At 41.0% G+C, this 144,179-nt stretch overlaps 2 protein-coding genes and 1 long non-coding RNA gene across 8 annotated transcripts; 1 reads left to right on the top strand and 2 right to left on the bottom strand.

Moving 5' to 3' along the window:
* Positions 1 to 403: 403 nt before the first annotated feature.
* On the bottom strand, positions 404 to 18,817 carry zbtb7c (zinc finger and BTB domain containing 7C). Of its 4 annotated transcripts, none has more exons than XM_082541200.1 (4): positions 18,623 to 18,817; positions 3,576 to 4,306; positions 2,819 to 3,486; positions 404 to 2,405 (listed from the first exon to the last, which is right to left on the bottom strand). In XM_082541200.1, exons 2-4 carry the CDS (start codon positions 4,287 to 4,289, stop codon positions 1,784 to 1,786), a joined length of 2,004 nt encoding a protein of 667 aa, XP_082397326.1. In that variant the 5' UTR covers positions 4,290 to 4,306; positions 18,623 to 18,817; the 3' UTR covers positions 404 to 1,783. The 4 variants fall into 4 exon arrangements, with proteins under 4 accessions (XP_082397326.1, XP_082397325.1, XP_082397327.1 ...); XM_082541199.1 differs by having other exon boundaries at positions 3,576 to 4,309; positions 18,623 to 18,816; XM_082541201.1 differs by lacking the exon at positions 18,623 to 18,817 and adding an exon at positions 10,137 to 10,513 and having other exon boundaries at positions 3,576 to 4,309.
* A 49,783-nt stretch (positions 18,818 to 68,600) lies between these two features.
* On the top strand, positions 68,601 to 130,836 carry ctif (CBP80/20-dependent translation initiation factor). 3 transcript variants are annotated; one of them, XM_082541197.1, is made up of 14 exons: positions 68,601 to 68,796; positions 81,512 to 81,741; positions 82,973 to 83,044; positions 84,557 to 84,679; positions 85,889 to 85,962; positions 87,508 to 87,612; positions 87,744 to 87,822; positions 105,830 to 105,906; positions 110,592 to 110,672; positions 113,705 to 114,278; positions 116,502 to 116,801; positions 119,476 to 119,628; positions 125,455 to 125,508; positions 127,831 to 130,836. In XM_082541197.1, the coding sequence occupies exons 2-14, from the start codon at positions 81,574 to 81,576 to the stop codon at positions 128,050 to 128,052; spliced, it is 2,082 nt and encodes a 693-aa protein (XP_082397323.1). In that variant the 5' UTR covers positions 68,601 to 68,796; positions 81,512 to 81,573; the 3' UTR covers positions 128,053 to 130,836. The 3 variants fall into 3 exon arrangements, with proteins under 3 accessions (XP_082397323.1, XP_082397322.1, XP_082397324.1); XM_082541196.1 differs by having other exon boundaries at positions 68,602 to 68,796; positions 81,512 to 81,750; XM_082541198.1 differs by lacking the exon at positions 110,592 to 110,672 and having other exon boundaries at positions 68,603 to 68,796; positions 81,512 to 81,750.
* On the bottom strand, positions 70,327 to 71,359 carry LOC309711144. Its single transcript, XR_014277891.1, has 3 exons — positions 71,160 to 71,359; positions 70,685 to 70,923; positions 70,327 to 70,581 (listed from the first exon to the last, which is right to left on the bottom strand). It is a non-coding gene; the product is annotated as an uncharacterized lncRNA (long non-coding RNA).
* Positions 130,837 to 144,179: the final 13,343 nt, after the last annotated feature.

Genomic DNA, 144,179 nt, shown 5'->3' with positions numbered 1-144,179 from the left:
AATAACTGTGCGACATGAGGGAACTTCTCTGGGTTTAGAGTCTGTGGAGACCTGAACGAGGCCTTCTATAATTACGTTTTATGATCATTTGATGGTAAAGTTATTTATTCATCCATAATTGTGCGGACACACGTTGACACGTGATCCCGTGTTGTCTCAACTATAATCTCTGCCTGCCTTTTCTAAATCTTGTGTTATTCTAGCACTTATGCCAAATACACACCTAATCACTAACTTTTGCTTGATGTAAGCCTAAACCCAAACCCTATGCTAATCTTAACTTTAAGCAACAATTTAGCATGTGACCGAGCTTTCCAGAAACCTTTGCCTGGATCTGGAGAAATAAAATAAAAAATAGGAGTACAAACACATTTGACATAATAAAGACAAGAGCAAAGTTGGGTTGTTTTTTAGTTTTTTTTGCATTTAGTGTCTTTATAAAACAGATTTGCAAAATATAGCCAAGGCTCATTCATTTAAATACGCCATAAATAGCAAGAAAATACTTTCCCATTTCAATTCAAATATTTTTTTGTTACTTCTTTATACACGAATCAGAGCTGAACATTAGACGGAAAAAAAATTATTGATTTCTTGCAGCAGAAACCCCCCAAAACAAACCAAAAAAACCCCAAAACCCCCCAAAAAACAAAACACAAGCATACCGTGTAGCTAGAGCGGCAATCGATTAGTCAGAAATATACATCCTCTGAAGACACGTGGTCATAAACATTAAAACAAAATCTTATTCAAGTCTGAAATATCAAAGCACACATCTTTGGATGGATTTCTCATAGTCTTTTAAGAGCTTTTCTTTTCTTTTTCTTTATTTATTTACTCCTTTATTTTTACAACATCAGCAACAGAACTGTAATTAACACCAGCATGGCCAAAAAGTTTGGATCCATATGTACAATAGTGCAGACAAAAGAGCTTAAATGTGAATAAAGGCAGTGGAGGGATCGTAATGCATCATCGTGTCTCCTAATTAAGTTTTCAAGTGGTCTCCCTTTATTTTTAGAAAACTATAAGATGACAACTAAAGCATCCTAGCACCATAGATGCTTTTATTTGGAGAGCGCTGCCCTTTTTCAACACATAAACCCAACGACTTAAAATAAAAACGTGAAATTGTCTCAGTGAAGGGTTATTTATTGATTTATTAAGCTATATTTCAATTTTCTTTTATGTTAATTAAATCTACTTAATGCCATTTTTGACAATAAATTCCCCCTTTTTATACATTTGCGATCACGTGTTTACATTCTGCATTTTAAAGAAACAAATTTTTCAGTTTCAGAGGAATCTTATCAGAATTTAAAATTTTTTTTTACAGCGTTTTGAATAAATAATGCAAAAAATATACATGTACGAAAACGGCATCCCTCATAAACAGACTGTTTTGCTTCTTTTGAAGGAATATGTAAACATTCACGGGGATGAAGAAATAGACCTTTTTGTCGCCGTCGGCCACGACATCGTGCTGCAGGTACTCACGGGTGCTGCTAATCACATTCATTTAGAAGAGAACCTTCATTAATGTGAATAGTAAGACCTGTGTTGACCTACTGTTTCGTGCAGATGTGACAGAAGTCTGCTTTTTGATTGAATATCTGTTTGCCGTATCAGCAGGCTTCAAGCTATTCATTGACACGTCACTCTCTCTTGCTGTCTCTCTCTCTCTGTGTAAAAGGTGCTTTAGCTTTCTGGAGCAGATGAGATGCAGAGATTAAAGACATTTTCTTTGTCTTTTTTTTTCATTTTGTCTTCTGCAGACCAGTGTTCATTTGGCCGGCTCAGGGATGGGTGGAGCCCGCTCCAGCCTCATGGCCCAGGGGTTAGAGGTCGCAGCATAATATGGAGATTGGGTAAGCACTTCTTCTCCAGCTAGAGCAAAAGCAAACACTCCCCTCTGCCTCCCAGCTCCCGGCTTCTCCTCCTCCGAGATGTGCTTCCCTTCTGCCCGCAGCTCCTCCCTACTCTCCCTGCCGGCAGCGTCCGCGCTCTTAAACCCCTGACCTCTGTTCCCGAGGCCCAGCAGCTCCCCAAGTGCGTGACTCTTGACCCCCTGGTATGCGGGGCTCAACCTGCTCTCCTCGAACCGGTTGGTCGCAGCAGTAGGGGGACACATGAAGTTGCCGGGGGGCGCTGAACGCCAAGCAGCTGGCTTCCGTCCCCGCCGGGGGCGTGAGATTCGGCAGCTCTGCCGCTTGATGTGTCGATGCAGGTGGTCAGACCGCGTGAAACTTTTGTAGCAGTGTTCGCACTGATACGGACGGACGCCCGTGTGGATGCGCAGGTGATTTTTCAGGTCGTAGTTGTGGACAAACTTGGAGTTGCAGTGAAGGCAGATGTAGGGGCGTTCACCTGTGTGCTTCCGCATGTGGATCTTCAACTTGTCTTGTCTGAGAAAAGAAGAAAACCGCACACTTTCACAAAATGAGAGTAACACATAAATCCTACACCATTGCCCTTTCAGTCATCGAGTTTTACAAGTGACTGATTTACAAAAAAAAAGCCAACACAGATGATTTCCTTTTAGTGTCAACATTAAAGTTCTGCTCTAAAAATAAAAGTGGAAACTATGCCAAAGTGGGAGGATGTAGGTAAGTGAGATACCACTAATGCAAAAGCAGAGGGGGCTTTCCACTTTACCGTCTTTGATATTCAGATGAGGTGAAAACAGATTAACCTCAGTGAAAAGAGCATGGGGTACTTTTCCGTTAACCCTGCAGTTTACACTCTTTGTATGCTAGATGAAGATGTCAAGATAATGCAAATTGTTAATGTGCAGCAGTTGGGTTTGCTTTCCACATACCTGGTGAATCGTACTTCACAGATTGTGCACATGTATGGTTTCTCCCCTGTGTGTGTCCTCATGTGCCGTGGCAGTTTCCCAGCTCCTTGAATGACCTTGTTGCAGATGGGACATTGCTGTGACGCTTTGGGCTTCATCTTCCTCTCCTCCTCCAGCTGCCAGGGGGGAAACAGCGCACCCAGGTGGGATGCGGAGCTCAGAAAACTCAGGTACGACCGAAAGTCTGCCTCATCCTTAATGGGACCCAGCGGATGACTCTCCGCTGGCACTGACCCTGCGTTCATAGTGCCGTCCAGGTTCGAGCTGACAAACTCCTTCAGCAGTTCGCCTTGGAGCATACTGGGAGGGACTTCATCTTTCATCTCCTCCTTTATGAGCTCTCTTTTTACGGCCAGATCAAGGGGTCTGGAGGCTTCGAGTGGTGTGGAGGCAGGGAAGCTGTGGGGGAGCCTGGTTTGTGGTGAAGCCCCCATGTGAGGGTGGTGGGCTGGCTCCAGGAGCTGCTGAGGGAAAGCTGGGAACTCAGCGGCCCACATCGGGGGGTAGAATCCTGGGAGGAGAGGAGAAAAGTTGGACCTCCTGTCCAGTGCTGGCATGCGAGGGTAGAGCCCTTCCTGCAGGAGAGACTCGATGGAGAAATCTTTCAGAGCTCGAGTCTCAATGCTCTCCTGAAACACAAGTTTTAGATACATTAGTTTTAGAGCTTAAATAAGATAAGATTATCAACAAAAACAAGATGATATCCCCTGAATTTCACCTGCTTTCTCATGGTTTCTGGAGACTGCGACTGGGGCGTCTCCCTGTGCAGCCCGAACTGCTGGTGGTACTTAGAGGTGCTCGGAGGTGGCGAATCCTCCATCCCCGGGGGCGTCCGCTCCCCCCTGCTCGTGGAAGACTGGAGCGACCTCTCGCTGACATTGTCCTCTTCTTCCTCGTGCTCATCCTTTCTCGACCCCGCGTCCTCCTCTTCGTCCTCCTCTTCCTCTTCCTCCTCTTCTTCTTCCTCCTCTTCATCTTCCTCCCCTTCCACCTCTCTCCCACCCCCACCGCCACCCCCTCCGCCACCGCTGTCCATGATCTCCAGGCAAACGTTAATGATGCAGGGTATCTCCAGCATCTGAGCTGCATTCAGGATCTCTTTGACGTTTGACGCCGTCACAGTCAGCGTGGACGTGTAGGCGAACTCCAGGATGGCTGTGAGCGACTCTGGAGCCACAAAGTCAATTTCATACACAGCCGCGGCGTGATTGGGATCTCCGCCATCAGTAGTGGCCACTGTGAAGAGCTTCTTGAAGTACTGACTGCAGGCGGCCAGGACGGAGCGGTGGGTGCGGTACTCCTGGTCTTGGACGATGAGGATGACATCGCAGAGCAGCCCGTCGCGACGCTGCTCGTTGAGGCTGCAGAGGACGTCGCTGCTGTGATTTGGGAAGGGGATTCCGATCAGATCCTCCTCTCTGTGGTGGACCATCTTCTCTCTCTTTATCTCTGCTGGTTGTAGAGACAAAAAGCGGTACAAGTGAAACATCTGGTGGCAACTGAAAAAAGATACAAATTCTGAATCGTCACCGAAATTAATTCTCTTATTCTCGACCTGAAACTTTGCTTTTTACTTAAGCGGGGTTACATTTTGACAAGGTTCCCATCATTTATTCTGCGTCTTTATTATTTGTTAATATTTGTTGAATAATGTTTTAGGGAAAAAAAATTGAATCTAATGCACTATTTTTTTTTAATCCCAAAGGTAAGCTACTTTTATTTTCTAATTTAAAAAATAAATACCAGTGAATGGTTTTGATTTTTAATGCAGAAAAAAGTATAAATGCATAATTTAACAACATCAAAAAAGGTATTGAAAAGTATTTTTAAATACTGTTCATTTTTACACTTCAGATTTACTGTGTGTAATAAATGTCTTTGCAAATACTTTGATATACTCATCACAAAAGCTCCTTTGACGCTTTTCTCACAACTGACGTTATAAGAAATCTGAAAATACTTTCAATATTATTACATGTTGTTCAAGAGCCCTTTGGTTTTTTTAATATGGGGGGATCTTTCAGGAAAAAGCCCACATGCTGACTTGAAAACAGTACATACAAGTGTGAAATATTATGCTGATCGCTTTAAACAGGTCCTGTTTAATTTCCTGTTGGCATTTGATGACTGGTCACATGTACTTTCACTTTGACTTGAAAGCGGTGAATAATAGTTCTTTAAAATCCACAGAGCTGGCTTCTTGCTTCCTGGCCGTGCAAAGAGCCTGCCCTGTAAACTTGACTTGACTCATCCACGTGGATGGTGCAGGATTTAATGAAGGCATGTTAAAGAAAACAACAAAGCGGGGTTCTGAAACGCCGACGCAGAGAGTGCAGCGGTAACGACGGGTGCTGCTGCTGTCACCGGTGACAAGCGGCGTCCATTCATGGGGTGAAGGCTTTCAAAAAAAGCTTTCATATGCGAATAAGGGGAGTCTCTCCGCCGAGGCCGATAGTGTTAACACAATGAGTGACAGTCTAACTTTATTAAAATATACTGTAGGCATGCTTGTTTGCGTGCCATCTGTGCAGCAAAAGCAACAAGTGGTAAATACAGCATGTCTCATTTCGAGCAAACATCACGTTGGGTAATATTTATTCTTGAATGTGTTATCATCATTTCTTGTTGCAAGTGTGTGAGTTAGGGAAGCCCATCATTTTAATAAGTCCTAAAGCGGTTCTTGATTTTTTTTTTCTTTCTTACTTCTTACTTTTCAATTCGAAACTGGGTGGTGTGATAAAAAAGTGTGTGAGAGACGTTCTGTGATAGCGCTTATAACGTCCATCCCTCTTGTCTGCGTCTATCAGATATGAAAAAGAGGCAAGCCGATACGTTCATCGGAACAATACTGTGTGTGTGTGTGTGTGTGTGTGTGTGTGTGTGTGTGTGTGAGAGAGAGAGACTGGGATGTGGTGAGAAGTGGAGAAAACGACAAAAGAGGTCAGATTGTACTCTAGATACTGTATCCTGTCAAAATGCTTACTTGCAGTCTATCCTCACTCATTTCACTTATAACGCGGTGCCTGAAAAGCCTGATATATAGCACGTTATTGTCTAAACGCACAGATGAATCTCTTCTCGGTCTGCTCTCTTTCTTCACATTTTCCACTCCACAGCTGCCTGAGCTCCCACCTGTTGATTCACTGTACTGTTGTTTACAGTTCTAGTGATCAAACCTCCGCTGGCAGGGTGCTCATTCATTCACATCTATGAATAGAGCTCAAACTTAGCCATCCGCACTTGGTGGTCACTGGAGGCATGTGTAGATAAATACTTTGAAGCAGCCCCACACACCACAGCTGCATTGTTGACTAAACCGAAATGGGCCAGCTCTGAAGCCACACACACACACATACAGACCCAAGTGTCTCACTTTCTTGAGCTTCCTGCAGTGAATCACGCCAGAAGTCAAAAAAAAAAAAAAAGGAAAAACAAGGAGAAAAAAAACCTATTTCAGAAAAAATCCCCAAGTTCACCTGCAGGTGTACAATTCAGGTACCTTACCAATCTTACATGTAGTTTATTCTTGTCGATCTTGTTGCTAGGGAACTGTTGCCATGTTCGTGCCATTGATACAGTGTGGACATAATTAAAATGTCTATAGAGGAGGTGGCAGTGTAGGATATATGTCCGCAGGCACGCACGCCGGCCTCGATGCGACAGTGAAAGTTACAGTGAGCTGGGGGGGCAGAGCTGTTTGATTGGCGATTTGCAAAATGGAAATGATGATGAGGATGTATGCAGCTCACATCACAACTTTACACTTTTACAAGGAATAGAAGTTTTTTTTTTATTGTATTCCCACGCCATGTGCACAACCTCCCTAAAAGTAATAACCTGGCCTGGGCAAAAAGGTGAGAGAATCTCCAGCAGGGAGAGATCAGATGGCCCTAAAAGTTCCCTAACAGGTTGCACAAACACCAGCGGAGGGGCCCCTCCCTGCGACAGCCTGCCAAGGCAAACAATAGTGCAGAGCTTGGAACAACACTGAGTGGATAAGAGCAGGAGAAAACGACTGGGAGGGCCTGGCGAACTCACTGTCTCGCATTCGTTTTTTTTTTCTTCTCCTTTTCTTTTTTTGCTCTCGACCCATCCCACCCACTCCTGGAACTATGGGACACGTGCTGCTGTTGCTGTTTGTTCACCCACTGAACCGACGAGTGCCACTCCCCTCCCCGTTCCCACTGTTTGCCTGCCACTAGCTAGCACTAGCTCTTAGCGGCCGGCCCCTAATTACAATGTGGAGAGGATCTAAGGAGGATGTGCCACATAGACAGGGAGGGGAGGAGGGCACCGCTTTCCCACCACAAGGTCCTGGAGCGACATTTCATCAGCCAAACAAGTCTTAGCCCTTTAGACGCACACGCAACACCCCACCCACCCATCAAGGGGAGCGAGGGCGGCGACGCCTTGAGAAAGGGCACAAAGTGACTCGCCTTCTGTCCCCTTTTCAAACCAACTTCAAGTTATTAGCAATAAAGCTCAACTCGGTAAGTAGTCGTCAGGTTTAACAACCTGCCATAATGAGATGGCTGGATTTTTTTAGTGAATTAAAAAACAAAAAACAAACAAAATTTGTTTTTGATTAAAACTTTTAGCACCTGTCACAATTGCATCACCGCTTTAAAGGAAGAAGTTCCAAGTGTGGGGAAAAAAAAGTTCACACGAGTTCAACTCATTTACTAAACTGACCTCTAATAAAGGCTTTTCCGTCTCCCTCTCTTTCTGCCTTCCTGTACTGGCCAGCATCTCCTCTCATGCCTCACTTAGTCACCAACACTTTCAACTCAGCACTCCCGCCCCAAATTATGTGTCACCTCCATCCAGTGTCGTCTTTCTCCCGAGAACTTCATCTGCTCTCCGGGCACTGACCACCAGCGCCACCTCCTCCTAATGATTCTCCTCTTCTTCCTCTTCCTCCTCACCACCTCCTCCTTCTCTTCCTCCACCTCGCTCTGTCCGTGTTGCAGCTGTATCATCATTATGCCTAGAGTAGAGTGGCTAACTTGTCCCCAAACCTGACCGCTCAGGCCACAAATCACCAGCTAATGTCCATCTCAAGCCTTGTGACGGGCAGACGCTCATTTGGCCTGTGCGCTCCAACACCCAGTGCCTAGTTTATTCCTGTCAGGCCCGTTCATCCACCTGACCCCCATGCTAAATCACCAGCCGCCAGAGTTTACCCCTGTCACCGACTGCCCATAGCAAACACCTGCGAAACAACTGTCACAGGTGGACAATTGCACAGCCAATAATTTACAGTATTGACAGCCAAAATTCACCCCCCTTATTAAGGGAAGACATTCATTTGACCTGCTGTGTAAACTAGTCCATTATCGCCAGTGAAACAGCAGTGCACCTCGAGGAGACACTTCCATGGTTAGTGTTAGTTTTGAGCCTCTAGGCCGCATGAAGGGGGGGAGATTTTTATATTTTATCTTAATTGCTGTCAATTAGAGAAGGTGAGGAAGGAGGACACAATGCCAGTTAAACTTCATGACTGGGGCTTTATTTTCTCTTTGCAGTAATGGTGAAATGTCAGGGTCAAAATCCGAGTATTTAAACAGAAAACGCTGCTTATTTGGAACAGTCAGTGCTTTAGGAATTAGTGTGTGTGTTTTAACAAAAGCACAGAGGTTTTTTTTTAAGTATTGTTAGCATTTAGGTTAAAAAAAAACCCAACTAAACAAATAAACTTTTGAAGCTGTGCACTTCAAAGTAACTTCAAACTACAGATTCACAGTCAAATGCATAAAGTGCCATTAAATACAATGTTATACTGCATTGCTCACTTAATTAATTCAGAAAGTCTGCAGTTATTTGTACCTTTGGCTAGCGCTCAGCCTTGACTGATTAAAAATGAATGATTCATTTAAAGTTAACACTGGACCTGATCCAAGGTCAGTTCAAATCGCACGGCTCCTTAAAGCGCCTCTTTGCGCTAAATGTCATCTCTCGAGCCTTTCAGGGGGGCCCACAGTTACCCGCCTCCGTCTCAGTCACCCCAAAAGTTTACTTTATTGCCAATAAAACAAGAAAGATTTTCAATCACACATATTCAGTTTGAAATAATGGACAGTTTCTAAATCTCATCTGATACTTTCTTCAGTTTGGCCTGAGGAAAGACCCCCAAAAATGAGCAGAGGAAGTTAAAACCCAAACCACAAGTAAGGATGGTACAGTATAAAATGATCATTACAGCATTTTTTTTTAAAAAGTTGTTTCAGTTTTCCAGTTTGCAGTTATTCACATTTATTTGTATTTTTAAAAGTCAGGCTTTTTAAACTTTACACTTAAACAGGATAATATTGAGTGTCTTTACTAAGCTACACACTGGCAGGTAAAGCTTAAAAACTGATTGGATTAATTGAGATATGATTAATAAATCATTAAGCAGACTTTTAACATAGTGTGTAACTGCATGTAGTTTACCACCAGCACGTCAGCATTACAGCACAGCCTTGTTTTGCATCTCTGTATGCCGCTGAATAATGCTTTCTAAAATGTGCTGGTTGTAGGCAACTGTATTTACATTTTGTTCTGTTCAGTTGGCTCCAACAAAGAATTTGATGTAGAATAAAAAAAGAAGACCAGAAACTTTAAAAACAGCGGCGAGTAAACAGTTACAAGAGCACTACGGGTCACTGCTTTTTGTAACTTTATGAGCTAAGAGGTCTTATAAGCTGACTTGCTGTAAACAATCATTTACAGCTCAGCCTCAAATCCATAACATGTTTTTTTTTGTCTATTTTGTCTGTGCTCTAAAACATGCCCCCTCCCTGCTTTTTAAAAAAATTACCTGAGTATTTGTGGATTTAACGGAGAGTGTCATATAGATACAGAAACTGTAATGTGTAATTACTTTTGGAGACAAAACACGCACTTAAGTCCACCGAAACTACTATGTTTGGCATTTCCAAGATGTGTTGTGATGCTATAAATGCCTGCGCTATTTCCAGCATCTTTACGGCACAGTGTTTACACTGCACAGCCCGAATAATGACACGAGTCGTTAAGTGGTTTTATTGACCTGTTTGCACCTTTTCGGGCCTTTATGGTCTAAAGCGCTCATTTGAAGTGATGCACACAACCCAAAAGTGCAAGCTGATTCACACGGGCGCACACACACACACACACATCCTCTGTAATACTCAGAAATGATTACACACACACACACCCATGTGGATGTTCCACAAGTCTGACATCCAAATAAATTTGCACATGTCTTGATACGTTCCCCCAGCATTCCACAGATTTCAGCAGGCATCACCTACCGTACCTTCTCTTTCTCAATTACTCTCACGTGTCTTTGTATTTCCAGACTACTAAGAAGCTCCGCTGCTCCTCACTTGACCTCTCAGCATAGCTCTCTTTAATTGAAACACAGCTGCCTCGCTCTTTGCCCGTCTGTCAGTCAGTCCATTCACAAGCTCCTCACACTAGATTCAGATACCCATTCACAAAAAAAAAAAAAACCACCCCAGGAAGGAAAAATATCCAATGAAGGGAAGCAAAGCAGCGCAGCAGAGGAGAGCAGAGAGCGATTCTTGGGTTTGTCTGTGTAGCCGAGTGGCTGGTGTGGAGTTTAGAGTCAGGCAGGCTCACTGTTGTGTGTGGCTCATGTAGGACGAGCGAGAGAGTGAGAGGAAGAAGGGAGGGAGGGCAGCAGCTCTGCGCTGTGGAGATGTCGCACCACTAGTTTTTATAGCAGGGTGGGTAGCTGGAAGATAATAATACCCCATCCTCCTCCACAACACAAGTTTAAGCGCAGTGTGTAATAAGCCCATGGCGCAGACACCCTCTGATTTAGGTCAGACAAAATGAATTTTTAGTTGTGTTAGAGTGGATTTTGGTAGAAAGGGACCGGGGCAAAAGAAACCCGAAGGGGTTGTTTGGGGAGACTGAGGGAGGGTAAAAATGGAAAGGAGAAAGAGAGGGAGCGAGAGACAGAGAGAAAAGTTGGGAAAGTGTTTTGTGCACCTCTGTTGGTGAGTCTCAGACTGAGATGAGGAGAAGCAGAAATGCAAGTGGAACTTAAATCAGGTTAGTTTTATTCCCACACCTGCTCTTTTCTATTCTATTAAAAATGAAACTTGAAATAAATCTAAAGCTATTTCCACAGGAAGCCACACACTGACCCCACCTTAGAGAAATACTGATAGCAAGAACTGACTAGTTTCTGGAAAAAGAACCTAATAAATCAACCTATTTTGACCTGAGAGACTTCTGCATAACCCCGTTAAACTAGCTGATTCAGTCAGTGGCGTTAATTTGAAAGGCTGTATTATTTAAAAGCTGTCTGTATCTGAGACAGAATTAGACCACAAACGCGACAAAAGAAAAAAAATACCACAAGCGTCTGTTTACAGACCTTTTATTTTTTTCTCTCTCTCTCTCTTTCTCGCTTTGTCGAACCGTTGTTTCAACTAAGTTTCAGAAACCCGGCCGTGAAGAGCAGACGGCCAACGTTAGAGTCCTGTTTTGAGTCAGAAAGCGCCGAGGCAGGGTAACAGTTGGCGAGCACCACCACCTCAGTCTGTGGAGAGGAGGAGGAAGTTCATGCAGAAAAAGGTGTAGAAATAAGCCATTCTGTAAAGGCTCGAGCACAGAGGAGGAAACTCGGTTCGGCAGAAGTTTTGAGGAGATGTTAAACTTCAAGACGAGATTGCCTGTTAAGCTCCTTTCTGTGTTGAGTCAGATGTTTGTGATGGCAAGACGGAGGGAAAGAAAAAGGGAGAACAAGTGTTTCCTTTGCCTTTGCTTTCACACACGCGCGCACAAGCCAAATGTTATGACAAAGCACATTCACAGTGTCGAAAAAGCCATTGGGTTTTCCTGTGTGACATCATTAAACCACACCCTTTGTCATACTTCACTGTTTTTATTCGTATAAGTTTTACCGCCTAAGCAATATGAGAGAGAGCGGCAGTCTTGCTGTTTAAAGGCAGCAAGCGAGATCCGAGCAGATGTTCGTCCACGATGGTAGAGCACGCAGCGAGCCATTGTTTTCCTGGTGGCTGCTGGACCTTCAAATCTACTAAAATATTTCTGACCGACCGTATATCATAACCGACAATCAGACAGTGAAAGGAGTCAAATTGTGTTGAGTTAACCTCCACAAACAAGTACACATCAGAGCGTACATCAGACTATGCTATGCCCACTTCCACTTGGGGAAAAAATGGACCAAAGCAAACCGCAGCCCATGCCCACGGTGGTTTACACTGTTTTGTACAGGGTGAGAGCCCAGGCCAGTTCGCATTGGCATCTAGTATATATAAACAGGGTAAGCCACTAACTGCTAGCAGCCCAGCCAGACGGCCAGAAAAACAGCATTTGTCTTCCTAAAAAGTTCGACTATCTGTTCTAAACACGCCTGCTGCCGTCACAGCAGCGCTCTGTAAGTGGTACCTGTGCGTATTGCTTTGTTCTAAACTCGGAAGAAAAAAAAGCACAAAAAAAGAAGTGCAGGCTTTTGAACTGCAGATTGAAAACAGTCATCTCGTGGCGCTGACATGCAATTTGTTAAACACAGATTTGCCATGCAGCTCTGTGTTTGGTGACAAAACTTCACAAATGTCTATGGCAAATTAATACGCAGCTTAATTTAAAGGCCTTTAAAACTGCTCGTACAATCTCAGCTCTGCCTTTCTTTCTTTTCAGGACAACCTGAACATGTTATATGACTTAAATCAGAAAATCTGGTGAGAAATGTGCATTAAGGCCAAAAAAAGTGCATCTTCATCCCATATGCAGCGACGAGTTTAATTGGCTTAATCACAAAATAACATAAGCTATTTTTAACTGCTGTGCAAATAACAATCAAACGTTTTTTCTGTGTCTCTCAGTCTTTTGTGTTTCTCTAAGCTAACAACTCATTCCTCCTCCCCTTTCTCCAGGAAAAAGCGGTGGATCTTGCCGCCTGCTCTGTGCGCGCTCACAGTCATGAGGGCTGAGTAAGAGTCATCTGTTTTGTCTGTCCGTCTCTCTGACTGGTGTGTCAGTGTACCTGTTTACTGCCACCTGCTGCTCCCAGCAAGATACACATACAAGGGCACCAGATTGGCACTTTGGATGGGGGATGGGGTGTGAAGCATCATTACATAAAGTTGATATCATGAAAACTTTGGTGCTATACTCAGCTTGGCCTTCTGTGCAGACCATAAACACGGCAGTCCGATTCTTAATACTAAAATTGGCTCTTTTTGGCACGTCTGAGAAGATCTCATCAGCATCTCAGATGGTCTCGTAGCAGCACAGCAGCCACGTATCACAGAGTGAATTTTTACATGTGCCACTGGTATGAAATAGTGTGATCCTAGACTGCTGCTTTTTAGTTCGCCTTGTTTGGCAAACAGGGCCCTGCCTCCGCCACCTAGCGTTTAGGTAGACGCTTCTCAAACTAGCTGCAAAGAGGTATTACAAGGATGCCTGGAGAGTTGAGGCTGTCTTATGGACGCACTTTGGTTCTGAATATCTGCTGGAATCACTTTTTCTTAAGTGTTCCCAAAAGACATTCATATTGTTTCATCAAGTTGCGAATATGCCAAACTGACTAAAGTAGCTGCATAAATATAGATTTCACCTCCACAAAAGTGACCGACCACTTTCTGATGGGATAAATGTGAACTCTGACCTGAAAGGGGGTCTGTAAAGCAGTTCTGGATTCTGACTTTTCAAGAAGTACTTATAACTGCTAAGAATCAGTGTTAAAATGCAGCAGTATACACATAGCCCACGAGCGTGCTAAAACAGTTCAGGGACAAGCTCAGCTGACCTTCCCAGGATTAATAAAAACTGTAGAGGCAGACAAACACGACCGGCCAAACTCATACTTTGACTCTGAAGCCAGGTGTGGCCTGGTGTGGGAGAGAAGCAGGAAAGGGAGGCATTCACTACCCCCACTCCTCTTCCATCCAGAGATAGGGCATCGCAGCAGCCTCCCAGGTCTAACATCCCTTGCCTCAAGTGCCAAGGACAGCCAGGCACTTGGAGATGCAATGTTGATTAAACACAAAGGGAGGGTTGAATGTGTTCAAACCCACTGCAAGCTCTGCCTCGCTCACTCGCAGACAAACATTCACAGAGATACACACCCATCTGTCATTGCACTGAGGTCATTAGAACTCACCTTGGAGCATGCCATTTGGGTGAGTGAGACGAGGGCGTTTCCTGTCTGCTGACCTGTCTGTTTTGGGCTTTAACTTTCTCCCATTGGGCCTTCTTTTCAAACAGCCTAATAAATATGGGAAGCTTTGCCAGAAGGGAGGTAAAGAACTGCAAGTACTCAGTGAAAGTCTCACACAGTTGGCTGCACTCCTTTGTATGAATCCACTGAGTGTTTTCTTAAAGGTAAATTTGATCATTCGTCATGTTTGAGGCCGCTTTTTTGAGAAGAATGTATTCAAGGCGTAATAATCCCAACAAAATGTACAAAGAGTCATGGCCCCGCTAGCGCAATTTGACTTCAGAATGGGTTTTGTTGTGTTTGCTGGATTGGTTTGGTGTCTGTATTTTTGTGTGAGCGTTGTGTACGTGCGTGTTTCGCGAGGGTCGTCAGGTGAATGAAGACAACTCCTTACGGTGATAACGAGAAGGAGGCCAGCCTTGGTGGGACAGCCTCTGTCTGCCCTCAGGTATTGTGTGTATGCTGTACGCATGTTTGTGTGTGTGTGTGCGAGTGTGAGAGAGAGAGCATGTGTACGTGTGTGTGTCAGCAAGAGAGCCCTCGGGCACTCTGGCACCTCCTAATTAAAACCAGTCAGGCTGCAGGGCAGGGGAGACAGATGCCTGTCATGGAACACACACACATGCACACACACACATGCACGAGGTGGCGGACCGCTGTGAACCGCATGCACACTGGCAAAATACACAAGCTCGATGCGCAGGTCAGCTATTTTTGGAGGCGAACCCAATTTCATCCCACCCACTCAGGTATCACAGCAGGTAACTAATCTGTGACAAAACACAAGCAGAACTTATAAAATGATCCACACACGGAAAGCAAATATTCTGAGATAAAGAACGTTGAAATCTGCGTGGACGGGGTTAAAATTAATTTGACTAATCTGGTTAGAAAACAAAAGACAGTGAGCGATGTCTCATTAGAGTTATTTCGACCTGAAACCTGCGTGTTTGTGTGTTTGGCAGCTTAAACTCAAACGCTCTCTCTTACGAAGTTGTGAACCACAGTGGCCTCTAGACTGACACATCTCTGTTTCTCCCAAGCACAGAGTGAGGCATAATTGTTCTGTGTGTGTGTGTGTTACCTGCAAACTCTGTCACATTTTATCTCCCAGTGAAGCACCTCGAGCTGCAGGCGACTACATATAGTACTTAGCAGGCTAACTGCTGTTTGTCTGGGGTAGGTGGGTGGATCAAGGCATGTTGCTCTCCTTTCTCTCCCAGTGATTAGATAGCATAAGCAGGCCAGCTAGCCTAACCCACACACTCATGTCTCTAAAACTGCCATCCAGCCCTGCTTTCTCTCTCACTGCCTCTCACACACAGGTGGGTGGACCCACTTATTCAACCCAGATCTTTCTTTTAGACATTATGAAATCACGCTCTCTTTTTTCCTTCTCCTCCCTTTCTTCTTTTCTTCATCTAACTCCCTGATGCTGAATGACACGCGGCTCTATGCTCTATATGTTTCCCCGCACTATACGTGCGGCTGTTCTTCGTTTTCTAATTTACCAGCCAGTCATTTTACCCGATTGCCAAACTGCCGAGAGCCAATGCCTTTCTTTGTGCTTGTCGCCAGGTTAAAGCTAGGTGGGTTGCTAGTGGTTACAGGGGCCCTATTTTGTATTATCTAGGTAACATTCAGGAAACACCCACAAATTGTATGTGAAATGCTTCACTGCGCAACCACATTACAAATTGCGGCTGCCACTGACATTTCAGATGTTGAAATGTATGACAAAAATATTTCTCTGATGACTATGACCCTGCTAAGGAATGCATAAAAAAAACCACTACAAGACACTCTGTGATTTAGTAAATACAAAGCAACTGTTGCATTATTAATAGAAGTTCATAACATGAAACAAGTTTCTGTGTGATCGAGTTTGTTTTTGCAGTTTTGCGAGACCTTTCAGATAAAGCACAGACACACACAGCTCAAAAGTAAAGCGATATATTTATGTAAAGCAGTAATAACTTAAAGGAACCCAAATGCCTTGATTATGTTGTTTTTGAAGAGTTTAGTGTCAGGGTAGGTGGTGAGCAGGAAGTGTGAGGCAAGAGGTGTTCCCAGGAAGTCAAAGTGTGCGAGTATAATCGGTCGGTTTATTATTTTTAAGAAAAATACTGGATGTGGAGATGAAAAGGAGGAGCACTGTAAACGGAAAGATGGGATATAGCTTGAAAAGCAGAGGGTGTGATCGAGCCGACCCCTGGGAGAGAAAGGGCCCACCTCCCTCCCCCCGGCTGCTTCTGTCGTTGGAGCCAGGCGCTGTGTTTCGTGAGGAACGCAAAAGTACACAAATCCCACAGAAGGAGCTTTTTTGGCAGGGCTTGGGCCTCCCACCCACGGCAGCCTCTTCAAGCCTCCTCCCATCCTCTATTCATCTGTGAGGGGCGGCTTACTCACCCAGCCCAACTCCACACACACACACACACACAGAAAAACACACACACACAACAAAACCTGGACCTCGATCCTACGGAGGAGGGCGGACACGCACGCGTGCACACAAAAATGGCTCCTCTGCCATTGTAGACATGCAAACACACGCAGCACATTAACCTGAACACAAGTTTTTGCGGGTATGCGTCTAACAGATCAGGTTTTTTTGGAGGGCGTTTTTTTGTCCTCTCTGCTTTCTGAGCAGTTTTCTTAAAGAAAAAGAATCAGATTCAGGACAGCTGCCGTGATGACATCTGTGTCACAGAAGGTTAGCATCAGATTGTGTATCCCTGTGTGGATGCTGTTACATGGGCATGCCCACATGCTGTCAGGTGGGAAGAAGGCGTGCGGACTCATTCACCGTCAGTCTCACAATGAACACATTGCATAATTCTTCAGATGTGAAGCCGCGTCTTCATTCATTTTGACAAATTGATTCAGGGCTGTTAAAATCTCTTAGTCAAGCACTTTTTGTGCCCTTACACGCCGGCTCGCTAAGCTAACCGGCTTGTCGTGATCTGCACGGCATACTGTAGGTGAGATTATACAAACACCGGCTGAAATCTGTCCCGGGTAATGTTTGTTAAACACAGCCGACGTAAGCGAGGCCCTGCAACAAAAGACCAGCGAGGATCAGGTTCAAATCACTAATCCTAGAGAGAGAAAGAAGCAGACGTGGAGCTGTAGTCAGACGAGAATAGGTGTGGTAGCGTCTACTTGATTTTATCCCCATCTAACCTCACAGCAACAGGAAAGAAAGCTCTGTAAGGTTGTTTTTTTTTTTTAAATTAACAATGATGGCTGATAAGCTTTCAAGCTGATATCTTCTGTACATGCTGCTTTATTGTATTTGAAGTTTTGTTTTGCTCACATTCCCTTTATCATCTCGCACCGCATTTTGAGGAAGCGGCTCATTTTCTAATTTTCCATTCATTTTCATACGATCCATCTAGTTATCTGATAAACGGAAACACACTGCGTATCTAAATTGAGAACCTGGTGATAATAATGTGGTTCGTGAGCTGTGAAGCTGCTTTAGACCACAGCTGCCTGATTTTAGGTCGGTACTGGAAACTGAGATCCTTTGTCATAACCTGTTGATTAAAACCACCGCTCGTTTGTACAGTATTTGAAGCATATAGTGCATAATTGCAAGGTTTTTTTCAAATCAGCCGAAGGTTTTGCATTCGCCACTTCAGTTAGGACCATGCCAGCCTTACTAACACGGAAAGCAGGACAGTTGACATCTCGCACAATGATTCAGTCGTGTCGTCTCAAGAATACTTCAGTACCTTGTTACAGTATCGCGTATAACTGCCCTGTAATGATACTCTTGAAGTTATTCGTGGCATTTGATGAGGAGTCACAGGAAGAGTGAAAGAAATGTGAATGTCACACCTCTGCCCCCACATCTGTTGCACAGAAGCTAAGATCGCTCTAAAACGCGAGCGGTGATTAAACGGACTCCTGCCGGACAGATGTTAACCCATGTGTCCGATCGTCTTGTTATTACTTCGTCAGTTAGAGGCATTGTATGATCAGGCTGTGCTCGGGCCGATCGTACAGTCGCAGATGCGAGATTAAAGTCACGTGCAATCAATCTTCGTGTAGTTCTACAAGCTGCTACTACAACAAAAACAAGTAACAGTAAAAAAAAAAAAATGATATCAGTCTTTCAATCTGTTCCAGCTCTGTCATGCTTTCACTTGCTTCCTCCCTTGGTGTGCGGTTGCTGTTTGAAAGGGGGAGTCTTTTCACTCACTGTGTGCACATCTGTTGCGAGATATGCACAGAGAAAAGTTTCTGCATAGCTGAGCAGTCTATTTTTTTTACATTTTTTTAAACATATATATTCCATCGTGAAAAGTTTGAAACATGGAGCAATTTGCAATTTAAAATGGGTCGCACAGAAGAGCCCGATTCTGCAAAAGGTCAGCCATCCGTTAGTTTGATTCTGGTGCGCAGGAGGTAGCCGGCAGCTTGTGTATGCTTTGAACTTTTTTGTTTTGTTTTTTTTGTCAGAACAGAGAGAAAATGTGAACCTCACTTTACGACTTTTTCGATGATGACAAATGATAGCGTGACAGAGAAAAGAGCAGAAAAGTGAACAGAGACAGCGAGATGTTACTGACCTTTTAAGAAGAGAAGTTTTGATTTCAGTTCCTCTCTCACTCCCTGTCAGGAAACACAGCACTGTCTCAGCACTGGCAGACTTGTGAAAGTGAGAGCAGGCACGAAACACACTCAGATTTGCTCTGAAGGTGTGTCCGTGATTTGGGGGAGTGAAAAGGTACCGCTCCACGAAGCGGTTATCTAAGAAACACAACAACAAAAAAAAAAACCTGCTACACCCACCAGCCTCAGCCAACACCCCTCCCTCCCTCTAAACCAAAACTATTTGGCAATGTTCCCTACAAGTCCACCTGTGCTTAGGGGAGGGGAGTGACACACACTCTAACACTAAAACAAGCCAAGCCTAAAAACCTGCTTGCACATTTGACTGGGGTGGTATGATTACAGCTGAGAAATGACAGAGCTTAGCTGTGGTGCTGACTAGAGCTGAGAGAGTGCTCTTGGGCCTGACCAGTGCCTGAAGGTCTCGAGCCCGAGACGACGCTGGACGAGAGCTCCAAACCAGGAGCATGGGTTAGAAAATCCGAGCAGTGAGGCAGGAACTGGGAATAAAATAGTCACAGTAAGGCTGATCTGCAGGGTGAAGGGAAAAAAGTGGGTGGGCCTTTACCTGTGCCAACCAGGAGCTCCAGGGGTTCATATCAGGTGTCGAACAAAAGACGTATCAGGGGGAGAAATGAAAGGAGTTTGAGAAAGGTACGGGTGGTAAAGAGTCGCTGACAGCGTCTGAATGTACTTGGGCGTGTGCTCCACTGTAACAGCTCGTACCTGGCAAGATGTTGGAACCATTGTGTTGCTCTGAAGCCCGTAATGCAGCATAATGGCAATATAATAAGAGGGTGTAATCGGTGATGTAAATGTTGCTGGGCGATAGAGGGGCAAAAGGCTCTGTGTCTGTCAAACAAGCCCCAGAGAAAAGCTGCTGTTTGCCTTTTCGCTTTAACACGTGGAAATGCCACACTTGTGAAAAGCAACCACATCACTTGATTAAAGTGTCAGTGATTCATATTTTTATACCGTAGTAAGGCATCAAATGACAAAGTGAAAACAGCGCGGAAATGTGAAAGGATTTCATCATTCTTACAGCGTGAGATAGAAAAAGGTTGTTCAGCCAAACCTGCAGCTCCTGCCTGCTTTATGGAGCCCTGTAGTGCGTTTAATCACGTTTAGCTACATTACTGTTTTGGATCACTCTATAGCATTGACTGCCAGTCAGACATACCTGGGACTAGCTGTTGAACACTGTGGGGAATTTAGTTGCTAATGTGCCAGGTGCTTCCCTGAGTGACTGGTACAGACTAAAAGAAAAAAAAAAACATCATAAAAGATGAGAATATTGCCTTGTAACATCAGAATGAGCAAATATTTGCTAACACGTTTCCTAAAGAAACCCCATAAAGACAACCTTTGACATCTAACTCCAACGGCCTTCTAAGGGGGGAGAGTGTGAAACGTGGTGATCTGTCAGTGATATGTTCACAGCTTGCTAGTGTTGTGGCAAAAACAATGATCTCAGTATCAATACATCTTCTGTGAGCCCTTAAAATACACAGTATGCAAGGAAGGAAAGTGGTAAAGGGTAGGTGGTCAGTCCATCATATTTGCTAGACTCCATATTAAAGATGGACACTAACTCTGGGTGTGCAGATTCTTTATGCTCACCATTGTCTTCTTTTATTAGATTTTTTTTTTTTTTTGCTTTGTTTTTAGGAAGGGCTCTCCATATTTGGATGAGAAGGTGGTGCTGCAATAGACCGAACAGATGCTTTAGAGACAGCCGGTAGCCACTTGCCACTTAAAGTAGCTGCATTATCCAAAATTCATGAGATCAATTCTTAATTTAATATAAATGCATGAGTTATCAGAAAACACCACCTCCTGTGAGGTGTCACAAAAGGTGAAAGCAGCTAAACATGTTTATTACAGCTGGGAAGTTGCGCATTTTAAATCGGGGGACTGTCGGAACGGGCTCACTTTGGAGTCAGCCCCAAGTGGCCATTCAAGGAAGTGCAGTTTTCAGCTCTTCTGTGTTTGCTTCATTTTGTTTAAGCCCAGAGGAGAAGCTGCGTGGGCTGCTCTTACCTATTTAGCTCTGTCTTGAATAAATCTGTAGCAGGATTTGTTTTACAGTAACGTACTATTTTATAATTAATCAGTGTGCAAACAAACAAACTGACAGGCAATTAAAACCGAAGATTCCCAGGCTAGGTTAGGGTTTGAACCAGTGACAATTAGACATAAGAACATACCAACGTGATAGCTCTGGCATCCTCTGGTTATTGTCTTTTGCAGGTTCTTGGTACACACCCAACATGTGTTTGATTATTTTATGTCCTGTCCCTTGCAGTGTGCTTTGGAACAAGGATTCCAGTATTTGCTTTCTCTTTTTTTATTTGGCATAGAGACATCGTACAATAGGACAGAAAAGCAGGTGTAACACAAATAACACTGAGCTGATCTGTCTGTGCAGCGTTTTCTGTTTTTCTTTTTTTTTTTTGGCACTGTTGTTGTTGATAAAACCTAAAAAGCCTGTGAGGAAATAATCATTCTTCAAAAGGCTATACTGAAATTTCAAACCCTATACACAAAAGCAAAAATAAAACTCTCCAGTATCAATTCGTGAAAAGTACAGGTATACTCCGTATTTCAGATGTGGCGTAATTGCAATGCAAATTCAGCGGCGAGAGATAATTAGTGCTGAAATTGCCTGCAGTGGTGCAAACAAAACTGACACATTTACACGAGTTAAAAAAAAACTAAAAACATTTGAGCTTGAGCAAAAAAAAAATCTTGCTTTTCTCCAAACTGTCTCAGAGACAGAACAAAACTAGAAGGAGATGACAGAAAGTTGGAGTTACTGTGTGTGTGTGTGTGCGTTCTGAGATCACCCGCGAGATGTTGAGTTAAACAGAAACACACAGATCGTGATACCTAGCAACAGCTGTCGTCTGAACACGTGGGACATGGTAGGAAAGGTTTAGATTTTTTAATAAAATTCAATTATTAAATCAAAATAATACAAATTTGGGGTTAATGGGCCTATTTTGCCGTATTACCTCTACCATCACCAGACCTGCCTAAAAGTGTACCATGGTCCACTTTTGCCACCAGATCTGCCTCAATTCTTTGTGCTACTTATTCAGCAAAGTGCTGGAAACATTCAGAGATTTTGCAGATATTGCAGCATATAGCATCACACAGTTGCTGCAGATTTGCTAGCTGCATGTCCATAATGTAAACGTCCCGTTCCACCACATCCCAAAGGTGCTCTGTTGGATTGAGATCTGGTGACTGTGGAGTCCATTGGTGTACAGTGAACTGCCATGTTCAACAAACCAGTTTGAGCTGATCTGAGCTTTTTGGCATGGTGTGTTATCCTGCTGTGAGCAGCCCTCAGAAGATGGGTACACTGTGGTCGTAGAGGGATGGACATGGCCATCAACAGGTAGGCTATGGTATTTACACGATGCTTAATCAGTACTAAGGTGCTAAAAGTGTGCTAAAAAGTATCCCCCACCATTATACCTCCACCAGTGGCCTGAACCATTGATATAAGGCAGCATGGATCCATGCTTTCATGTTTCTTAGTGCCTGATTTTGACCATACAATTCAAATGTTGCAACAGAAATCAGGACTCATTAAACCAGTCAGCATTTTTCCAACCTTCTAATGTCCAGTTTTGGTGAGCCAGTGCGAATTTTAGCCTCCAGGGTCTTCTGCTGCTGCCCATCTGCTTCAAGATTCAATATATGATGCATTCAGAGATGCTCTTCTGCATGACTTGGTTGTAACAAGTTGTTATTATTGCCTTCCAGCTGGAAGCAGCATGTCCATTGTCCTCTAACCTCAACAAGGCACATGAGGAGTTTACATGGGTTGCTGTCAGCATTGAGGTGGTCCATATGACAGCTGATACTTTAAAATCAGGTGTAAAGGCACATAACCACTCTAAAGTCCTTAGAGGTGTATGTAGAAGATTTTGCTACGTTTGCACAGTGCCATGCTAGCTGTTCGCAAACTTTCTTATCTTTTTATCCCCATGTTAAGCGCATAGATATTAAGGCTGATATCAGTGAACACGTTTCATTCCAGAAAAGTTGAACTATTAAGATTTTGAGTCATATTTTTTTTTCTGTAAATGACAGCTGTACGGTTTCAAAATGATTTGTTCAGTACACTGTTATCTCGTACTGTTAAATGCTATGATTGATGCACATAAATATAGCCGGCATTATTTAGCTATGAAAGTTCTATAAAGGCCCTCACACACACACACACACACACACACACACACACACACACACACACACACACACACACACACACACAAATACATTCAAAGAAACAAACAAACAAACAAAAATTCTCAACTTTTTTCATAGCCACTTAAAACAAACATGATGGTTGGTTCACATTCATTAGCATAAATCCGTTGGCAAGGTTTACCACCCTGTTAATTACCGGGGTTTCTGAGAAACTTAAGCAGGACGAGACACATCAAGGGCAGTGCAGCCGAGCAAAAGAGGAGTTCTGAGAATTTTGATTCCTCGCCAGATAAAAAGTGAATAATCTTGTGCAAATGTTATTTTTGGGGGTTTTTTTTCTCTTTTTTTGTATAAACAAGTCTCCTCTACAGCATGCATAAATATCACCTCCAACACTGATTAAAATCAGGATTTTTAATTATGTCTCTGCATGCGTCTGCTACCTGCTGTTTTCACGTGCGAGAAGCCGGGGTCCAGGGTATAAAACTTCCCCCTTTGAATACGACAAAGAGAAAAAGGCGTTCGGTACACAGAACATCAACTCGAAGTTACACCCACATGCTGCTGTTGCTTTCATCCTGCCACCTGTGGAGTGGGTGTCACCATCTTATCCACCAAATCTGTCACATAGACCTTTTTCTGCTTACAGGCCATCTTTTGGGTGATGAAATCTGTTTCATGAATAGCATTTGTGTGCGTATGTGTGTGTGTATTGTGAGGGTTTTAAAGTATAAGAGCAGTAAATTCAGTTATGTGGACAATCACCAGAGATGGTTAGGTGGAGTGCTCTGTTAGAGATCCATAGAGGAAATGATATATGCAATGTAATGTATGTATTGCTTAGAAGTAAAATATACTATGATGCTCACAATTTCGCAGTTTTTTCTGGATAATTCATCAGCAATATGCGGAGATCACTCAGAAGCCAAACCAGTCATTATGGATACAGTGAAAACACTGAGAAATGAGTTATTTTATAAATAATTAAGTTAAATTACAATTAAAGATCATAATATATACAACCCATGACCAACAAAAATTTGAAAGGTTTCCTTAGTATACATATTCTGTCTGTTGTTCTCTGATCTGCCAAATATTTAGCCTCCCTTTTTTCCTCCTGTAAAAAGTGAACTTGGTCCATCAAGCTAACAATGGGTTAGAGGTGTGTAGGTGTGTGTGGGAGGCGTCGGCTTGCAGCAACATCAACATTTTTGTCAGGTCTGTTTGCTTCCAAAGGTTCAAACATATATGACCCGATGCCTGAGGTACAAACATCAACCACTTCTTTGTCCTCCTCCACTTTTCTGCATGAGCGAGGGGGTGGGGTGAAAAAAAAACACCAAAAAAAGTCATGTTAAGTCCCTCTTCATGTTAAAACTTGGCAATGTTTTCAAAGCAGAAACTTCATGAGATGTGTCAGTAAAGACACTAGACTTAGGAAGCCATTGCCAGCTGCATGTTAAACGTGTTCTCATCCCACACAGAGTCCTTGGCGAGTTAACGCATTGGCTACGACAATACTTGACATCTTTAATGTTATAGCTTTCAGATTGGACGCCGAGAGGCAACAATCTTCTTTTTTAAGACTGAAGAAAATGGACATTTGAAGGTTGGATGGACGGACAGATGGGGAATGTGAAGCTTGTTGTTTGTTGTTGATTTTCTTTTTGCTTCACCATGATGATTCTGTTCATAACGTTTATGGTCAGAATATTTAGGTGCAGACTTTCTGCTTTGTTGACCTCAGTACCAGCGCTAAGCTTTTAGCAGATGATGTGATTCTTCTGAGCTCATCGTGTGGCACCCTCCATCTCACTCTGGGGCAGTTTGCAAGCGACTTTGATTAGTTCCTCTAAGTCTAAGGCCCATTATGGGTAGAGAAGGAGTTCCTGCCTTGTGTGTGGAAGTCTAAGTATCTCTGGGTCTTCATGAGTTCATGAGTGAAAGGATAGTGGATCTACGTTCCCTCCCTCACCTGTTGTCATAAACTCTTGGTAGTGACCAGACAAAAAGGACCACCAATACAAGCAGCGGGTCTGAGTTTCCTCTAAAGGGTGTCTGGGATGTCACTTAGAGCTAGGATGAGAAACATTCCAGCGAGACTTAAAGCAAAGATGCTACTCCTCCACATGTAAAGCAGCCAGGCGAGGCGGTTTGGCCATATGACCAAGATGCCTCCTGGAGATCTTCTAGGTGAAACATTTCAGGCATGTCTTCCTGGGAGGAGACATGTAGGAAACCCACCCAGCAGAAGAGCTAGAGGACCTACCTGAGGTGATGGAGGTCTGGACATCTGTGTTTAGACTGGCATCCCAGCAACCCCAACCCAAAAAAGCATCAGAAATTGGATGGAGAGACGGATGGTCATGTTTTGAGAAATGGCTTGCATATAAATATACTCTTTCACAACATTACCAGTTGTCACAGAAACACGATGCACACCCAGTGCATTTACATGTGATGTCCTTTGGGTCCTTTATAAGAGAGAACTGTTTCACTGTGAAAAATGAAGTAAAAGTGGTCTTTTTTTTTTTTTTTAGAGGAAAACACAACCTTTTATGTACATGTAAGTTTAATAAATCCAGAGCAAATATTTCCCCAGTACATCTCTAATCACCAGACATGTTGAGGTTTATCGGTGCTGATTGAAAGACAAATTTTTACTCTCAGAAATTCTCTCAAATTATGTCAGCTGAGTCAGCATCATTGGGTATGAAGCTTTCAAATGAAAAAGTGTGGGGGTGATTTTGTAGACCTCTGTAATCTGCTACTTAATTCTGCTTAAGGCAAGAGGCTTGAGGGTACTAACAGAACACAACCGAATCTCTGCTGAGTTGCAGTTGTGTTGCATTGTGGGTAATGTGCTCACTGGGTTCTGACGAGGAAGAAGAACGCGTGAATAAAAAAATGTCTCTTGTTCCGTTGCATTGATTTTCTCCCTCTTGAAATTGTCCATTGTGGCGCTGACATGTTTTGTCAGTATCAGTAAATGTATCTTTTAAGGCTCTGATAAAAACAAGGTAGCTTTTATTGCTCACTGTGTGCTGTCCCTGAAATGACAACAGACTGCATTCAAGACTAATCCGTCTGGATCTCTTTTACACGCTGAAGATAAAAGAAGAGTGTCTGAACATCTTTTCTGGTGTGATATTTGTATGTAGTGTTAAACCAGTGTAAACAGATGGCTTCCTGCTGTATGTCAGCTCAGTGTCAGGGCGGTGCTCCAATGTACTGACCAGCATTCAGAACTTCGGGCTTGCAAGTCTGATCTGAGCTATTTTAACTTGAGCTGCTAGTGCTGTTTGAAAGCAACACCCCGACAGAGGCAAAAGTTTTAAAAACAAGGCAAAAGAAGTTTTTGCCTCTTAAATTTATTACTGTAGCAGCAGAGTTACGAGGAGTGTTGTTGATGTTAAATTAGAGAATCAGGGTGGCTCTAGGAACAGCCCGTACACATTGTTATTTATAAAATAAATACATGTAACTGGACTCCTGTGAGAAATACGGCCCTACTCACTGTTAAGCACCTATAGAATAGGACCAGCATGACTAAATTGTAACTACATGAAGCATAACCAATCAAAGGACTTTGACTGGAGACTCTCATGTTTGTCATTTGATATTTATCTCAATTTGTAATCATTGTTGCATGGTAAATTGTGGTCTTTTTGATTACTTGCGTCAGCTGTCATGGTTGGCAGCCCCAGTAACCATGCTTAGCCAATCAAATATCCATTTTTGGTATGAGTGTGTCTGCTCATTGTAGACACACAATAAGCAGACACACCCAAAGGTGTGAGTGTTCGTGACAAAGTGGGATAAGGCAAAACTTGGTTCAGGGGCTAAGACTAGTCATCATTCAAAACAAGACACCCTCATGTGGAAGTTGCATTATAACCCCCATAAAACCAGTCTGACGTGCCTAACTAAAGCAGAAATGGGGAGGGAGCCAAAATTACTTGCAGAAAGAGGTGAGGAAAGAAGAAGGGAAAGGCGAGGATGGGAGAGAGGTGGTTTGAGAATTAAGGGCTTAACTGTGTCAACTGTCTTAACAGAGATTGCAGCAGATCCATTTACTCTGACATGTGCAACAATGCAGGCCATTTTTACAGATTCTTCATCTTATTTCTTTTTTTGGGAGGAAAAGATAAAAACAAGTATGAATGAAAACTGCATTAGTATGTTGCATGCAAGCTGTGTTTTCTATGTCAGTATTGGGTATTTTCACTCACACACTTCAAGTCTTTCAATCCGTGTTATCATTACACCAACCGTGCTTGGATTTTGTAGCAATCTGGAGTTTGATTTGCTAACCTGCACGCCCCATGGTTTCGGTGAGAAGTCACAGCAGCTGTCATTTCCTTCTTCTCTGCTCTCCTGAGAGTTTTCTTGCATGGTATTGTGCGCACATAGCTGTCTGCCATTTTGGGCGTGATGCAAAAAATAAAGCTTTTACTTTAAAGTCAAACACTGTCTGTTTCTGATTTATGTCATATTTTTATAGGTTCTCTACTGCTCAGAGAGCAAATGCAAACAAATTGGTGTGTTCTGTACAAACAAGAGGCTGTGGAGGGTTTTTCAACCAGTAAGTTAGGTAAATGCAATAACTATACAGTAAATAAGGTAATACAGCAATCTTCAGGAAAATGTGTATCTGTATAATTATATTCTTCTAATTTTTGCAGACAGTAAGGAAGACTAAGAGCCAGGGGCACCTCCAGACAGTTTTGGGAGCCACTAAAAATACTGGGGTGGCGCACCGAAAACAGAATTTCCAGTTTTATTATGTTGTTGTCAAATATAGGTTAAGTTCCTGTTATCAGAGTAGATATCACTGAAAATGGGTGCATATGAAAACAAAATTAGAAATGAGTCTAAATTTTGATCAGATAGTGATGCCAAATAAAACCTTAAGTATCAGAAAATTATTTGCAGTTCATCCTGAATGGCAGCTAAATGTCTTTACCAAATTTTGTATCAAAAATAATAGCTGTTGCGATCTATCGTGTACCAAAGTGGTAGGCTACAACATGGACAAAAGTACATAACAACTTACACCTACATGGAAACGTTGAAACCCATACTATGAAGCTCTTGGTGCACAGATTGTGTGCTGATGTTAATGCCAGAGAACATTTGAAACTCTGCAGTTAATGAGTCAGCGCATCGTTATCGACTTTAACGCACTATGTACCTCAGCCCAACTTGACGTGGTTTAGCAGAGTTGCTGTGGCTCCTAAAAACTTCCACTTTCCAGTAATACCACTTATAGCTGATCTGAATTCAAACATTAAGAGTTGTGGCCCAGTACCTTTGGCCTTATACTGCATTTGAAGTTTCCCATGTTTTTTCTTTCGTTGTCAACTTTATCAAATTTTGCCACATTACCCAAAATACCTTCAACATAATGCAATCTGCCACAGTCTAAGAAATACTTGGTAAATGGTGTGTTTTTTCCGCCTGTCAAAATTCTTAAACTTGTGACATACTTCAAAAAGCGTCTCCTTAGTTTAAAGCTTCAAGGAAGCAAAAGAACAACAAAAGAAGAAGAAGGAAAAAAACAGGAGACGAGCTCATGTGAACCAGTCTTGCCACTTCAGGGGTGTAACGCTGGTGTACGCTTCAGTGAGAACTGTCGGCACTGCCCATCTCTCAACCCCCTCCACCCGTCTTTCACCAGATCCATTTCTACCTCTCCCTCTTTCTCTCCCTTCTCTTTCTCCCCATCCCTCCCCGTCTCCCAACGAGCCCCACCACAAAACCCCACCCACAGCCTGGGATGACATGGAGAGAATATGATCTAACCACACACTCAGAGATATTAGCTCAGCGGCCACCCCCACCCCTTACACGCACATGCACACGCAAACATCAACTCTTCCATTCCCCTCTGTCATGCCCATGCCCACCCCCACACACCCTCCACACCCGCAGTGTTCCCTTCCCTCACTCCTCCCCCCCAAATCTCCTCCTCATCCTCCACTCCCTACAACATAGCTGCCAGGCCGTAATGTTTTTCTTAGCCTCTCCTACACAGTGTTCACACAGATTCCCTCTCCCTCTACATACAGCAACATCCCACACACCCTGGGCCCAGCTGACCCACTGAGAGAGGAGGTGGGAGAGCTTTGGTTGGGCAGTAACGCCATCACAGAGGGACACGCAGTGTGACTGTTTCACTAAAAAGACGACAGCAGGAAATGTGAACGTGATTCCTCTATCTGCTGCTTTGCTTTCGGTGAATTGAAAAAAGAAAAAAAAAACTTGAGAAAGTATCTTTTCCAGGTTTCGATCCTTCAGCTAGCCCACATTTTTGCTCTCTTTGTTGCGTGCTGATGTTTGCAGCAGCCTTGTCGAGGCCATGATCATGTGGGGTTGACAGGATGTGGTGCAGGATCCACTCCTCTCCACAGAGACAGAGAGAGACACAGCTTTAAAGGTTACAGTGTCTGTTATCAGCGGGCCGATACCTGCGATCAGTCTGCTGTGGTTTTCTCAGCATGGCCCTTGAACAGAAACAGCATCCATCTGTGGATCTCAGCAGATTCACTCCCCTGGTGTAGATGTGACAACAACTACTGAGAGTGAGACTAAGGGAAAGTCGATCTGCTCTCTTTCCATTGTCCCATACAAAATATTTGAGTTAGCAGTTACGCAAAAACAAAGAAAAAACACTGAGCCTGTCCCACATACATAATCACCCTAAATACAAGTTATGCTAACTCGCAGTTTGCTGCATGCTCAGCAACTAACAGACAGACACAGTTAACAACTAGCTGGTGAATATTTGGAGTATTAAGCACCGAAGAGCCAGTCGGGAGTTAATGGAAACAAAAACAGAGCTTAAAGACATCGTTGGGCTAACTTGAGAAGAAATATTTATAAAAGTAAAAAACAAACACAAAAAAAAATTTAAAAAAATTTAATTAAAAAAAAATCAGCTATTAGGCCTCTGATTTAAGAGAAACAGTCAAATAAGCCTGTTAAGATTGTGGTAACATTTTGCTGGTGTAGTGTTATACTAACCCTGTTTCAGTTTTGATGCTTCTGTTAGTTCTTGTACTGAGGAGATGCAAGTAGTTCAAAATCAGACAAGGCAAGTTGTGCACTGATTGGTAATGACGATTGAATCATTTGACTGCGATTCTTATGCTCGCTGCTGGACTTTACAGTTACATTTTCAATCCTGACGACACATCTAACTCATGGATGGTGGGTTTAATATGCACAAACTCTAGACAACAGCACAATACTGGCAGCCATAATGCCTGATAATTGCTGGTGTTAGCCAGTGTAGCTAATATTTTCATTACCATTGGTATTTTGTTAGTGGTCCAGGGGCATGTCCAATAGGAGGGCATGGGGTGGCACTGGCCTTAAACATCACTGGCCCTCTCTGGAGCTCCAGAGGAGCCTCCCACGAATGCCACTGGACTAAGTCACTATTGATCTTACACTACCCAGCACCATATACTTGAATACTGAAGTACAGGTTTGATGCACTTGTTCTTTAGTTAAGTATATCTTTGCTATGCTACTTTCTGTTTCAGGTCCATGCCGTTTATTTTAAAGCTTTAGTTACTTATTGCACATTAATTGTATTATTATAGGTCGAGCTAATCAGCAACATATAAGTACTGAAAATCTTTACTTTATGCACTTGAAATATAGTTTGATTGTAAAACCTTTGCACTGTGAAGCTACTTATGTAGGATTATTAATCTTTCTGTGAAAGTACATTTGACTTAACAAACAGTTATCACATAAAAATATTAAGTTTAAACTCTTAATAAATTTGCAATAGGACACCAAACTGAACATGAACCTCATAACTGTGCCCAGTGTTTGACTTTATTTCTGATTACATATTTTCCCAGCAGTTCAGCTACATAGCCAGGATATCAAACATTGGAAAATATACATCAGTACATGCTTATCTTATTGACCATTATGACTATTATTAAAACGGACCAAAGTATAAAGTGGAAGAACGCATTTTGATAGCTTGTTTATCACAATAGTTTCATTCAGTCTTAAGCTAAAGTCTAAGAAAATACCATATTAAGCTTATAATAGCAGTCTTGGCATTCAAAAAGTCATGAGTGTGGCTAAAAATACAAGCAAAAATGTATTTTGTACTGACTGAAAAAAGACATAGGAGAACTAGATGAAAATTATTTTCTTTATCATCTGTCTTTTTTTTTTCAAACAGTGAAATATGGTATAGTGTCCCAGTTGAATAATGTACAAAAAATGTAAGACATGCATTGATGAAGAATCACATTCATATTTTTAATTTTACACTTTTATACATCTTACAATTTTTTGCATGCATTTTGGACATTTTCTCATAGGAAAAATGCATCAATGTTTGTCTGTGATATAACTGACCACTTACCAGTTTTTACTTTGTGTGACTGTGATTTTAAAAAAATAGATACCAAGATCATGATAGCAAAGCGAACAATAAATGAAGAAGCAATTCATGCCTTCAATTTCGATTTAGCACAACAAGATTGGAATTCGGTGTATGAAGAGTCAGATGTGGACAAGGCTTATGATAATTTCCTAGATATTTTTACTATGTGGTACAATAAACATTGTCCTGTAAACGAACACATGACAAAGAAAAAAAAAGATAAAAAGTCCTTGGCTCACAAAAGGAATTATTAATGCTTGCAAAAAGAAAAACAATCTGTATAAACAGTTTATCAAAGTAAAAACAAAAGAAGTGGAACAAAGATATAAAGCATATAGAAATAAATTGACTGATATTATAAGAACGAGCAAACAACTTTATTATAGAAGAAGATTATATGAAAATAAAAACAATATAAAAGGAACTTGGGATGTGTTAAACAACTTAATTAAACAAGGATCTTCTGGAACATCATATCCTGAATATTTTACTGATGCAAATGGTGAAAATCACAACATGAGTAATATTGTCGATGGGTTCAATAAATTCTTCATAAATGTTGGCCCTGAACTAGCAGCAGACATCCCGTGTCATAAAAATGAAAATATCAGTAATATAAAATCAAATCCCTTTTCACTGTTTCTCTAAGCTACAAATGAGCAAGAAGTAATAAATATCACATTAAAATGTAAAAGTAAGTCTTCAATGGATTATCATGACATAAATATGTCTGTAGTTAAACAGGTTATTCTGAATATTGCTAGTCCCTTAACATATATCTGTAATTTATCATTTCAGTCTGGTTGTTTTCCAAAAAAAATGAAAATTGCGAAAGTAATACCACTATATAAAAGTAATGACAAACACAGTTTTACCAATTATAGGCCTATTTCTCTACTGCCTCAATTCTCAAAAATTCTAGAAAAACTTTTTAATTCAAGATTAGAAAAATTCCTTGAAAAACATCAAATAATAAATGTTGGTCAGTATGGTTTCAGAATGCAAAGAACCACTTCAATGGCGATAATTGAGGCAGTAGAAGAAATTACTGATACACTGGATAAAAATAAATATGCAGTTGGTATTTTTGTTGACCTCAAAAAGGCCTTCGACACAATCAATCACTCAATATTATTGGATAAATTGGAAAGATATGGTATTCGAGGGAAAGCTGGTAACTGGTTAAAAAGTTACCTAACAGGTCGGGAACAATATGTTAGCATAGGGCATTACCATTCAGAGAAACTTGGTATTACATGTGGTGTTCCCCAAGGGTCAGTGTTGGGACCAAAACTTTTCAATGTATACATAAATGATATTTTTGATGTTTCTCAAGTACTTAAACTCATACTGTTCGCAGATGACACCAACATATTTTTCAGTAGCGATGATTATACTGATCTTGTAATGACTGTAAACAGGGAGCTAAAATTAATAAAAAAATGGATGGACATAAATAAATTATCATTAAATATAAATAAAACTAAAGCAATGTTTTTTGGTAATTTAAAATATAATGTAGAATTACCAATTATCACTGAAGGTGTACCAATTGATAATGTGAGTGAAAACAAATTTTTGGGAGTCGTAATTGATAACAAAATTTCATGGAAACCCCACGTCAGACACATAAAAACCAAAATTTCCAGAAGCCTCGCAGTTTTGAACAAAGTGAAACCATACCTTGATAAAGATGCACTTCGTACTCTGTACTGTACCCTGGTTCTTCCATATCTTACATATTGTGTGGAAGTGTGGGGAAACACATATAAAAATACAACTAATCCATTAGTCACAGTACAGAAACGAGCACTGCGTATTATTCACAAGGCTGGTTATCTAGATCATACTCACAAATTCTTTCTTCAGGCAAAGTTACTTAAATTCCAGGATCTGGTTAATTACAATAAATCCATAATTTTGTATAAAGCTTTTACTAAACTTTTACCGGCAAATTTACAAACTAGATTTGAAATTCGAGAAAAGGTTTATAATGTGAGAGGCTTTGGAGAATTCAAATTACCCAGAACTCGAACAACCCGTAAAGGCTTTTGTGTGTCTGTATGTGGTGTGAAAATCTGGAACAGTCTGAGTTTACAATTGAAACAATGCAAAAATATTCATAGATTTAAATTTCTCTACAAACAGTTGGTCTGGTCACAGTATACTCAATGATGCTTTTAGTGTGCTCTGTAATGTCTGTTCTCTTACCATTGCTGGTATGGATTCCAAAAAAAAAAAAAAAAAAAGTGTGCGTATGTATGTACATATATGTACATGTGTGTGTAGATATATATGTATGTATATGTATGTGTGTTTGTTACTTGTAGTTATTACTGCCTGTTACCTGTGGTAATGCAATTTATAATTTATATATTCTGTATTCAGTTATGAAGGCTCTAATTGTTGCTTGCGAGCTGCCGTTTAGATGCTTGTATGTGCCTGGGGCTGTTGATGGGTCTCTATGCAATGATGGGCGTAGCTGCGGGAAGTTTGTTTTTTTTGTTGATGAGTGAGTATAGGGGTGGGATTTAATAAGTTTTCTTCGACCCACTCCTTTTTCAGGCAATTTTTGTTTTTTGTTTTGTGCATTTTATGTTCAATATAGGTATTTGTTGTGCCTGAAAATGAACAAATAAATGAAATGAATGAATGAAATGAATGTTAAAGTATAATGGAATTAAATTACATTTTACAATATTTTCATATTATGTAGCATACAGTGCTGGTTCACAGGAGGTCAGATTCCAACTCATAGCAGTCCAATTAACCCCCAACTACAGCCAAGAGTGCTTGTATTAAAATGGTTTTATTTATACAAAAAAAAAATATGTGAATATTGCTCTCCAAACAAAAGTGCATGGTGTTGACCTCAGATCCACAGAGCAGCCAATTTGAGCAGATGATTTTATCAACTCAGATTAAATATTTTACAAAGTATGAGCACACCAAATGTTGTCTCCTGACTTTAGAATTTAGTGAATTTCAGAAAAAAACACTATGTTTATATTTTATGGATTAGTTCAGTTTGCTTTGGACATTTTCTGTGTTTATGATTCTTGGTTATAATCACATATTCTTAAGGTAAAATATGCACGAATGTACGTATTATGGGGCAACCTCAGGTCACAGAGGAAAGAAGTAAAGAAAGAAAAAAAACAAAGGCAGAGTGAAAGAAGGATACATGATTGCTTGTTTTCTGCTTTCCAGATTGAGCCAGTCACATGTGGGACAAAATAAAAGCATATTCAGTGAACGATAATAATCCCCCTGGTCTATCAATATCCACATAGTCATTATACCTAGCAGAGAGGAGAGGGTGCTGGTCAGTGGAGGATTGTGGGTTTTGCAGTTCGGAACAGCTAAAATAGCTACGCCGCTGGTTGGGCATGTGACTACAGGGTCCGGCAAAACTTGAGAGTGTCCTGGCAGAGTTGACGAAACCACACGCTGACACAAATGACTGGCCTTTCATGCCTTTCATCTCAATACGGAATCAGAGGCTCTTGTCAGAAACAAGCATGCAGTTATAGGCCACAAAAGCACAAGTTACGGGTGTCAAGCCGCGCTAGTGAGAGGGGAAAAACACACAGTGCTGAAAGGACAGGAAATGTTTTATTTAAACATCTTCATGGTCATTTAATTGAGGAAGACACTGAACTTCTATTGGGTAGGAATGCTCTATTTGGATGCTATTAGATGTTCTGGGACATCTGGGCCAAAATGTAGATGAGGGGACTGATGCACCGCTCGTGTCAAGCAAAAATATTTAAGCACAAAAATAGCTATCTTAACTGCCATACACATAGAAGTATCCATAAATATAATACTTATAGTTATCATAGTTAACTAATCATGCAAGGCCCTGTTAAAACTATAACAATGGAGCTTGTTTTATAAGCTTACGATGTCAAATATAAAGGTTACTAATACCTGTGGTTCTAAAACAACAAACAAACAAAAACAGATGACCTCAGTTAAACCTCACTTGGAATTATAAGTTACAGTCATACCTGTATCTGTGTATGAGCATGTGATTTTGTATGCGCGTGCTGCCTTGCGCTGGAGCCCCCTCATTGGGCGGCAACAGGGCTGAGGTAACATCACACGTTTTCTTTTTTTTCTTCCTTTCTTTTCTCTTTTTTTTTTGATAATATATATAGCTGGAAATAAAAAGCTCTCATAACTACTGTGGTTTTAAGTGTTGCCAGGTCAACCTACCCACTCTACACTCAACAGCACTGGGATGGGATGGGTTGAGCAGGGGAAGAGGTAAGAGAGGAGAAGTGGGAATAATCGAAAGAATTTGGGGAGCGAAAGAGTGAGGACAGGCGCATGGTTTCGTGGTAGGGTGGGGGTACGACGAGGAAGGAAGGGGTTGAGCGGAAGAGGAAGAAATGAGGTGAGGGGTGGGGAGAAATGAAAAGCAAAAGCCAAGCTGACAAAAGAGTAGAGCTAAAGAGGAGACAGTCGAAGCATTGAGGACATCACGATGATGAAGGGGGAACAGAGGATGATGAAGGCTAAGGTGAGCTGGGTGACGATCGGTGTTTTGGCTCCTTTTGCTCTTTAACCCCAGCACTCCACCCTGCGCTGCAACCATCAGACCCTCTATCCTCTTATTCTACATGAGAGATAAAGTGTGTGTCTGTGTGCAATCGTTCATGCGTATCACTGTGCGTGTGTCTGTGTGTGTTTGCGCTGGCCTGGCCTGCCAGCTGCCAGTGTGTAGCACTCAATCCAGCAAAGGCGAAGCCTAATTACAGACGCACGGCTACAGATTTAGCCGGCATGCTAACCATAACGGAGGAGGCAGCAGGGAGGGGATCACTTGGAAAAGTCACGGCTGGACGGGAGCTTCACAAGAGCGGACCACAGGGACAAGGGAGGGGGGGTACTCTATTTCAGGATCTGGTGCTCTCATTATTTATCATAGCAGAAGTCTCGGCAAGAAGAGGCAACCTACAATTGACTACACGCATGGGAACAAATTGGCACAAACCGAGCGACACCCCAAGCCCCCACCCCGCCCCAAATCCCTCCCACCCAGATCATTTATGCTTCCATCTACAAGCTGCGTCCAAACCGTCCTGCACACAGTTGCATTTCCCTCATTCATATGCACCAATATTGCCTCAACTGTTGCTATAACCAACTTGTCTCCAACAATGTAACATCCAGTGTGAGTGGGGTGGCACTGAAAGCACACGACTCATTACAGGGACAGATTCCTCTCGTGTCTGGCATATGCTAAACGACATAGAAAATTTTCCAGGTTGTCAAGCTGAAACTCTGCATGCTGGTGTGTATGCATGTGCAAGCCAGTATGTATGTACGTGAATGACTGTGTGTGCGCAATGTGTGTGTGTGTGACGGACAGTTTGTGAGACCAGGGAAGGTTGGCAGTTAAACTCTGAGCTCACCCACGACTCTACCACTTCCACCCACAGTGTCCTCTATACAGCTGCTCTCACTGAGCCAAACTCACACTTCATCCTCATCCCTCTCTCTTTTTCTCTCTGTGCTTCTATCGCTTTCTAGCTCCCTCCCTCATCCATCATCCATCCATCCATCCACCCATCCATCCAGCTCTTCCTTTTAATGCCTAATCTTCCCTCCCTCCAACATCCTTTCTCTGCACTTGTTACCCTCTACCCACCTCTTTCAGCGTGTTCATTTTTATGCAATCTCTTCACACTGTTAAGTTTTTTGCTTACTATTTTAAACTTTTGGACCTTGACACAGCCTACAGATCCCATATAAGGTCTCGGCATCAGAAAAATGAGTTCAAATGTGGACGGAGCTCCATTTGACGGTCTTCTTGGGCCTCCTTAAAGATGCCAGCCTTTACTGACATGAGCTGAAGGTTGAGAAGGGTCACGAAACACAGCTGAGTATAGTAAAGGTTTGGCAGTGTATAGAAAGAGGTGACTATACATCCAGAAATGTAAGGTTGCAATTACATTCTCAAACTATTTGCATGTTACAGTACGTTGAGATAGAATTATCAAAATTCATATTTAGCATCCTATTTTTTGCGCTCATATAATTACTGTATAAATAATCTATCAGCCATTAGTACAAAAAGATGACTCACTGATGAAAAGTCATCCACAAGAACAGAGGAGTTGACTCACACAACAACAGCACATACTCAAAACCAAGTCGGTGTCTGTGCTCTGTTTATCAAGGATTGGTTGTCATGCTCAGTCTTTCATTGACAAAAAACCAAAAAAACGCTCTTACAGTCACATTTTTCGGAGACTCTCCATACTCGCTCTGCTGACAAACCTTCAGCACTTCCCGTCAGCTTCATAATAAATGTCCGTGATGTAGCGGCTGTCCTCCTGAAGCTGCCAAACAGAATTGACAAAATTGGCTCTTTTTTGGATATGGCAAGAACAATTGCGCTGCTAGAGGTGGATGCCAATTTTGTTGTGTGCCCTTAAAGCAATTTTCATCATCTAAAAATAGGCTTCATTCCCCTTAAAACTGCACACACGCACACAAAAATAATAATTCGAACACATAGAGGCAGAATTTCAGGTTTGCATGAGTCAAATGAAACATTTTGCCCAATTTAAAAAGGTGCTTATGGGTTCAATATCAATATCTAATGCAATGTTTGGTGCAATTTGAAACCTTTAAACAACAGTTCAGTCACCCCTAGGCAAATTAGCTTCTGCTGATATTTGCAGAGAAGAGAGGAAAACACAATAAAAAAATAAAATGGATTTGAAAAAAGAAAATTAGTCTTTGTTCAAATGTTAATGAACTGTCACATTTTGTTTCATAAACACATAAAACGGTACTACTTTTTCTGAACTTTATCACCTGTATCTACTTTTTAAGGATTGTTGAACTGGCTTACCCACTGAGTCTTACAACCCTGTGATTAGCTGCCACATGCATCGCGCCACTAAGCAACAAACTGAACACCTGATGATCTAAAAATGAACTTAACCCTACAAAGCAGGGAATAACAGTAAAAAGACATCAAAACACTTTGAGCATACAGTTTCCATTGTCTAAAGCGTTTAAGGGGACCTGCAGAAATCAAGCAAAGATCAGACAAGAAAACTTTCAGATTGAAGCTTGTGCCTGCTAGACAGAAAGGCAACCCCCCTCCCAACCACCACCACCTCCTCCTCTGCGCAGAATCAGCGGGATGGTTCAGCCACCGCAGGGTGGTGGTGCACATTTCCACTGTGCAGCCCTGATGCACAAACAGGGTCTGCACAGAAGAGTAATACCTGCTAAGTCAGCACAAAAGTCATACCGCAAAAGGCTAAAGTGCACCTCTGGAAAGAGAAAGGACATGTATGGTTAGATCTTAGACATTGTGTGTATGCAAAAAGTCCTAAAAGTACATCTGAAAAGAGGGAATCACAAATGAATAAAAAATTAATATGGGATTGTTGCAAATGGTGATATCTGGAAGGAAAGCAGATTATTAATTACTGGTAAACGGTAAACAGAAGAAAGGTATCCGGTTATATATCTGCTTCTTTGCGACTGTGGATGATGGTTCTCTGGCTTTTTAACAGTACACATAATGGTAGTGAGCAATCATTCATTTGATTAATTCTACAAGTGCCTCTCCTGACATTTGAAAATGTCTGTTGTGGAAAAAAAAATAGGTCTGCGCATATATTTAAGTGACACACTTTTAAGTCACACACCACAGTTCTTATAGTAAATGACTTGAGTTGCAAGTGGTGCTATGCAAAATACAAGGTGGGCAAAACTGTGCCCACAAGCAAACACATAACCAGAAAAGCTGACAAACATAAAAACACAGAAATGTGTTTTTCGCACACACAAACACAGACGGATAGATAGATAGATAGATAGATAGATAGATAGATAGATAGATAGATAGATAGATACATACATACATACATACATACATACATACATACATACATACATACATACATACATAGGTCTTAACCCCAAAACTCACCTTAAAAAGCACCGCCTACCATTTTGAGCTTTGCCATGTCAGCAGTGTGGTATGGGAAATGAGGAGTGGGTGGGTGGGTGACCTGACGACCTATCAACAACTCGCTCAGGGCCCACCACACACCATCAGCATCTCCCTGCACTCAGCTCCAGCTCAATCGATCGCCCTCATTTTTGTATGTGCAGAAGGAAAAGCAACTGTTTTACAGTTGTGTTGCAAGACGTCTGTGAACTGGGGGAGGTGGAAAGGAAACTGCATCGCAGATGGTTGTTGTGTTTCTTGAACACTCAGTTTATTCACCTTCTGAGCTTGTTATCAGTCTTACGTGGTAGTTTTAGGAAGGACATGACATGAGCTTATGGCTGGTTAGAGTTAATAGATTTAACCTTATGTCTAACATGATTGACAGGGTTTTAAAACCACCTTTTTGCATTTGAATTGTGTTTTGTTTTGTATCCACTGGGCTTCAGATGTGATTTCACTTTGAACATGCACTTCACATGTGTGTGTTTGTCTTGCCAGCATGCATGCTAAGAGTATCTCTTAGCTTCATCCACGGCTCCGCATCAGAGCAAACAAGTAGCCTTTGTGAGATTGGACATCTTCACACAAACACTAAGTTGTGCACACTGAACATACATCAGCTATTGTCATCTTTACATTTAGCTCAATGTGTGTAGAGGAAATATAGTATAGTAAGTACAGCTTGTGCTTAACTGTAAGACTGCAACTATTTATCAAGGTTATGAAACCCTCGAAGAGACGTAGCCAGAGGAGAATCTATCTCTCTTTCTTTCACTGTTCAAGGTCAAAATGAACTTTTTTTTCCTTTTTTTTTTTGCGGTGGACAATGTAAAAGAACCTAGGCAGGTCATAAGTCCATTTTAGGGCTCGAACAGGCATGCAATTGAAATCAATCAAAGTAGCCATCTGAGATTCCTGAAGATATCAGCCGGTGATCACAGACGTCATGCCCTGACAGTCAGGTAGCTTGGCAGTTCGACAGATGGTGCTGGTATTTCACTCTTGCTAATCACACATGTCACACTCAGCAGGGCGGTTCAGTGTTTACAGAGATGATCTGTCAACCAGCGCACTGGAGTTTAGTCTCTTCGAGCCTTTTCTTTGACTGTAACAAGAGCAGAAAAGCATGGTAAGAAAAAAAAGAATAAGGTTCCCATAAACTTAAATTATGTACAGTATATTGCGCTGTTATGCCGAGTTTGACCAGTGAATAGGTAGGGCTGAGCAGATTTCTCAGTGTTGCGTGATAATGGAGCCAGATGTGGTTGGGTGCTTGGTCTTAACAAGATTCTTGGTGAGATTGAGCAGATGTGTTTCACCATCCTTAAAACTTAAGCTCGAAATAAACAAGCCTAACATTATCCCATTTACTTCCAAATAAAATTAAAATGATAAAAGACTACATCCTCAGAGCGAGCACAGGACCACTGCCTTGGCCCACCCAAATGCTATTAATTACACCTGTGTTTACTCAGCAGTGACATGATATTCTGTTGGGGAACCTTAGTTCCTGGCAGTCATGTGGATGTTACTTTTTGTACCACCCACCTAAACATAAACCAAGCACCGCCTCAGTGGCAACGGTAATCCCCGATGGCAGCAGCCTTCCCCAGTAGAATAATACCCCCTTACACACTACAAAAACTGCTCAGGAACAGCTCAGGGAACACAATAAAGAGCCTAAGGCACTGATTATTCCTCTATGTTTTTCCCCCCTTCCACACTGTCCATCTTATTTTGGGAACATGACATGATGAATATCACAGCAGTGCATATATCGTATAAGTGTTTCCTGGATTCTCTGAACGTTTTAGTGATATTATCTACCACAGATGATGAAATCTGCATACTCTCTGCTTTAAAAACAAAAAAAAAATCGTATTTGCCCCACAGTCCTTCTTAGAGTAGGGTGTCACCTTAATAGTTAGTTAAAAATTAAAGAATTAGCCTTTAAGGGACGCTCCTGTTATACCCGATCATATTAGCAGTAGGCCTAATTAGTTGTAATGCTTTCCACCAATTGCATTTTTAAAAAAGAAATTATTATTTTTATTATTTTGGCCTTATACAAGTTTTTCCTTCTTTATAAAAATGGCATATTCTTGCATTCAGATTTAAATTAGGTTTTACAACACATCCAAGCCTTTATGAAACTGGGTTTGTTCTTGTGAAGTACTCCTACACATTTACTCAATGGGGCACTAAAATAAAGAAAAATGGTCTCCTTCTTATGTATTTGAGATAAACACACACTGAACAAGATCGTGAGAGCTACGCTTGGTAGAAGAAGTGTCAAAGTAAAATCAATCCTTCCCCCCCACAGTAACTGAGGTCAGGGCTGGCTTGTATCAGGTATGAAAATCTTGAAAAACAACGTGAAAAGCGAGGTTCGTCTTTTTTTCATGACTGTGGCTTCGGACAATTCAGATAATGTTGTTATCTCAGCAAGGCAAACGGTGCTTGTGCACATTTAAGGGGACGAATGCGTGTGAAGTGTTCATTGGTTTTTTTTGGTTTTTTTTGATTTTTTGATTTTCAGTGCTGAATCTGCAAGACAAAAGGAAGGGAGTATCACTTTTTTTTTAGAGTGAACAAAAACCGTTTCTTTCAGAATTATTATTACAAATGTTATTGCTATATAAAAAGCATGAAAATGTTTAAGTAAAATGATTTATTCTTGGTTTAGTAACGGTTTTTAAAACCACGCGAATAACTTTAACCGCGTTAGATCGGTGAAAATGACTGCACCCGAAAAAATGAGTAGTAGAGAGATATACTGGTTGAATCACGACGTGAGAAAAGCACTCGATCTTTTTATGTGTGTGCGTGTATGAGAAAGTGAAGAAAGCAGAGAACAGGAAGAGGCTGAGGACAAAGGAAGGAAGGAAGGGGCATCATGGGAAAGGGCTGTGGCTGCTGTGTGCAGCTGACTGCTGTACTTTGTCTTGGAGAGTCATGCCAGGGTTAAAAAACGAGCTGGTGATGAGATAATAAGTGATTGGGAAAGTTGAGACTGGGATGCATGACTGCGCCATGTTAAAGACTTTGTCATATATCTACCAGATCAACCAAAGCAGCTGTCTTTTCTCTTGCTACCTATGAATTTTGGTGACACGTTATCATATAAACCACTGAACTGGATTACAAGCAGAGGAAGCCTGAAGAAAGTAGGCTTTCACAATTGATAAGTTACATAAACCACACGATACTTCAGCAGTGCAGTTATGTGCAAGATTCACTTTTATTTACTTTATGCAAACATTTGGATTTTTAAATTACTTTATAGTTCAGGCCATTACATTTAAACCATAGTATCAGTTATTGCACAGTTTATTTAGTGTTTTGGAGAGAAAAAAATCGCAATGATGTGTGTCTATCAAATATGATACATTAGGTTGTAGGGGTTAATCCTGGGGATAAAATTAAGAAAACTGTTACCATATAATAATAATAAACATTATTATTATAGTCTTTATAAATGCAATCCGTTTAATATAATATGTTTTTATATGTTCTCAATTAAAATGTATTTTTTTAATAATAATATAATAAAATGATAAGCCAACCTTTTTGAAATAAATTTTGCAGATGATATTCTGACAGTTTTATGTATATAATAGTTACTGTGTGGTTAATTGGCAACTCTAAAATGCCCGTAGGTGTAAATGGTTGTCGGCCGAGTCCCTGCTTGGCAATCTATCCCGGGTGTACCCCACGTTTTGCTCGTTTTCAGCAGGGAGCAGCACCTCTAAATGATAAAGGGGGAGTGATTTTATTAACCGTTAAATCACTGAAATAAACAACATTCATTGGTCATTGTTGTTACTAGTCTATTATTTATAGCTGCAGTATACATAACATACATGCAGGTACCTTGTGTTCTCATATCCTTGTCTTCCTCTTCTTATATCTTCACAGCCAGTACATGCCATAAGTGAAAGGGAGCTGCCTATAAGTGACCTTGAAATCAAACAACCTGTAAAGACTATGAGCATGTTGTAATGTAAATACACTTAATTCAAGCGGTTTAAAAAGTTGGCTGTGCAGTTTTGTCCATACGTTTCACTGTAACACACATTTCCTCTTTGCCTGCTGTGACCATTGGTGCTGTATTGTGTGGCGCCAACAAGCACTAATCAGCTTACCTCCTTGGGCATCAGTCTCTGGCCGACGGCACAAAAGGCCACGCTGGGACCACCAAAATCCTTCCTTGGGACTTTCACTACCTTATTAAATATCACAAACACACTCACACGCGTACACACATAAACACACACACAAACATCCTGCTATACCCACACACTCACATTTTGGGATTGCATCAATTGGATCTAAACTCTGGATTTGGGTCATTTTGGTAAGTGAATCCCATTTGTCCTCAGCTCACAAAAAAACACTCATAATAGAGAAAAGGCAATACAAGATCTTCAGATGACTCCAAAGGTTATGAGTGAATGACTTACTAAAAGTCACCTTTTCCCCTCTGCACAGGTGGAAGTGCAAGCATGCACATTGGTTTGCCAGTTTTAGAACGTGAAGGAAATTGTCTGATGCACGAGAGACCTCCTTACCTCTTTACCAGACTCGCAGAGTCGTCAGTTTGGGTAATGAAACCACAACATGTTTCACTGCCTCTCCTAAACTTTAAAAGTCTAACTGTAAATGTGACAAGATCATTGCACAAACGATAAAGTTAAATGGGCGTATACAAACACAAGCTCTGCTAGTTATGGAGTGATTTATCCTGCATAAAATGCCAAAGCATTCATCAGAAAGTAACCGCTGCAGGTTTTTCTTTGTCTATTTTTTTAAATAAAAAACTAAGATAGTGCTTCTTCCTCTTCCACGAAGATCAGTCTAATAATCTGATTTTTTTTTGCAGTGTGTGGCATTTTTCTACATGAATGGAAAGGGCCCAAGTTTTCTGGGTCAGGCCTGTGAGTAGACCATATCAGACCATTATGAAATGGGCCTTTAGACTTTGCGTCTGAGTCACAAACTGATGGCAAAGATGCATATGCAAATGATGACCCCTTTAGATTAGAAAATCTCTACTGTGCATTGTGTCTGTGAAGATATGTGCATTTCCCTTATTGTTTGATCCTTTAGTGGGGTAGTAGTTTTTCAGGTAAACTGAAATTAAATATCAAAGGTATCCAAATGTGAGAGTTTCTTTCTTCCTTTCATCAGTTCCATGATGTGCAGACTTACAGCATTCAATTACTTAAAATCACATTACACTATAAATACAAAAATACTATAAATACGCATACTAGAATAATATAGCGTACGAATAATAACATGAATTAAAAGAATTTCTAAAAGTATAAATAATTGTGAAATTAGAGTAAAATTAATAAAAAAATGACTGCACCTTATTTACCTTAAACCAGCTTCTAACCTTGACTGTTAACATCTGTAATTAATTTGATTTGTGTTTGATTTGTTTGATGCTCTTTATACCATCACTGTGCATAATGCATTTTTATATCATTAATGTTGATTTAACCAGAAAGTGAAACTCATTAACCTAGCATGTTTTTTCATTGGGCTGTCTGATCATATTTTAATTTAGGCAGATAAAATACAACTTTAAAAACACAGGGGATTTTATAGTAATCTACCATTCTTTGTTAACACTTACTGACCTTCTGATTAGTTAATGACCTGCTCTACCTCCTGCGCTAAAGCAACCCCATAGCGATCATTAGTTTACTGCAATAACTATTCAGTATTCAAACCTATATTGAATTAATGAGTTAGTGAACTTTTAGCTCTATTCCAGTGATTTGGTCAAATTTGTCAGGCACAGAGCAACAAAATAAACACATAAAAAAGCTGCTGTGTTCTGGAGTAGTGGACAACATCATGGAGAATCCCCAGCAACAGCTTATTGCCGCAGTTTATGTACACTGCACATCTACGGTAATCTCTTGAATCATATTTGACATTGCAAAGCTTGGCTGGCTACAGGGAGGCAATTAGCTCAAACCTGCACTGTTCACCTAATAGTTGGGTCAGATCGAGGTTGGATCGCGTTCTCGGAACAAATGAACCGCTCTGGAGTTAATCTGGAACCTTTTGTTCTGCACCTGGGTGCGATTACCATGCTAACATCTGCAGAAACCAACTGCGCCAAAGGGGGAAATGAACGAGAGTTTGATTTAAATAAAATAAACAGCACAGGTGTGAAAACAATCTCAATCTAGCTGCCAGTACCTAAGCGATAACAGGGACATTCAGACAGTGCAGAAGTTGTATCCACACATGTCCAGAAAACAGTTTTATGGAAAACGATGCATTCACTATTCCTGCTGTTTACAAGGATTCTTATTTAACCATAACTTGGAGATATCGATTAAGATGGTCTCACATGTCTGATGACATTTCACTGGTTGCCATGGTGCACATGAAGCTACAGTGTGATCAGTGTTATTGCCATGGTGACAGAATTTCCCCTTTGTGTCCTGCAGGATCAGACTACATTGTAGGCTGCTGATAAGTGTGTGTGAGTGTGAGAGTCTTCCTGCAGGTGCAGTGCACATGCAGCAGCACACAATTTATCCAGTTTCGCTTTACTGTTTCCATGTTCTCATCCCTCTACCCTGCAGTTCAGCCCTCCCCTTCCAAAGTCTTTCCTGTCCGCCTGAGAAGCAGAGACATGCCCTGGTAGCGCTGACCTCACCCACAGACCCCAAGGAGTTGCTGTCCATTACTGTTTCACAGTCAAGCCAGTTATCCCTGCATGCACTAAAATAGCACTGGCTATTTGCCTTCACATCCACTCCCTATTAGTAGTCACATTAGCTCCCACCACTGTCATTGTTTTATAAGAGGGCTGGGTGTAGAGTGCCGTGCAAAAGGTAAAAAACCAAACAGGAAGATAAAGGTTTGATGGCGCTGATTTTTTTGCAGGTTATGACTCTGATTTTTTTCTTTATTTGATATTAAACTAACCTTTGAAAACCACTGGATTATATTTATGTAAGTGAAACCATGTGAGAAGCCTCTGGGAGTCACAGCCCAAACACAGCTAGCTTTTTTTTTCCTGAGTGGATATTACATTTAATAATCTTCTTTTACTTTTAATCTGAAATGGAAGCAGCAGCTGTCAGATAAATGGAACAAGTAAAATGTAACATAAAGTAGCAAAGATGAAAATAAATGCACGGACTGAAGAAGTAGCTAGAATGAGTAATGAAACGTTTCTCCGACTCAAAATACTCGGTTGCTGAGGAACAGAATCAACTTTTTGGTATTTCCTTGCCTGGACTATTGCGCACACGTAAAGTCATAAACCCTCAGCATTGTACCTAAGTACAAGTGTTTGAATAAGAATAACTAGTTACTTTTAACCTTCTGTGAAATTTTTCAAGTCAATAATTGTGAACAAATGACACAGTTGAACAAGGTCACCTCTCAGTTCGACTGAATGCATTTTGACATAAGTGGTGGAGAGGAGGATGACATGAAGTGACATCGAGGAAAAGAACTCTACAGGATTTGTCAGGCCCTTACTAAACAAGGTGAAAACTGTAATTGGAAAAGTGCTTTAAATGTTTATGTAGTATTAGACTCTTTGACATCTGTAGACATGTGGGGCTAAATGTGTGTATTTAGCATTTAATAAAGTGACAATTCTGCAAAGAAATGAGTCTCACAAGGAGGAGGAGCAGCCAGAGTTTTATTACTAAATCCCCTTGAAGGATTTAGGAGAGCACAGGTATAGGTTAACTCACAGATTCACAAAAACAATCACTCAGAGCCTTCCAATTTAAAAATGTAATAAAATAAATAAGTAAATATTTCACATTAATTAACCTACTTCAGTAAAAAGACAAGTGTCACTTATATTCATTATTATTCATAAATCATTTAAACAGGTTGCTTAAACAGGTCATTTAAACAATGAACTTTTTCTTAAGAGTGTACAAAAACACATAAATTCTATATGTTCAGTAATGAAGAAACACATGTACGATTGTATAGTATAGGAAAATGTAGGTTCTTATTTTTTGGAGGGTTTTCCATTTTTGTGCAGCAAAGTGTAGATCGGTATGAGCAAGAGGTACAGCCTGTTTTTGTATAAACATGAAGATTTTCCTCTTAAATTTTCTTGACTGATATATATGAGTCTTATAAGTGAGACTAGATGGCGACTGTCTCGTAAACCCGGTCACTAAAATGTGTTCCCTGACCATTTGACGAGAGGTAGCAGAAGATTGCTTTATGTTGCTACAGGAAATTGGTCAAAGACAGGTATACAGCACTAGTAGATCGCCAAAGTCACTTGTAGTTTGTATTTGCCGATTTGCCTGCAAATGCTTGCCAACTTAGCTTGCTAAGCAGTGAAACTGTAAAGCGTTTGACACAAAATGGAAACAGAGACAATTTGGCTTTACAGTAAAAGCTGCACATTTTGAAACATGTCGGCTCGGTAAGGCACAATTTTCACTTAGAAGGTAAATGTCCTGCATTTCAGCTTTGCATCTTACTAACCACTTAGTGATTAGTTAGCCTGAGTTTAAAGACAAACTTCAGGCGACTGCAGCAACCTGCTGGCAACCAAGAGGTTTTTGATCCAGCTCACCCCTTTGTGACAGATTTCGCCCAGCAACAACCAGCAACCATTTGCCAACTGTTTGAAGAATACGCATGGACACTGTCAGGGCTAAAGACTCATGTTGATTCTTTACTTGCACAAGTGCAGAGTTATGTACCTCAGTCCAAAATAATACTAGGAGGTCTAATTGCTTGTGTTGCTTATTGAAGAGAAGGTGACTGGAGTCTGTGCGTTTAAAGTAGTAAAGGATCTTAAAAATACTGGCATACAGATATGCTAATAAAGATCCTAGTTTAGTTCATTTGCAATTAGAATTCAAATGAAACCAGCGAGAAAGGTTAGAGGGAAGTGAGACAGGCTGCAATACATAGCATACACGTACACATTTTTCTAAGTAGGTGAAAGACAAAAGGATTGAGCACCAGTGGCTCAGTTTTTAACAGTGTACTGTATTTTAAGTTAATGTAGTGGAGTCAAAAGTTCATATTAAAATGTACTAGAGTGGAGTACCTTTAAATTGTTGCTAAAAGTACAGCAGCTGCTGTAAGTAGACATAACGTGGTTACTGTCACGGTCAAAAAAGAATTGGTTGATGGAAGAGAACAATAGCTTTGGTTCAACTTGTTTTAATGCCGCGAGAATGAAGTTCAGCTTTAGGATAATAACCCACACACATTCACAAGATGTCTTACTAAATGTGGCATCACATTTTCAGTGCCATGTACACGGAAAGAGCAGATAAAAAATCAACAGTTTATTTTAAGAGCAAACAAAGAAAGAGCCTAGCAGCGAGAAAGGACAGGGAGATCAAACAACACAAAGGAGAAAACACCACCTACAGCAACTTCACAAGTGATTGTATTAAACTCTCCATTCATACCTTTTCGACATGTTTAAAAGATCATGTCAGGTTAGCAACAGATGTGTCCCATTCTGTTCTCATCATAACAGACTGAGTCTGATTGATTTATCTGCTGTACTTTTAATAAGATTTTTGTATTTTTTAACATAATCTGTTTGTAATAATCTCTGTTGCCACGACTTTTTTCTTCATTATCTTTTAACTTTACTTTTCTTGCTTTGAGCTGTTGTAACAAGTAAATTTCCCCAGCGTGGGATCAATAAAGTCTTATCTCATCTTATCTTAACATAATTTTTGCTACAGCTATGCCAGGCTTTGGATGGCACTTTTGAAACTCACTGATACCCACTTTGCAGTAACTCACTGATAACTGCGTCAACGCGCTGACTGTCTTACTCATGGCAGAAACGTGGCAAACACCTACTGAGACATATATAATGATTTGATACTGAACCATTAGAAGCTGAGTGGGCCTAATGACAAATGCAGGAGGGAAATTTTGCTGCAGTTGGTGGGCCTTCTACATCATTCATTGTGAGCCCCGCTCCTCAAACTCTACTAAAATCAATTGAACCAAAACTGTTTATGCATTCACTCCTTATACTCAGTGGCACATTACGTTCTGCAATGCAAATAAGGGTGCTGGTAATGAAGCTTATACAGTGTGAAAAGGCCAATTATTCTAGTATGTGGTGGCTGGGACAAGAGTGTGCTTAGGCTCCCTCCAGGCTAAAGACAGAACCTAGTAAACACCTCATCACCTGATGAGACACACACACACACACACACACACACATATATATATAGTGCAGAAGAGCCTCATGACTATTGTGAAACGTGCAAAGACACCCTGCAATAAAAGGCGCACATAAACGAGTGCAGGGGGATGCATTAAAAAGCATATGTAGATGATTGCATGTAAACATAAACAGAAAACTACATCCAAGAGGTATAAGAAGGTGCACATGCATCAGATCAGCATCGAAACACTGTATACAGAAAATAATAATAAGTATCTGCATATTTGCAAGCGCAACCTTGCCAGTGGATGAGATGGGAGGAGAGGACAGGGAGTGGAAAAACGTGAGGTGAAGATCACGGCTTTGTGGTTTTTTTTAATAATTATTATTTCAAGCATTTGCTGCTCACTTGTTGTTTGTTTCATGCATATGCTTACAAAATGTGTGTTTGTGTGTGTGTGTAGCGTAAGAACAACATAGAACTGAGAAAAGTGAAGCATGGCGGAAATAAGAGCAAATCGAGGAGACGGGGAAAAGGGGGCAGACGGCAGAGGAGAAAACAGGAGAGGCGTGCAGCAGGAGGCCACTTGTGTCACCAGTTGCAGAGGGTCATGGAGGGGGAGGTGAAAATTAAAACACGCAGGCGGCGTCTTGCACCTCAGCCCATGCCCTCGTTGGTGTCAGTGGCCTGTAGATGAATGTGTGTGTGTGCAGGATGGGTTCTTGGGGTGGGGGTGGGGGAATGGGTTAATGGGTGAGGGATATCTCAGAGGTGCAGAAATGCGCAGGTGAGTCACAGGTGTAGCCGCACGCTGCATATTTCAAGAGTCTCATCACAGTGCAGTAGGGGCACCTGAGCGTGGGGCGCGCCATGTGCCTCCCTGCTCGTCAGACAAATTATTCTGATGTCTCATTGTGTAGAGCAGGGAGTGTGGATTAGAAGAGGCGAGACCTGTTAGTTGGGTTGACAGAAAAGTGTGCGAAGTAAAGTAGTTAGTCATACTCGGAATGGTTTCAGAGAAGAAGCCTCATTTACCTGTTAATGTGCCAGTGCTGTGTTCTTAAAGCGGGGATGGGAGACGTGTTTGGAGTTCAAATGACCTATAATATTCTATAGGATGTACATAATAGTAAATGGTGAACGGGTGTGTTACTAGATGGATTTGTATAAGCAAGATTGTCACTGTGCTGGTATAGTTTCTATTTTAGGTACATAAGTTCACAGCCAGTGTAGGTACACAGTACATGGTTGGTGTAGTCATGAAGGTAAATAATGTTAGTGCGTAATGCTCTATATTTTCTCACCCTCAGTGGTTGCCAACTTGAGTAAGTAGCCAGCCAGTTAGCGAAAAGTTTTCAGCCCACAGGTGGAGGCTATTCCCTCAGCAGTGATGGCAATGTCAATGCTATTTAGCTAGCTAACAGGTACACATTTATGCTTTCACGCACGGGGTCTTTAATTTAAAAAAGTAATATACTACATATTACTGGTTACTTTTCTTAAAAGTAATGTAGTACATTACTTAATTACTTGCTGGGTTAAGTTACATTACTTTCTTGTTACTCTATAAAATGACCTGGAACAACTGTCTTATAATTCGTAATAACTAGTTAGCAATACAAACCATCCATCCATTCGCTTATCCTTTTCAGGGTTGCGGGGGAGCCTATCCCAACTATCTTAGGGCAAGAGGCAGGGTACACCCTGGACAGGTCACCAGTCTGTCGCAGGGCTAACACATAGACAAAGACAACCATTTGCACTCACATTTGTTCCCACATTCACACCTATGGGCAATTTAGAGTTTCCAATTAACCTGTCCCCCCTACCTGCATGTCTTTGGACTTTGGGAGGAAGCCGGAGGACCTGGGGAGAACCCACACAAACACGGGGAGAACATGCAAACTCCACACAGAAAGACTGTGCCACCGCGCAGCCCAGCAATACAAACCTTAGGCTATAATCCCAAACACCAACATAAGTCCCTATTTTGACGAGGACACATACATTTTTATATATGACCCGCTCATCACAGCTTTTGTTACCTGAAGAAGTTTGGACTCTGGCTGCTATGATGAGGTCGGCATTCACTTAGCTTTAAAATCACAATGAGATTTTAGCTAGCTTGGTGTTAGCATCCTGTCTATACCGATGCTTTGCAAAGAGTGAAAGTTGTGTCAGCAGTACAATCCAGTTGTTGCTGTCCTGGACATTTGCATTTCACCATCACGTTTGTCCTGCACACAGACTGAAATCAGCTGATTGCAGCGCAGTTGCACAAAAACAAAAAAGCACGTCTCTGTTTGATATTTTTCAGCGTGCAGACAACTGAAGAGGTTTTGTGACGCAAGTGACGACATAATTGTAATTTAAATGTAATTACATAATTTAGTATAATACGTTACTTTATCGCGTTAATGAAAAATGGTTGTGGGGAAAGTTTTAGGAGTTTATTGGTACAAACTTTGTTTTTCTTCCTTTTTTTCACAGAAAGAAAGATCTTTATCATTATTGGTATTGTCATTTCCAAAAAGTGCGAAACTTGCTGTGTTTGATTTAGGACGCTAACGCTAACCTATCAAAATTCCCACAATAGACAAGAAAGCACATGTGTATAATCTTCAAACGGAAGTATGCAAATTCAGACACAGCACTTCCCTGCACCAGATTAGCTACCCACACGCTTTTTGACTCTCACTGGGTTGTGGTGGTGATTTAAATTTTACGTAGCATGTGGATTGTGTTTGTAGCACAGGTCTAGCGCTGCTGGAGTGTACCGGATTGCCTAGCATTCTCCACCACATTTTTTCTCCATGAAAGGAAATAATTTCTTTTTCTTTTGGCCTGTCAAAATGAAATTCACTGCTGAGTCAGAATAACACGCAAGAAAATGGTCCACCTTAAGTGAGTAGTAGTGATTTTTTTTTGTCAATAATTAACTAGAAAAAGAAAAGGCAGCAAAAAAAAAATAAATAAATAAAAAAAACTTTATGTATTTGTTTGGGGTTTTTGTCGGGGGATGTGGTTAACACAATAAAAGTTCATTTAAGCTAATATGTTATATACAGTTATTTATGGCTTTGACATCTGGTTAATAATTTAGATTTTACTGAAGCTGGTGAGAAAACCAAATAACTTCATGATCTATTAATGAAGCCAGTGTAAATTTTTATCATGCACTTAGTTAATGGAATTACCTCTTGAGTACCTCTAAATCTTGAGTAATAAAAGACAGTGTATTCAGTGCATTAGCTGGGCTAGTGATTGAGATATTTTTGGTCACCTTACCTGTTTTGTTATTAACACTCATACACGATTGTTACACAGCCATTACCCCGGTACTCTTAATATGCAAAACCGACTTGATTGGGTTATGGTACAAAAACAACAGGTTTATGAAAATGCAGGGTCTTTGTTGTTGTTGCAACAATAATAAACATGCAGCTGAGGTTATGGGAGAGTCATGGGTAAAAGACATGTTGATTACAGGGTTAAAATGGAAAACAAACAGCTGTCTGCATGTTCGCTGTTTTTGAGCCACTTACCTAACTCAGTCTTCGGTGGCTGTGTGACCTCGTGTCAATATTTGCACAATGAAAGTTAACTATAATAAAATACTTTATAGTTTCAAAAATAAAAATAATAAGGTATTACTGACCAGTATGATCATGATCACAATGATTTTAGTTAATGATTGTTCTGTTTTAAGAATTGTTTAGTTGTGCCATAGAATATCTTCATTTTCTACCTAAGACATCAGCAGGGTAAAAAGCTTAAAATGCTAAACATAGCATTTTAAGTTCTTGTTGCAGACAAATCTCAGTACAGCATAAAAATGAAACTTATTTTTGGCGGGTTACAATCTTCCCTTTTAGTGGCTTACATATTTTTGATCATGCATATTTTGTATGATAGTTAGGTATATCCTGTATTTTTGTATATGATGCACAAAAAAATTGCAATGCTGAAATCTGTATACCTGGAATAAGTATAAACCCCATAATGGACAAAATGAGAAAATATAAATGAGTGATTTTCAAGTAAAAAGTTAAACTCTGAAAGGTTTTATGCTCAAAAAAGCAAGAAAGTAAAACTGTGAAATTCACTTCCACATATAAGAACAATAGAAACCGATTTCTGCCTTCAGTTATGTAAATAATGCAAGAAACTAAAAACATTATGTTATGAAATTATTACTGAGGAACTTCCTCCCTGTCTCTCTGACTGCGCGCCTGTTTTTTTTTTTTCTTTGTGTATCTGTTTCATTCACATCCTATTGCTGACCTATGTGACTCAGCATGGGTTTTTGTGGTCGTATAATCGGGATGCCCTAGCACATAAACCATAATCATCTTCCTTTCCATTTCTCAACATTAAAGGCTGCTCGTTTTTTTCTACCATGTAATAATAGGGAGCCTTCAATTCATGCCTTACAACGGCTTGTAACTTTGTACAAATCACATGCCCATCAGAAAGCTGGCGCTTCCCCGCTGGTGTTTATTTCCCTCGGTTCCTCAAAAAAATAAAAACGCTTAAACAAATTCTAAAAGATTTTTACCAATTGTTTTTTTTCAAAGTCAGTGATGTAAAATAGGCTTAAAAATCAGGTGAAACTGAAACTGCATTAACCTTGAGAACAGCATGAAAGAGAGAAACAAAGACTGTCAAGGTCAGCGTTACAGACAGGGGGGGTGACAGGAGACGAATCTCTGAGAAACTCTCCAAATAAAGCATTGAAATGGGAGGAGGGAGTAATCTCTCTGCCTCACCAGGCACTACACACACACACAGAAATACACACGCATGCACACAGACGCGTTTCCATGCAAACAACTTGGCCATGCCGGGCGGTTAGGTGGGAGGATGTAAGGGAGAGGGCTACACCCTTATGCGAAGCTTTGTTGTGTGACACATAGACAGCCCACCCTAGCATTCCCACCCCTATATTTGGCCTTGAATACAATTGCAGGTTTGAGAGTGACAAATCGGATTGGGTCAGGCAGACTCAGCTGAGGAAAAGGACGAAATTACATGAGTAGAAGGGGAAACCACTATAGCGGAGTGGTTGTTTTGCCATAGCATTAAAGATACAAAAGGCACTATTAGTTCAATTTCAGTTTTAAGAAATTCAGATTTCATTAAAAGAATTTAAGAAATAGGGATTTGACTCTTGCTCATTGTGTGGATAGTTTTCATAAGGTGTAAAGAGGAGAGAGTTTTTCTGTCTTTATTGATCTATAGATTGGCTGTTTTTCCTGACCAGTCCACACACTGCATGCCAGGAACCACATTGCTCATCTGCAGAAAAGGGCAAAGTGTAAACATAAATAACAAGTATTAAAATAAAAGTTTCAGTTTTAACAGCTGTGGGCTTATGGTTGACTTTTCACACAATTTGTCTGAATCATCCCGAGTGCAATTTTCCTCATGCAGCAGTCGTGCAGGTGCTGTTTTTAAAAATGTATTTAATTTGATTTTTGATGCGTACCTTTGACTGTCTGGTTATGCAACCCACCCCCAGTATCACCTTCAAAATTTTTCCAAATTTCACAACTCTGTTTCTGCCTAAGATTCAAATTATTAGAACCTTTTTCTTTTTCCCATCTTTGCTTCAATCGTTAATAATTTCTCTGATCCAACCTCATTTTTGTCAAGCAAAAATATGAAACTAAACTTCATGTTCTTGTGTGTGCATAAATAGCATCTTCCCGTTTATTCTAATCAGGGCTGCAAAGGAGGCTGAGGTATATGTGAGTATTAAATACTTAAATTAAACACCAGTAATTGAGGTAGCACGTGAGTTTAAAATAAAATAACTAAAATAACACAAGAGTCGAACATACTTTTGCCATGTACTCAAAAGATAGCAATAATCCTGTTAAAGGGAGTTTTTCCTTCCCACAGTCACCAAGTGCAAGGGTTGCATTTATTGTAAGGTCTTTACCTTACAGTATCAAGTGACTTGAGGCAACTGCTGGTGTGATTTGGTGCTATATAAATAAAAATGAATTGATGGAAATGATAAAACACAAACGTAGACCTGAAGAAAATAAAAACCAGCCCTACAAGCTGAAAAGATCCATCAGTGTAACAGCCATGTTAGTCTTATCCATGTGCATATGTACTGTACAGTATGTGTGTGCTTGTGCTATGTGACTGTGTTTGTAATTATGAGTGTGAGTGTGTGTGTGTCTGTGTGTGTGTTGGTGTAATTACACAGTAGTGGACTGGTGGTGGGACAGTAAATCAACTGTAGAATGAGTTGGATTGGTCCGCTCTGCCGGCAGCACTCCTCACCCTAACCGGTCATCAGGGAGGGATACACTCTTAGAATAAATACTGTGTGTGTGTGTGTGTGTGTGTGTGTGTGTGTGTGTGTGTGTGTGTGTGTGTGTGTGTGTGTGTGTGTGTGTGTGTGTGTGCAAGCGTGGATGTCTATATCCATCTGTGCACACAGCACATTTTCTGCTTGTTCCTGTCCACATGTGTGCACATGTTTGCTAGGGATGAAACTGTGTGCACGATGCAGTGCAGAGCATGGGCGTGTCTGTGTACGAGTGTAAATGCACGCGCACAATTTTTTGGTGGTGTGTCAGCAGAGTTCCTCACCCAAACAGTTCATGAAAAAAGAGGGACTCTTGACTGCTGCCTTTTCACCACAGCAGCCACTCGGCCAGCAGCCACACAGTTAGCTGCTATTAAAAACATTCCCCACAAACCCAGAGTGAAAGAAATATTTCAGTGCGTCACTCACAATCTAAAAACATTTCTCAAATTTTATTAGATGATCCTGCCAAAGGAAGTGGTATTAGTAATGGTGGACTTAGGGTTTTTTAGTGTGTGTGTGTGTGTGTGTGTGTGTGTGTGTGTGTGTGTGTGTGTGTGTGTGTGTGTGTGTGTGTAATCTTTAAGTTGGCCAGTTTTAGCTTTCTTTGCCCGGGTTCTGAGATGAACAACGTTTAGGTTTAAAGCAGCAACAATACAACGCACTACTGTTGTGAAAACTCCCTATTCATTTTTTGTAATTAAGTAAAAGTTCTTTGAAAGTATCATCAGAAACATGACCTGGAGCTAAAGGTAACAGAAATATTAGACGTCCAGGGAACGAGAAATTTAAAAAAAAATCTATTAGAAATTATCACCAGTATTTAGTTTGCCAAAACAAACTTCTGGATATATATATATGAAAGGTAAAGGGTAAAGAAAAGTAAAGAAAAGAGAACATGGAAGATACAATATGATTACAGATGGCTTTGGATCAAAGACTTCTGACAGTGTTGTGTAGAGGGGGGAACCATTAGATGATGCAATATTAACTCATTAAGATAACATGTAATGCACTTTATCACCTTTTTCAACTACAATTATGTCCACAAAGTTAAACTTTGTCAATATCTGTTTTATCCAGTAAGATATAGCTATCTCATATTGTTTTGCTGCAAAATGAAATTATCAAGTATATCAACACTGTCATTAAAACCTGCCACAAACTTTGCCAAGAGACAGAGTCAGTCTGCTCTCAGTCTGCAATTGATTGGAGTCAAGTTGGCAATTGCATGCAACCTGTTTCTGATAATACAGCAATTAAGTGTAATGAAGGGTCAAAAATCACAAATATGGTGCTGTCTACATCGCCAGAAATATACATTTAACAGAAATTTACATTTACCTATTACATTCCTGTTTTATAGGATATAACCAAAATACAACCAGCTCAAGTTGTGCACATTAACAGTTCAGAAAGGTAGCAACATATTGGTAATCTGTCTGAATTTGTAAATTAGCAGTCCAAAAGTTGCACAAAGTCACTGAGAGCAATTCCAGACAGGCCAAGTCAGACAATAGCTGTTGGTTGAAAGGCTGCTTCCTATCAGGCAACCTTGCAGCCCTCTAGTATTTTCTGATTGATTTAATAAAACATCGATATTTGGTTACACTGTGCAAAATATCACAATACTTTGGTGTATTGTTTTTTCCCGCCACTCCCAGTGTTTTGGCTGAATCTGGATTCCACAAAACACATTTTTTTGCAGGATGGTCGAGTGATTGAGCCACACCAAACAGTTTTCTTATGAACTCTGTCACTCTGGGGAAAACAGTGCTTGGTGACTGAAATCTTTGCAACTGTTTACATTGAATGAACTTGTGATCTTGTTGCTTTTGAAATGATTACTTTGTGGTCTGAGACCACTCACAGTCAGTTGCTATCTTCAAAGCAACTTTGGCTCTTCGACACAGTGATAAAATGGCAAAAAATACAAACAAACAAAACCAAAACCATAATCAGTGAACTTTTGGTTTGCAATAGAAAATTGTCAAGTTAGCGATTACATGCAATCTGTTTGTGATGATACAGTGATTAACTGTGACGAATCAGCAAAAATCATAAATTTCTTGCCATCTGTTGCAAATCTGCTGCTGTCTACGTACATGGAAATTCACACAAAGCAAAACTTGCATTCAGAGTCCAGCCGGAACCTCAGAGATTTGAAACAAATTCAGAAATTCCCCCACAAATAATAACGTAGTCATTCCACTGCAAAATGGCATAGGCATTTAGCCAGAACATAACCAGTTTGCTACCAGTTGAATCAATTTTCCTACTGTAGAGAGACACGTCTCAGACAAGTTGAGCTTTCAGACAATCAGCATTTATAAATTAGATGGAAATTTACAAACCTTTAAAAACCCGTCTGAGAATGACTGCAGTCAATCTGAGTTGGACTGCAATTGTTTGGAGACAGGTTTCTTTTCCCCAGGTGACCTGTGCATTCACCTTCCAGCTGAAAGTGGTCGCCGAGATGTTGAGAGTGTTGCACCCTCAACCTCTGGGTAGCCACAACTATTTGCAGTTCATGCAATCACTGGGCAATGACTTGGCAACCACAGATTTTTCCCAGGTGCAAGGAGGTTGTTGCCCTATTTTTACTCTTGTGTGAACGAGGCATCAAATATATTTTAAATGCTCCATACAGTGAAAAGTCAATGTGGCCTCATTTAAACATGATGACTGAGTTTCTTTATCTATGTGTGTATTCGTGATGATGTTAAAACTGCCAATTCTGCCAGCACACAGAACGTGACTGACTAAAAAACTCAGAAATCTGAGATGCAGGCACGTTCCAACATGAGTCACAACCACACACACACAAACACAGACTGTCCAGATTATTGGAACTAGTGATTATTGGCAATAAACACCAATCAGCTTGCTTGCACGGTATGTCGGTGTATATGTAGATTTTCCTTTACGAAGCATGAATGTGAAACTTGGACACAGCATGCCATTTGTTCATGATGAAAAAAAAAAACCCCACACACCATTCTTCCTTCACATATGACCCATTAAGCACCATCCTTTGAAGCATGGGGGTGGTTTACTGAAGATATTTCTACACACAACAAACGTTAGTAGTTCTGATCATATCACATCTTTAGCCATTGCTACAGTGCAAAGCCCCTAACCTCTCCCCACCATGAAGACCACAGGCCAACCACACGTAAAAATACAAATACACATATACACACACGTACAAAGAGACACCCATACTCTACGTTCTGCCTCTCTAGGCCAGTCATCCGCAAAATATGGCTTCGGTTCCAAAACTGGCTCACAGACCATCTCAGTCAGGCTGCTATACAACTTACTATTCCACTTATGTGTGCTGACTAACCTTTGCTATCCAGAACTCTACATCACTGTGCGGATTCTGAGTGACGGATAAACGTCTGTCCTCTTTTCTGCATATTTCAACATCAGCGATGATGTTCAAAGTGTGGCATCATCGCTGATGTTGAAATATGCAGAAAATATATATACTAACATACATTAATATTCATAGCTTCTGCAATATTTAACTTGTGTTATTAATACAGCCCTAAAACTGTGACTAAATCTCAACCATGTTTTACAGATGGCTGCAAACACTCTCTGTTGTACCTCTCTCCTGACCTTTATCGTACACATTGATGATCATTTGAGCCAAAATTTTCAAATTTGGATTCATCATAAGACCTGTTGCCACTGGTTTTCTGTGCAGCTCTTCTGTACTTTGGCATACCTCGGCCTTTTCTTACTGCTTTCCTTCCTTAAGAATGGCTTCTTGACAGCCACTCTTCGACAGACCATCTCTGATGATGCTTTAGTGAACTAATGAACCTGCTGATGGATGTCTCAGGTGCTGTGTCAGGTCTTTGCTAGATTTTTTTCTTATTGCCTAATTAATTCTAATTCTAATTAATTCTAATTTGATTCTCCACATTTCCAGTTTCCTCATTTTTTTTAAAAAGCACACTGCACACCATGCAGTCAAATTGGAACATCTAATTATACAGTTTAACACTGGTTCTTTGCTAAGTTGAGAGTTAATGTATAGATGGTCAAAGAAGAACTGGCAGATCTTCAGAAAACCTGAAGAACTACTTAAAAATATTACAAGAACGTGAGAAAATGAGGGGTAGCTCGAAACTTTTGCACATTACTATTTACAACTAAAAGGTTGTGTGTCTTTATTAACCAATCTTGCATATGCTGGTTCTCAGATTATGCTGTTCAAAGGGATTTTATTGCTAGCTGAAACAAAACACTAATCAGTGCACACACTGTAAAGAAAAGAAAATCCCTCAGTGTTAAACTCCTTGACTCAAATCTGAATTTAATTGCCTTTTAAAGACACACGTAGGCTTGTATGTGTTGCACTGACGCAGGTAAGGTTTCAAAAATAACTCTCACTTTGGTAACTAATGGCATGCAAACGAATGCCATAGCAACTCTATGATTTAACAGCTCACCTGGCTGAGTTCAACCCGCAAGTGAACCATCTGATGGAAGTGCTTGATCTATAACTTTTATTTCTCTTGTAAATAGAAAATATTCAGCCCACTTCAAGTGTCAAGTGCTATAAAACGCTTCGTTTCTGCCCAAGCGAGTGTCAGAACAAATAAAACACAGGTACTGTGAAAGCATAATGTCATGTTTAAGGCAGCGACTGAGTGGGAATCACAGGATCCAACAGCTTTAAAGATGCAAAATTATTGAACAAACACTGATATTTCAATGCTTATATTTTAGTACTGGAATTAAATTTCCTGTCATTCGCTTTGTCTGTTATTTGTTACGGTAATTATTATAACAGTAATGTTGTCTGTACACTCTGGTGAATGGAGTATTAATCAGTATGCATTATGTATTATCTATATTTTATATAGTACTTGTGATCATACACACACACACAGGAAAGTGAGGAGTTTTAATTTAAAAAAAAAAAGTCCAGAGGAGCCAGCAGTCTCTAAGCCTTGTGTGGGATGTAGTTTGGCCGGGCATGAATGCAGTATAACCAGACACCCTCCTTTTATTTTCCCCCCTTCCAGACAAGACACACACAAACACACACACACACACACACACACAGATGTTGTGCTTCATAATTTTAACACCCCTCTCTGACCTGAAGGCATCTCTTGTTAGCACTGTGTGTACTGTACAGTTCAGACAAGGTCAGTAAGTGGGCTGAGGTTTCTTTTTTAACACCCCTAGTTGGAGTCCTCCTGCTCAACACACACACACAAGAGGAAAAAGAGTGAATGTCAAACAATGTAGCTACATCATGCAGAGAAATATGCATGGGAAAGTAAGTTACTGTAAAGCTGCTGTTATAAAAGCTACTTTTTTATCAAAATCAGGAGACAGCGTAGCAGACCTCGCTCATATCTGCAAACAAGGGGGGAAGAGAGAGGGTGAGAGAGTCTCAACATTGGCAAAAAGCTCATCCTGATGAGTTTCTACATTTTGGGAAATCTCAAGGTTGAGATTAGGCCAAATCATTAAATACGTCTTGGTCTCAGGAAGTTGTCATGTGCACATTTAAACCGGAGTATTTCAATACTTAGCTGTAATTGCAATTCGTCGCCTTTTTTTCTCTTTTTTTAAAACTTTCATTTTGTCTTCAAATGGATTCAATTACCCCAGCACTTACTCATGTCCAGACAGTTTAATGCCGCTACATAAACCATAAATGACAGAGACCAGAATAGAATAAAGTGACCGTGCATTGACACGAGGGGAGATGGTATAATGAAAAATCCCCCGAAAAGTGACGCAAATGAAGAGAAACGCAGGAAACATGTCATCGGGATCTGTCACGAATGCTCAGCCTAAAAGTTGGATTTAATAGTTTTAAACAAACCCATTACACTGTGCCTGGTAGTGTCTGGGTTTTTTTTAAGTGGGTACATGAGAATAGGTCTGGGATGTTTTTATGGCTGGAAGTGCTGATATTTTTCCTCTTGAAAGCTAGCACGGAGCAATTATGCTATTCCCCCCTCGCCTCAAGACCGTGTTTTTCTTATTACTTTGATGTTTGCACCTTACAGATTGAGCAACTTTGCACATGTATCGGCATTTATCTGCTCCTCTGAGACTACACAACAACCTTGAGTAAAGAGGATACCGCCCCACCCCACACACACATACATACACACACATACACACACACACACACACACACAGAACAAACAAACTATTTTTGAAGGTCAAAAGTATGTTTCTTCCTCCCTGCCATCTTCCAAAAACAACCCATCCTCTGGTACCCTCCCACATCTCCTTAACACCCCCATCTAAACTCCTATTCCTCCCCCCCTCTATCCATACCTGTCACTCTCCCTCCAACCCCTGCTGCTTGTTGCATCTCTCACCTCCCCTGTTCCCCTCTCCTCCCCATTTTCTCTGCCTGGCTCTTCCACTTTCTCCTTCCACCTGCTACCCTATCCACCCCATCTCCTTCTCTGCATGCCTGTCCCCTACCTATTGCTGTCCCCGCGGCTCCCTCCGTTCCCCTCCCTCTCCGTCCTTCTCTGCTTTCTGACACTCTATGTGTCGTTGATGAACTTCCTTCTGTGTTCCATCTGCCCCTTTCCCACCTCTCCCACTCCCTTCCAGCAGACCCACCTACTCAACGGGTGCTCACCATACATGCGGGCGTGTACACACACACACATGCACGGCCCAGAGCTGTCAACGTGCTCCTCGGACACTCCGAGTTGTACTGCAGATTAACAGCAGGGGGAGTGCCAGGCTTCAGAGGACAGAATAGAGGGGAGAAGAGAGAGCAGAGCTGCCCCCTCTGCTGCTACACCTGCGGGAGGCATGATGAAGGGATGATATACAGAACACATGCACAGAGTTGTTCATTTGCAGCTTGAATAATCTCTGTTTATAGCTGATAACATTTTTTTTATTAAAAGCTGTTTTGATTGTTGTTTATGTAAAATGCCAAAAAAAGAATTCAGTGGTTTTCACCTTGTACTGTAACTAGTAGAAAACAGTGTATTTTGTATGATGCCATGGATTCTTCGGCTCCAGAATGAATTGCATTGTCAAGAAAATAACCAGCAGATAATTAAATCTTCTTCTTCTTTCAGTTGCTGCCTTTAGAGGTCGCCACAGTGGATCCAGATAAATAAAATCAACAATTGCTGATTGCAACTCAGTATTTATGAATTTGGTCTATTGGTGATTAGATCTCTAAAATAAGTATATAGTGAGGTATCAAACTCCTTCTAACCATATTTTTTTTAAAGTGCTTTGGAAAAAAATTGAAATTATGTTTATATTATTTTGCCACATAGTTGAGTACATGCCTGCCTGACACAATCTGTGTGTGTGTGTGTGTGTATCAAAAATACCACAGGATTGTTTATTGCAGGAATCATTTGAGATTTCATTAATATATTCCATCATTTACTTTCCGCCTCCATGTAGGTTACAGTAAATCTGTGACTTACTGCACATTTTAATAGCACTGCTCACACCACGGTCCTATGATCTGTCTGCTGCCCCCACCTGCTGGTTATAACGCTATCGTGTTTTTGTTACTCAACAAATTGAACCCCAGCCAATCGTGTGTGTGTGTGTGTGTGTGTGTGTGTGTGTGTGTGTGTGTGTGTGTGTGTGTGTGTGTTTTATTTGTCCGAGTATTCATGTGATTTTGTGTTTGCGTGCCCGCGTGTGTGTGTTTTACACAAAGAGATGTTCAGTCACTTCCACCCACTCTCTCCATCTAGTTCACAGTGATCTTTCTCCCACACCTATCTCCTGCAGCCATTCAACCCAACAATAACAGAGCAGAGCTGCAGAAGACCACTGCATCAGGGCCGCTGGCCTGATGAACCTCACAGACTGACAGGCACAAATAATCAGCTGCCCTTTAAAGAAAAAAAAACAAACATATATACAGTACTAACAGTTTCCTGGCTGGTGTTGTTTATATCACACCGTTGCTCTCAGAAGCCGCAGGAGGGGAGCGTCTGTGACCTTAAGAGATGTGGGGCCTGTACTGTCTAATTCCATGTTTATGGTTTTGCCTTTTATAACACACACAGACGGAGCTGCCCAGGCCACAAGCACACGGAAATATCATCATGCGCCCTCTCTGCTGCTAATTGGTGCCTTGCTACCATCCCTCTGGGGAGGATTCAGCTTTGTGCTGGGCGACCTGAGGAGCAGCTCCAGCTGCAGATTTTGCTTCTCATTCTCCCACTTAGCTAAATGTTCTGCACGACTATCAAACCCACTTCAAAATACATCTTACGAGAAACGTTTATCACAGTAAAAAGATTTAAAAGATAAACCCAAAATATACCTCCATGGATGGAACGTAACAAAGCAAATAATTAATTCATGTTCATTCACAGCTACTGGTTAATTTAAACCCTTCCAATCTGCTATTTTCAGTGTTAAAGTGATGCAGACAAACTGATACGTGATCATTTTATTATTTTTAATTTAATCTAAATAATTAAATGCATATGCTTTTGTGCATTGCCATATGTTAACAGGATTTGAAATTTTTTATTCTGCACTTTGTAGCATTGCTAGGACTCACTCCACTAGTATGTAATTATACAGTGTTTGAACTGATCTGTACTCACACGCTGTTAGTGCGGCCTAAAAATAAATATAACATTACACGTGTTCAAAAATACATACAAATGATTTATCTCTTCTCTCTGTGTTCAATAAAAACAATGTTTGACTTTTTGTTCGTATTGACTTCACTGACTGACTTTCTTTTTCGAACAATTAAATTATATACCAATTTGACACTATGGTTTCCTTGGCAACAGTGCAAATTACTTTGACCAGCATTAAAAAAAAAAAGCCTCAACAAAAGCCTTAAATCAAATGTTCAGTATATTCATTGATTTAACACAGACGCGGGGCTGAATTAGGTTAGATGCATAATAGAAAAAGTTTTCTCACATTCTCAGTTAGCAGACTACAGATTTCATGATGCCACTTCAAAGGTTTTGCTTTATTTTTTTCCTGAAGCACACATCTCAACGAGAAAGCTCCGGGTTTTAGCACACGTGAGAAGAAACCAGACAAAATGGTACATGTGCACGAGAGAAGCCTGCTCAACGGCATGGGTGGGAATGGAAGCCTGAATTGGCTGGAGTGCTGTGGCTGATGCTGAGAGGACAACAAAGTAATTATGGGACAGTTAAGGATATGCATAGCACTGAGAGAGTGAGTGAGAAGAAACCAGAGACTAAGAAAAGGAAGTAGCAGAAGAAGAAAGGGTCAGGAGGGGTGTAATGACCTGCTGCAATCTCCATCACGCCAATTAATTAGCCTCTGACTAGCAGCCATCTGGAACAGAGAGGGCACTTTTTCACTCGGCTGTCTGTCTACCTATCCACGCTCAGATTCATACATCCTCATTTTAACACTTTATCTATTTTTGTATTGCTTATTCTTCCATCTGTCTGTTTCCCGTATGTCTAACTATATGCAGATCTAACTGACAGTCAGACTGTTTTGGCTCTCTCCTCCAACTGTGTACCATATTGACTAAAGACCCTGATGAATCCCAGTTGTACGGGTACATATTCATAAAATGTACACATCTAACGTCACACTCAAACACACACAAAACCCTGACAAAGGAGTAGCCGACTGCTCCAGCTGCACTTTCTTCTTTTTCCACAAGGGGTCATGATTACACTAAAAAGACTCTTTCCAGTGTTTTTAGCCCTTCTCTGCAGTCATTTGTGTCTGTGTGCAGGTGCAACCAGACTGTGGGATTCTTTTGTATTTGGATGGTTTTTGCCTGGTGGTACAACAAAAGCAGATTCACATAAGATAATCAATTATGATTCCACATTCAAGCTGCATTCACACCTAAGATCCCCATAAATCAATGCTGATTGCTCAACCAATAGCAACAAGCATTCCACTGTGAAAGAGGAGCAAACATTTAGAAAGAGATGAGTAGTTCACGTTTGTTCACACACGTTTTACATCTGAGACTGGAATTTTGAAAAGGTTATGAGCACTGCAACAACAAATACAAGTAGCACAACAAACCCCCAAAAAGCTAAATAAAGACAACTTTTCAGACAATAAATAAAAGAATGTTGGTTTCTGTGACAGTCTCTCTGCGTGTCTGTTATTAAATGTGTAAGCTAGAGAGAAGACATTCAAAACAGCTTTAGTTTTTGGGATACACCTTTCAGTGATAGAAGAAAGTACAGCAGTCATTTAAATTCTCTAAAGCCTCCCTTAAGTGAAACGGATCCTTGTATAAAAATACTTCCTTATTGAGTAAAATAAATAAAAAGGTGTCAGACACCCTGAAATTGGTACAGAATCTTTAACAGGTAAAGTCACTATATTGGCTATAAGAGATATTCAATAGTAGGGTATTGTGATTAACCTCACGCCATTAAAACACATGAAGTTCTAATTTGATCCATTTCTATGAGCCACAATCAACACAACTTCAAGAAAAGGCCAAAATTATCTTTTGAATATTTTTATAGGATTTGAAAAACTGATAGTTAAGAGCCTGATCAGCTGCTAGCTGCAGTTCTTCTGTTCTGTTTTGGACTAAGCAGCCGATTTATTGACAACCAGGATAACTGCAGTGTTACACTATAATACTTTGCACTGACAATAACTCTCAGGACTATCATACGACTCCTGTTCAGGTAATGAACAAATGGTGCCACTCTCTTTTGTGACACCATAATAAAAAATTTCACCAGCTTTTAAAATCACTAATACTAATGCACTAGTTTGTTAAACTGTAATAGAAATGTATCTGCACTGAGTTTATTCAGTTTGTGGTTACATTAAACGTGTATTCTGATCTCATTTAATTTATTTATGCGCTTCTAACAAGTTGAGAAACAAAAGGGGATTCTTTAGAGTATTATAATGCTTATTTACTCTTCCTTTGTTGCTTTGGTGTCTTATGTAACTGTTTTTGTTGGAGGGCTGCAAAGTTTCAAAGTCCACTTCAAATTGAGTAATTCTCTCTGGCCGAAAACCGTGCCGCTCGATAGCCTGAAACACCTTTTTCTGCAGGGCTAGACTTTCTTCAGTGCTTATCTTCCTCACCGTGTGATACATTTGCATGATGCTTACCTAACAACCAAAAAGGAGAAAGCAGCAGCCTAACGGTCCCTTCTCTAACTAAAAGCTGTTCTGTTGCTTGCTGCAAGAGCAAATACAAGAGTCTTCACCCACTTCCTGCAACTGCAGAGCTAAAGTCCCTGTTTATTATATTCATTTAATGGCACCGTCCCCAAAGCAAAAGGAAAACCCTTAGTGAAGACACTATGACGAGCGAATGAGCCTAATGTCACCTTTAGCTTTGATCATTTGCCCCTGGGGCCATTTGGAACTTGTAAGGCTAAAAATCATAGTCTGTGTTGGTTAAAATCACCCGGCCTTTTTTTTAACATTCCCAGAAAATGCATGTTAACAAAAGAGAACATATTTTGCCAAATTTCTCAGTTTGGATCTTGACTCAAGTATAACAGAATCCTTCTTTCGTCTTGTTTCATTTCCAGCTCTCTGAAAGTTTAACCAAAAATTCATCAGGGTGGCTTTTTGGGTATGCTGTTGATAGACGAACAAACAACTCTGAGGAACAAAAGTTCAGCATGCAAGTACTTACAGAAATGGTTAAGCCATTATCTGAAAGCATTGTGCACTGTGTAACAAAACAGCTTTTACAGGAGTCTCTTCTGTCCCCAATCCAATTCTGGTTGAGCATGTAGGGTTGAACTTAGAACTATATAAACTGTGCGATTATCAGTTTGGGTTTTTTTTGGAGGGCAGTAATTTTAGGTGTCCGCACTGGGCCACCCGAACTAATTACAGAACAGAATTTCTTTTGGAACAGGCAAGTATTGGATTCACAAAGCAAAACAACCCACCACAGAAGAATTCAGCATGCCCAGAACTATCCCTTGCTCTTTGATTGAATCCAGCACACAACTATAAAGTACAATAGGTGACCAGTGACTTATTTTTGTGTGGGTAACTGACCACTGAGAGCAGGGGGGGGGGGGTAGCCTAGAGGAGAGTGAAATTTAGTGTTATGTAAAAAAGTAACTGGAATTTATTTTGAACAGTGTAGCATGTAAACCTTTTTTAGTGGACCGTGCTAAATAAATAATGATGTGCATAATATGGCCAATTTAAAAGATTTGTTTGTATTATTAACTAAAAAACACATCTGAAAAAAACCCAGAATGCTATTTGTATTTTTATTAACAGAATTAGGTAGTAGCAGTGACTTACCCCTGTTAGATGTGTGTATATTTTTGGATAATCAATTACCCTGGTTAAAATAATTCTGTAAAAGTAATTATATAATAATTAAAACATTTATAGGACATTTATAGGAGGTTAATGCCACTGGGGGGAAATGAATAAATGAATAAATAAAAATTAAAAATTATAAAAATTTGGTCTATTGAAAGTTCATGTTAGTTGTAAATAATTATCTGAAAATTCTGACTTAATAACTCAAAGGATTCGAGATGTTATTTCCAGATTTAACATAAAATAACATGACATAACAATTTGAAACTTTGACGTAATAACCCACAATCTTAACTTACTTGATCTTTAACTTACTTTTTTGCAGTGTTGGAACCTAGCTTCAATTGTTATATCTAAGGGCTGTAATAATTTAAGGTTTATATGTTTTCGGTAAGTAGCACAGAGATTCACTGGGTATGGAAATTGTGGATAACGATTAATGCGCTAGTAATAAACCCGTAACAATCTGTTACTTAACTACACTCTATTTCCCACAGTGCTCCGCTCTTGAGTGCACGTGTCAATGATGCCAGCAGACCGGACTGAACGTCACATTCCTGCATTCCCTTTTTCCTCAGTGTGGGACGTCGGAGTTGCCACTGGATAGCTAACCCTCTTTCCCCCTCGCTTTCTTTTAGAGAAACACACCCATGACACGGCGGATTTAATCTCTGGAGGCGATCCAAGGTTCGCCAGGAGTTCGCATTTCACTTCGGGTGAGGATTTACTTCGTTTTAAGACAACAGAAGGTGTTTTTCGGTTGGAGCGTTTCAACCGTTGTAACGAGATAACAGTTTTAAGAGATGCGCTGGATTTGCTGCGAGTTGTCTCAGTGAGTGACCTGGTTATGCTGGGATTGGTTAAGCCTCCACCAGCAGACCTGTTGATACGACAGAGGTGACGGAGACTTGTTTGAATTTGTAATTTATAGCCTTTCGGTTACTGCTCCTAAGGGCTAACGCTAGCCGGCTGGTTAGCCGCAAAGCTTGCGTCACCATTGTTACCGGCGATACGCGGGCACACGCAGACACACAGACACACACAACAGGGCGTGGAAGTGCCCCCAGATGTGGCTTTGTTACCTTAACAGGAACAATGCTGTGCAGCTGTTTTCAAAACCTCTGACATAAACGAACCGTCATGTATCGCTTCACTGACCCCGGTACACACGGTACTAGCATCACAGACAGCATGGGCGTGGTTCTAAGTGCTAAATTTAAAAAAAGAAAGCTTAAGCTATAGTGGCACAGGTTGTTAGTCTTTCTTCGGTTTCTGTAACGTTGCGTCATACTTGCTTGACAGGAATCATGGGAACAGTCGCTTAAAGCGTTAAAGTCAATCAGCTGTGCTGAGCTAGCTGCAGAGCAGCACACTGTCTCAGCTGTTGGCCCTCACAACAAAGAGTGGATCATCACAGCTGCGACTGTGGCAGGACAGAGGCAGATCAACATTTCTGTCAGATTTGGAACGTCTGTCTAAATATATTTTAACATAAACTTTAGCTCATACTCCAATGATGAATGTGTTACATGTTATTCATTAATCATGCAGTCCTTAATGAGAAAACTTGGCAGACTTAATATTTTGATCACTAGCCGACCTGACTGTTGCTCTTTAGCTCATACTTCGGTGAAGTTTGCGCATGGCATTCCTGGGATTCCAGCTGTTTAGGGACTGATTGGATCAGAGTGACTTTACTGATTTAAGGAATGTTTGCATGCTGCTACAAGTCAAAAAGCAGAGACCAAGGTAACCTTTTTTAATGCAGACTTAGAAGCTAGACCTATTTTGCATGATTGCATTATACAGGTGGTATTATTAATAGAGAATTTAAAAAAAGATTGTCTGCAGTGATGAAAGCATGTCTCTGCAGTGTATTTACCTTGTCACATTACTGTGATCACTCAGGAGACATATGCTATTTCATTAGAATGCCAAGTGGTCAGTCATGCTCAGCCACTTTCTCATTCTGTACATGTACATGTAAAGTCCACCCATTTGGTAACATTTAGCTGTTGTGAAGATAGTTCAGTCAATTATGATTTGGCCATGATCTGATAGTACATGAGCAAAGACATACTTGGTTGAGATTTGCCTACAGTTGCAGGGAATTCAAGGATATGTATGAAATTGAACTTTGATAATATGCCTATATTACTATCATCAAATAGCTGATCAAGAAAAAGAAAGATCTGATACACTATGTGCCCCACATATGCTCAATAAAGGATACTGTGGATTCTTAATACACATTGCTACAGTTAGGAAATATTAGAAATATCCATCCATTTGCTTTTTCACTTTGTGATATGTTGTGTAGTTAGATTGCTCTCACATTAATATAAAACTGAGTTTTGCTGATGTGTAAATGTGGCCTGAAAAAAAGTTTCATTCATACTAATCTAAGAGTCAGTGCACCATCATCACCCCTGTGATCTGCCATCATGGCGCATGTGAATCCTGCATTGACGTGATGAACGATCGTTATTGTGAACTCTGTCCTGGGAGACCATACAGGGACAAAAAAAGAGAAAAGACAATAATGAAAGGCTGATCTCACCAGTGATGCCAGGGTTAATTTCCATAGCAGCAGGTAACTCTTACCTCTGTGTTGTATGTCAGCGTAAGCATTAGAAAAGAGCTGGTGTTTAGGTCATGATGTAGACCCGGTTCCCTGTATGTGCGTGTAGCGCTTTGAAGAATGTGGAGGAGGCACAAATATAGCAGCAATCTTACAGAGAGAGTGGGAGCTGCCTGCACAAAACTGGATCATCCTGAGTCAGGCTGTAAAGCAGAAATCTAGCCTTGTTTCAGTGGGGGCTGCTCCTCATTACATTGCTTCTCTGGAACGGATGAGTGAGTGGGAAATGAGAAAGTGAGGATAGAGTGATTACACGGTTGATGAATCAGAGAAACATACAGCAGTTCTGTGAGAGATGACGGAGCTCCAACATGTTATATACTATGGTTTTTGCAGTAAGCCATTGTGTTGCTACTAGTTGTGTTGTTTGTGTGGTTGATCTCTTTGTCATCATCTCAGCCCTGACCAATAATAGCCACAGCTCTGTTGAACACTCACCTTTGTGCCTGTCTTTTGACTTTTGGTTGCTGTTCACCTTTAAGGTCTCAGGACTGTTATCTACCCTCCATACATGTTAGGAAGCCTGTGAGCAGGTCAGCATGCCCTCATTTGTTTGTCACACCTCCACGCTCGTGTGTCCGGACAGAAGAGCATAGCAATGTGGAGCTTCAATCCCAGCAGTTCTGCAGTACTGCACATGCCCAGTCCATTCCCATTTGGTCAGTACAGGGACAAAGAGGGACAAAAGAGGACAATGAGGCTATTGTTTTAAGTATACACACACACCATTGTACCTCCCCTCTCGTGTGACATGTGCACACACTGTTAGTCTCTTCCACTGGATTCAGGTCGTTCTAATCACACACTTGTACACATAAGAGGGAAAAAATGGAATATTTTTATATTTTGTTTTATGTAACTTGTATTGCAGTGTGAAAGAACAGGTAGTATTTTATGACTTGAATAGCTCTGCTAGGAGAGTTGATCTTTGTAGAATGACTGTGTGATTTTGCAGTGGAGCGCATCTTTGTAGAAAAAAAATCTATATTTATAAAGTGCCAAAAAAGAATGACCTCTTAAGCTGATTTACATCAGTTGTTCTTTAGAGAACTTTCATGCAGTCGTTTTCAACACAACAATTCGTGGAGGAGAAACTCTTCCAGCGCTAGGGAGATGAATGAGGGCAGGATGTCAGACAAATGAACGGCATTGAGCATCCAGTTAATTTTCAGAGTTAACTGTGGGGATTAATTGCTATCAGTGTGCTCTGAAGCCATCAGCAAAGATCATCATCATCAAGTATAACTGAAGCTGAATGTCTAACCTTGAGGCTCCCTATCGCACATAAATTTATGTTTTTATATTGTTATGACTGTAACTTTTAGCTATGTAAAGGGATTCCCCTTGTTTAGCCCTGACAATTCCCTTGTATCCATGTCATCTTTAGTAGTAACAATAATAGATCTACAAAGGCAGTTTTCTCGATTGTTGCCACCTGTTGCTCTGGTAACAGGATTTCTGCTTCTGTTTTGGTGCTGTACTTCCCGATGCCTGTCAGGGGTATCCTGAGGTTGACTACTTACCTACGTTGCAAACTTGACCAACAAGCCACCCCTCTCAGGCTTACGGAGGTTTGAGAATGCCCTTTTTTTTTGCCTTTGTATGAAAACCATAAGATGGACAAATATAGGGGATGCACTCTCTAAAGTGTGACGAATGTCTGAAAAGAAAATGAAATAGAATTTCCAGTTTCACTACCGAGACGCATTATGCAGAAAAAGTGTCGCGGGAGAAATTGTGATTGATTGGTGCCAGCCACATAATGCTTATTATTATCCCTCGGCTTTGTCAGAGAGTGGCACGCAATGTGAACAGTGACACTTTTTCAACTGCATTTTGTAGGCGATATATTTAAAGTGTTCATGTTTGCTAGGTAAGAAGACGCGCTCATCCTGGTACTACCGGTTCCAGTGAATGCAAAATAAGATGCAGTATTAAAAGGATTTATTTGTCATTTACTTATAAAATAAATGAAGCACGTTGTGGAGTCCTGTATTATGATAGAAAATTGTCCATTTGTCATTACATACTGGCAGAGGTGTAAAAAATCTTTGAATCTCTGTGTCTTCAGTGACTGTTAATGTTTCATATGCACACAGGTGTTATTAGTACCCTTTGCTGACTGTAAAGCCCTTGATCCTAAGCAAAGTATGTGGTTGCTCCATTTAACCTATTTGCATACATCTATTACAGCAAGTATGTCTGCTGAATGATTAGAGTCAAAGAAGGCACGCAGCTCTTCTGCTCTCAAGAATAGACTACTCCAAATTATATTTAAGCTCAAGTGTGAGTTTCTTAAGCTGCCAGTCAGTAGTAGACCAGATTAGACGTATTACCAGCTCTCACTGCATGGGGTGAGAACATTGACTTGGATTCCCACTGGGTAGACGGGGTCTCATGTTCTGCTCTGTTTGGCTTGTGAGGATTATGGTTCTTACTGATTGGTTGTTGTGTAACCATATCAAAGGTTGCAAATCACCGAATGGTTTAGGCTTGTTTTTCTGTATTCACACAGTAGAAGCTGTGTTCTTTCCATTACAGCTGATTTCTTTTTAGTGAGTAAAATCCACGAAGAGAGTGACGCACATCACGTGAAGGAGTCCAAAAAGTCTGTTCCGCACTCTGACGCTTAAATTGAGTTTGTGCTTATGTGTTAAATTTTCATTGTAGGTACACTGAAACCAAAACCCCCCCTCCCCCAGCCACAAAAACCTACACCGAAACCTGGTGTGGTCCTCGACAGAAATGGAAGACTGGTTGGCCCGTTCAGTACCATTATTTCTTCCTTTTTGTGGATTTTCCATCTTCTTTTTCTGCTGCCAGTTTTAGAATTGACTGGAACAACTCGAAGATAAAAGCTCCATCATGGTGGTAAAGCATGGTACAGGTACAGCATGCACAGGTATAAATGCTGGGAAAGGCATCAGCCACTAGGCTATGTCATAGGCTCAACATAGATCCAGGGCACAAGTCATATTTAAGCTTTAGGAACAATAATTCAGTTTGTTCAATATCTCATTCAGTAGGCCTGGCAGTGTGTTAATTCAGCACATCAACAGGCTAACTTGTGCAGTGCATTCTCCAGAAGTTTAAGATAGTTACTAATTATATGTATGGTTTTCCAGAAAAGTTCCACTTTCCCTACAATTTAAAAGAAAATACGAGCCTGTGCATATGTTTTCATTTCATAAAATTACATTTTTGGATATGCCCATGCTTCAACGTTCCTTTTGGACCACGATTAACTTCTAAACTAGTTGTGACAGTACTCTTTCATTATTCAGACATTAATTAGACACATTGATTAGAATGTCTACAGCAAAATTGATTTTTTGTGTGTGTTTATACACCACTCCTGTTGTAAGTTTGCATATATTTGTCCATTAATTGACAAATATATGCACTCTGATTTTGGAGATACATCCAATCACGGACATGCATAGTGATGAAAGTATATCTATCGGTCCTGAAACAAAGACACAGTGTGCAGTCCAGTGCCACGCTGTGTCTGTCTGGCCAGTTTAGTATCAACATGAACACTGCTTCACTTTGGGCATCGATGCAGCTGACCTCATAGTCTGCTTTGCATTTTATAGGGTTAATGTTTCTCTGCTTGCCTGGAGGGTCACTGCCTGAGGTAACCCAGCTTCTCACCACACATTGTTACTAGGGCTGCCACAAACGATTATTTTGATAGTCGACTAGTCACCGATTATTTTTGCGATTAGTCGACTAATCAGATCATCATCCATTGGACGTAAAGCGTACAGCTTATTGCACCAGCAGCATCTGCTCTTATATAACTATCATTAGCTTACAGCTTTAAGTGTTTCAGGTCTGTGGTAACTAAAAATAAAGACAAGATGATAGTTTATTAAATTTTAATGAAATCTGCAGATTGTTTTGGTGAAGTTTAATAAACTCCTTGCTATCTAAAATATAACAGGACACCGGAGTATATTCTCGAGCATCTCACACTTCTGATAATCAGCTGTCTGCTTGATGTTTATTCAGCTGTGTAAAAACTATAACTTTAATCTCAGCCAAACCGATTTACTCAGGAACAAATAAAATACTGAAAAAAGCCAAACAATAACATTTTTAAGTTATCTAAGTGACTTATATATGTTTAACCTGAGTAGCGAAAGACGGCGGTGGGTTTGAAAACGATTTGCCGGGAGTCCGGTGTTCTCACGGCTCTAGTGAGCCTAGCCCCCGGCTAGCTATCAAGCTAGTGGGTAACAGACGTCTCCGAAAACGTCGGAGCGCTTTGAAAATATGTGGTGTCCTGATAAACTGAGCAGATATTTGAGGCTTACACAGCTACATTCTCGCCTGAAAATATGTTAAACATTTATTTTGTGACCCAGAAAGAATAATAAGAGTAATATTAAAACTAACCAGCTGCCGCCATTGTTGGAAATTGAGCAGGGCTGCGCTATGAATTCTGGGACACAGCTTCTTCTTCGTCGGAGTTTAACGGCAGCTGGCATCCTTGTACATGCAGTGCTGCCATCTTCTGTTTCAGTCCGTTATTACACTCTTAAATCCTACTACTTATTCCTGCGTCTTTTGGGATCTTACAAAGCTTCAAACGACGCGTCGACTATTAAATCAGTCGTCGACGATTTTGATAGTCAACGTAATCGTGACTAGTCGACTAATCGTGGCAGCCCTAATTGTTACTCCACTATTCATGCTGGAAAGGCTTTGTAATAAGTAATAATGTGTGTATTTTTTGGCTGATAACAAGCTGTGAGACTCTAAAACATAGAGCGGCTCAGGTAAATTGTCCCTAACCCTAACCGGAACCTGCCACAACCACTCGGCTAATGACAATGGATAGTAATAAATTACGTGGCTTGTCTAGATTCAACTGAAAGGTTAGGAGGAGACTTTGATGTCTGCAATTGTTGTGTACTGATATGCAATTTCTTAAGCGGCTTAAGTTTAGCAGTGAAGTTTGAGGGGAAGCTGGACAGGATGGCAGGCAGTTCTTTGTTGTAACAGCTGTTAGGATTGGGGCAAAAGAGCGAAAAGATGGAGACAGGAAAGAGCAGAGGAGTTAGAGCATTGTGGGTCAGGGGACTGAAAAATGTAGTTTGAGAAGACAGAAAAGGAGAATAGAGAAAAGAGGAGAGAGTGTGTTATACTGTGATGATTCTACAAGCAAATTAATACTACATAAACAGGTAGTATAAAAAAACTCCACAGTGCAACAACCACTGCAAAAATTGCTTGAAATCTGGAGACATGGGTCAGGATATTTTATACTTTCTTACATGGTGCACACAGCTGGAATAAGTGGATTCACATGTGTTTGCACTACTGGAGATACGCTCTGTGGTGCCGGTGAGGGAGTTTGCAGGAAGCAGGACACATGAAGCCTGCTCGCTAGAGGTGAGTGTGCTGGACCGTTAACTGGACTGTTTGCACACTGGCGCAATCCAACATTACACAAACTTGTAGTAAAAAGCTGGAAAGTTTTAGACCGGCTAATGCTAAGCTTCATTGTGTTGAACACTTATCTGCTTATATGCACCTCGAATGCTTATGCACGTTTGTCTGCAAACCATTTTATACTACTTATCTTGGTCCAGGTCATATGACCCTGCTGGTCGATGCACATGCTTTTTTTGGAATGCAGTCTAAAATTTTCGCCACCCTGTAGTTCTTATCTATTTTAGAATAGCTATAGTAAGTAATTTAAACAAATAGTTGACAGTACCTGGGGTTGATGACAACTGGTGTGTTGAGTTTTTATCTAACCAAATTCCCTGCGCCAGGAGGGGAAGACATTGTTGCAAATCAGTGACTGTTTCTGTCTTGCTCGATACTTTTCTCTTCCCATCATTCTTTTACAGGTCAACCTTGGTTTCATCTATACAAAGAATTTCTTTTATCAGAAAGATCATAGCTCTTTTAGATGTTTTCTGGCACCAGTGGTTTGCACCTTGTTGCAAATCCTCTGTTTTTACGTTTTTGCATCTCTGACAGTGATACATCTATCTATTTTAGAGCATTCATGACTTGGCAAGAAGCTGAGAAGTTGTTTTTCTTAGGCAAGGAAAGAATCCTTCAATCATCTGCTGTAATTACCTTCTGTAGCCTTTCAGGCTTATTGGTTTTGCTAAGCTGGCCTGTGTCTTCCCTTTCTCAGGCAATTTACCACATTGTTGATTTGGCTACGTTTTTGCAATCTCTCTGATGGGTTTAGTTTGCTTTTTTTTCACTCGCTTCAACATTTTTTTAGACGTTCATTGGGAGTTCTTGTGAAAAGATATGAAACTACCATGGCCATGAAACTGCTTGTCAGTCAATTGTTCAATGGCTAAACAGTCAACACGCTATTTTTGTAAATCTCCTCGAATTAAAGCTAAAAGTCTGCACTTCAATCACATCTTGATTGTTTGGTCAAAAATCCCCTGTGAAAAAAGTACAAAAATTATGTCATTGTCCAAAAGTTCATACATTAAATATTTCAGACAAACAGGTCAGGATACAAGGATGACGTAAGGAAAAAGTCACATTGGATGTTGTGTTAAAAATAGGCATTAGTGCCCACCCTGTAACTGTATGGATCTTCTCTACTCCCAAGTTGAAGATGTTTGTAAAGTATGCGTGTATCATAGGAGTCAGGTTAGGCGTGGATACAAAATGCAGCTTATTTAAATGTCAGAAATCTTCTCATTTCATGTGAGCGTAGATAGAAAGGCTGGACGATCATTACTAGTAAGTTAAAATGCAAGCAGGACTTCAGAATGATTTCATCATTGTCTGCATCTTTTTGTTATTTGAGAGCTCATATCGCTGATTGATCTTAGCGTGTATGGGGAAGATGAGACCTGTGTTTGGTGAATCTGAGCTGCCTTGCAATGCTATTTGTGTCCCTGACCTTGCAGAGTCAGTTCCTCTGTTTAGTCAAAGCTCTAAGATGGGCTACCAGCCTGCAGAGCATCTTTATTTGTTATTCCTCACATATACACCAAATACAGTAGTATCCTTTTCTTTGTGAAGAGCAGGTCCTTGCTTTAATCTCCTATCCTTTTCCTGCAGCCTATAAGTACAATAATAGTTTGGCTTTTTTTTTACTGTTATACGTGATTGTGTTTTATGACTAAACACTTATTTTTCCCTCATGAGAAAAAATTGATTTTTAGTCAATGTAGCCATGAAACAAATCAGAACTGCAGATTTAGAGTGCTGTGTTGCAAAACACTGCTGGGTAGACTCCATTCCACAGATGCCTCACTCCTGTGATATGCAGAACAAGCTTTATATCCTGAAGTTAATGCCATTGAGATGGACCTGGTGATTTACTCATCCCCTACAGAAAGCACATAAAGGCTGTAATAGCACTGTAGAAATTGTCATAGATAGCAAGGCAAAAAAACCCAGAAGCTATGTGTATTTTGCATCAATCAAAAGGTCAATAATTGCTGGCAGCTGTTTACCCTTAGGCAGTAATCCCACACTACATATCAAGGACAACAGTAGGACAACTGACTGGATTGTAGCCACTATCGATATGCATCTATCAACATACTGTTGCATTCACACTATTATTGATTGCAGCTCTACTTATTCAAACTGTGTTAAAAGTATTATAAGTCAACACTTTTAACTTCAGAGCTCGAGTGAATAAACACAGTGCTGTAAAAAAAATTAGTTTTGATTTCTTTTGTAATTTTTATGTTTCAGATTATCAAATTTTAATATTAGACAAAGATAAGTGAAAAAAAATACTAAATGCAATTTTCCAATTATGATTTTTTTTAATCAAGAGAGAGAAGATATCCAAATCTTCCTCGCTTTGTGTGTGCCCTAAACCAGCGGTCCCCAACCTTTTTTGCGCCACAGACCGGTTTATGTCAGACAATTTTTTCACGGACCAGGCTTTAAGTTGTCGCGAATAAATACAACAAAATAAAACCAGTACCGGTAACAAAAAAGGAAATGCATTCATAACACAGGGGAAAAGACCCAGGGAAAAAAATGACGATGAAAACTGCTAAAATCTCTGAAAACCATAAATTTCACACCCGAGGTTCAACTCTCGCGGCCCGGTACCAAATGACTCACGGACCGGTACCTGTCCGTGGCCAGTGTGTTGGGGGCCGCTGCCCTAAACCTAATAACTAGTTGCACCACCCTTGACAGCAAGAACTGCAATTGAGTATTTGTAATAACTGGCACTGAGTGTTTCACATCCTCGTGGAGGAATTTTGGTCCACTCTTCTTTGCAGAATAGTTTTAATTCGCTCACACTGCTGGGTTTTCAAGCATGAATGGCCTGTTTAAGGCCATGCCATTATCGGATTTAAGCCCAGACTTTGATTAGGCATCTCTTATATAAGTTTATTATATATAAGTTAATTTACCATTAATTTTTAATGTCTGAAGTGAGTTTGCACTGTCCATGGTTCGTATACAGTGGGTCCATGTAAAATAGTGGTTTACACATTCGATTAACACATGACACATGAAAGGTTGCTGGTAGAGCAGTGGGAGACACAAATCCCTTTGGGGTTCCATGAGTAAGGGTGTCTGGCATAAAAATCTGCTAGGTCAGATATGCAGAGATACCCGCTGTGGCAACCAGCAGGGAGTATCCAAAAGTAGCAGGTTGTTACCGGTTTGGCTGAGGACATAGCGAGGGGTACAACTTGGATTGATTGGATTGTCAGATAAATTTGTTGCCTTTTTGGGCTGCATATGAGTATGAAAAGTGTTAGTTTCAGTCTTAAAATACACCAAATACCATGAAGATAACAAATGTCTCTTGAGTCAGCAATGGCAACGAAAAGGGACAGCGCAGGGAAAACTTGTAAACCTCTGTAGAACTTTACTAAAGCCAACAGTGCACCCTTTTATGGTGTGCAAGTTTGCAAACAATCTCATCATAAATGTCACAATATATTTCCAAAGCTGGATTGAACTACTAGAAAAAAAGCCCTCCATTGGTTAAAGCCACAGAATTGTTTGTCCTTCCTTAAAATGGGGTCTCAAGTCCATGTACCAAGCATGACTGCGATAGCTGTGACCCTACATCCTGTTAGGCAGCTTTCTCAGTGATTATGATTGGCAATAATTGCAGCAAGTGACATAAGATCCAGTATCGCTAAAAATTAATTAAGGAAGAACTATGCTTGATTAAAGCAAACTAATTTTACTCAGACATATGGTTTAAAAGTTAAAGGCACCAAAATGGACCCCCTTTTTAAACCCTTTAGTTGTACTGCACTGCTGGCAAGGCAGACACCATTGTTTAACAGGTTCTTGCTTTCCATATGCCCCAGCTCTCTTCCTACACTCATAAAAAGCATCCTGTCAACTTGTGCATAATCCTGCTAACAAACAAAAAGACAAACCAGAAAGCAGTAGTGAAAACAGAGTTACCTCGGCAGAGGTAACAAGTAGTGAATCACTGCATCTATACGGAGATTGGAGAAAATATGAAAGCATGCAAACATATATGTAGATATATGCATGGGTGTGCCAGGGGATGCTTGTACTTGTACATGTGTGCATGCATTCATAAACTTGCAGGTCCCGTGTTGCTGAGCACACACTTGGTTTGAGTGTGCATATTTCTGTTACCTACTAATTGCAAATCACCAGGCTAATCAAAGCCCTGGCATTAATGTATGGTGGATTATATTATTGACACGTATGGATTACAGTGCTGACTGTGAGTCAGATGTATAACATGTTGACCTGCTAGTGTTTGTGGAGATTCAGGTTACTGTCTCTCAACAACAGTTCAGAACCTGAGGTCTGATCTTCTAGTGGAGGATGTTGATGTTATTTGCTGACTGTTCTAAATTTGTTTAGAGTTGTTGTTATGCTAGCTTAATTTAGAAATGATCCTGCCTTTGTTGTACGTCTGTTTGAAAAACATTGCCCTTCATGCAGTGCAGAAATTAGTAAGATCAAATTTGATCTTGGAAAAAGAGATTGCAGAATATGTTTAGGAAATACCACTCCCCATTACTCTGGCATTAGGCAGCACTGTTGCATCATAGCCAAAACAAAGCCTTTAGACTTTATGTAGCTGACTTGTTGGCTGCAAATGCACAGGACTCCCCAGCGAGTCCCAAGGGCTCAGCAGATACCATTCTGCTTGCTCCAGCCATAAATCCTCTTTGCATGGCTGGTGATCAAGCCGTGATGTAAAGGAGCTTAGTAGCAATAGACAGACAGCCAGGAAGCTGCTTCCCTGTTGGCCGGGGGTCAGGTGATCACACAAAAACACTGACAGGAGACAGAGGGAGAGAGACGGCGAGGTAAAGGTGGGAAAACAAACTGACATTGAGAGGTGTGTGAATGGTGACAGCCAACAGGGTTTGTGGAGCAACTTTTCAAAAGTTGGATTGATAAGCTGAGTGCCTGCCTGGGCCTGCTGTAGCTCCACCTGAACACAAGTTTTCTATCTTGTGTGTTGGACAGTTTGTTGGAAGCAGGCAGTGCATGTATGGGTGTTTGCTGACAGCAGGGAGGCTGTGTACCTTCTTCAAATGTCAGGGAGTTGAGGTGGAAAAGGTAAGAAAAATGTGTTTAGCTGTTCCTGAGCTGCAAGCAGTGATTATTTTAGGTAAATCTCCCAGGGATATATTTGATCAAGTGACTCAACAGTTTGTCTGTATTGGGTCGTTGGACTGATGTCCACGCACCTCTTTGACAGTCAGTGTCTCGATATTGAAACATTTCTTATAATGACTATATAATGACTGTCAAAAAGTTGAGCTTCACTTACTCTTGTACATTTCTTAAACTTCCTTTCCCCACAGGTCACTTTCCTTCCTCCCTCCCTCCCCTTCCTCCCCCTCCACCCATCACTGCACCCGTTGCCATGGAGAGCTCTTCGGTGGCGTCTGCGTCGTCCGAGGCTGGGAGCACACGCTCGCAGGAGATAGAAGAGCTGGAGCGCTTTATCGACAGCTATGTGCTGGAGTATCAAGTGCAAGGGCTTCTGGGAGACAAGGCAGATGGAGACTTGGACTTGGACAGTAGCTGCAAGGTACCCCAGGTCAGAGCTATATCACATCAGCAGTACTGTATTTGATTATTCCAGGCCTTGGTGGTGTCTGTGGATTTTTTTTTTATCTTCCCAAAAAAGACTGGAAGGTTTCTCTCTGTGTCAGCTGCCATTAGTGTTGTAATGAATACTGTGTAAATAGAGAGAAAGTGGAAGGGCATTCGTCAGAGATGTACCACGAAGATAGATTATTGGGTTAGGGTGGTATTTTGAGGTTAATGTCAGAGCGTTCATTGTTATGAAGGTAGCTGTCTTTTTACCTAGTTAGATTACCATGGTAACTAATGCCAAACACATAATATGGCCCGGAGCAGGTTATGTTCTGAGTTTCAGTTCAGTTCAGGCTCTTACATTTTTGGTATGCTCTATGTGCCATATAGATTCTCTGATGAAGATATATGTTTATTCACAGTTTTCTGCAGGATCACTCTCATTTTATTTGTATGAACAGTGATTTGGCATTTAATGATTTAGGTTCTTTATAGATTGGTATCATCTAATACTGTCTCTGATTGGCCGGTTTTGCACTGAAGAAAAGTAAAATAACACATCTAATCTCAGACATTTGAAACAGAAATTTAGAAGTTCAACTTCAAATAGTGACTTGACTGATTCAGGACGGTGATTTAACTACAACATGACATAGAAGCTCAGTAGTCTTGCTCTTATATGCGAACACAACAGAATCTAACCAGTTGGCATCCAGCTGAATAGAGTTCCCCATTGCAAAGAGACACATCTCAGATGATCTCATTGAAAGAGAAAGATCGATTCCAACATGTTGGCAATCCGTCTGCATTTATGAATTAGATATATTCAATTAGTCAATTATTTGCAGGCCTTGCTTTCCACCAGGGTGACCTGTGCATGTGCCATTTGATCAACCAATGTACGGCCAATCACTGGACAACCACAGATTATTGGTTAATTAGTAGCTGTCCCTATTTTTATTGTAGTGTGACAGAACCATAATGCAAAGAAAGCATGGCAGTGTTGAACTTACATTGTAGTTCACCTTTAGCTGCTTCAGCTGCCTTGACCTAGTTTATTGGCTGCTACACAAACTATACACCAGGCTTTAAGATTTGGTCAGAAACATAATTTTGAGTCCGTTTTAAAAGCAGAACTTCAAAGTAAATTTGAATATGCTTTAATAAGACTTTAAATATGCCGTAATTGTTAACCTACCTACTTTGTTTTCTCTCTTCTTCAGTGGACAGATGACTGCAATGATAAGAAAGATGGTAGCTGGACATCATCACAAGGACGAGGCACATCTAAGCCAGTGAGTGTTTGTCTGTTCACAGCTCTATCTTTGCTAAATAGAGGTGGGGATCACCAGATACCCTGTGATATGAAATTATCACAATATATGACTCACAATACAACATTATTGCAATTTTTAACATTTTGCAAGATGCTGACCGTTGCAATAACATATAGTGGGACTTGTCATGTTTTGTCCACCGCAAATGACATTACACTTTGTCAACATCTGTTTTATCCAGTAAGATGAGATAAGTTGCCTCACTTCAATTTTTTTGTTTGCTGGAAAATGAGCATATCGACACTGTCGCTAGCATGTGCTATAACTGTTGCTATAAGATGGAATCAGTTTGCTAACAGTCTGATATGAGTGATTGAATGGGGTCAAGTTGGCAATTACATGCAATCTGTTTCTGATAATATAACAATCAACAGTGATAAATTGTGAAAAATCACATATCTGTTTCTGTTTACCTAGACAGAAATTCACATTTACCTATTACAGTTGTATTCAGCAACCAGCTGGTAACCAGTTGAGTTGAGTATCCTTAAGTTGTGCTCATTGACAATGACTTATTCAGACTGATGGCAACACATCTGTCTGCATTTGAAAAAACCAGATTATTTGCAGACCTTTGACAGTCTCTCTAAGTCTGATTGCTCTCAGTCCAAGTCAGACTGCAACTGCTTGCAGACAGGTAGCCTCCTATCAGTCAATTGCCTTTATGCTTACCATTATGCTGAACATAATGTAATGCTGCTGTTGTGTTAATATAAAGATGTTAAATCACTAACAACCAAAATAATTTGGATGCCTAAAACAATAATACAAAAGCTTTAGTCATTGTAACACATCTCCTAGGCAAGGTCAGATGTATACCGTTGCACATAGTAGTTGCTGATCTGAAAATAGTCCTAATTTTACCCAGTGCACCCTTTCAGTCTGCTCGAGCTGCATATTGACTTACTCTCTGGTCACTGGATCACCACAATGATTAAATCACATGTTTTCCTTCTCTCTGTTCTGTACATGCTCGTCCGTTTTCTGGGCTCTGTCAGCTCTTCAGTGTATGATTGAAAGAGCTCTGTAACACCAACCTTTAGTCATTCATCTACACTTTCTACATTGAACGCATGTTCATAGTGACTGTCATGGGACACTATGACGCTAGAGCCAGTAATTAAAAAAAATACTAAGTGAGTTACCAGCTAGTTAGTCTGTTAAATCTGAGTCTGTGTGTGTCGCTCTGGTGCGTTCTCACAATGCAGATTTTGGTGATTTTTTATTGTTGTATTGTTGCTCTCCAGAGTTGACTTTTTAGCAGCATGGATTAGAATGATCTAACAAAATAAAGCAGGGTAGCTGAGGTCAATCTTTTTCCATTTTCCATGTTCAGCAGGTTTTGACATTGACTATCTAGAGCAATGGTCTAATATATATACACACACAAAGCATGAGCAAAAAGGAGGAAAAATGGAAAACCAAAAACAAAGACCATAATTTCTTTCGTTAACTCTCTCAACTCCACAGGATGAATGGGAACACAGCAGTAATGGCAGCACAGGTTCCAGGCCCAGTTCAGGGTCCAGACCTGGATCTGGCTCACGATCTGGCAGCAGGGGGCACAACAACCAGTACAAAGGTTCTGCCAAGGTACAGAAACACATGGGTTTGTCTGCTTTTGAGTTGGATTAACTTTCTGAAAGTGCCTCACTAACATGACTTTAATCAAGATGAAAGTAAATGGAAAAAAACCCTGATACCATGGTCATTTGTGCGTTCAAGCTGTCAGAACAGATTTAGATGCTTCAATGCTCCAATTTATCCTCTTTAAGGAATTTCTCCTCCTGAGAAGCCAGGTTTGTTCTCATTTGTCAGCTGGTCCAGCAAAATGAAGGCACATTAGTTACATTAGTTACTTACAGAGCAGACACCACCTTCAGTGAGTTGTATGCCTACAAAACATTAGACCAGGAACACGGGGAGCTTTGAACAGAGATCACTGCATTACACAGTACATGATAATGTAATGCCCATGACCATTTGTTTCTCTGCCACAGCAGTTAATTTTTCAGTTCCATCATGGTAAAGACTGAAAAGGTCCTGAGCCAAATTATGAAACCTTGTAGAGAGATAGAGCGTTAAAAAAGCAGGGGCAAAGGAAGAGCCAGTAAAGCTTTGGTTTACCTCAGCAGAGGAAAAGTTTGGAGGCTTCCTCATGTCCTGTTGGTTAATGTTAACATAAAATCCAGATAGGCTTAGTTTGTGCCACAGGACAAAGTCGTTTAATGAAAACACGTTAACATACATGGATTCCTTTCTTTTCTTTTCTTTTTTTTACTGATTTCAAATCATTCACTCATTCAAATCACTGATTTCATGTTTCCACAGTTTCTGATTAAAACTTTCACATAGTTCTGGCATATTGATATACAGTCACAGCTATTGGTCATGTTAGCCACATTAGCTGCTCAAAATCCTGAGAGAAACAATTTCCCTTTTGTTAGGGATATAACAGTAGTCAACTGGGTCTCGGTTTCAACAGCAGAATGCTTCAGAATTTTAGGCTCTAAACACTGCTAACAATGAGGGAATGTAAAGCAGGAAGCTGCTCATTCTCTACACAAGGCCTTGCTTGTTGAGGATTTTGCTTCTGGTTATGGTTGGTTATGGAGTTAAGTCACAGAAACGTCTAGGCTACAAATGAAGTCTTTCTAGAATACCTTTGGAGGAACAAATGATTTGGAGGATGCTTGTGAAAGGTTACATACAAGTTGAGTAATGTGGACATGGGATTGGTGAGAAGTATTTTGTAGTCATGCTGAAAATATTTTTTCTTCTTTTTCCTTGTGTGTTATCTAGAATGGCAACAGAGAGGGATCCTTTGACATCCTGGGGACAGACATATGGGCTGCTAACACAATGGACTCACATGGGTAGGTACCTTTCTGTTTCACACACCTGTCTGCTGGATATAGCTTTTGGATGGTCATGTGACAGACAGTAGACAGCACAGTCTCGTAGCAATTGTTTGTTCCTCTCTTTGGTACATTTTGTAATTTTGTTTGGTTACTCTTTTCACTTCTTTAAGATTTCCTCTCCACTTGTGGTCAGCGGTTGCAGTTTAGCACTTGAGCTCCATTAGTGTCCTGTTTTTAACCTGTTTTATCTTTGTAGTCCAAGACAGTAGTTTCAACATTCAGCTTGACCTTTAGCAAATCTGTTCAGCTGTCGTTCCAAACTAAGTATCTCTTCACTCAACCTTAATCACGAGGGAGAAAAAAAAACACATTTAAACTACATCTGAGCTACCGGAGGCTCGACTGTTTAGCCCCAGTGCTCTAAATCCTGTTACTCTTTATAAATGACGTCTCTGCGTGAATCAGCTTCTGTGTGTCCAAGAGGTTTTTCAAACAAGAGCTAGACGTGAGACTTAAGAGCAGAGGGGGGAAAGTCAAAACGTTAGAGAAAGGAAATGAGCGAAACATAAATCAGTTAAAAGTGGAGGCAGGACTGGTTGCCATGGTAACATCTGCACAGCAGCGACTTCCGTCCACGCTGGCACAACGGAGCATGCAGTGAGTGATGCAGCCAGCATGGTGGGATGATGTAAGCAGTTTTTTCCTCACGCAGGTGGAGACGTGTTACAGGGTTAAATGTTTTACTAAAACACACTGATTCATTCAAGTATGCATTCCTGATAAAAGGTGTGTGTGTGTGTGTGTGTGTGTGTGTGTGTGTGTGTGTGTGTGTGTGTGTGTGAGAGAAATATGGAAACATAGTGTATTATATATTGTATATCATATGATATAATAAGAAAAACTAAGGGTCTCATTAGCAATGGTACCCTGCAAGTAGATTATAAATTATACAGTATAAAAGATGCAGAAATGTGTAAATCATTTTATACACATATAGAGCCAGAGATATAGATGCATAAACAATTCACATATTTATACATCTGCATTCACACCAGGCATTAAAAAATTACATACATTACGGTAATCAATGACAACCTGAAATATTAAGAAAAGCAAGCCATTCATTATATAAAATCTCATGTCCCCCCCCAAGGGAACTGGTTCTTGAACACCAGTTGCTTTCGTAAGTAGAAGCTTGTGAAGTTTTATCTGGATTTAGTGAAAGTATAATTAAAGCCTTTTGAAAAGCCAAAAATAATTTGAAGGATAACTTTAAAGGATGGTGATGTAACAAGAAATCAAAAAATATCACAATGTCTCTCTATATCTTCAAAATAAAAAGGCAAATAAATCATTTCTAAGGGATTTGATTAAAAAGAAAATGTCCCACATCATTTTTAAAATGAGTTTTTGCAACTTTGTAGCAGTTTTCATGCAAGTGATCCAAATAAAGTCCAGATTATCCCACACAAGACCTGCTAAAGATCTGCATTTCCCCTCATATGCACTTATGCAGAGACTCTCCATGACTCTAACTGTTACTTTGTCTCCTCCTTGTAGAGGTGCAGGCTGGGACGTGCAGCCAGAGAAGCTGGATTTTAGCCATTTTCACAGAAAACACTTCAGAGGAACGCCAAAGCATCTGCCACACATTGACAGAGAAGGGTAAACTATACATTTATTTATGTTCAGTTATTTTGTCTCACTGGTGGAACTCAGAACAGTTTTGATTGCTCTATACCACCTTAATTTATAGCATCATACAACCTCCTGATCTCACCCTTTCTCTCTTACAGGATAATCAAAAACAAGTTTGAAGAAGATGATGGTATAGACATGAACGACATAGAAAGGTTCCTACCCCATCTTCGCTCGGTAAGTCTCTGATTTTTTTCTTGTGTGAAACTAAGCCATCCCAGTTTAGTACTGCAGTGAACAGGTGTGAGAAAGCCATTCACAGGTCACAACTTTAAGAAGCTTTAGCAATACTGTGTGATTTGCTGTTAGAGAGTGACCCCTGGTGGTTAGGTGAAGGAATAACGTGCACCAAATGGAGTTCAGAGTCAAGAGTGCTGGAGTCCGGTTTTTGATTAAATTACTATTAAACATAATTACAGGAATGATCTTTCTTGTACTAAAGGAGCAATTTGTATTGTTAATTTCTTTTTTTTTTAAAGAAAAAAAAGGAACTTAAGGGTGCAAGATGAGTCTGTGTTATATGTATTTTCTGAGACTTGTTGATTGAAAATAAAAACTTTAGTGACATCCGCTGGTCAGATGCAGGAGTGAGCTGTAACTGTGAATAATGATGTTATATGTCCCTCTAGTGGGCAAATGTTTGCATAACATATATGCATAGATGCCCAAATGATTCACACAGAAGAGATGTGGGTTGTTGGTTTCTGAGGCAGTCGCTGTTTTAGTCAGCGTCTGATTATCTCTAACAGACTCGTGCAAAACTTAATGAGTAGGTTCACATTTTCTCCAAGTGTGTCTCAAAACAATACTTGTACCGTGATAGAAGTTATAATACTTTCTCATTTCAGTCCACAAAATACAAAAATGTATGCCTCAGTATTTCTGTGTACGTGCATTCTTTAGTTTAGTTGAAGTCCCCATGCAGTGTTTTCTCGCTTTGTAATAAGACAAAAAGGCAAATGTTGTACAAACTATACTGTCAGGTCAGTGTACAAACAACAACATAAGTTGACCCAGAGTCTTCAAGCAACTTAAAGAAGTCCAGACGCTTTTCTTTCCAAGCTCCTTAGACTACCATGACCTGGATGGCTGAGAACCTTCACAGACATATTGACCCAGAGTGTTTTCCAGATCACCAAGAACCCAATAATTTGAAAAACAAGAATGAAAAGAATGAAAATATAAATAAAATCTATGAGTGTTCAAAAGAGTCAAATAAAAGAGCAATAGAAAACATTTACAGTGAGCTGTAATAAAGCATATAATAGAGCAGAAAAAGAGCGTCCTCTAGAGATTTAAGAAATTGCCAGAACCTCCGTGACACAGAGGAAAAATGCGGAGATAAAAGATTTTTTTAAAAGAACTTCTTCAATATATTACAGATATATTGTGGACTTTAAAAACAAATAGTAAAATTTTAAAATCTATTTGAAATATCACAGATAGTGATGTGCTATTTTCATTGTACTGGTTAAACATTGATCAGCTGCATTTTAAATCATCTGCAACACAGAGAGAGAGAGAGAGACAGAGGTTTGAGGTAAAGTTGCAGCAGTCCAGCTGAAATCCTTTAGCTGCTAAACTGGCTTTAACTTAGTGATTGGTTCTCAGTTGGTAAAAGCTTCGTTTAACAGCATCCTTGATTTGATCGTTAAAACTCAAATAACTCTCCATATAAACACCATGATTTTCAACTGCAGTTTGGAAGATAAGTATCTTATTTTGATGTTTGTGGAGCGTGGGATGCCAAATCAAATAATAAGTAAAGTGAAGTCATTTTGTTGAAGTGTTTGTTTTTTTTGCCTGCATAACAGTGATAGTGAATTTTGTATCTATGAACAATAGAGCAAGAGAGGTAGCGTGTACAATTTAAGTAAAAAAGGACCTAAAACGGATCCTTGAGGGATGCCGCAGTTAATGGAAGTTAGGAATGGCGAGCAGTTTGGACTCTAAAGGTGCCATCAAATAAGGAAATCCAGTTTAAAAAATATTTAGTTTAGATCATTGTCTAAATGCAGTAAAGTCCAGAAGAGCCAAAATCAGCAGATAAAAAGATATCATTATAAACTCTTAACAGGGCAAAATCTGCATCTTTCTTAAATTAGACTGAAATCTCTTAAACATATTAAAAGTATTCAAGTATGAAAAACTATGAAAAAACTTGAGAAAGGCAACTTTTTCTAAAATCTTGACAGGGAAAGTAACCTTATATATATTATAGGGTTATTCTGAGTTCCTGAACTATTGAGGAGGTTTAGCATCTTCTCTAAATGGGATCTAAGTGCCTCTTACTTACATTACTTGCAGTCTAAAGGGCAACAGCCGTGTTTCTGAACGTGACGTGTCTCGCATCAACAGAGTAAAAGTCATTTTGCAGCTGGAATGCTTCTCTGTATAAGGTATTGAGCATTGTGTTTTCCAACATGATTTGTGATTCATTGAGGTGACGAGAGTTCACATTAGGTCACTCCTGTCACCTTCCTCTCTTCCTCCCCTGCTTTCTGAGCCAAAATATCCTCCGTCTTTCATGGTGTTTAAGCTACAGTGTCTTCCTCTTTCCTTCCCCTCTTGGCCTTTGAGCTGAGCTGCGCCGCTCACGCAGCTTGGGCTAAGATGGATCTAGGTGAGCGATCGAGATGGCTTCCTCACTGTATCATTTCTGAGCCAAGATTGTCGTTTCCGTTCATTCAGTAAGGGCCAAAAGATAGATGGGGTCATCAGCGTTTCTGAGCTGCGATCGGGATCAGAGACGCAGAGCTGGGAATTGAGTGCCACATTTTCTGTTTTGTTTTCCCTGACATTTCTCAGCTGTTTCTGGCAATTCTCATCTTCTCCCAGTTACTCTTTCACGTTCCGATTGTGTGAATATCGAGCCCTGGCAAGCTGATCGCAAAACCATGCCCTGTGGGGTCATGCAGCTATAAAGCAAGGCCACTGATGCCCAGTTGTTTGTCATACTAACAAGGCCATTCACTGACACTCTCTTTGGTCTTGAATAGCCCTCAAGATAACAGGAAGGGTACTTAAGTCTTCCACAAGAGACCACAGTGTAAAATAAAACAAAATCAATGTAAACCTTGGTTGGAATGATAAGCACAGGGGTTTGTGTTTGAAAGTATGTACATCTTTTTGTGGCTCGTTAGATGACTAGAATTTTTGTAGTTAACTGATAACCAGCATTATTACATTAAATTACAAACTGCATACCCCACTGCGCATGGTTTTGTTACTAATAGAAAGGGAGTCGTGTTTCTTCAGTATTGTCATCGCTTTTATTGTCATGAATCTCTATTAAATAAATATATATTCTCAGCATCCTGGCTCTGTATTTATGTTTGCAGGGATCTCTCTTTTCTGCTGGTAACTTGCTGCACTTAAGCAGTGATCCTTGGTCGTAGACATGGACAGCTGAATATCCCATAGACTAGTAGTTATTCCGGTTGTACAGTACTTTTCCACTGGAAGCCTCCCTGATGAGCACGTGCATGTTGTTGCAGACAAGTCTTCCTGGTCACAATAAACTGGCAGACATGCAGACATCCTCATGGGGTATCTTGTTCACCTTCTGAGGAAAAAAGCATTTAAGCTTATGCCTTGACATGCTCACAAATAATGAAACTCTAAAAAAACATCTGTATTAGATGCCCATTCTCCTTTACGTAATATTTAGTCATCAGGGGATTTTTATTTATTTCTTTTGTCTTTGAATAGTTTCATTTTGTGCCGTTATATACGTATTTTTTCCAACATAAACATTTTTGCACCCATGGCCTTGCAGCCTGCTGACAAACCAATTTCTGACAATTCAGATTTTCATTCTAAAAACTATAATTGGCAGCATATACATTTAAAAGCTTTTCTTCAATGCAAAATTTTATTCTCATAATAAAATCTTTTAAACTTCACACTTCCTGTACACCAATCTTTACCTGATATAAGCTTCTTTTCTACTTCTACTTACTCAGTTTTGCTCGACTTGACTTGGTTTTCCGTTTGGCAGTAGTATGGGCTACCAGGTACTTTTTCAGTACCTACTTGGGTGGGGTTCAAAGCCAGTTGAGTCATGCCAAAAATGTGATGTCAACAGACAGAAGGGCACCGAGTGACATCACTGCATGAGCCATGAGAGCGACTCCTACACTAGAATCAAACCCACCATTTTTCCAACCCTGCCAATTTAGTTTGGCCAATTTTGTGTTTTCCTCAGTAAGAACTCGCTAACAGATCACAACCACACCAATCACAGTGTTGTTGATCACAGTGTTGTGTGTTTGCTAATGTGAAAACTGACTATTTTCCTGTGCTACTATGCGCATGCATGAAAAGAATGGGCTCGTAATCTGACATTGGTGATGCTGCCCAGCCAGTCACCAAGCGAGGATGCTGAAAAGTATCTGATTCCTGTCCCTGGTCGGTTGATCAGTGTGTCTTTATATATAATATCAAATATTGTGATTTGGAAGCGCACTTTTAGAGGGCATCTTCAACCAAATCTCCAAAACAAGAGAAAACTGGACTAGGGTAATGCAATATGGGGTTCTTCCTTTGCCCACACTCTACCAAAGCTGTTCTCACATACAAAAACTGGACAATGTCATGAGAATCAGGTCTAAACATAGTCTGAAGTTGTTTTTTTCTCACATGCAGCACACACAAGGTTCCACCTCCTTTGTGGAAGAAACAATTAAACCACTGATTCATAACTATTTTGGCTTAACGGGCACTTAAGAAAAAGCTGTGAGTAGACATTGCTCCTTATTATTTGTCAGTTGTTGATAGTTGTGCCATAGAAACATCACTCCTCTCAACTTCTTAGATGGTAAAATTAGCCTTGGGGGCCCACTTGGGGCTAAGATATATCAGTTTTAATTAAGAGGCAATAGAATTGCATCAAGATTAAAGGTGAAAATATAAATATGTATCACAACTTTGGTTCCCACATTCCGATCCGATTACTCCTATTATGACTCTATATATTTATCATGTGAACCCTTTGCTGCTAAACTGCCCTATTGTATAATAACTGCCTCCACGGATGGAAGGATAAATAGATAGAAAGAAATCATCAGGTATTTTTCCACTCATAATGTACTGGACTTTTCCAGAGTCATCACTTCCTGCTACTGCACAGCAGGACTACATCATCCAAAGTCCCCGTCTGCAATCCACGCTTCCTTCCAACATTCACTTCCCCTTTTTCCAGGAGCCACAATGCGCTTACAAATAGCCCTCGGACGTGGAAAACCTCTCATTTGTGCGAGGGCGTGTGAGCAACCCAGTGAGAAAGGGCTTCCTCCCTTTGCTTTAAGGTTCTGCTGCACCTCCACTGGCCTCTGTGGAATGTCATCCTGCAGTCACAATGACCTGCCTTCACGTGCAATTTCAGGTTGTAACGACAGAAGCATCCAGGGGTCAGGGAGCAAGTATTTGATTCATGTCACGTATCCAATGGATGCTGGGAAACATGAAAGGCTGTATAAAAAGAATACTTGTAATCGCCCTCACGTACAAATTCCTTCACACAAAAGCAAATAAATAAGACAGAGACAGTTAAAATAAAACAGGTATAGACAAAACATGGATGTGGCCACCGTGTCATGGACTATCATTTAATTGTTTGCCCTAAAGTATACCCTCCTTTTTCATCCTTATTGCTTGTAATGAGTACCATGTTTACCAATTGAAGATGCTCGAAACCAGCAACTGAGACCATAAACTCGTCAACAAAGTGTTTCCTGAGGTCACCGGTCAAGTGATCAGTAGGGTCATTTTCCCATTTAATGTTGCAAGACTTATTCTTGCAACAACATGGCTAGCCCCCCTACTGGCCATTTGAAAGAATGCAAGCCACTTTCACATTCAGTTGACTTTTCGGACCCAGAGCCAAATTCCATACCCTAATATAGAATTTATGCAGTTGTTGTACTGTGTTGTCTTGTGACTTTTATTCTCTGTTGTTCCATATTTAATTGTGTGTAAGAAAGCAAAGTGTAAAAGTATGTGGGCGATTGTGGCTCAAGAGTTGGGAGTTCGCCTTGAAATCGGAAGGTTGCCGGTTTGAGCCCCGGCTAGGACAGTCTCGGTCGTTGTGTCCTTGGGCAAGACACTTCACCCGTTGCCTACTGGTGGTGGTCAGAGGGCCCGGTGGCGCCAGTGTCCGGCAGCCTCGCCAGTGCGCCCCAGGGTGGCTGTGGCTACAATGTAGCTTGCCATCACCAGTGTGTGAATGTGTGGATGACTGGATATGTAAAGTGCTTTGGGGTCCTTAGGGACTAGTAAAGCGCTATATAAATACAGGCCATTTATTCCTTTGGCAAAGTTTAAACATTTTCTCAGGACATGTCTACTTTTGTATGTATAGTTGTTCAACTGTTTGTTAATACAAACATTTAATCAACATGGGAGCAACTCAGTGCATTTAGGCATGTAGACACAATTGAGAGGTCCTGCCGAAGTTTAAACCGAGCCTCAGAACAGGGAAGACAGGTTATTTAAGTAAGTCTGAACATGGTGTGTTAGTTGGTCCCAGAGGGGCTGGTCTGAGTTTTTCAAAACTGCTGATTTGCTGGGATTTTCCCACGCAACCATCTCTAGTGTTTACAGAGAATAGTCTGACAAAGAGAAAATATCCAGTGACCAGCAGTTCTCTAGGCAAAAATGCCTTGTTAATGTCAGAGGTCTGACGAGAATGGCCAGACTTCGTCGGCCTGATAGGAAGGCAACAGTAACTCAAATAAACACTTGTTAAAATCAAGACATGCAGAAGAGCATTGCTGAATGCACAAAATGTCAAACCTTGAAGCAAATGGGCAACAGCAGTAGAAGATCACCCCGCAGGAGACTCTTGTCAGCTAAGAACAGAAACTGAGGCTACAGTTCACACAGGCTCACCAAAATTGGACAATAAATGGATCCATATTCCCTCATATCAACCGTTAAGGCTGGTGGTGGCAGTGTAATTGTTTGGGCAATGCTTTTTTTCTTCTTTTTTCCTTGTAGCACTTGAGCACTGTTTTAATGACACAGACTGGCCGAGTATTATTACTGAACGTGTCCACGTCTTTATGACCACTGTGTGCCCATCTTCTGATGGCCGCTTCCACCAGTTTAATGCATCATGTCACAAAGCTCAGATACTCAAACTGGTTTCTTGACCATGTTGAGGAGTTCACACTACTTAAAAGGCCTCATGTCAATATTTACCAGCATCTCTGAGAAACCTTGTTGAGCCTGTGCCATGAAGAATTAAGTTCTGAAGGCAAAAGCGGTTCAACCTGATACTAGCAAGTAGGGTATCCAATGAGTATATACTGTACTGTATTGTACAGCAGTGGGTTCACATGATAAATATGTGGTGTCATGTTTTAATATTAAGGGTTTTTTTTGTGTTTGGTTCAGTAAAAAAGAAAAAAGAAAGTATTTTGCTTCTCAAAGAAAGAAACAATAAAATAAAAATAAAGGGCACCAGATAATGAGGAGAGCACTTGGGTGCAACCCGGGAGAAAAGGAGAGTGCAGCTAGTCACTGAGAAGACATCCGGTCTCTGGTCTGTGAACAAAGCCGTCCAAACGGAGAACAAAGCAGGAATCTGGAGCTGGGATATTACAGACTGGTTGGCCCCTCAGTGTGGAAGTGTACGTGCCGCAGAGCAGGACTCCGGTTATAGAATGACACTGGGGGCGGGGTGGGTTTCTTTGGTGGTCTGTGTGTCAGCTGTCAATTTGTCTGAGACGTGCAGGTCATACGCACTCATTTGCTGTTCTTTCCTGTAGTTTTAACTTAAGCTAACCTTAAACCTGTCTCCTTCATGGCATTTTTACTATCTGTTACCTCTTCTCGCTTTGTTTCCTCCAGTTTGCCTTTTCCTACTTATGACCACTACCCTTATGCTCTGCCTCCACCCTCCTTATGGTGTCCTTCACTCGTCCCCTCCATCCTTCAAATCTTGGTAGGCAGCAGAACAATATCCATAGGGTCATGGTGACCGGCAGCCCCCCTTCACGTGGTTACTTCCTGCTATTGTCTCTGGTCCTACTACCGATTGGCTCCTACACTCTATTAACCGCACACATACTGGATTAATCATCATTGTACTCTGTTCTGCTCTGGGCTCTGGCTTGGGAGAAAGACTGGAGCCATGCTTACACGCATGCATGAAAGCACAATACCATGGGAAATGTATGACCACTCACACAGAGGTATTCAATACGTCACCAGTGACTTGACCTGTTTTATCACATATGAGTGGCAGAAAGAATATGGAGTGGTGTATGCAAAAGCATAAAATATATCGTAGTGGAACGCCAAAAATTAATTGGTTCATTGATTTTAATCCCTTTTAATCAAATTTTATGGTCTTTTTTTAAAGAAACGGTGTAGCACACTCTCCATGAGTTTAGGTTTTTGTCACAGTAATTATTCCTACTCTTCATAGAGACCTTTCTCCGAGAAGTAATTTGACAGGAATTCCCAAAGCTTCACAAGTGTACTTAGTACAGTCTTCACTGAATATGTTTGCTTGTTGAACTTTAGAAGATGCATACTTTCTTGTAGACACTTAGTTAGGCTGATATGTCAGTCAATATTAGCTATTTGCCAATCTATTAGTATAAACATTTATAATTGCTAATAAATAAAACTTTAAAATTTCAAGTTTAGAAGGGGGAAATGCACTTTATCCATGTTTTGAATGTTGAGCTTGCATAGTTTATCCACCAGAGGGCAGTCTGCAAAGTATTTAGGTCATTAACATACCTGCGGACTAGCTGAGCCAATCAGAGTCAGGCAGAGTGTAAATAAATAATCCAGTCCAATAAGGACTCATGTAACAAATGGTAGAGAAATCTGTTTGTGTTTGAAAGAAAAAAATATACAACTTGATGTATCAGATTCTTAATTATTAACTATTGTTATCAGTATGGGCCGTAAAAATTAGTTGGGCTCTAGTATAAAGAGAATTGCCAAAGTTTTAATGATTTGTGTGTGTGTGTGTGTGTGTGTGTGTGTGTGTGTGTGTGTGTGTGTGTGTGTGTGTGTTTGTCGAAGCAATACTATAATACTTACATTGCCACGCACCTTTAGTTTCTCGTGATTAACGCATTATGTCTTTTTTTGGACGCACCTACCCCCTCGGCAGCTGCTCACAATAGGCTCTGATGAGTCAAGCGTGTCAGTATGTGTAGTAATCTTTGCAATTGAGCTCACAATCATCAGACATGTGGCTCTTTTGACAGCTTGCTGTTTTACGTCAGAATTTTTTGTCCTACTGTGGTCCTCTGAGAAATAGGCTCAGCCAATTAGCGGTAACGTGGCCTTTAAAGGTTTCCTCGGGGTAAGTCTAGGGAGAGCTTTCATCTAATGCTTGTTACTTTCAGATCATCCTGGATAAACGCAGACACCAACCATATTCTTATACACAGCAGAAGTCCACTCATAAAGGCAGTGTTGTTTTAAGACAGACTTAAAAATGCCATACCTGCACTTTAATCATAATAAATTGCATTCCTGTGCGCTTATTCCTAAGGAATGAGGTAATCTTAAGTTTGTGATTACGGATTGTAAAGTTTCACTGTAAGAAGCAGCAAAATGTCTTCATAAAAATGTATATATGCTATTTGCAGGTCTTTATAAATATACTAAAAGAAACATCACACAGACACACACACAGAGTATTGGGATGTAGATAGAACATATGATTGAAGCCTTTTTTCATTATTCTGAGAGCTGCCAAGAGCACAGCTATATGCACTTAAAACCCGCTGCAGCAGCAGTTAATTTCTATAGGGTACTACAGTTTTTCTCCCTTTTTCAGTCTCCGACACTTTGATCCTGCAGTGTTCTCCATATCCTCCAGTAGCAAGACCCCTGAGTTCTTTGATGTACCTGTCTCAGCATCTGTGGCGCTGGCCTCTGATCACTTATTAAATGAGACATGAATGTCAGGACCTCACATCTTTGCCTCTTATCACAGATCATCCTGTATACACGACCGTGGCAGCTCTAAATCTCCTCTGTCTGTACTGTTAGCATGCATCAGCTACAGACTAAGTTACATGAAAGGCAATGCGTATCATGAAACATGAAGGAAATCCTGTACTAGAGGGGTTTTATAGATTCTGAATACTAGCGTGACAAGATGGTCCGATAAAAAAGATCCAGGATCAGCATGTTACTGCTAATTTATCTCTTCCTGCTACTTAAATCTAACGGTAGAAATGCCATCTTTCATCATATAAAGTTAGTAAGTTAAAGTAATAAGAGTGCTAATAGTTTGCTTTTCGTGAATAATTTATAAAATGAAATCACTTAGTGCTGTAAAAGTCACACTGTGTGTAAAATTTCATATAGTACTGTGCAAAAGTCACCCTATATTTCTTTATACTTACATATGTTTCAGTAAATCCTAATTTTCCTATGAAAGGATACATGGAAATACAGTAAATAGGACAAAACTGTTTGTACAGTTTTAGCTAACTTGAAAGTCAAAATTTGGTATGGCCTCCTTTATTCTTCAAAGCTCTTCTTTGGATGTTGGCTGCCTTTTGTTCCTTTTGTCAAGGTGATCCCACACTGCTTAATATTGTTGAGGTCTGGGCTCTGGGGAGGCCAATCCTGGTGTGCTTTTACCAATGTTTGGGATAATTGTCATAATACTTACTGTAATTTTCTTGGTGAACTCCATCTTTTGATGAGATCCCCAACATCACTGCCTGAAACACAACCCCAAGTTGGATACATGACTCCATCAGCATAGCTGCTGATTCTCAGTCCAGTTCTTGTTTCTCTTTCTTAACAATGGCTTCTGGACAGCCACCCTTCCACTGAGACCATTTCTGTTGAGGCTTTGGCAAACAGTAGATGGATGAACTGAAGAGCCAGATGCATCTCTCGGTTCTCCTATTTCTTAAGCATATGACTCAGATAATGTTCATCTGATGTAGTTTTTAAGCCTGCTAGTAACAAAGTTAAACAAAGAAACTGTTTAAAATCTACCCCCCACCCCACCCCACAAAAGACAAAAACTTCCAACTCTAATTTCCTTACAGACACAGAAAGGAGCGTTATTTGTTTGGTTTGGCCTGTGAATGAAACGTTGAGGAACGTTTTTGTATTTTCATTTTACGTGCCTGCTGTCTTGTATTGACAGCGGCTTTTGCTCTCAACAACCTGTCCTGTAATGCCACCCTTGGGTCAGCTTTAAATTTATTGCTTTTGGCTGAAAGCCCTTGCAACATAAATAAACTAAGAGAAACAATGGAGCGACTCAATAAGCATCATACCAGAATTGTTACAAAGCAGAAGGGAAAGGAAGACATGCATTTCATTTTCTATGCTATAGCAGACAAAGTTCTATAATCTTTATTCTCCATTTCCATTCTCCACATTTCCACCCTGTTAACATTTCTCATTTCCTTACTTTCCTTCCTTGCAACTTATACTCCTTCCATACTCATAATTGTTATGAATGGCTCAACAATGGCATTTGACCTGGTACATGACTGTTTAGGCAACTCTTTAGAAAAACTGAATCCTCTCAAATGCTACTAAGTATTAGTGGGGCCAGACCAGTGAAACTGCATGATAAATGTGTGAAATTGGAGAAACTGACATTTTTATATAGCAGACAGTTTAAAAACAGACACTTTTCTGTCATTTAATTATTTATCTGTTACTTAATTACTTTTGTGTAGTATAAGGAGAGTCTTTATCAATAGGAAAAGATGTAAAACGCATGAAAATATTGTTCAAAGTTCAAAATTTATAGTCACATTTTACAGTCACGTTTTTGGAATTTTCAGTTCAATTCAATTCAGTTTTATCCATACAGCACCAAAACACAACAACAATTGCCTCAAGGCGTTTTATTTTGTAAGGTAGCCCCTAAACTCGTTTTTTTTTAACATATTAACTGACTTTGCACTTTATTTCAGCTACATGAAATGCTAGTAGTTGTTTAGCGTGTTATTAAGCACTAATTATCTGGACATCTGCGAGCTTTGACTTTAAACTTTGCTAGCTTGCTACCATTAGCTAATAACTAGCTAATAGCTAATAACACTCCACACTTTCATCCAAATATGGCAGCTTCTGGCTCCAAAATGACAAAATAATATGGTGGCAGCTAAAATGCTAACATCAAAACTTCAGTATGTGTAGTTCAATTTTAGATAGGTTGATCTTTTTTTCTTTTTTTTACCTCTATTACTAACATTGACAGGAATGTCGACAGGAAAGTATTAGCAAGGGGGAATGATGCAGGACATGAGAGCTATAATAGCATCCCATGTTTCACTGGTACCTAAACAAAATAGGTTTCTAAACAGGTTTTCCTTTTTTTTTTCAATTTATAATTGAGCTGGATGGAAAAAAAACAAGCACTATCCACTAACTATAATTAATGACTACTGTGTGCCAAAGTCAGAACAAATGCGTGGCAGAGGTGCTGCTCATGTTTCAGACTGCTCCTGGTGCAGATGAACACCTGAAGGTAACAGTCTGAAGGAATCTGCGTGGTTGTTTTAGGCAGTCCTGTAACCATGTCAGCCTGTGTCTAAAGAAAATTCCAAGATGCTAATGATGACAAAGAGTTCACAACCCAACTCCAGAGTGAATTATTTACTGTGATTTATGTGCTAACCTGTGAATGTCCTTGGCATGCTACAGGACCAGACTTCCCCTGAAGGCGGACGCGCAACACCCAACCACAAAACACAATACACGCATAAAAGAGACACCACAGTCAGGCCTGTAAAATTCAAGCTGATTTATATTTCAGCTGTTGGCACGCTGTTTGACATCTGAGACTCGATGTTGTTTTAAACTTGGAAAAACTTGAGTTTGATGGTTTACATCACCATGCTGTTTACTTTTCTACAAAATAAGGCTGCGTACTACACATGCATATCCACAACTGAAGTCTAAAACTGAAGACTGCAGGAACGATCATTGTTAGCTATTAAAATGCGTGTGTTGTGCCAGCTCTGGCTTGTTAAGGCTTCGGTTAAAACAAGTGATGAATGTTTTAAAAGGAAGCTCTGCCTTCACATTAGCAGGACTCGAGCCCTCATCACTGCCAGCCCCTTTATTGCCGACTACTTCAAGCATATAAAATCCAAATTAAAAATATTCCTCAAATTTAGCTGTCATGAGTCTGAATCCTCATTATTAGCCCTAATTGTTCAATGGACGATAAAATTAAGAGTCTGAATAAAAGACTATTGACAGTGGTGATGAAAGGGGTTAATCCTTCTTTCGTCATTTTTTGTAGCACAGCTCGTCATTCATCTCCACCAGTGTATCGTAATCTTTGAAGAGCTACATTTGTTTTAAAAAACATACAGATGTGATCAGATCCACAGATAAAAATCAGTCTCATTTTCTATCAGCTCTTGCGCAGGCAGTCCCTCCCCTCCATCCTTGTCACGTCCACAGGGCTAGCACGGCCTGCCTCGAGGTGAGAGGTCTTCTGGCTGGGGACCAGGACAGTATGGGTCCTCACTTTGATCTGCCTTAAACTGGCTGCTACCTGCAGATAGCATATTCACACATGCAGCTGCTTGAGAGGCAATTCTACATTTCTCGTTTCCTGTCTCTCGATCACGCCTCTCTTATCTGATAGAAACTACTCACATTTTTTTCTATTTTTCTATTAATAGCGCTTTCTAATGAGATCTAACTAGCAATAGGAAATGCAGCAAGTAGAGAGTTTAAGAAATATGTGGTGGTGGTGGGGTGTGTGTGTGCGCGCGTGCACTCACTGTCATCTGGTTACCATTTGAGGGCAGAATTATAGCTAATGATATCCTAGAGGAGAACTACAGTAGCTAAACATGCAACAGTTTCTCCGTTTTCCTCCCTCTCAGATCATTCCAGTGGTAAGAAGAGTTAAATTATGAGGGAACAAAGGCAGAGTCTATAATATGGGTTAGTTTGTTAGAGGCTAAAAGCATGTGTTTATTTACATTTCCAGACTCTTTGCATCTCAGATTTCCATCAGAATTCAACTATAATAATTTTGGGCTCTTCAGTTTTTCTTCTGAGTGTTTTTAGATGATGTCTGAGTTTGCAGTGCGATGCTGTACAGGTATGTTCTGTACTCTGTGTGTACTCACAGTCCTTGGAGGAAGTTTATGAAAGGCTGGCATAAGTCATTACAGGACTAAAGAACCGCTGACAAACATTTTTTGTAACACAGTTTTCTTTTCACTTTATCTCACTCTTCTGTAATATATGGAAACCAAAGCTTGGAGCTCTAAAAAGTTCTCTCTCGTGTTACTTCTAAACCAGAGTGGTCATACATATACCAACCAGAATTGGCTTGCCAGGGTATCCAGTCTAGTGCACTGACTGGATCACTTCGCAGTGTGCCAAAAAAAAACTACAGGGGAGGATGTTTTTTTTTTGTTTTGTGCACTAGAACGTATTGTGTTAGAAGTTGTTAAGAATGCATCATGTCACACGTGGTTGTCTGAACATTTAAATTCATCCAAACCGCAGGTATGAGTCATTATCAGTTTTACGGCAGTCTTACCAAAGCAAGCCAAGGAGCCATGCTGGTGCATGTCATTATAATGACAGCAGACTGAATTAAAAAAAAACAACAACAACAACAACAATTGAGACCAATTCTTAAATTGATCTAACTTCTCGACGTCTCAGGCTGTTTATGATCTATTGTGTAAATGGATGATTCGTTAAATGTATTCCTAACATTAAAATAACGGCAGAAATGTACTGATATTTTAGTTATTTTGCATTGAATTAAAAAGTCTAAGAGTCCTGTTTCATGTCAAGGTAAACTAAAAAAAATGGGAACAAAATATTAAAAGTGCTCATGTGATCATTATCAAAAGGCATTATTGTCATTATACGGTCGATATTATCAAGTCATGAGACAAAAAAATCTTTGAGATTTAATATCGACCGTATTTTTTGTCATTCTTTTATGTAGAAGAAGAAAATGATGATACAGTATTATACAGCATCGACCAAAGACTGCACAGCACTCTGCCTCATGCACCTTTTTTTAAAATCCTGTCCTGTCTGGTAGCTTTTGCAATCAGAATTATGATCTGAATGCACTGTTGTGCCAAACGAGCCAGGTTCAGCTCTATAAATTCTGATTAGGCTCCTCTTGTTCAGGGTTTATCTGACTATTTCTTCATTTCTGGTCATTGTATTTAAAGTTATTATATTATATGTGGTATACATTATGTCAATGTCTAAGGCAGGACAGGATAGAGTACAAATAGAAATACACAACGTGTCGCCAACTGCTGCACCTGTAAGGAAAAAAAACATACAACACCTGGGACACAGAAATTCGAAAGTGTGTGTGTGTGTGTGTGTGTGTGTGTGTGTGTGTGTGTGTGTGTCACACAATGTACTTGAAAATGAGGGTGGGAGACCTGAAACCAGGAGTACCAAGCCTCCTGCACTCACTCTTATTGCACACTGCATGTGCTAGTCCTGCCTGTAACCATGGTAACAGCGCATAATGATGATGTTTGACTGACAGGGCTGATGTTTAATGGATGGCAGACAGTCTTATGTCCTTTTCACAAGAAGTGAACTGTGTAAGTAAGACATCCAACACAGTGTGCATTGGAAATATCCATGTTAGAACTAACTGTAAAAACATACTCATGTTTCTTATTTGTTTGATTATACTTTGTCGCTTCCAATGCAGGGCACCTTGTGCTATTTATTAAAACCCTGGGAAGTGTTAAGTCTTGATTTAAACTAAAGAACATTAATAACTGTTCCTCGTCCCTCAATGAATTATTGTTTGTTTTCATATCTCTGCTGTTTTCACCTGCACAAAAGTGAGGATGTCCTGCTTTCCTCTTTCCTATCACATTTTAAACAGAACATATTTGAGTTCAGTTATTGGTACAATAAAAAAAGAGGCTTATAATAGCTTTTGTCTCTCTCTTATCCATTTTTATGCAGTTTTAGACACTTGGCTTCTTTTTAATACATTTGTATGATGATTGCTGGTGCTCAACTTCTAATGATTCCAGAGTGCATAACACACACACACACACACACACACACACACACACACACACACACACACACACACACACACACACACACACACACACACAATGTACTGGTCATTATTGAGTAAATTACTGAGTGTGTCTGTTTGCAGTGAATGACATGAGGCAGTGGATTTTCGCCATAGCCATCCTATTACTGTACAGTTTGTCAAAGTCATGCCTGCGAAAAACTAATCGCAATCAATAACTCTCACTCAGCTATTACTGTGGTAATAGTTCAGTCATCCTTTGGAAATGAAAAGGATGTTTGAAATCCTTGTTTGAAGCAGCCGATCAAAGAGATCTTCAAGGACAATTCTACATACTATAGGTGGATCAAACAGTTCCAGGAACTCCCTGAGGATCACTGCCCAGCAGGGAGCTCCGAAGAGAGATGGCTTATGCCTTAAAGGGATTTTTTTTTTCTGTTTTTATTTGCATGGCCAATGAGAACTCTACAGTGATGCAACAGCTATTCAGTTCAGTTTTAGGTTACTCATATAGCACCAAATTATAACAACGGTCTCATCAGGACTCTTTGCATTATAAGGTAAAGACCATACAGCACTAGAGAGAAAACCTCAACAATCAGACCTCCTCTAATGAGCAAGCACCAGTGGCGACAGTGGGAAGGAAAAAACCCATTTTAACAGGAAGAAATCGTCAACAGAACCAGGCTCGGGGAAGGGCAGTAATACACCACAGCCGGTTGGGGCGAGCTGGTGGTTGGCAAAGGAACAACAGCAGCAATGACAGGATAGAAGATATCGCCAATAGAGTGTGTATGTTATATACTCTTAATGTCCAACAGGATATTAGGATATTTTTTCTTTTTATTCTTCTTCTTGGGGCAGCACAGTTGTACAGTGATAAGCATTGTGGCCTCACAGTAAGTGGGTTTGAATCAAATGGTGGACTGGTGCCTTTCTGAGTGCAGTTTGCATGTTCTCCCTGTGCCTGTGTGGGTTCTCTCAGTGTATTTCAGCTTCCTCCCACAGTCCAAAAACATGCAAACAAGGTTAACTGGTGATTGGCTGTAGGTGTAAATGTGAGCGTGAATGGTTGTCTGTGTTAGCCATCTGTGACAAGATCGATGGATGTTCTCCTATTTGTAACACCTAAATAGAAAAGCTTTTAACAGAAAAATATTTATGCCAAAATGTGACACTTCATTTGAAATGTAGCATATTCTAGTTTCTAAAATAGTCCCTATTTAGCATGTGGCTAAAACAAAACCCAACCCTAAATTTAGATTGGCTGCTGATGAACCAACAGATGCTAAGAGGCCTTTAAGTCCCATGGCTATGGCCCTTCCAAGGGTAAGAGAGCTGCCATTTTACAGTGCGGAGCTGCCTACCTGAAATGCTTTTTGTGGCACAGACTCACAGCCTAGCTTTTCACACACAGCATGAGTGTGGTCTTTTTCTTTCTTCTAATCCTGTTTCTTTATTTTCTTCCTACATCACCATCTCTGTGAATACTTCAAGTATCAGGCTGAGAGAAAATTGCGAGCTTCATTTCATGAATGAAATTTTCAGTGTATTTCCTCCAGCACATATAGGCTCCACTCCCGGTCCATTTCCCCCCAATTTTGTTCAATTTTAAAACCAGAAGTTGTTTGCACAGCTGATGCGGTACTGAGATTTTTAAAAATGGGCGCTGGTCTTGTGAAAAAAATATGCTTGTGTCTTATCATGTGCTAGTGAGTATGTACCTTGAAGGACAGTTTGAAAAAGATCCTGAAAACAGGTTTCTATGAACTTCGATACTTCCTCATTTCAGAAGTATCACAAGCACAAACGTGGGGGGGGGACTTCCTCCATGACTTACAAGTACTGTGGAAAAAGTTCCAGCAGTCACACAAGCCTGAATAAAAATTGTTGGTCAACTATTACTGTGAGAATTCTTGTAGCAGTACTTTAGTCATCCTGTGGAAAGGAACAAGATGTTCAACACTCTTCACTCTCTTAAAATCAAAATCATCATCAAGGACAGTTCTAACTGTAGCTGTAGACATTTGTGCACATACTAGCAACTCAAGTGTGTTTTAATGGATTATTGTTGAAGTCATGTGTATATTCTTTATGCTAGTTTTGAAAGCAGCGATGCTTACTCTTACTCTGTGATTTGTCTTGTTACAGGTCTTCCCACCCCTTCCTAACGAGGCTGAGATTGCACACACCAAAAAGCTCTTCCGACGCAGGAGGAACGACCGACGGTAAGCCTACACACACACACACACCTACCTCAGTAAGAGGAAACATTTTTCTGTGTTGGTGTCAGTGCAGTCAGGCCCATAGCCCTGACATCTCTCCCCATCCAAAGAAAAGTTGAGACAGTAATGCAGGTTCCGCACTCCACTGCAGATGGGGAATAAAGAAAATGCACGGAGGAGACAAGTTTCTCCTCCATTTTCAAGTTGATTAGGTCTCTATAATAAAAAAGTGCCAGCTTTTTAGTCACTCGTTTTTGTGCCTACAATGTTCAAGTAATCTCAAGTCCAAACTAGGTTTCACACTGGCACATCTACTTTAATTGTATACAATGAAATCCAATTTCACCCAAGTCTGACTTCATTGAAACCAGGTCCTTAAAAGAAGAAAAGAAAAAAAAAATCGCTCTCTCTCTCACTCTCTGCCCTGATGTCACTGGAAAACTGTTCTTCAGTTGCTAAGCGACCAGCGAAGAGAAAATATTGTGATTGTATTTGTGGTTTAAAAAGAGGAAATTGTCTCTAATTCAAATGGAAAAAAAGCACTTTTATCCTTGTTTTTAAGCTCAGAGGATAATTACTTTTGTCCAGAGCTTTTGTATTTATGTTTGATGGCCGCAGCAGCGAAGGCTTGGCAGAAAGAAAAGAACAAAAATATGGACCAACATCAGTTTGCTTGGGTTTTGGTCTATTTGTTTTTAAATGGGAAATATTAACACAAGACCATCCTGTTTTCTCGTGCACTCTGCTCCCAGGCAGTCTTACAGCTTACATGTTAGGGGAAGTTTTACATAGAGAAACTGCTGGCCTGTGTCTGGTTTATGCACAATTGTCAGGAATTTACACAACTCTCGTCTCATAAATTTGAATCTGCCGCCAACATTTGCATTCAGCCATCTGCGCCTGAATCCAACTGAAAAGGAATAACATTAAACGCGAAGAGGGATCTTGACAAGAAAACCTTGTCACAACCTTCTGTTAAATTTACATTCATTTACATTTAACCACAATGAATTACTTGGCAAACAGGTTTCTGCTGAATGACTTGTTGATGGTGGACTCTGGAAGTGTATTCACATTTTCAAACCATAAATTTCTTTCAGTGATGAGTGCATGCTGTCAAAGGTGCCACCAGGCTACCACTAGTGCTGTGCAATCAAATTTTGGTATTGATCCAATACCATTATCAATACATGGCCAGTATTACCAATACTGATATTTTTAACCTGCAAAGGCAGCTTGTGTAAGGGAGACCAGGGTATCATACTGTATGAGATGAATTACCTTCAATTCTGAACACATTTTTGTGACCACTAAACCACTGTGATTTTCACTTTCCATACAAAGTATCGATCCTATCATGCTACTATGGGTCTGATGCCAGTGATGCTAGCTACCACCCTAAGGCATCACAGTCACACAGGCCTAGAGGCAGCCCTCTGGAAACATCTAGTTGATAGGGAAAGAAGTACACTCCCCTTTTCACAGTTTCCCCACCACTAGCTGAGTAAGTGGGGGGCGTTTGCAGACAAGTCAACATCTTCCATGCAGATTACAGGTGATTACGGGAATCTGCTAATAACCAAAGCAATCACAAAGAGCTTTTGAGGGCAGCACTTATGCCTCTTTGCTATCAATTTTACCTAGTGACAGCTGGCAACCTCTGCATACTACTCACCAACCAGACACATTTTTCCCTAACGACCTATCGTTGTCAGGGGTCTTTCCCCTAGTGACCGAGGGTTGCTGACCCGGTTGTGTTACTGGGAACTAAACTGTCTGTAAATCTTTTTTGGCCTGACCTTCTTCGGAAGTTGATTAAAAATGAATGATAAACTATGGTTTCTTTCGCCCCTCATAAATCATCTTAATTCACTGTAGTTTAACTCCATATTTTCCCCCTGGTCCTCAGTAAACAACTGCTTTACACTAAAAAGAAGCATCACACAGAAAGCAAAATGAAGCTAAGGATGAAACATGTCAAATGAGGGATGAGGCAGAGGATAAAAAGCTGGGCGGACATGAAATGGGGATCAGTAGATCTGGAAAAGCAGGGAGCAAAAAGGAAAAAGCCGTGATTGTTCTCACAAGCCAAACATGAAAGCAAATTATTATTTTTTTTAAACAATACAATTATTAATGAAAAAGAAAAGCTGGGAGTTGAGAGAAGAAGAGTGTGGAGTAGAGTTAAAGTGGAATGGCTAAAAGTAGGTGCAGATTTTATATGTAGAGGGTCAGGAGAATGAAAAAAAAAGTGATATGATTGGGTCATGCCAACAGAGCTACCTATTACAAAGCTAAAAGCCTTTCTACCGACATGTGGTTAGTAAGCAAAGCCAGTTAACAAAGTGAAAGGTCTTTATAAAGCTTAACATGTCTGCTCATCAAATGCATTTACCACATTTGTTTCTTTGTAAAACATGCTAATCTTTTCCTGTAATTGTGCAACTAAACACCAGCAGTCACTGTAAATGCAAACGTTGTATTTAGTGATTTATTTTGTCTAATGTCTCAACACAGCTGAGGTAGGAGAAGGAGAAAAAAAACATGAGCAAACGTGCTAAAAGCAGAAGATGTTGAAATATGGAAATAACTATTGATCATTTGACTATTTGTCCGAGGCATGCAGGCTGCGCTGAACAAAGCTCAAGAAAGAGAAACAGAGTGGGACTGAGAGATTGAGTAAAGGAAAAGTGTAGGCTGGCTGTGGCAGGAAGGAAAAGAAAGGGGAGGTAGTGCATGTGTTTCTACTTTAGTAGGCACGTCAAGCAGGGCTGAAATTAGTTGTGATTTACTGGAATGTGCTGCTTACCGCTTTCTGCTTCAAAACAGAAAAAGGGGGCAAAGAAAGAGCATAGCAGATCCTTTCTTCATCATACCTTAAAGTCTTTCTTTAAAAAAAACCCCATTCTATTAATTAACAAGAAGCTTTTTACACATATTGACTTAATTTTGTCTTTGTTGGAAGAAGTGCACTTTCTCCACAGCATCACTTTAACTGTACTCATGACTAAACAAACAACAAACACTAATCGAGGATGATAAACATCCCATTTACAACACATCATAGCTGAAACCTGTTAAGTGTCATTGGAGCTGTTGAACTGAGAGTTGAAACGATTTAAAAACAGTTTGTGTGGGACTAAATGTCACCGCAATGACTAACAGTTCCGCTATCTTTATGATTTTTATGCTCTCAAATATGAGTAAACATCTGGGGCCAGAGGCATGAAATTGTGCACCAACAAAAAAATACAAAAAGAGAAAACCAGAAATGCACACTTTCTGTTAGATTTATGAAGATGAAAGTAGGCCTGGTTCCGTTTTTATACATCTCCGTTCTAGTACGAGCCTTATGTGCCCTGCTGAACTCACGATTTCATATCAGGGCTTATCCCCGCTCAGTGACTCATTAAGCCTGTGAAGTAAATGCATTGTGTGGCACTTGGCGATGTCTTTGAAGAGCTGTCATTACAAAACGACTGCGATTATTTATAGCACCTGTTTTATCGCGTGTATGCACACACTCACCGGCCACACGCTCGACGCAAATATCTAATCAGCCAATCACATGAAATCATCTCAAACTGGTTTCCTGAAAATGACAATGAGTTCACTGCACTCAGATGGCATGCACAGACTCCAGCAACTGTGTGATGCCGTCATGCCAATATGAGCCAAAGTCTCTGAGGAATGTTTCCAGCAACTTATTGAATCTGTGTCATAAAGAATTAAGGGAAAATGCAAAAGGGGTTACACCCAATACTAGCAAGTTTTAAATAATAAAGTGACCTGTGAGTGTATATGACATGTCATTTTAAGCCAACATCAGGTAAATGAGCCATACTGAATAATTGATAACCCTCCTATTAACCATAGCCAATATTTTGAGGGTTTTCCTTTTGTTTTGTTAACTAAATAGTCAAAATTATTTAATGTGAGTGATTCTCAAATTTAGAGTGATGGAAACTGCAAAATTATTTTTTAAAAAAAATCATCAACATAGAATGCATTATACAGAAAATGGTGTGTGACAGACATCTGAAAGAGGTCTGCTGCTTCTTCTGCACCCACCATGAAACGCCTGCTTTACTGAGTGTAATCAATAAAAGCTCTGCATGCATGTATGCACACACGCTCAATATGCTTTGGACTTTTAAATCTCAAGACTTAGCAATGCAAATATTCAGTCAAGCAGTCGAAACCCATCTCCCCACAGTCCATTAGGCCAGCGTGTTGTGTTCTTTATGAAGCTTTGGCCCCGTTATTGACTCGTCTGGCCTCCGGGCGTCTTTCCCCTGGGCCGATCAATTGTCCAGTCTGGGTCAGCCGGTGGTTCCATGAATTCTCCATCCACATAACCGTGCACGGCAACAGTCGTGATTGATCATCAGCATCCTGCCTCCTCCAATGATCATGTCTGGCCATTAATTTCACCTTTTTAGTTACCTTAGCATTCTTTCTGTAGTTTTGTGCCTGTTGATTTTATGACCATTATCAACCTGTAGTTTTTGTTTGTTTCCCTCTTTGCCGCTTTGCTTTTCCTTCTCTTAAAACCTTCCGTTTCCTCCTTTTACGCTCTCCATTAAATCCCCCCTGCTGTTTTCTACAAACTGCTGCCACTGTACTCAACTCTTCATCCATCCTTCCAATCACCTGCACTGTGGCATCCCCATCTCTCTTGTCTGTAGAACATTTGATCAGTTCACCCGAGACCAGTTAACCGTACTTCTGCCTACTGGCCCAGGGGGAAAGCGTCAAGTCTGCGCCAGGTTAGTGACAACATAAGAAAGATGCTCAGAACAAGACCTGAGTACAAAACGGTGGAAAGTGCATTTGATTGATTCTACTCAAGACACCCAGAGGTCAGATAATGGTGTGGTACTCACCCCCCCCCCCCCTTCAATCAAACACACAAATGGCTCCATATAATGAGGAGGTGGAGCCCGCCAGGCAACATCAAACACTAATTTAAACCGGTTAATACCTTCATATTACCAAACTCATCATCCTCAGACAAAAAAAAGAAGTAATTTCTCATTTCATTAGAAGCTCGGTCACGCCAGAGTCAGGTCTGTTTCCAAGTAACAAGACAGTGCGAGATGAAATTTCATCAGTGGCCCCATCCCTAATGCAAACATCTCTTTGGCATTAATATGACTGATGGGCGGTCAATCTGAGCAACGCTCTCTCTACCGCAGAGCTCACAGTCATTAAATATGATTTACATTTTATTTCATTCTCACTTTCACCCCTCATCACCAACACCAGTAGATCAGAATGGATTAGTGTTGAGCCTGAACTAACAGCTACTGTAAATATCTAATGAATCAAATCAGAGTATGTGTGTGTGTGTGTGTGTGTGTGTGTGTGTGTGTGTGTGTGTGTGTGTGTGTGTGTGTGTGTGTGTCAAAGACAGACGTGTCATATTCCTCAGCTCTCTTGTCTTGCAGTGAGCAGCTTAGCAAATTAAACATCATCATTAGCACTGAAGTCCTAATCCGTAAGGCATCTGATTCTTTAGTCTTAAACCTACAGTAAATACCCCTCAGGTGTAAACTCTCTCAAAAATAGAACTGCAGGACCATCTGTTTACAGCTCAGCCTAATCAAAAATGTAAAAAATAACTTGGACACCAAAGCGGGGACTGTTAAATTGGTCGCTCACAATGACCATAAGCCAGATAATTTAGTGATTAAAATAAAGCACTGGTTAAAAAAATAAATATATTTTTTTTAAATACAGGAAAAGTTACAGGGTAATTTTTTGATGCAAAAGAAAATCATTCCTGTGAAAGAGGCGCTGTCGTTCTTTACAGAGGGAACCGCTTCAATTAGCAGTGCGATTACAAACACATCAGGCCAACGCAGATCAGGCTGAGACGGAATATTTATGAAGTGATGAAGGTAGGCTCTTTGGCAGAGGTGACTCACAAGATGAACTGTCTTCCAACCTCCCAGAGAGTGGAGGAGGGAGGCCGGGCGAGACATAAACCACATGAACACACGCACAAAAACGATAAATACGTTCACACAAACACTCCTTTACCGAGAGAGCTGCCAGACAGGAAAAAAAGCTAATTGTTTTTTTTATTACTGATGGAATCAATTATTTGTAGAAAAAAATTCCTTAAATATCATGCGCAAAACTCTCGCCCCAAACCATGAATATTTCAGTTTACATTGCTTTAAAACAGAGAAAGCCGATCCTCACAGGACAACCTTGATCCAGCAAATGTTGGACAACTAAGCCTTAAATCCAACATAAAGTCTGTTGTGCTTTGTAATTTATTTAGTAACTTAACAGGCTATGCCTATCAGCGTGCCACTACCAGTTAATTGAACCATTTAAGTCAGGGGTGTCAAACACGGCCCGGGGGCCAGAATTGGCCCAACAGAGACTCCAATCTGGCCCACTGGATGGTTCTGAAAAATTAGAAGGACGGTGTCAATTTTAGACATTTAACTTCGTAGGTTTTACAGAGTTTGCTGCTGACAGACCTCCTCCACAGCCATTTATACGACTTAAGTATTTAAGTAATAGATTAAAAAAAATTCAGTGAGAGAAATATTTCTGGGGTTTATTGCTTTTTTTTAAAAAAAACAATGGTTTCAAAGTTAAAAAAGGACATTTTCTGTGAATTAACAAAAACTTTCTGTTCTGTAACTTTGCACATTTATTAACTACATTTTAAGCCCAAAGAGTCACGCTGATAGATTTCTTTCAACTACAGAAGTGTAGAAAAACTAAATATAAATAAATAATATCATGAAATATCTGAGCAATTCAATGTGTAGTTAATCGTCTATACATGGACAGACAGGTGAGTGGTGTGACCCACCATGTACGCAAAATGAGTTTGACGTTCCAGATTTAAGCTATTATTTAAATTGTCCTTATGCAGCACTTTTATACTGTAACTGAACACTCTTAGTGCTTTATACAACTTGCCTCATTCACACGAGCATAATTTTTATCCTTTTTTTGTTTTGTTTTTTTAAACGCTAGTGCTTTCTATCTAACATTCATACTCCAAAGGATACATCTGAGTGCAGCTTGGTTTTAGTCTGTTGCCAAAGGATATTTGACGTGCAGACGGGAGCAGCCAGGGATCAAACCACCGACTTTCTGATTAGTAGATGACCCGCTGTACCTCCTGAGCTACAGCCGCCCCACCCCTCCACCATGACGTTTCATTGTATACGTTTTACTGGGTTCATGTACAATAGTTAAACAACCGTATAGATGCTAATTTATAATATTTGGCAACTAGCTACTGTTCATTTGCAAGTAAAGTTTGTAACCACCTACACCAATATGCTAAACATACTGATTTCATTTCCTTCATTTACAGATCACATCAGTCAAAAATTAACATTAAATTGCCTACATGGATACAGTTAGGTATATCTAAACAAATGCTTGCTAGCTGCTGCTACCCTTTGAGCTAGTTCACTGGCTGAGGCAAATAATAGGTTGCCTTCTCAGTGCCAGGGTGACTACCGGTAATCCCTTGGACCATATGTCAGCGGCTTGTCAAGCCCAGAGCCAGTGCAGCAAAAGGACACAGCAATGCAGGACAGGAAAACACAGACACACTGTGCGTCCACATGTAAGCAGGCACTGGGCTTTTGATTTTCTAGATGTAGTTCAGTAGTGGTGGGTTAGTGCTTTTGTGTAGAGGTTCTCACAAGAATAATGTTTGATCTTTGTGAGAAGGTGCGTCACAGTGTCACAGAGCCGTTTAAGATATAAGGCGGCTGCCATTTCATTACACTGCACCTAAAACTTGCCCTCATTTCAGGAAACAGCAGCGGCCTCACGGCGGCGGAGGTGGCGGAGGAGGGAAGAACCAGCCTCAGTCACCGCAGCAGCAGAGGGATCAAAACCAGCAGCAGTCCCCAAACCAGCAACAGCAGAGTTCAGCAGAACAGGGAGATAACAGAAACACTTGTGCCGGTCGACCCCCACGCCAATATCAAGGAGGACATGGGCAGCGCCAAGGAGGGCCCTTACATCACGGATACAGCCAGAACCGGCGTTGGCACAACAATCAGAAAGGTCAGGGGCATGGACAGACAAACACTACCGGTGATAAAGGAGTACCCCCAAGAACAACCAAAGACAAAGAGACTGAGAATGTAAAACTGGGTGACGAGCACATGAGACCTCTTCTAGACTGCAGCAGCAAGAGTCTCAGTGAGTCACCCAAATCTGACTCGACGGCAAACACGACCGCTTTCGCCGATCTGACGGCTTACAAGGAATTTCCCAACACACCGCAAAGTGGAAAGGCAAGCGAGGGCCAGTCGGAGCAGCCCAAAATCTGCCTTCTGCAGTCGTCAAAGGAGAGGCTGAGGAGGAGACTAAAGGACAAGGTACTGAAAAGCTGCTTAGTGACTGTCAGTCAGTATTAAAGCAACAAGAACCGATGTGTATATACACACACAAACACAGTCACACGACACCATTTGCTCTCATGATTACCTTAATTAAGTTCAAAAACATGGGTGCACTGTCATTATGTACACACATGGAGAAACACTTTCCTCCCTGCCTTGCTTGTCTGTTCATTTTTACAGCATTCAGGTTGAAACACACACCCAGACTGGCAGGGAGGGGAGCACATGTTCTCACTAAGGAGGTGAAGGAACTAAACCAGCATTAGCTTAACAGTTTTTGATGTTTTCCACTGTGCCCCAAACTGAGGAGTTGGCCAACTGTAGCTGCCCCCCTACCCCCCCTTTTTTTTCTCCTTACAGCTAATTCATTACCACCAGGAGACCATTGATTTGACAACACGGGACTTCCCAAGATGCAGCAAGGCAGGAATTAGTAAATATACCCTCTGTGATGCCAGTGAATCAGTGAAACCAGTCTAGAAGGGAACTTTTGGTTGATGGGATGCACCGAGAAATACATCTAATGTTTGCATCATCGTTGTTTGCAATAACGTTTTTTCCTAACTGGTGACAAAACCTGGTGTATTCGCAACATTTTGCAAAACCTTGACTGGGTTACAAGTCACACGCTTTCAGCAGGGCTACACAATCTGTTGCTTGGCAGTAGTCTGATTGCAGACGATTTTAAATCACATATATTTTGCTACAACTCTGCGTGCACACGGCGAGATGAGCAGGGAACAGGTGGAAGGTGAATTTATTCATCTAATACGAGCAGCAGCAGGGCCTCCCGCTAGATCAGACTCAATTTTTTACTTTTTTTTTTCCCCAATACTCGAGCCACCTGAAATCGAGTGAAATGAAACGGCCACCTTGCTGCTCATGCTGGCCTCCTCGCATCAGTTTCTGCCAGGATTCCTCTGTGGCGAGAGGGATGGGGCAGGTGGGCCCGTCCTATTTCTGGTCACCAGTTTAGGAGGTGCATCTCTGCAACCCTTTCCCTGCTTTGTTAGAATGGTAGCTGAGCAAGGGAAACACATTATAATTGTGCCATGAGTCACCACCTTTTAAATGATAACGAACCCACTGCCTGCTTTGTTCTTTTCCCTCCTTTCACTCATACTCCTACACTTTTTTTCCCAGTGGCATTGACAGTTAACAATGGAAAACAATGTGTAACAATACAGTTAATGATACAGTTAATAGGTACAAAGGCTCAATGTAAGAAAAATGGATATACCTGTGATTTATCTCTATTTTTCTAATCAGCTTAATTATAAACATAGTTATAAACTTGCCTTTGAACCAGAACGTTATTGGAAAAGGATATAGGAAAACTGGAAATACAGTATCAGTCATACCTGCCTTGGCTCACTCTATGTCTACTGAGCCAACATAGCAATAATCGGAGCCAGGGTGGCTATCCACTTAAAATGACACCCCAGATAGTGCTCTATGTGAAAAATCTTGAGTGGTTATGAATGTAAATTAGAGTTTCTGTGACAATTTCTGTGGGAGTGTCAAGGACATTGCATGATAGAAGAGGAATGTTTCAGCAAAAAAAAAAAAAAAAAAATCATCATATGACAGCTTATAAAGAAGAAAATGTTGAAAGCTGTGGCCCGTGTACGTCACTGAACTTAACTGCTGACCCTTTTTCCACTGACCAAGTCAGTCAACCCAGTACAAGAAGTGTCTGTACCCAAACATGGAACTGTCAGAGGTTATTGGGATGTGTTTCAACAAGAAATGTAACAATGACTGGCACTGAAGCCAGGACTTTTTCTCCGCTGTGAGAGAACTTAGTAAAACAGAAAAAACCCAAAACAGAAAAGTTCAATGGTGTTTAATTTCACATGAGAGATCATTACTAGTCAGAGTAATGCATCACTGTGAAACTGTACCATTTTTGAAGCATTTGCTATTTAAGCTACAAATGAGCTTTAATATGTCTGTCCACATATTCAGGACTTTAACTAGAGCAACTGTTCCCTAAGGAAAGAAACATGACGTATAAACTTCCTAAACATTCTCATTAACTCAACTTGCTTTTTCATTCATCGCAACTCATGTGTCAGATTAGCTGACATTTATTTCTCTGTAGGAACATCTGATTTGTGTTGAAATCTACTGTGCTCTGAATCTAATATCATTATCCTCACCAACCACTTACATGCATTATCCCGTCTTTCCCCTCAGGAGGAAGCATGCGTGCAGCAGTCGGGCCCCGGATCACGGAATATGGACCGACTAGTGGCGCTTCTCAACAGCATGAGGAGCAACAGCAGTGGAGTAGAGCAACAGCTGGCGTCCTTCATGGAGGAGGCGCAGTCCTCAGCCCGTTCGGAGGAAACCCTCGCTCAGGTGGTCGGAGCGATCTACTCCAAGGCCGTGTCGGACAGGAGCTTCGCGGCAACAGCTGCGAGGCTCTGCGACAAGATGGCGCTGTTCATGGTGGAGGGGACCAAGTTTAGATCGCTGCTGCTCAACATGCTGCAGGTGAGATGGCGGCAACAACGGCGTCCAAAGCTTATCCTGGCTCCTTAATGTTTTCTCTAAATACTGAAGCAGGTGTAATTTATTTATTTTTTTTTTTTTTTGGGGGGGGGGATTTTTTTAAATAGTAACTTTTACTGAAAAAACGTTGTGTGCTAAACTGTTCTTAAAAAAACAACAGTGTTTGCAGCCATGTGCAATGAACTTGAGAGCCTGTTGCCTTTTGAAATAGCTGCTTTGAAGATGGGGATGAGGTCTGTGACCACTTGCAGTTAGTTAGTGTTTTTAAAACAACGTTGTTGCATCAAAAAAGGCAGATGGAGTCAGTCAGTAAGTCTGCAAGTGAATGGGGTGGCATTGGCAATTGTATCCAATCTGTTTGTGAGAACATGAGTAACTATGATAAACTGGTCAAAATGATAAATCTGGTAAATCTGAATTTAGATATTTTAAATCCATGTCACACTGTTGAGCTTCCAGCTAAACCATTTTTGCAGTTAATCATTAAAAATTAAGCAGAAAACAGTTTCATATTTAATTGTTTGTAGAGCAACAAAACCTCTAGTCTGAATCATTTTTTATATATTTTGGGAATAGACTAAACACTTTTAATTGATTAACCAAAACAGCATTTTCAGATGAAGCAATAATGACCCAGAAAATCTTTTGTCCAGTCTATTGCTTTAATGTTTGAATCCCCCTGACTGTACCTGCCATTTTATGCCTTGAAATGCATGAGTTATTGTAAACAAGAAGTTTAAATGAGCATTAAACATCATATTTTATACTCTATGTTTTAACACAGAGGTAGGCAACTCCAGGCCTCGAGTGTCGGTGTCCTGCAGGTTTTAGATCGCACCCTGGGTTAACACACCTGAATCAAATGATTAGTTCATTACCAGGCCTCTGGAGAACTTCAAGAAATGCTGAGGAGTCGTTTAGCCCTTTAAATCAGCTGTGATGGATCATGGACACATCTAAAACCTCCAGGACACCGGCACTCGAGGCCTGGAGTTGCCTACCCCTGTTTTAACATAATAATCTGTCATTTCAGCAGCTACTTTCAAGCTTTGCTTTTTTGAGAACGTTCAGGTGGAAGCCCACTGTGTGTGTTTGTGTGTGAGACGCCGTAAATGTCAGTGGGCACAGCAGCTAATCTAAACACCCAGGGGGGAAGAAAGAAACCCGTTCCCCCTTTTTCCTCTCCGTGTCTTCACTTAACTGCACCGTTCCAGTCTCGCACCCTCCGTGAAAACATCCCCTTCGCCGTTGCATACTTCACTCCCCCTTCCTCCTCATCCCTCATGAGCTCTGTATTCCAGAGCTGCCCCATCTTATCACCCTCCCCTCACCTAGAATGACACAGGCCACTGCCTCACTACTTCATCCTGCATAGTTCCCAAGTGCATCTCTCACCCGCCAAACTTTTCCTTTCGCCCTTCGCAAACTCCTGAGAGCAGCAGACAAACTAGAAGTAGACATACAACACATCCTTGATGCCGGCAAGGACTAAATGTTAACCCATCCGCTTCTATGCCCCCCCCCCTGTACTCCTACGCTCTTCTTTTTCCTCCTCCCTTGAGCTTTAGTGTTTTTCCACCTCTTCCTTTAGATGCTAACTTGTTTTTATCCCAAATCCAGCAGCAGTGAATCTTGCCTTGATCCTTTTACACCCCCCCCCCCCCTTTTTTTTTTATTCACCCCCTCTTCATCTCAGCTGTCAGGTCCCTTCTTTTCTTTTATTCCTCACTTTAAAATCCACTTCCTAGCTAGCCAGCCAGCATGCCCCCCCTTCCCCCTTGTCTTTGACATTTTGACTTTTTTTTTTTTTTGCTTTAAAACATTTTAAATGTCATAAGTGGGCTCATGAAAGCTTTAATTAATGATGCTGCTTTCAGGCCCCTGGATCTCAGTATGGGGTGGAATTACTGTGCGTCTGCTGTGGCTTTGCTTGAACATAGTCAGACTTTCTCATAATGAAATATTTAACACAGCTCAGAAGTCCCAGGGGCCCCTTTTTGTCTATTACTGTTGACACCTTTTGATATTATAATATGATATGATAATTTGCTGAATCATTTTAGTTTAATTTTGAGCGCGTGTTGCGCTTGTTTTTAAATGGGCGGAGCTTCCTGCCAAACCTCTTTACGTCTCCGTTGTTTGTGCACAGGCAGACTTTTAGTGTAGCCGTTCAGCAGCCCAACAGGCAGCAGAGCGAGCGGCTCTGATTGTTGATAAAGTTTCACTTTAATCTGCTGAATAACATCTTTACAAGTGCACATTAAGCATTAACACATATTAACCCCGGCACTTTAACAGCACCACACAGTTCACCACACTTCACTTTCAAACTAAATTAACACACTCGCATCCACTTCTGGCAGTTAAAAGAAATTTGGGAATTTTTTTAATGCATTTTCAAGCTGCTTTTTGGCTTCAAGTACGTTGAGGAACAAGGTTAATATATGTGCCACCTACCAAAAAATCCCATTAGAGAGATGGAAAAGTTGTTAATAATGATTAATGGTTCTGCCAGGAAGATGGTTAACCATCTTCACTTATGAATTTAACACCTACCTACCCACTGCCTACTTGTACTACACAGCTACTGAAGCTGGATAACCGGGAATGTTTCAGTGTGTTTTCTAAACTAACCAAGCATCCTTTTTCCACTCAGAGGGATTTTTCCTGTCGCGAGGAGCTCCAGCAGTCAGATGTGGAGCGGTGGTTGGGTTTCATCACCTTCTTGTGCGAAGTGTTTGGTACCATGAGGAGCTCCGGCGAGCCGTTCAGGGTGCTGGTGTGTCCCATCTACACTTGTCTACGAGAGGTTTGTATCTGTTTTCTTTTAGGTCACTAGCCAAAATTATCAACCCCTTTCACGCTTTTCGAATAAAAGAAAGTGCCCGGCTGCGTCTCTGTATCGTGCTTGCTCAGTTCAATACATGCACTGAATCAGAGTTTCCTGTTTTTGGCCAGACTCAGTCTAGACTCTTGAAACCACAGCTCTGTTTGGTTAGTGGTGCAAAAACAGCCAGGACACCATCAGTTCCAGTAAAATTTTGTGACCCCAGGTTCACTTCTCATCAGCTGGTCTTGCTCACTTAGACACGCTCTCTCGGTCTCCATGGAAACCATTAAGGGAAGCCGCAGCAGACGCACGGCGATACAGAAGTGGTTAATGACAAATGAAATACTGAAAGGGGAAGCAAGCGAGGTGAGGGAGGTGAGGGGAAGTGGGGGAGACTGTGGCTCAGGTTGACTGTCAACTCATGGCACAACAGGTAAAAAAGAAACCAGCAGAGAGGAAGCTTGGTTTTAATACAGGGTCTGAACGAGAGAGGAAAAACAAGGTCAGGTGTAGGAACTAGTCTGAACACTGTCCAAAAATACACATCCACAAAATAGCATCACTGCTTGGTTAGGTACACCTGTTCAACTGCTCCTTAACGCAAGTATTTAAATCAACGAATCACATGGCAACACTAAGTCAAATAACTGAATAAGGCTGTGAGGGTTAGTGTGCATTCCCTTCAATGATCGCAGTAGGCATTAACTCACAGAGGCAGACTCCACTTCTTTTGCTAGCGGCAATTTTTCTAATTCTTCATCCCACATTTAGCGGTGAGTTGAACAAACGTCCACCGCAGACACGCATTTCGGACCACATAGAATAACATGGCATTCACAGAGGGATGATGAACATGAGAATCAAAACAATTGGGATTTATAAGAAATCCATTTTAAAAAGACGGAGAATTAAAAATTGCTGTATGTGTGACAAAGTTTCATTCAGATAGGCCCACCCAATAAGGAGGAGATGGGGCAGAGACAGTCATACGTACACTACAGTCGTTATAGTAAGATTCTTTATGATATTTCCTTTGTTGTTTGTATCTTCTTAATGTGATTTTACATTAACAAATTCTATCATCTGCTGCACCACATGCAGCTGTGAGATGAAGTTCTATTTGTTGTCAGATCAGCAGAAGGAGAGTGAGGTTTGGTTGCATGAGTGAGAGGAGATAGAAGTGAACTCTATACGGAACAAAAGGATTCGTGTAATGACACTTCAAACCTCCCCGCATCTGATTTGAGAACATATCGTCCAGCCCTCAGGGAGACAAGTAATTTTTTGGCATCACTGGAGAACATTTCCTCATATTGAAATTCAAGTGGGGTAATTGGAGACCTCTGCACCCCCTTTTTTTGTTCTGTTTTTCCAGGCATTAGAAAATCTAGCCAGTGAGATCTTAGCCAAGCCCCAGATCAAGTGATGTAGTACAAAAGGAGCAACAGCCCAACAGTCGGAGCTGGTTAAACAGAGGACCTCCTCGCAGGCAAAGAGGCGTCAGCCTCCCAGCATCTATGCTGGATATTTGGTGACATTATTTTTAACTCCTACACAGTGCGTGCATTTTTCTGGTGAGGGTGGAGGGCTGGATTCTGAAATTCAGCTTTTGTTTCACTTCCATATTTCTAGTGTAGTTTGAACACACCTGGCGTCTCATTAACAAACAAAACAATCGCAAACAGTTTAAGCCATCCACACCCTGTCTGAGGGTATGCCCAGGGCTTTATCTCAGGCTTGTTAAAAGGCTCAACAGCATGACCAAGGGTGTGGACTAACCAGTCAGCAATACACACAAACACGCCTCTATAATCTACATCAGCAGTATGAAGGGAGCCCCGAGAAGACTAGAGGTCAGAAGGCGCCTGTGAACAACTTAAACACTAATAATGAGGATATATGGTGTGTGTGTGTGTGTGTGTGTGTGTGTGTGTGTGTGTGTGTGTGTGTGTGTGTGTGTGTGTGTGTTTTCAAGCCCACATAAACGGTCTAATAATCAGTTTCCTAGAGACAGTCTTCGTGACTTTGATCTGGCCGCTGTTTTGATTGTCCTGTTGTAACATGCGATTGTCAGATTCTTGCTACAAGCTATGTGCAATAGGTGTTTGCATATGCACACGCACACCCGCCTTATACATGCGGTCTAAGTGTTTGCATATGCATACATATGTCCCTGCAGAGGAGACACTTCTCCAGTAAACGTAGCCTGCACAACAGGATCAGGTAACAGCAAAGGTGTGTTAGTGTTTGGGCTTAAATGCCAGCAATATTTGCATTTGTTTGAGTCCTACTTTTGACTCAAGCTCCAGGACCTGCTGTCCTGTTTTAGCTCAGTTGATCTGTGACTGCTCACCAACTAGCTGCTTTTTTTGCTAGATTAAGTGACCCGTTCTACAGCTGTGCATGCGTTGTAGCACAATTAAAATGACACGTTCATCTATCTTTTTGTCTCTTGGGCTTACTTCTTTTTTAATATGTTGCCATGGTAACAAAGGTTGGCAAAAACCCTTCAGGTCAGAACTTAATAAAAATCATATAAAAGATTTTTGACTTGGACCTTTAGCCTTCAGTTAAAGCAACATTCTTTGTGTACCAGTAATCATACACACTACCAATTATTGAATCACTTGAGTTCAACTCTGTTATTTTCAAATGAAGGGGAAAAACTGTGATGCAGTGTGGCTCATGATTCTACCCCAAAAGATCATCATGTCATCATGTGACCCATAGAAGTTGCCATCAGGATATTGGTTTGCAGTCACTCCTGGTAGACAGCATGTACATACCCTCCGGTGGTGACATCAGGACCTATTTATATGGTATCTTGGCTTCCCTCTTAGAAAGCTACCAGTAGCTGTTTACTAACTTGTTCAGTGGATTTTAACTTTTTCCCCCATTAAGATTTGACAACCTCTGTATTCTTAATGACAAGTTGACACGTCAGTATGTATTAATAAAGACGTGGTTAGACGATCATTAGAATAGTTTCCGCTCACTTCTGATGCACACTCAGTCATTTTGTTCTATGACAGAAACCACTCAGTTCAGAAGACAGCTTTCAGGGTTTTCAAGGGGGGGAAAGTTTAACAGTCTTACATTGTTAAACTCTGTATTATTGTAGGTGTTTACCTTACAGTATAAAGTGCCTTGAGGCAACTGTTGTTGGGATTTGGTGCTACATAAATAAAACTGAATTAAATTAAATTATAACAGATACCAGACAAATATGGGGCTGGTCCTGAAGCTTGAATTCCAGTTTTGTCTACTACGTCAGAATCCTTCGAGTTTGTGTGTTTTTAATAAAGCATGTTTCGCTCTGCTTCATCCCGTGCTGCAGTTATTGAAGATACAACCTTGAAGATACACTAATGCAGCGGCCCCCAACCCCCGGGCCTCGGACCGGTACCGGTCCGTGAGTCGTTTGGTACCGGGCCGCGAGAGTTGAGGCTCAGGTGTGAAATGTATGGTTTTCAGGGTTTTTATCGGTTTTTAGTGTTATTTTGTTATCGTTTTTATCGTTAACTCGGTTTTCCTGGGTCTTTTCACGTGTGTTATGAATAAATCTTCTTTTTTTCGGTACCGGTACTAGTTTTATTTTGTTGTATTTATCCGCGACACCTTAAAGGCCGGTCCGTGAAAATATTGTCGGGCATGAACCGGTCCGTGGCGCAAAAAAGGTTGGGGACCGCTGCACTAATGCACATGTGAAGTCCAAACTCATTTAAGTCACTCACAGAGCCGTGTTTGGATTTATTTCTTCTCTTCAGTGCTGTGAAACAATCAAAGGGAAAAAAAATAAGATGGCTGTATTTTCTAATCCTGATGTCTTTTAAATAAAAATACTGTAAATGGAAGTCGCACAGAATCCCGGGTTTTCCCATGGCAGTAAGATTAGTTTCTTGATGATATAACCAACCAGACATCCGAGTGTTTTCAGCTTCAGCCGGAGAGACTGAGCTGTCTCTCAAAAACTTTTTTTTTTTAACTGCTGATTTTTCAGCTGGAACACACCATGTGTTACGGTGCAGCAGTGACAGGAGAGAGAAGAGAGGAAAAGCTTATTGCAACGGATAGGAAAGCCGATGATAGATGAGTATAGATTAGATCGTTATAAGTGTATTGAACAAAACTTCCTCCCTCGGTTCCCCGGGGAACTCATTATGAGCTAATCCCGCTTGTCACATAGTTCTCCTGCTCTGGAAAAGGACGGGACTTGAGTTTCCACATCAAACAGCCACACTGTCACCACACCCGTCTGAGCATACTGAGGAGCTGACGTCTGAGCAACTGTTGGACCTAAATGATAGGTGGAATACCATTAAGCTTACAGTGTGGAAATAAGAGGCCTGCTCACAGTGAATGTGGAGCATAGCATCAAATGGTGGAGGATTACTTTTTTTTTTTTTAATGTTTTTACCTCTGAGGAGTCAGACATTTGAATGACTGGTTTTGATCACAGCGTCTTTCCTAAAGCATGCATTTAAACAGGGTTTGGTTTGTCTGCTCAGTTTTAAAATGAAAACACAGTGATCGTGTTATTTAGCTCTGAAATACTGAAGTTGGGTTACTTGAGTGGGTTGGAGTCTCTATGATGCATTCTATCTAGTACTCACATATTATATCATTGCCGTTTTTATAGTGAACTTATTCATACAAAATTGTTTGTTTTAATCATTGAATAGCTTCAGAGCAACATGAGCCTTTATGGAGAGTCAGTCTGCCATTTTTTTTAAACTTCCAGTTTTAAGATGCACCAATTCCTGTGTGAAATATCGGGATTTGGCAACTTCATGCTGCTCTCTGCCCATCAGCTGGTTGCTAATTCTGTCTGTCTGCAGTCTGGTAGCATGCAGTGGGTTAAAAAAGCTTTTCTTTTCTGTTTTTTTTTAAGAGTGAGCCAACACTGCTAAGCTGTGGGACAGTATGTTAGGTAATACAGATTCAGGTGATAAACCATATAAGAGATTGAACATTTTTATATACAGTTGGCATTGAAAAACAAATTGGATTTATGGGTCGTTCTCCTGAACAAGGTGATGTCCTGTTTATTCCCTCCGTGATCTCACTTATTTTTTCCTTTACTCTGTCGCTGGACGGCGCATTGATACGTGACAGTATTTTCCTCATTTTCAAAACACGCTCCCCCCTTCCTCCATGGTACTTCCTTCCCTCCATCAGTTTAATCAAAGCAGAGCTTTGTAAACAGTGTTATGAAGACTAAGGCAGCATTAGAGTTGAGCATTTAGCCAAAGTCGCTTCTGCTGTAAACTGAACCTAGAAGCTCGTATTCTGGCATAATGTTATTCTACCTCTCTCTGCCTGCATTGTTTCAGGGGAGTATTTGTATGCCCATCTGTGCATGCGGGCCGGCATTGGTGTGTGCGTGTGTGTGTGTGTGTGGTAGTGGGTGGGAGGGGGCTAGCATGTTTACCCAATCCACTGTTTGTTTTTGGCCACGCTGTGTGTTTACGTGTGTGTGCTACTGCGTGTGTATGTACATTGTGCGTAAAGGAAGGCATGATGTGTGATGTTTGCTGGCAGCCTGGAAGCTCAGTGTGTTGTCTTCCAGGATTTAAAATGTTAATGTCAAAAATATTTACAATCAGGATTAGGTCCCTCCCCGTTTCTTTGTGAACTCATGAACACATTTTTCTGTTCTCTTCATCAAGTGGTTTAAATCAGTTTTTGTATGTATACAGTGCATCTTCCATCATTTCTACTGTGCTACTTCTGGAGTTGTGTTGTGCTAGTTTGCGCAGCCCTTTGCTTTGTAAGTCTTACAGTGTCTGTTCTTGTCCTTTGCAGCTGCTAGAGTCGACGGATGTTAAGGAAGACGCAGTCCTCTGCTGCTCCATGGAGGTATCAATGCATAATTACTTAAAGTCAAGTCTTCATACTCAAAAGTCAAACTGGGCCCTACAAACACAAGTGCTCGCCTATACAGACACCACAGACTGTATAGAGATTGACAGACCACGTGACTTTCGCGCATTGCATTGTAGGTACGACTGGCAGCAAAATCAAAACACTGCATCAAGCGTTAGCATTTCCAGCACCGGTAATCATTAATTCTGCGGTTTTAATCCCTACTTGCATTTTATTTGCCCCTAAAACAGTTATGTACAAAACGACGGAGAACACGGCAGGTCCGTACAAAGACAGACTTGACGAAAAGGCAAACCAAGAAAAAAAAAAAGTACGAGGAAAAAAATCAAAGGAGTGAAAAGGTTAGACCTATACGAGCATACAGAGTGGAGTAAGGACGTTAGCGTGCTGCCCAACTTTTATCACGCACATATTTATTATTATATGGTCCTAAGTGTGGGTGCATACACTCACAAAATGTTTGGTAACTTCAGATCCCTGCAACAAGCCCAGGTCCAGTTTACTTTGGTGATTTGGACTATTCCATTTCACAGCTGTTGTTAATTTTTTTTTTCTCTTTATCTCCTGTACAGGCAAACACAATCTATTTGTCTTTTCAGGTTGTAGTATTACACTACATTTTCAGATCCAGTAGAAATAAAATAAGTGTTTCGTAATTCATTCAATTTATTGTCTTTATTTATAACTGGCATTATTGTTTCATTCTATTATAGGATCTTACAAGAAACAGGCAAAATTGTAAAAATCCACTATGCTTTATTAGCTGCTTCGGTGAAAAACAAATCAACAATGCAAAAAATAATAATAATAATAATAACCATTGCAAAACAACTTACTTGAAAACAGTTATTCATCACTTGATTGCTTCAATACAACACTTTGGGCACATATATGCGGGACTTTTCGCGGCTGTTTTTATATCGCTCTCTCACTTAACCGATCAAATCTCGCTGTGGTAGCAGCTTTAAACTCGGTATGACCCAGGTTGATAGAGGGGGCCCAGTCTGGATCGCCACAGTGAACAAAGCAGCATAGTGCAACGAATTCAATTCAAATCAATATAAGACTTATTTGTAACCCTCATCAACAATTATGTTATGATAAATTACGTAATAACTACAACAGAAGCCATCAGTCGGCTCTTTGTTACTTCGGAAACATGGCTTGAACAATTTCTCTTCCACGACAGAATCCGATAAAAAACGATCTCCTTACCCGTCGGCTTCCCATGGCTGTCATGTGACCGGCTATTGCAGTTAATAATGCCATTCTTTGTTTCTTTTTATCGTTGTGTGACTGTTTTCTTATGAAAGCCTGCGTGCCCTAGTACCGCTTGCCACTCGTACCTACAATCCTTTGCGGTTTTACCCCGGAAATTACATCACATTTTCGATCTCTATACAAAAGATGGATATAGTCAGTCATTGGTTTCTGGATTTGCATATTGAAGCCTTAATTTGAGCATTTTTGCTGCGTAGTGTTTCTAAAACTGGGAAGCAAAACTATATGCTTATCAGTAGCATTATCAGTCGAAGCATAACTAAATTGTACTCTGCAGATGGATTTAACATCACGAAAGACTTGAAAGTAGCGACCACAATCATAAATTTATTAGGAAAGAATTTACTCAGGTCATAAATGTGGTATGCAGATGGCCCGTTTTCCCATAGACTTCTATACATTTGAACTTCTTGTTGCAACAAGACTAGTCGCCCCCTGCTGGCCATAAAAGAACACAGTTAAAGTACCTAATTGGCTTTGCAGTGGGTTTTTTAGACCAGAGGCTGTGTGTTTTTTAAACGAAGCTAGCAGGATGTAAACGTAAAAACACAGAAATTTAGCCCCCTGGAACAACTATCTTGCAAACTATATCAGGGGTCTTGTTATCAGGGGTGGGTGGGGTGGGGGCGAATACAGTCTGCATCACCCATAGAGCCACAGCCTCCACATTTAATGGGAAATCTGCCAGGCAGCAATAAATCCTTTAAACGGCAGAAAGTAATACCTAGAACTAAAAGGACAGAAAGGGCTAAGGCAGGTGAGCTCTGATTGGAAAAGAGTTCCCAGATGCTCGCAAACACAATGTTTGCAGTCTTGATTACATACTGGCAGCCTCGGCATGCACACATCTCCATGGCCAGAGGGTGTGTGAACCTCTGCTTGTCTGACTGTATCCACAATAACAAGGTGCCAGACATTGTGTCTTGTTCTCAGTTAAGGACGCACACACGCACTCTTTTCTCTGACCTCCTACCTCTTTACTCCCCCACCCTCCCTTCCTTGTCTCTCCACCAGCTGCAGAGCACAGGCCGACTGCTGGAAGAGCAGCTCCCCGAGATGATGACAGAGCTCTTAGCAGCTGTCAGAGACAAGATGCTTTGTCCCGCCGAATCTCCGCTGACTCGCTCTCTGCTCATGGAGGTCATCGAACTGCATGCGCACCGTTGGAGCCCCCTGGAGGCTCTCACTACCCAGTACTACAACCGTACCATCCAAAAGCTCACCACCACTGCCTAGGTGCCAGCTCCCACAGGAGAAGAGGAGATGTGTCCTCCTCACCCCAACACAACAGATGTTTTCTGGTTATGCATTGTAATAATCTCTGTTGCCTAAAGAAGTAAATGTCGCTATTGAGCTTAACTGTAAATTCCATTATTAAAAAACAAAACGGATAAGAAAAGGTGACCACTACCACAGACAAATCATGTAAGAGCCTCCTAACAGGTAACCCAAAAAGCCAACACTACATGTGCCACATTTGGCACACATTTGAGAAGATGGTAACTGATAGGTAGTCAGTGTGGGTGTGTTCGGCCACATGGAGCCTGAGAGCTTGGCTGGCTGCTGGATAAAGGAGGGAAGAGACAAGAGAGGGGTCACGTAGCAGAGAGGAGGAGAGGGCAGCGGTCTGTCCGTGGGGAATAGAGAGATCTGTGCCCAGAGATGAATAGAGGACGGAGAGCGAAGGGGCGGGTGGGGGCCGGGGTGGTCTGTGTCAGTCTCTTCATTGTGTTCGTTTGCCACACCTCCCCTCCTCCCCTTCCCTCTTCTGTCTCTCCGTTAGCCCCCAGGGTCTGTGTGGCTGATAAAAGAGAGGAGGAGGCAGGGAGCAGACACAGTGCTGTCTGTCTGGGCTGTCTGCCCTGCCAGGCCAGGGACCAGGTCAAAGGGCCTCGCTGTGGAGCCCCCCCACAGCTCCTCCCTGCCTTTGTCTCCCCGACACCCCCCACCCAGCAGGAAGCCCTTTTGAGGAGATGAGACAGCGGGCCTGCTGGGCCAGGCTGGGTTGGGGATAAAGATCAGGCTGGCTAGAGTAGGGTGACAGATGGCTGCTTGAGCCCCTGTGAGACGACACACTCCGAGCACACCCCACTGGCACCCCAACTCCCTGTTCCCCAAGCTCAGGCCCACACAGCCAATAGAAGCAGTAGAAATATTGCAGTGGGTGGGGTGAGGGGGGAGCAGCATTAGGAAATTAAATCAGACACTGCGGTCTGATAATTCCTTTGTTTTTGTCTTGCTACGGAATGTCTCTTCTGCTGTTAAGCCGTGCACGTCTATGCTTTGTTAACCACATCATCATCATCATTATATTTTTTTTATCATTTATTGTTTTTGGTTATCAATGTTTCATTTTGAAGTCCTGTTTCAATGGTAATATGTATGAGATATTATAGTCATAGGCCTTATTGCACAGGATCGATTTGTTTTGCACCGTTTTGAGGCGATTTGCTTTGAAAACTCAGAAAAAACAGAAGTAGGAAGTTTGAATTGGAATCAGCGTTGCAGAGTAACGGCGAATTCAAGTAGAGAGAGATCTGAGTTGAGCATAGTGAGGGATTGGAGGATGTTTTAATGGACTAGTGGCCTTGTCAATTGCCCTTTTTTTCTCTCCGTTGTTTAGGGCACAGCAGCGAGCGTGCTGAGGACTTTATCGCATCGTTGTGTTGTTGAAGGAAATATATATAAATATAAAACAACTGAAAAAGTGATGTGACAACTAAAAGAAAAAAATAAGCATGGCACACAATGAAGCAGAAGTACAATGCTTCTTTACAATTTCCTCCTACGCAAGCCATTCTTTGCAGTGGATGTTTTTGCAAGTGTTTAATATCGACTGTAGTTTGGTCTTGATTTTTTTTTCCTTTTGGAGAGAAATGACAACTATTAACCTGTGTATTTGAAGATGACAATGACGACAAGAAAAATCTTAACTGTTTGACCTCATATTAGCTAGTCATGTGTGACCCTTATTCCAGCTAACGTGTGTACTGCAATAGTCATACCAAGCCAATCACGTTTATTTGGGGGTTTTTTGTTTTTGTTTTTTTAAATGGGCTCTCTATATATAATCTGCATACGATATAATTACAAGTATTACAAAAAAACCTCTTAAATTTGGGGAATAATGCAGCAGTGATGTTACACATAGGAATACCGTGGTTGTGTGGCTACAAGTTAGCTCATCCTTTTTCATCAGGAAGTAGCTGTTTGGGAGTAATCACACACACACACATATATATGCTTAGTTCCCACTGATTCTCTGTGGGCTGTTTTTATATTATTATTATTTTCTGTGTCTTGCATCAAGAATTAAGATCCTGTGTGGTAGAAACACACCCCAGAAGATTAGTTAGATGAGATGGGTGACAATTTTTTTTTCTTTTTTAAGCTCAGATGTTTTTTGAAGACGCATCCCAATCATCTGTACGTGTGTGTGTCTGCTTAAGAAGTGATCTGTTTTATTGTTTTGTCTTTTGTTGTTGTCTTATTTTGTTTTTAGGTTTGTATTTAAATTATATTTAGCTCATTTATATATATATATATATATATATATATTAAAAATAAACTTTTTTTTCTTCTGGTGGGTTTTTAACACATCTGAAGCAGTGATACCTAGCTTGCTGGCAAGTGTGTAAGTTTGGAATTTCTGGAGTTTCCTTTGTGAAAAAAGAAAAGGCCATCAGTCAGTATCCATTATGCAAAGAGCGGTTCCCTCTCTCAGCAGATTGGGGCAGGTGGGGATTGCCCCCATCATCTGTGGCACCCCCTCCCCCCACCTCCAACCCCTTGTGCCCTTAGACCCCTGCGCTCGGGTCACGTGACTCACTCGACGACTGAATGAGATGCACCCTCATTTGGATTTTCTCGTGAATCTTGACAAAACGAGCGGCCCGGCCGACGCGCGGACGAGCTTTTGGGATTGACGACGGTGGGTCATCTGTGATGAGCTTTTGTTTTTGTTTTTCTAAGCAGCTGAAAAAATAAACTAATAGGAAAGAAAAGATGTGCTGGAACAAACTCTGGTGTGTGTTGGGGGTTTTTTTTCCTTCTTTTCTGTCTCGTCAATTTCTCAGTGCAGTCACATGGAAGCTGGCGTGGTATCACTAGACAAAAAAAAAAGAAAAGTCATTCAGACACGACAAAAGAAACAATGGCACACACGTGGTTGGCTCCGTCGTCAGCAGACAGACTGCGTAACTAATCGTGGCGCCGCAGTGGGTCATTTTACTAACAATTCATACGTGTGCACGCTGCAGCTCATTTACATCGTCACACATTAAGCCGAACACACTTTAGAAATTAACAGCGCCGTCTGTGTTGGTGTGCACGACTGCCACGCAGCGACCTTCATCAGTGACTCGCCTTTGCTGAGCCCCCCAACATATGCCTGGGGGCTCCACGACTTTGGCGTCCCGATGGGCGCTCTTAATGCAGGGGTTACCTCCCTGCTGAGGGCCCCGTCCCTCAAACCTATTGGATGTCCTCCAGCCCTTATCCACAGCGATCAACATAATCCCACGTGATTATTCTGAACACGTAAACACACGTGAAAGGCTGAAACGTTAGATTTCTTTGTTTTATTTCACGCAGAATCACAACACAAACAGGGCCAGTAAGGAAGTTATAGATGTTCTAATCTGGCAAACAGGGAAGTGAAAACACACCAACAGCAGATGCAAGAGGGGATAGAAATGAAATACTAAAATGAGTGAATGCTCATATCATACAGGGGATGATTAATGAATAACTGACACTGATGGCCGGCACCGGTCACACTTAATTCAGCTTGGTACAGTAAGAACAGGCAGAAACACTGTAACTTTAAAGAATGAAGATTGTGTCTCTTCCTTTGTCTGTCACTGGGCCCAACACTGACTGATGAATGAAAGAAAGGTCTGTAATCCAGAATTCGAGATGACATCTGCCCATTTTCCTATTGCTCCATAACTATTCCATAACTATTAACTCTGGGCTGGAGGTGGAAAGAAGGCTGGGTAATTACAATTTTGGTTTGCAAAGATTAAAACAACATAATTGGGGACAAAATTCTTACTGCTTTTGGGGGCTGAAGCCTATCCCAGCTGTCATACGGCGAGAGGCGGGGTACACCCTTGACAGGTTGCCAGTCTATCACAGAGCTAACACAGACACTGACACCCACATCCACACCTAGAGTCAGTTTAGTTTCACCAATTAGCCTAACCACATGCATATCTGTGGGAGGAAGCCATATTACCTGGAGAGGACCCACTCAGAAAGGCCCCAGGCTGGAGTCAAACCCAAGCCCTTCCTGTGCGGTGACGGTGCTAATCACCACACCATCCTAGATGCTAGATAAGCTATATGGAGCAAAAAAAAAGAAAAAGAAACACCCACACTTTTCTACTTCTAAAAATGTGCATATAATTAACATAATTCTGCTTTTGTTATTCACTATTCTGTTTTCCATTGTCTCATTCCGACGTATTTTTGGTTGTCAAAATCAAACTGGTTAACAACGGATCATACGTTTTGGATCAAACCGAACCATTAATCACCTTGTTTGAGAAAACCATTGGCAGGTCCTTTTAGTGTCTAAACAACCATTAGTTAAAGCCCATAAATAGAGCACACGAATAAATATAATCAAGCCTCGGGGCACCGTATGATGACTCGAGCTTTGCCGACTTTGTGCTGGCACTGAAGAATGAATGGATCCGTGTGCGTGTGTGTGCGCAGGGTGACTCACACCAGCATCGTCCATTGTGTGAGCCAGACAAAAAGCTGGCTGCATCTCTGCTGGCCTCGATGACGAACCAAAGCCGAGGAGGGAGGACACTCACTTTAAGATGACGGTTTACGAGCGCAGACGCACTCCCACAAACGTCAACACACAAGTGCCAGCACAGCTCTTTGTGGCTGCGTCTTGTATTTTTATTTATTTATTTATTTTTTAAGTTGTCTGATGGCTCACACACTGTATTTTTTTAGACCCTTGGTGGGGTTTTTGTGTGTGCGTGCCCTCCCGTCTGCACAGCATGCGCGTTTTTGTGTTTGATCGGCGCACAGGCAAAGCCGGAGGAGAGCACTCCAGATTGTTTTCTGTGTAGTCCGAGGGCTGCAGAGGTCAAACATTGTGTAAAACAAAGTAGATTTGAAACGCGCAGAAGCATCCCCAGATGTTTTTTTTTTCCTCTACTGTATGCTTTGCTGTGGGAGAAATCAATAACTGTGGGCTACCAAGTGGTTTTAGCTCGCTCTCTTGACCTTTTCCAACTCAGCAGCAGCTACTGCGCAGCAGTTTATTCCACTCTCCCAAAAAAAACTGACTCCATCTCAACTATAATTGGATTCAGACATTTTTAACTGTGTCAACATATTCTGGAGCTAAAGTAGATACCGAGACGTTTAATGATTAATCATATCATCACTTTGTGGCTGCTGCCAAATTAAATCCTACAGTCATATCCACCTACAAATCTCTGCTGTGTGCTCTGTAAAAATACTACTCGTCCTTCACTATACACTCACCAGCCACTTCATTAGATACACCTTTCTAGTACTTTCTAGGACACCTTTTACCTTCAGATCTGCTTTAATTCTTCTTGGCATAAATTCAACAAGGTGCTGGAAACATTCTTCAGCGATTTTGGTCCATATTGATTTGAAAGCATCACAACAGCTGCTACAAATTTGTCAGCTACACCTCCATGATGCGAACTGTCTGTTTCACCACAATTCGAAACAGAAAATTCTCTCTGTTACATGAGATCTGGTGACTGTGGTGTCCATTTGAGTACAGCAGACTCAAATGGACTCACTGCATTTGGATGCTGGAGACTGGTTGTGGTCTTAAGTTGATGCTCAAGAAAGTACTGATCACCAGCAGCCTGGCCTACTGAGGCAGTATGGAGTCATGCTTTCATGTTGTTTATGTTAAATTCTGATCCCACCATGCAAATGTTGCAACAAAAATCACGATTCATCAGACCAGGCAACCTATTGCCAATCTTCTGTTGTCCAGTAACAGTCCACGGGAACGTTAGCCTCAGTTTCCTGTTGTTAGCTGACAGCAGTAGCGCACGCTGTGGCGTTCTGCTACTGTAGCCCATCTGCTTCCAGGTTCATTGTGCATTCAGATGCTCTTCTGCACACATTAATTGCAATGAGTGGTTATTTGAGTTACTGTTGCTTTCCTATCAGGTCAAAACACTCTGGCCATTCTTCTCTGATGTGTTTTTCACAGCATTCTCTGTAAATGCTAGAGATCGTTGTGTGGGAAAATACCAGTCCGACCAGCCTGTCCTGCACCATCAACCATGCCACTTCAATCTTTCTTTCTCATTCTGAGGCTCAGTTTGAACTTCAGCAGGTCATCGTTACTATGTCTGCAGGCCTGCAATAAGAAGCTGCCATGTGTGCCACACACACACACACACACACACACACACACACACACACACACACACACACACGTTTAATAGTAAAATGGTGTTTTTTGAGAAAAAGTAAAAGTAAAAGGTGATCTCAGGCAGAGCGGAAACTGAAAAGCCATAATACTGTTTCCTGTACAGGCTGTGGAGGAAATGATGTCATGACCTGCTCACTTCCTGAATGAACTCTTTCAGTGGCTCTTCTGGTGAAGAACCTGCCGACTCAGCAAAATAAACAAAATATAGGTTTCTTTGGCTCTAAATGAAGTACATCCACAACTCACTGACTCATTTGCGCCAGGCTGAGATATTGGATCTATTCTGAGAAAAGAACTGGAAGTCTGCTCAAATCCACAAAGCTGCTTTGAGCTAAACACTAAAATCCTCATGCCAACATGCTTACAACACTAATAATATATCAGCCAGCCAGCACTGACCTTTCTGACTGCCTTCATATTTACTTTTTTTTTTGGCAAACAGCATTTATCACTGGCAGTGACTGATATTTATCCATTTTGTCACATCAACTAAATGGTAAATGGCCTGTATTTGTATAGCACTTTACTTAGTCCCTAAGGACCCCAAAGCGCTTTACACTACATCCACCCATTCACACACACATTCACACACAGGTGATGGCAAGCTACATAATAGCCACAGCTACCCTGAGGAGCACTGACAGAGGCGAGGCTACTGGACTCTGGCGCCACCGGGCCCTCTGACCACCACCAGTAGGCAACAGGTGAAGTGTCCTACCCAAGGACACAATGGCCGAGACTGTCAGAGCCGGGGCTCAAACCGGCAACCTTCCGATTACAAGATGAACTGCCAACTCTTGAGCCACATTTAAAGACAGCATGAAGAAGAGTTGAAATTGTTTTTATTCCAAGTAATTGAGATGTTCGTGTATCATTGGCAAAAAAAAGGATAATCTTTCGGGCTCCTCACAGCTCCATCATGAACACCCACTATCCTTCCTCTGAACATCTCCAAACCATCTTCAGACCATGCATCAAAGCAGCTCTCACTACCATCTTGTGAACCTTCCCTTTCACTCTTGCTGCTGTCATCCTGTCACAAATCACCCCCAACCCTCATCTCCACCCAATCCGACCTGGCTCCACTCTCTTCTTCACCTCTCTTGTGCACAGTCTGTAGCTTTGGATGGTTGACCCAAGGTGTTTAAACTCATCCACCTTCTCTACCTCTGCTCCTTGCATCTTCACTGTTACACCTGTCTCCCTCTCATTCACATACATGCATTCTGTCTTGCTTCAACTACCTTTCATTCCTCTTCTCTCCAGTGCATACCTCCACCTCTCCAGACTCTCTTCTACCCACTTCCTACAGGGAGTGGGAGTCAGAAGTTGGCACGCTGCATCCATAAACTGCACATGTACAACAAATATTAGCTAATTAAGTAACGGACTAATAAAATATAGGATTTCAATCAACAAAACTACAGTACAAGCGAACGACTCATTTAAACACAAATAAATAAATAAAATCACACTCCCCGGAGCTGTCGTAAAGCAGGAGGCCAGGCAGTAAACATGTTTTAACGCTGTGATGTTGGGCAGTTTAAATGAACTGTAGTTTTTGCCATTACCAGAATGCCTTCATGTTTTTTTCTTTTTTCCATCCAACATGTCTTTTTCATGTTGGACTATCAGGCTAAAATTTCCCCATCGGCATTCATTTGAGGATGCGATTAACTGTCACCTAAAGTGTGGGAGCAACTGGGATTGTGATAGACTGGCGCTGTTATTACAATTCATCCTAAAACTAATTTCCTGGCAGTGCCTCCAACAGATTCGACAACCTCTTGGTGGAGGAAAAGTCAGGGAATAACCCAGATAGTTGCACTTCACCCCATCAGGATCAGGAATTTCCATTAGTAGCAAACAAGTCATCTCAGTCCGTCCAGTAATTGTCGAGCTATCACAGATCGGACCAGAGTGGTTAACCAAACACCCAACAGGCTTATGTCCCAACAGCCAGACCGCAAGATGACTAATAAACACAAGACTCTGCATCATGGAAAATCCACCATCACAATCATTCTACAGAAAGTATGAAAAATAAGAAAAACACAAAGAGGGACTTAGCAATTTTAAGGATGTGCTCTGCAATACGATGAACACACATCAGCAGCCTGAGTAAGTGTGGTATGGCAATTTGAGCTCAGTGAAAAGTATAACAATGTACACAGATTAACACTGTTTTTGTTGCAGACATGTGAATCGCACGCTGTAAAGCATTTCATTCACACAAGCTTAGAGCAGCTTGCTTTTAGGGGAAGTGTGACGTCTTTGTTGTTCAGGAGCATCTGTGCCCTCACAGTGGCCTGGCTGAAAACGGAGCTGCAGCAGGCTTCTCTCACTTGCTGCCAGAGAGAGCTGATGCGACCGGTGTCAACAGATGGACTTTCATACTGGGAGAGGAGTGGTGAAGAAACACGAGGTAGAGCGGATTTTTTATTTATTTATTTTATGGAATAAACTCACAGACTAGATAAAGATTTGCAGCAGAGCAGAGAAAATAAATGGTGGGGAATGATCAGATCATTCTATCCTTCTCTCTCTTTATCTCGCTTACAATGGTCATCTCAGCTAAATGCTTCAATTTATAAGAAGTGGCATGTGTGTGCACACGAGTGTGTGCGTGTGTGTTCGCATGTCCGTGTGACATTTCCTAACCTGACCAGACCAGCCACCCAGAAGTGTCACAAGCCGGCGTGAGCAAAGCTTCCACTGTGAGCTGCACTCAGTAACCGACCACTCGAGCAGAAATCAACACAAACACACACACACACACGTGCACACTATAATTAGAGATGGTGAAGGGACACGGATAGCGTCTGCAGAACCTCTCCTGCTCACCAGAGCAGAAGTGAACACACAAACCTTGTGCACACACGCACACACACACAAACACACACTATAGCCATTGGACGTCGATGGAAGTGTCCACAGACAAGCAGTGGGAAGTAACACCTGATGTCTTTGTTGCCAGGCTCCCGCCTAGCGACTGTCAATGTGGGAACCTGCTGCGACAAGCACGACCCTGTTGCTAGGCAACCCGAACTTATGCGACAGATAGTGGCAAAGTCGTACAGCAAGAGCAAAACTGAACGATACGGGGGGGGGGGGGGGGGGGGGGGGGGGGGGAAGAAAAAGAAAAAGCGGTGTTGGATTCAGACCTCCATGAAAAGCATAAAAATGTTTTTTTTTAAAAAGGTCTGTGGACAGCTTATCAAAGAAGGCACTGAAGCACAACAGCAAGAAGTTTCAACTTGAGTGTGTCTTCAAGAAAACCGGTGCAGCTGTCTGCCTTTTCCTACTTTTTACAGACCTGCTTCCCTGCGTGCCAGCAGTCCTTTGATTTGTGAGGTGGCATGCAGGGCGAGGCGTGTTCCTAGTATACTGTGTGTGTAAACACACACATAAAAGAGCTCTGCGCACAGCCAAGGGATCACATGAACTCTTGTACAAGGTACTGCTCTGTCCATGGACATGCAGGCTCTACCTCAGCCTGCTCTGGCACCCCCCCCCCCCCCCACCCCCCCCCACCCTCAACACACACATACACACTCCCACACATTTCAAGTCAAGCCAAGTGTGTTTTATTGATATAACACAATTTCACAACTCACAAGTTTGCCTTTAGAGACTGCACAATACGTGTAACACCCACTGTTGTTAGGCCCGTGAGTGATATAAGGAAAAACTCCCCACCAGAAACCCTTTAACATGAAAAAATGAACTAACTACTAACATATTCCTAAAAAACAAACATAGCCCGAGTATACCTCTTCCACACAAATGCCCCAATGCACAACCCTACATGTTTGCTTTGCAGAAAGTGCATGCACTACCCCAGATTTCATCCTCTAAAACACAATAATATCCCACAGTACTGGCAGCATTTTGAGTTTCTGCACAGCAAATGCATGCCCGCAGAGCTTTTGCATGAATTCACTTATTTATGATACAGACGCACATGGGAAAAATAGTCAGTTGCTTTCCTTCTATACTGATTCAATCTCTTTGTGAGACTACAACAATACAATGTGATAAAATGGCGATAAATATTCCCATCTATTTTATATCAGTTGCAGCTTAGCCTGGCAACCAGTGGTGTTGAGTCTTCTTTTGAGAAGAGATGCATAGCTGACAGGTTGCACTCATCAGTGCAGACTGACTGACAATCTCTCTGTTTAGAAATAGATGCAATTATGTGCAAACCCCTCACTAATCTGTTTCAGTTTGACTGCAGTCGGTCCTAGTCAGACCACGATTGTTTGGAGTCACGTTGCCTCACATGCTACAAACTTTACCAGAGTCATTTAGACAGCCGTTAGCACATGATTCTCCTTATGGGGACCTGATATGTTTAATATGCTGCTGAGAATATAGCCCAGAAGAAGCGTATAGTATAGCTTTTATTTTGGAAAGAGCCATTTCTCTGTAATAAACTCTCTTTTCCAAAGATGAGTGATTCCTCAATCAGATAGATTATTTTTTATTACTTTGTTGTTTCAGCAACATTAAATTTAAAAACTGTACTTTTGAGTTAAAATATATATTTATAATTTTAATAAATGACAAATTAAAAAAGCATGAACATTTTTTTTTGTATCGAAAAAATATCGAACCGTGACACCAAAGTATCGAACCGAACCGTGAATTTTGTGTATAGTTGCACCCCTAAGAAAGAAAGATAGATAGATGATATATATATATATATATATATACCAGGGTTCTAACTGGTCAATGTGTAACATTTACATGTATTAAGACACAAAATTTTAATATTCAAAGTCAGAATTTTTCATAGTTATTCACATAGATGACATGATCTCAACCGCATGAGACTGTGAGGGTTTATCAGGGTTTGGCCAAGTGTAAAAGCCCTTTCCAAATACAGAAAAAAAAGGTTGAGCTACTATTGCCTAATTGAGATTGTTAGTCAGTCCCCCTCTGTGAGCCAGGTATGTCACAGAGCCCACTCCAATGAACTCACAGACCCCTGCAAACTGTTCATAAAACATTACTAAAAATAACCTCCTTTATCTCCTTTTCCCTCCGGCAGACCTCCAGTCTCTTCCTGTTAAAAGGGAACTATCCTTTCCTGCTATTGCTAAGTGCTGTTCATAAAGAAAGGTCTGACCACCGGGGTTCTGCCTAATACTGTAGGGTTTTTACCTGGCAACATAGCGCCTTGAGATTTCTGGTGCTGTGAATAGGCACTGTATAAATAAAACTGAAATTGAAAAGAAAATTGAGTTCTTTTGCCAAGTTGCCAAATGGAACTTCAGTATCTCAAGTACACTCAGAAGTTGTTTTCCACAGCACGTCCACATCAATGAGTTTGACATCTGCCGATGTCTTTCATTTGTGTTCGTTTCTCTTTCTACCACTCCCATTGCTGTCATCACAAAGACAACAACTACTGCCAACAGGTTAGCTTGGTTTTCAACTACAGTTGGGTGCACATTCAGGCATGCTCTGGTTTGCACACCAGCTCAGCTCAGACAACCTGTAAGGCTGTCAATCTAATGCTGAAGCTTGGGTTCAAAACTGCTCCAAGGCCATTTATTGGATATCTTTCTCCCAGCTTTCCTGTTGTCTCTCTCTAGCTACACAAAAACGGTAACTGTGAGGATAGTCACTAACATGTCAGGAGCTAAACGAGTTAGAAAAGCTGACGTGCCCAATAATGGGCAAGGATGATTCACAGGGTTATGCATTGCCCCCCCCCTAAATATAACTGTTAGCATCCAAACTCCTTTAGTATTGGCGGTGTGAGAATATTTGTGATGTGTGAGTCAGAGTGAATTCGGCTGCTGAGTGTCGTACACCCACGAGATCCGGCAGTCGCTGTAGACTCTGTTTCTAAATGATGCTGTGTTTCAGGGTGTTACACAGGCTTTTTTGTTCCTCTGTCTTTTTTTGGATGAGTGATCAATTTAGTGAAAGTTGAATCACAGTATCTCAACAGTACTCGTTCAACCACATCCCCTTTCTCTGTTAACCGTTATGTCTTGATTTTGTTGAGCACACGCAGTACAGTACAACCCACACACAGCCTACATATCTAGGAAGACACGCTATGGCCCCTGAGATACCAGAGTGAGTCTTTGCAATGTGTCCAGCACAAAAAACAGCAACAAAAATAACAAATTACTTCTGCGTGTTCAGTGGATATTGGTTTTCATAGTCAGCCTCAATTAATTTGATCATTTCTAAGAAAAACAAAAGAAGGGGGGATAGCTAGGATGCTTGCTTTCAAATAGGAAGATGTAACACTTTTCTTGTTTTAGTCCTTTAACTGCACCAGTCAAAAAAAATAAGGGATCACTTAATCACAGTGTAACACAAAATCAGTTAAACTTCAGGGATATCAAAGGCAACCCTTCCTCTTACTGATTTTTCTCTACATTTACTTTTTGCTAATGTCTGAGGCTGAAAACGGCTGAAATGCAAACTCCAAATGAGTTGATGCCCCAAGTAGAGGAGTTGAAATATCTCTGGGGCTCAGGAACTTGTCATGAGTGAGGGGAGTGTGAAGCAGGAGACTGACAACGAAGAGGGAGCTGAGAACGAACCCGCTTAGATTACTGCCTCATATCAAGATATCTGGCAAAAAATTGATGGATTGACCTGCAGCCCGCTAAGGTTGCACAGCTAGTCCGACTCCTTCACGATGCCACAGCCACACATGCAGTCACAAGAAGGTTTTCTGTGTCTCCCAGCACAATCTCAAGAGTGTATCAGAAATGGGCTGTTACACAAGGACACCTGGACAGGGCTGTAGACGGGCATCAACCCAGCGACACGGCCGGTATCTGCTCTTTTGTGCAAAGAGGAAACTGAGGAGCACTGTCAGAGCCCTAAAAAATGACCTCCGGTGGCTGCTCGTCGTGCATGTTTCCGACCAAACTGTCAGAAAGTGAGAGACGCCTCCAAGGTTCGCACTAAGAGCTGCCTGACCATTCCACAGTAGGGGTGGGACAGACTACTGATAAGCCAGTCTGATCAAACTGGTCAGAAATAGGTTTCATCAAACTCAGCACTCTGAATATATTCTCCCGCAGACTGACACAGCAAAGCCAGCACTACATGGTAAAAATCGAATGAGAGAACAAACTCTCGAGGGGAACATTGCAGACAGTGTGGAGAGGGAGCTAATTACAAAGCTAATTCTTTTAATTGACACATTTTTAAATGAGTAATAATGACAACGTGCGCACACATTGACACCAAAATGGAGCGAATAAAAAAGTAATTTGTGCTTTATGCATCTTCAGAGAGATTTTTGCATTCTCTTTAATTCATCACAGAGTTGAGATACGATTATTACTGTGGGCACTGTAACATGTTAGCATTGTACTGTCAGTTAGCCAGCCTGTTTCTCCTTCTAAAATGTGACAGATTCATACCGTCAAACTGAGACTGTGCAAAACATGACAGTAATTTCCAACAACGCAGCGAGCTGAGCTGTGGCTGAGGGCCAGCAGGAGAACGGGGATCACGATCATAGAGCTCGGCTAATTCATCTAATTAACAGCACTGCTGCAAACGTATCAGCACATCACAGCATTTTTAGTGTCCTAGTTTCCCTTTGAAGTATGCAAAACAAACAGTTAAAAGTGAATTAATAACCACAAGACAATTGGCCAGTGGGTGAGTTATTCATTTCTTCTTTTGTCTGTTTCCATTCCAGCAGGTTAATGGCTCTGAAGTCTTTCATCTTACTGGAGACGCAACACTAAAATATGTTTTCTTTTTCTTTACTCCCTCATTTTTGTCCTCATCCCCTCTCTTTGTATCTTTGTGGTTTTTGTTCTGTTACACAGCAATAACATGATTTACACATAAATTATAAAATGGCCCACATGGTTATGAAGGTTATAAAAACTTTTAACAAGCATGACTGACATGCATACGTAATGACAAATAGAAGAAAAGTCGTCATAACAGAATGCTCAAAAGCAGCTAAGCCAATAAACTGTGCTTCTGTGCAAATCATCGTCTCCCAAAGTCTCTTTGACTGAGGTGATGAGTGCAAAGTTGCCTTGTCCCAGTGGGAAATGCGCCAAGTTCAAATACACTGGAATTTCCCTTTTTTTTTTCTTTTAACAAGTTTCTGTTGATCTCATACCACAAATCAGCTGGCAATGAGGAAAGTATAGACGCAGCTATTCGGTAGAAGAGCAAGTGGAGCTGTAGTTTGGTGCACGTTAACAAAATAATCACTATTAACCATCAACAAGGTCCGTCAGGACAAAAGAGACACTGTGGAAGAGAGCCAGAGGTTAATAATAACTGATGATTAACTGCACACAGAGTGAAGAAGAAACACTCAGTGCATCGTGGGAACCCCCCAGCAGCCTAGGCCTATTGCAGCATAACTAAGGGTCATCTGATCCAGCCTTAAATATAAGCTTTATCACAAAGGAAACTTTTTAGCCTGATCTTAAAAGTAGAGAGGGTGTCTGTCTCCTGAATCCAAACTGGGAGCTGCTTCCACAGAAGTGTGGCCTGAAAACTGAAGGCTCTGCTTCCCATTCTACTTTTAAATACCCTGGGAACCCCGACTAAGCCTGCAGTACAAGGGCAAAGTGCTATTGGGGCGATATGGTACTATGAGCTAATAGAAGCTTATGCCACACAGGTAAAAATCAGCTATACAGGACCTCTGAGTCTATTAGAGGGTCTGCGGGATGACTGGGCTCTCAGAGACTTGGACAGTTTTCCAGACATGGCTAAGCCTAGTCCCAGACTAAAAGAAAAAATTCAATACAGAACTCCATTGAATAAAGGTTATGGTCTACAACAAGACTTAATCCATGTCTGGGAAACTGAGTACATGTTTGATCTGTCACCCTCCTGTGTTTTAAAGCTTATGTTGCATTTCCATGTAGCTTAACTCATAAAGGCTTGTGATTGCGATTTTTCCTCATTTATTTTGCACTCATCCAGTTGTCTGACAAAACAAAACATCAAAAATAATAACAATATCACAACCTAAACACTGTCTGATGAACCTGCCACATATTCTCTGCAGACGCAGGTCCAGAAAGTAGCGCTAGTCATGTGTTTCCCACACCACTTTCAGTCCAGGAGGGTCACAGTAGGAATGTTGATCTTCCATTTCAGTCTGATCTGATCAGTTTGACAAAGACGAATAAAATGGTTTCTCTTTTTCCCTTTCCTCCTGCACTAAGGCAGAGCAGACAGTTTGGTGTAATTCAGCCTGATTTTTATTCATCTTGTTTTCAGCACAGGGTCACTTGGCAGTGAAGAAATACTTCTTTTTTATCCCTCCCTAAAACATAAGTGTATTTTCATTACCCAAGAAAAGGAACTGAGAGCAAACGAAATAACCTTTTCAGATTGTTAACCTGGCAAACGGTTTTACTCTAAAGCAGCGTTAAAATGAAATTTGTAGCGACGTGAAAATGAATTTCCTTTACAGCGACTTTATGACTCCCAGAGGTAAGAATCTATATTATTGCTTCTTTATGACAATAACAGGCACGCTTAATGAGATGAGATGCGATGCAGAGTCTATATGGCCCAGTACTCTTTATCCAGCAGTCACACTTTCATTAAATGTGTACATTTTTTGACACTGAGCCACGAGCGATATGCCAATACAATATATATGATAATTACAATGTGTGGGTTGCAGCAGCTCTTACCTATTTAAAGTCATTCATTATCACTCTGTTTCATATCTGAGCAGCTGTGTGTGTGTGTGTGTGTGTGTGTGTGTGTGTGTGTGTGTGTGTGTGTGTGTGTGTGTGTGTGTGTGTGTCTAGCCTCTACCCTACGCTAAACCCTGTAGATGGATGTAACAGCGCTGTGTGTGCCTTTGTGTGTGTCTGCACTTCAGACACGAGGCCCACAAACAAAGGACCATTCATCGTCCCATTTGGGC

This window comes from Aulonocara stuartgranti (assembly GCF_965226115.1).
Source record: "Aulonocara stuartgranti genome assembly, chromosome: 7".
Lineage (NCBI taxonomy): Eukaryota > Metazoa > Chordata > Actinopteri > Cichliformes > Cichlidae > Aulonocara > Aulonocara stuartgranti.
The sequence above is the reverse complement of the archived record's forward strand: the minus strand, read 5'-3'. Positions and strand labels throughout refer to the sequence as shown.

Bases quoted from the DNA above. Each gene is read 5' to 3' on its own strand.
- ctif (XM_082541196.1), top strand. From the start codon at position 81,574: ATGGAGAGCTCTTCGGTGGCGTCTGCGTCGTCCGAGGCTGGGAGCACA. The intron at 84,680-85,888 runs GTACAGAAACAC...TGTGTTATCTAG, and splicing joins AGTACAAAGGTTCTGCCAAG to AATGGCAACAGAGAGGGATC. The intron at 105,907-110,591 runs GTAAGCCTACAC...TCTTGTCTGTAG, and splicing joins CGCAGGAGGAACGACCGACG to AACATTTGATCAGTTCACCC.
- zbtb7c (XM_082541200.1), bottom strand. From the start codon at position 4,289: ATGGTCCACCACAGAGAGGAGGATCTGATCGGAATCCCCTTCCCAAAT. The intron at 3,487-3,575 runs GTGAAATTCAGG...CTTGTGTTTCAG, and splicing joins CAGAAACCATGAGAAAGCAG to GAGAGCATTGAGACTCGAGC. The intron at 2,406-2,818 runs GTATGTGGAAAG...TTCTTTTCTCAG, and splicing joins TGTGAAGTACGATTCACCAG to ACAAGACAAGTTGAAGATCC.